Genomic DNA, 144,179 nt, shown 5'->3' with positions numbered 1-144,179 from the left:
TTGTCAGTATTATGAAATGTTTAGATATGATAAAAAAAAAAAATGACCAAAAATCATCAAAAAAGCAGCCCAGAGCTGCTCACAGCGTCTCAGTAGGAGGAATAAAGGGATCCAGTCCTCCGTTCTGCCGCCTGATTCAGCCTGAGAGGCGGAACCCGCGGTCGGCCTGCAGGCGGCCGGCGTTCCTCGACGCGGGGATTCGGCAGAAGGTAAACCGGAGCGCGGGAGGAAACACAGCAGACGCTTTTAAAGAGCCGCTGTTCGGTCTTGACCTTTGGAGCCCTCTCGGCGGGAGGCTCTCTTCAAAATGTGAGCGCCGGCTCGCGGCATTAATTTCCCGCCCGGCAGCCGGCGGCGGGAGTGTTCCACCGCTTGGTTTTTCTGTTCCTCCCCTGCTGCTGGCTGATCTCAGTCACGGGCCGGTCTGAGCGCCGACGCGCCGTCCGGGGTAACGGAGAAGCACTCCGGCCGTGGGCGTGCGTGACTTCGCTGCGCGTGTGTGTGGGAGTTCATCGGCTCATTACTGCCTCGCCGTCCTGTTTGTTCGCTTTTTATGTGACAGAATTTGTTTCCAGTTTTAGAGCCGATGTAGGCTACCTATAATTTGCACATCTCCTAGCAACAAGACTTTGAACAAACTAAATATAACTATTTGCCAAGGTGTCACGATAAGACTCGGCGCTGTCGGCTATGGGAGGATCGAGTGCTTCGTTTTGGACGCGGACGCCTGAATGCATCACAGACGCAGCGTCGAGTCTCGGATGAGGTCGTTTAAATAATGCTGGAAACATTAAAAAGAAAAAAAATCTGATTTCAAGCAGAGTTTTTGGTGTTTTTGCATCATTCATACAACTGCCAAGCAAAACCTCGATGCCCTTTGCTTTCTGGAGGCGTTAAACAACAAAATCAGGAATTCAAATAGTAGATTTCAACTACCTTCAATAACCTAATTTTTTTTTTTTTAATTATTGGACCATGAAAAATAAGGAAATTCAGTCAAAGTATCAAAGTTTGATTAACTTTCTTTGAACATTTCACTGATTTACAAATGTTTTCACCAAATAGTTTCATGTAACCTTCCGAATACAAAATACTTGAAAATGAGGGCCTCGAAATTTCTTTGAACGTGATACGTTTCTCCTTGAATTTCTAAAAAAAATAAATAAATAAAAACATGGAAATTCTCAGTAAAATTGCTCCATGTTTTGCCCGTGAGCGAAGTCCGGCACAAAATGTTCAGACTAATTGGCAAAAAAAATCTTGGAAGATGCTCCAGATGTGCAACTTGCATCTGACTGGATTGGACTTCTGAGTTTTAATACGAAGCAGAACTTGAACAGAAAGTTACTTGAAGGCGAGTTACTGGTTACTGGTGAGCGATGTGGGAAACTTCCCCTCTGCAAACTTCACCAAGAGGTTTTAAGTCTAGTTTGTACAACAGAGCCGTACGATAACATGGGAGATCTGATCTGAGATAACTACACAGTTATGCAGATGATGTGTAATCATTTGTGTGAGCCGACCTGTTTTTTTTTTTTCTCATATTTTCTTGATTTCCCTTCAAGAATGTCGGAAATATTTAGGATGATTTGGGAGGTTTTATTAGTTAATCTAGCAGTGTTTGTGATTTGTCATTTCTGACACTTGTCTTGCATATTTTCTTTAGGTTCTGTCATTTTAAATTTGCAAAATGTGAATAATTAATGCCGGGAAACAATTTCTCACCGTTTAGCCTTTTGCCATGTTTAATTTCCACATGTTAAAAATGCGATGACTTTAAAGTCATGAAGTATTGGAGCCAGCCACAAAGTTTCGAACATACCTTGATGGATTTTGGTTAGCTTTTCAGCTTTAGCAGTGCTAAAAACAGGAGATATTGCCTCCTAAAATGTGATGATAGCTTTTTTTGGGGGGTTAGCTAGCATGTATGCGACAGTCATGCTCTGGCAACAACTTGAAAATTGACATTTTTCACATTAAATCCAAATTTTACACCAAAAAAAATCATCATTTTCTAGAATTTTGCGAAATTACGCTGTTTGTGACAGAAAACTTTCAATGTGAAAAGACTGAGATTAGAAAAATACAATTTTTTTGATGAACAAGGTTTATTTTTGCAGAGGTCATGGCGTTGTGAAGGCAGGCGCTCTGATCAGTGTCGTTAGAAGAAATGGAAAGAAATGCTCAAGTTACCAAATATGATTTCAAGAAAACAAATGGAGTGTGGCTCGTGTGTATGGAGTGAAGCGTGTGTGATATAGAGCTGAATGTCACCTTCCTGTATTTCACCCCCGGGTGGCGGAGATCACTCGCTGACCGTGAAAGCCGCCCACCCCCACCCCCACCCCTCCCATCACTCACCACATGCCAAAGAACTCCGGCTCTTCCACTCACGACTGAGTGATTCTCCTTCTTTAGTCTGTTTCCTCGGCCTTTTCAATAAATTCACCACCTGAACACCAGGGGGCGTTGGGGTTCAGGAGGGTTTGTCGTGAAATAGTGTGAATCTCCTGGCACATTTGGACGGTGATTGAAACATTTGCAGTTTGATTTGCGATAAATAAACACCCAGCTGTTTCATTTTGTTTGTTTACGGTGCAAACCGGAACTCGGAGCGGATCAGTGTGAATTTAGCGTGTAGCTCCAGATTCGGGAGGGCTTCTCGGCGTGTCGCAGAACAACTCCATCGATGTGATGCCTCGACATAGACTGACCTTGACGCTGTTTGTCAGAGCCGCGGGCGTGACATTATAGAAACGTTGTGGCCAGTTTGGACGCGTGTTCATGCCGCTGTCCTTTTTCCGGAGCGGCGTTACTCTGGTGGTTTTATTCTTATGTGTCTTGTGTTCTGATGATCCAGCTGACTGAGCTCCAATCAAACCGCAGCCTGTCTCTCTCTCTCTCTCTCTCTCTCTCTCTCTCTCTCTCTCTCTCTCTCTCTCTCTCTCCCCCCCCTCTCTGCGCCGCCGCCAAATAGGTGCGGCATTATCTGAAATGAATTGAACTTGTTCTGTGTGTGTGAGCGTGTGTGTCACTCTGGGATTGTTCCAGCAATCTCATTCGTCCCCCTTCAAGACTGAAATTAGTCATGCATGAGATTAACAGGAGGGAATTCAGTTTAATACCCGCGGCTCCGGCTCTCTCCGCCGATGTCAATAAAATGTATTTTAGGACAAACAAAGCCCATTGATCCCCCGGCAGGAACAGTATGATCGGCCATTAACGCCCCAGTGCGGATGAATACAAATGGGACGCCTCACATTTCAGCTCCCCGGTTTCTCGCCGTCGCCGTCCTCGCTAACGCCGCCCGTCTCCTCTCTCTGGTCCAGACGTGCTGGTGAACGGGAAGCCGTGCGACTGCGACGTGGTCGCCGACTGCAGCGTGGGCGACGCCGTGACGCTGGAGGTGAAGCTGACCAACCTGAGCAAGAACCCGGTGGGGCCGCTGGCGCTGACCGTGGTGCCCTACCAGGACTTCCAGAACGGCGTCCAGAACTACGAGCTGGAGGAGGCGGTCACCTTCATCGGCTCCAACACCTTCTACATCGACACGGTGAGTCCGAACCGTCCGGATTCCAGATCCATATGGCGAGTTCCTTGATAAACACAGATTCTGTTTTCCGTGTTTTCTGCCTGCAGGTGAAACCCAGAGAGAGCTCGGTGTGCGAGGGCGCCCTGCTCTTCCTCTACACCGGAGACTTCTACCTGAACATCAAGTTCCAGGACGACAGCGCCGGACGGGAGCTGCCGCTGGCCTGGTTCACCCTGCCCAGCGTCCACGTCAGAGCCCTGGACCCCCCGCTGCAGGCCGGGGCCTAGACCCGGGGGGGTTTTTATCGTTTGTGTGTGTAAATACAACAGACTGCATTTGAAATACGTGTAAATATATTCAGCCAAATACACTGGACGTTTGAGGCAAAATGAAGGAGATAACAAAGTGCTAAAGAGCTAAAATCCACTCAAGCTAGTAGAATCAGCATTTTTGTTTGTGCCAAACACGAGACACAAAATCTGCTAACGCTGGTAGAACTTAAAGATTTTGTTATTTTTTTGATTCTGAGGTTGGTATGAACATGTTTAAGAGTCAACCAGTTTATCTTTGAAACTGCTAGTTTGATAGAAAGCTGCTGTTCCCAGTTGGCTAATCCAGCCCAAGCGTTGAAGTTACCCCTGAAGGAAGCTGAGATTAGCTTTGTCTTTGCACAGTTTTCATGCATTTTGTCATGTTCAGTTGGGTATTTTTTTTTTTTTTGTGATAAAGTGCCATATATAAAATGCATTTTTCTTTCAGTCCGTTGAGACTTTCCACTCGCCTCCGCAGCAGCTCACTGCATCATTGAGGAATTCTGCGTGTGACACACCGTTTCTGTAAATAAACATCCAATCAACAAACTCTTTCCTCCATTCGGACACATTTATAGTCCTGTGCGTTTTTTTGTGTGAGCAGATTTTTTTACTCGCTCTCGTTCGTCCAGAGACGACTTACCGCTTCCTTTTTTTTTTTTTTTTTGGGAAGGAGGGAGCTCAAATCTGACATTTACACTTTTTAAAATCCATAAACCGTGATTGCCGAGGAAAACACTGCCGGCTCATTTTTAACTTTTAATTTATCCTCGGGAGAGTGACTGAACACCTTGAGTAACAATGACATTAATTATTGAAGTGTAAAATACTGCAGCACATTTAACAGATCCTTTTTTTTTTTTGTAACAGAGTCTTCCGATGATTTATTTTTTGTTAAAACATCATCAATACTTGGCAATAATTAACACTAATTTAGTTAAATTTGTCATATTTCACGCAGCCTTGTGTATGAATATAACTAACCGGATGATGGAGAAACTAGACTTTAGGAAGCAGTTTCGGTAACTCATCAGGGGGACAAGCATCAGCCTGTGATGCATTTTTACTAAATTTTTTTTTTGAGGCCAATTACTAAAAACTACAGTGAATAATTTTAAAGATCTCAAGCCTTTTTTTATGTCCCATATGCATTCCATCATATTAAAGACCATGAAAAATTGAGAAATATCACAATATTCAATTTTTTTTAGACAAATACATGGATTTTTTTAAAGTTATATTGAAAATTGCAATTCTGAGATTCTGAAGAGATGGAGGAGGGTTATGGATGTTTGCAAAACTGACTCTTTAAGGCTACTGCTGCCTTCCGATTGGTCAGCTAACAGGAAGTGTATGTTTTAGCGTATCTTTCGTCAGTGCTGAGTCAAGCCTGCTAGCATGTGTTTATTGCTGCTGAGTCATTTACGAGAGTTGTCATGGGAGCACGCGGATAAGTGCGGATGGCCTGGAGACAGAGATTTCAAACTGATCTCAAATCCATCATCGTCACCCGGCGCAGGTCTCATCCACTGTGCCGACAGTGTTTAAGGAGAAGGGTCGACCGGCATTCCCAGCGGAACGAGCCAGACTGATGCTGCTGAACTGCCTGAATGAAGCTGTCAGTTCAAACACTTTCGTCACCACAAAATGTGTTTATATGCAGACGATGTTTCACTTTGCATCACAAACCCCTCAAACTCACTTGCAGACGTCCAGAAGTTGATTAATACACATAGTGATGTGTCTGGCTTTTCCATCAACGGGACGAAGGCCCACAACCTGCCAATACATAGATGAGATGCTAGAAAACACGTAAATCCATCAAATATCTTGGAATTAATATTGCTCCCCAAATTTTAACGGACTCCTCAGACTTAACCACACAACTGCCACAAGAAATAAAAGATGATCTGCCGAGATGGACATCACCACCCTATGTGTTATAAACAACTACTGTTTAATCAGTCATTGTGCAATTTGTTTTGTAATCTTTGATTTGTTATATATTCATCTTGTTTTTCTTGCTGAATGCTGCCTTGTGTCCAGATCGTTACTGTAACAGTGGAACTAGTTCTCCTTGAACTCACCTAAGAAAGTACAGAAAAAACTCACTATCAATGTATGAAAATTATGAAATATCAGAGAAAAATATGGTTCTTGAACGTCTCCACTTCCATAAGTGCCCTCTCAAAAACGTTTTCACAAATATTCCAAACTACTAGAATTCAACCACAGATCCTCATCAACACCGAAATAAATGATCTGAAGATAAAGAAACTCCATCAGACTTTGACTGACGCACTATTTGTAACTATTCCCTCCTCCGTGACTTTTGATTTCATGACACAACTCATCCAGTGTAAAATCCAACACGTCTCACAACTTAGAAACCCCAAATTGTATTTACTGCCTGGCATCTGTTGGATATTATTTCCACATATTATGGCTTCGTAAACACACCCAAACCCTGTGGTCAGAGGTCATAAACAAGCTCTGAGAGGTACTCAGCCTCAGTATCCCTGTCTGCCCAACAGTTTTTCTACTACTAGATGATAAATCAATATTACATCTGTCTCATTATTGATAAAAGTATTATTGACCATCGCCTGAAAAACTGTGACGTTAAATTCGAAAGAAGGGCAAAATTTCCCGAAATGAAATGGTTAAATCTACTTACCAGACTTCATAACCTGGAAACAATATTCTCCAGTGATGACTATGACTCCTTTGACAAAACCTGGTTGTCATTTATACAGTACATACAACGCATAACGTTCTTAACTTCCACAAAACTCTCACAAGACCATCATCAATAAAGCTATCCCACTCCTTCTATTGGTTTACGTCCTGTCTTCGGTTCCTTTCTGTGTCTGTATTGTGTGACAAAAATAAAAAAAAAATTAAGACACCTGTGATGATCACAGGTTTTCTGAGATTCTGACGAGACGGGAATGTGAAACTGAGGTGTGAAAAAAAACAATGCTTTCCACTTTAATCTCCAGCAGAAATAACCCATCTACACTCTCTGTCAAAGAAGACATTTTGTTCCAGGTGAGTTTATATGTTAAACTTTAGCATCTTGATTCTGTTTTTGTAGTGTTATAAATTTCTGTTACGATCACTGTAACAATAAAGAAGTCGGTGAAATGACGTTAACATAGCATGGCTCCCAATAATTAATCCAGTGTCATCTGCATACGTACTGATCTAAAAGCATTGTGGCTTCAACTTTCCTTGCAAACAGAACAGAGCTTTGATGTTCGCCATGTGTTTACCTGATGGGTACATACAGAGGTCAGAGGTTAATTCCCTCTCTATGAACCCAACATGACATCTTATTAGCATATTTCTGGACTATAAGCCACGTTGTTTGGTACTTATGTGACTTAGATTAAAGAAAACTTACTGTATATTTTAAAAAAAGTTATACCAGTACATATCTGGGACCACTAGACATCACCGTATGACAACAGAATGCTGCCACAGGGGAAAAAAAACTCAATTATTATAGTATTTGACTGGCAGAGCACGTAAAATGCCAGAAAAAAAGCAAACTTTGGTCTTCACAGATGGCTCTGGAACAGCATCGTCGACGGTGCAGCTGAATCTGAAGATGGAAAATGAACCCGTATCATTAACAGTGTTGGGAAAGTTCAGTTTCTACGTGAAATATTTTAAAGGTCAGTTCACAAACCAGTTCAGTTCATAGTTCATCATTCAAAATTTTGATCTACGGCCACAGTTCTAAATCCAGGTCGTCCATTCTGGAGAAGTTCTGAAAGATTAAGCTGGCAAATTTACGTTTCCAAAACTTCTATTAATACTTAGAAAACCTTTTAAATCAGTTTGTCAGTGATATGAAGGCGAAGGAGCAGAGAGGATGGTGATAAGAGGCTGTCTGCTTCAGCTGGTAGGAATGAAGACAAAGAGCAGGAGTTAATCTGTTTGATTGTGTTATTGATCAAACTTTGACATGTTTGTTTAAACTTTAGATGCTTCCAGCTCAGAGTGAAGCTCCAGTTCCTCTGTTTGGGAAGCTTTTTTTCTTTATTACTCTCCTCACCTGCAAAGAATACAAAGAAAGAATACAGTTTTAGTAAAGACCGATGATTTTACGCTACTCTCCACTGATTGTATGTAAAGTCAAAGAAATGAGTTGTATAAAAAGTACGAAAGCACACAATTTACACTCCATCCTGGCAAGTTGCTCATTGTCCGTCAGAAGATGGATTTCTGCATCCATTCGTGTTCAAACATATCAATTTAACATAAAGCTTTTGTGAAATGAAACACGATTTGTTTACTCTTGAAACATTGTTGTGTAAATGAGGCCTGAGCAGAGACGACGAGTTGGGTTTTTAGTCTGGATTTCACGGCATTTTCCCGCCGGAAGGTCACATTTGAAGCTCACTAGTCGTAACTGTGCCAGTTGATCAGTTATTCACGAAATGCAAACACTCTCAAAGTCATGCCCTTCACGCTTATTAGCCTGTTTATCCCTTTATTTAGTTAAAAATGGATTGTGTGTGTACGGGAATGTGGAAACTTTCCGTCGGCTTCAGCGATAAAAAGCTGGTTTCGTTTCAAGCGCTCGCCCTCGGCTGCAGGAGCGGACGGGCCAGCCGAGAGCGGCGCACTTTAATATGCTAATGAGAGTCCGCGCATATTGTTTTCTCAACCTCACTCTGACCCCCTTCAAACGAGTTTACTCAGTCTTACCAGCGTGATTTACGAAGATGAGCGCCAATTTAAAGAGTGCCATCCTTTTCCCGTGCGGCGGCCGCATTCGTCTTATTCTCACTTGTTTCTGGGGTCGCTCACGGCACAGGAAGGAAACTTCAGAGCAGCAACATCCTACAAAGACCAGGCTTTGTGTTTAAGTTTGGAAACGTTGACATTTTACCGTAAACATATAAGCTAATAATAGCTGATTATCAGCTTGACGATAAAGTTGGGGATATTTGGCTTTCAGGTGAAATTCAAGGAAAATGTCTGAATGTCAGAAATAAAATCCGGCCAGAGTGGAGGGTACACCACAACAAAAAAAATGTTGCCGTCTCAATAACTTGCCATTCGCCCTCCAGCATCAATTACAGCTTGACAGGACGTCTCCTGCTGTTGACAAGGGGGCTTATTGTCTGCTGAGGCGTGGCGTCAAACTCTTCTTGAAGGGCGGCCCTCAGGTCATCGAGTTATGAGCCTCTCTGCGGCAGCCCGGCTGATCCCAGAGGTCTTCTCTGGGGTTCAGGTCAGGAGAGAGTGCAGGTCACTCAGTTTGATGTACTGAGTCCCCAGCAGTTGTTCTCTGATGATTTCACTGAGATTTCACCTCGATGAGCTGGAGTTTTGTGATCCATGAAGATGAAATGAAGCCTGGGCTGTTCGTGCAAGATCTCAATGACTGAACTAATGTTTCTCAAAGTGTTATGACTAGATACACCTGGCCATGCTGTAACTCCTCCACCACCAGCGGTCCGTCTGCACAGCGCTCTGCTTGGCGTCTCGTTCATCTAAGATAAAGGACTTTCAGCTCTGAGGCCCTCTGCTCCGTCGTCCTGTGTAAACTCACACTGTTCCATCGAGACGATGAAGCCTGTGCCTGGTGGTGAGGTCTGTTACTCTGCAGGTCTTCCAGCATGCCGACCAAAGGTCGTCCATTTTCTGTGTCTCACTCCGGTCTCCCTGTATCTCTGTCCAACCTGCTGGTGATACTCTGTCCATCTGAGAACTTCTTGTCTGAAGCCTTCGACACTGAAGCCCACTGATCAGTCATTGGGTGTGGTCTTGGTCTCATGATGTTTTAAACGTGAGCAGCGTGATGCCGAAGACTGTTTAAACACCAATTCTGAGAGAAGCAGGAAGTTTCTCGGTCGGGGAGCAAGCACCTGTTGTGAATTTAACCTAGAAAGCATTAAGCTGTGCCAAAAACACCGAACAGTTAGACATGTGCAATAAAAGGCTGAGCGAAGGTCACATTAGGTTCACCCTGAAGCCGCTCATGGTACTCTCATGGCATTTGGAAGCATTTTGACATTCAGTACCAAAGGTAAACAAGAATAAAATGAATCTCCAGCATCTGAGACTGAAAGGCCACCCGCTCTGCTTAGATGTAGGAAGATGGTGGCTGTTGGTGTTCAGATAACCAACAATCAGCCATGACAGCGGAGTCATATTTCATAACCTGAAGACACTCCGGGAGAGAAAGTATTTAGTCTGCAAAATAAGCTTTCTATTCACGTGGTTCCTCTAATGTAGATTTGAATGAATATCATTATTCTAAACTTTGACACCATCGTCCCACGGCTGAGGAGCGTCTCGTCTCTGGTGTTTAAATGAGGTCTCTTATCAGATATGAGCGTTATTAGCCACCGAGCTTAATTAGCTGGCGGTGTACCTGCAGTTCTGATTGTAATCAAGCCAACAATCAGCCTGCGCCGCCTGCCCTCCCAGGCATGTGGAGGATCTTCCACCCGGGAGCAAACGGGAGCCTTTTGGCTGAGAGGTGAAGAAATCCCCAGGAAGACGAGCGCTGCGGCATTCCGTATGAAAACATTCATGCAAACGACTCCTGAAGAAGCCAGAGTTCAATTAAAAAAAGCCTTTCTCTTCTCTCACAATGCCGTGTGGTTAAGTCTCGTCCGTTCGCACATATCTGCAACCTTGATGTGGAAATGATGTCGACAGGGGAGCGAGGAGGGGCCGCGGAGCCGGGAGGGTGAGGAGGGGGGGGGATTAAGGTGTGTGCAGAAGAAAGACGAGAGCTTTGACACCTGCACTCGCTCCTTCGCTCTCACGCCCGAAGCACTGCAGCGAGAGAGAGACGAACAGAAGAAGAAGGAAAAAAGAAGACCTGGCGGAGGAATCCTCAGCCGCAGCATATTTACTGATCCACTGTGACTTCCTGACTTAATTAACGCGCTATCTGCTGCAGCACCCGAGCTGGTAAATATGAAGTAAACCCAACCTGAACTCTACAGTGCAGACGTGCGGCTGCGGATAACGCACGAGCCTCTCCCCCGTTAAAGCCCCCGTGAAATGGAAAAATGCCGTTTTCTCACCTCGTCCGACCAACCCTCTGCGGCGAATTATTCACCTGTAATCGCTGCGACGCTGGAAAAAAATGGACTGAATGTGAAAATAATCCCAGGATGACGTGTCCGTGTGTCTGTGCTCTGGTTGGGCGATGATCGCTGAATATCTACATAGTGGCTCGGTCGATGCTTGGTTTGACGAACACTTCTGATATGAATCAACCAGCTACGACCCTACCGGGTAAGAGAGGGCAGCAGGAATGATTCCCATAAAGATTCAAGGAAAGCAGTGATTTTTCCTCCTTTGAGGTCACTGACCCCCAACGTGGTCTCGAACCCTCTTGAACCCTCTTCAGGGGTCAAAGGTCACAGGTGGGACACGAGGCTTTGCCTGCTGCGAGGTTGTTGAACAGTAGATAATGAGACTCTTCAGAATCTGAGGGAGGCGTGGGAATGGACTCACTGTGTCTTTTTAGGGGTACAGTTAGTTATGTTTGGCTTCATGGCAAAGAGATCCGACTGTACAATTTTAGCAGCCGTGCATCGACACAGTTCATCACCACTGTCCATTGAGCAAAATAAATGATGCAGATGAAGAATCTCTGCATGGAAAATTAAGAAGATGAAGAGACAGACTGGTCACAGTTTGGAGAAAAAAAGCCTCAATCTGCACACACAGTTGTTCCATCGTCTTCTATTGGTGTGTTGAAGATTTCTAAGGATTCTTTTCACTGTAGATTACAGATTTTGTGTCAAGAGGACACGTATACTAACGATGACCCATCCTCAGCGGTATCCATGGAAAACATCTTGGACCCGCCGCGTTATGTCGGTTGTTCCTGGTGCAGGTATGTCCCGCCTCTTTATCCCTGGAGATCGATTCGGGTCGGCTGAATAGGATCCAAAACGAAGCTCTGCAGAGTTTTAATTACGGTCCTTTTATCTGTCAGAGGTGGCCGGAAAAACGATCCATCACCGATCAAACATCGGCGTTTACATTAAAATTGGTCCGTTTAGTTGCCATGGTAACCATGATTAATGCATGGCTATTGTTATGTAACAGTTGTAGTTCTTGAACTTGTTAACCCTCAGTTTGTTGTATTCTGTGCTAAACTGTGAGGTTTCTCCAAGTCATCCATCTCCTCCTCGCCCTCCTGCTCCTAATGGCTTCTTTAGCCTCACAACATGTCGTTTTTTTCCCCAGTAATGAGATCACTATGACAATGAGGCCTATTTCACGGCCGATAAGGTGTCTTTAGAGGAGGGATGGTCTCAGAAAATCAATGCAGTTGTGGTAACGCTTTGATGACCCCAAAAATCGATAGTGAAAGGGTCCAGCAAGCCGGAGTCGATGTTTCACATTAGAGGCCTCGCCGCATTTTTGTAGGGAGGAGACGGTTAAAGGAAATGAACATGAATGTATTTCTATTTTTCAGTTGCCCCGTCATTTAAAAATGATCCAAAAATATTTGTTTAGAGTAACCATCCAAGTCAAATCTAATTTTTCCTCTTCTGGTTTAGGATAAACGAATGACACTGTTTGAGTTATGTATGTACCTTATCACATTTTTACCGTTATTAAGATAAATAAAGCCGAGCAGAATTTTGGGTGGGGTTATGTCGGTGAAAACTATACTCTTCATCCAGAAAACTCTTTCATCTTTTTTCCTGTAGACAGATCATTTTAAATGGATGAAACTGCTCCAGATCTGTGAGTAAAAGTTGGTTCGCTGACATTTAAATGTTATTTTTCCCAGCTCAACAATTAACACAATATGTCCAAAAAAAATTTCAAAAAAGAAGGTTGTGCATCTCACCGACTTTTTATTACCTCAGTTTTTTTCAGCTTTGAGTTTTATACAAAAGGTTTACAGTCAAAAATTGACTTTATAAACTGTGGTGATGCTTCCACATTCGACCCGACAAGCCAGGATGGGCTGCAGGTAGAAAGTCGAAGTGTGTGTGTTTGTATTTAACTGTCACATAGATCCATCTGCAGTCCCATCTGGTGAACCGAATCTGTACTTTCCTCTTCGCCGACGCCCTGCTGACTGACACATTTCCACCTGTTCCGTCATCCTGTGTGAGCAGAAGAAAAATCTAATGGTTTTTTTTTTTTTTTTTTTTTTTTTTTGGTCACGTTATTCAGACTCGCTTCAGTTTTTAATAGCTCCTTTTGCACATTTGAAGCTTGTGCATATTTAAAAGTGTGTATCGGGTTTATATCCGTCTGCTCTGTTCCCACAATCCAAAAACATGGATGCATTTTCACTTCACACGTCTTCAGCTGATCACAAACCTGCTTCCGGTTGTGTGTTTGAATTGGTGAGTTTCCAGTCGTTTCTCTTGAAAACCCCTCAGATTGGCTTTGAGAACCTGCAGACCTCTTATCAGTAACTTGTCATTTTGGGCCGGGACAGGTCTGCGCTAAAACCCAGAGAGCGAATTCAAATGGATTTCTTGGACAAGTACAAATCCAGTTTCTCCAGTATCGTGCACCCAAGGTTGAGACTATTGGTATAGAGAGGTCAGGGAATATCCGTCCATCCGTCCATCTATCCTGTTCAGGGCGGCGGGTCGTTGGATCCGGTCCCAGCTTACAAGTCAGCTGAGGGAACATTTTAAGGGTTAACCCCACTTGTTTCCCTCTCGGAGAAGATTCTCTGAGTGTCGTTGCGACTCGCTGAGCAATGCCACAGCCAGTTCGGTGTCATCGCTATGGAGACTAATCTGAGCGTTGCCATAATTAAACTTTCCTCTCAGAGCGGCTCCAGAAACGCGTCTCGAAGTTCTTGTAGGTGGGCTGAGCAGGAACTCGAGACGTGAGAACGTGGAGCTAAATATAGCCAGACTGCAACATCCAGACGCCGCTGATTAGCGGGACCTGTTTAGAATCAGGAATGGATGCGGTTGACGTCCCGGTGCCGGATCCGGTGTGCTCTCTCCGACAAGATGGACTTTCTGCTGCGTTTCATTGCAAAGCTAAAATTAGCCGGAAGAGGGAGGGAGAAAAACATCCCTTGTGTTCTTTGTGGGAAACCTTTAAAAGCTTTGAAGAAGGGAAACGACATCAAAATGCAATAATAAACCAAATGTAGCGCAGCTTGAGTGCAGATGAAAAAAAAAAAAAAAAGCTTTCACTTGTTTGAGCAAATCTATACCTGCACTTAAACATCATACAGTTAGTGGTTTAAAAAGGTCATTTGCATTATAAATGCATTAATAGTACATAGATTACCTTACAGCTAACTTTTTCCATGAAAATCTCAAAGTACCAGGAAGGAAATGTACGATCATCCATTCATTTTCACATTTCTGGTTTGGGATTCATGACTCTCTGTGCTCTGTTCAGATCCCTGTCGGCAGCAGGAAGAAGAGCTTTATCTGAACTCTATGGATTTATTGTCCAATTTTCCCCTGGAACAAAAACAAAAACAAACCAACATGAAATTACTGAGATCAGAATATTAGAATGAGGTGGAAATGGGACCAATGACCGGAGAGTAGTCAAGGCTAAGTTTACTGATGAAACACCTTTAAAATCAACTCATGTTGATCAAAGTGATGTAGAGTTTATTCAAAGATTAAATGCAATGAAAACAAACAGTTAATACACATTTCAAATGTTGCGTTGTGCGATATTCAAGACAATGCGTTAAAATTGAACAAAGCTAATTTCACAATAAATTGAAGATCCAGTCAGTGAAATTCTGCGGAGGCCTAAAGTCAGTTCAAATAGACACGTTCTCCTGATGTCTCACTTTGGAAGAACAGCCCCAGATATCTGCTTAATTCAAGCCATTGATCTTCATCTAAAAATCTGTTTGTGTTATTATTCCAGGACTGTTGTAAATGTGAGCGTTGTTTCCTTCAGGACAGCTGCTGCTGCACAGTGTACACTCATCACAACAAGCACTGGACCATCGGAGCACAGCATGACTCACACAAGTCCAGGACTTTACATAAGAATGTGTGTACAGTACAGTGGAGTGTGTGTGTGTGTGTATGTCTGTGTGTGGCAGGTTTGACTGAGATTATCAGAAAATCTACAAAAGAACAATATTCCTGGTTAAAAATAACATTAAATCAAAAGATTGGACATAGAAGAATATCATTTATTTAGTCAGAACTGAACCGACCACAGGAGATCCGCTCCGTCTGAAAAAAAGCTTTATGTAAAACTGTCAAAGGCAACACTTGTATAATAAATGACTTCGTGGGATTCAATATTTTCAGGTCTCAGTGAGGCAGTTTTAATACGGAGAGCTTTGAGTTCAACATAAAATGTTCATAAAATTCAGGTTTGAAAGCGAAAACTTTTTCGTTCCCTATTTCTTTCTTCATGTCAAAGCTGATCTCCCTCTGTTGTCCGCTCATTCATGATTGATTTAAACGGAAAATGATGGAAAAACAGTCAAACAGGAAGCTTCACCACCGACTCTGTGGACAAACACAAATCCCCCGACGATTCCCGGTCGATAAACTTCCACAGAGGATGTCATCTGAACACAAAGCATACTGCTGTTAAACAAGCAGATCGCAGGAGATGTCTGCATGCGTCCACCTTTGGGTTCGACCTGTTGCATGCTGGGAGATAATCCCTTCATATCCACCTTGAAATGTTTCAAATCAAGCACAGTTAAACAAAACTGGTGCAAACTGGACATCGGTCATGGAACAATGAATTTCAGCATTACAGAAGACAGAAGAAGGATGGATGAAAGGAGACTTTGTCCTGAAAACCACCTGAGACGACCTTTCTGCTCTCCTGCTATTGAGGAACTGCAGCGAAGAAAAGAAAATGTCAAATAGCTTACAACAAGGCTCGGTTTGTAAAGAATAGCGCTAACCTTATCTGTGAAGGAAAGAATTCTGTTTGCGACTCAACAACGTTGTGATTTTTGAGGCTGAAGATAAAACTTAGCATGGAAACACACAATCCCAAAGCCTTAACGGTTTGTAGACCATGTTTCAGCTCCTCGGCTTGGTGGAAGGTACAGAGAGGAGCGAGAGCTCAGACTCCGGGAGAGAGCCCTGCCGTGGAGACTTATGGATGTATGGAGCGTCACAGAGGGACAGGAGCTTATTGATGGTTGAAAGAGAGGCGGAGGAAGCTCACAGCGAGGCGGGAGTGGGCTTCCCCTGGTGTTTTTTTTATTGACAGAGCTCCCCAGACGTTACAAAAAGAATTCAATCTGTACTTGAAGAAAAAACACGGGGAAAAAAATGTAATCTTAACTACTAAAAAAAAAGGGTCTAAAGGGAACTCGGCCTCTAACATTGTCCAGTTAATGAAGCTTCTTGAAAAACTCCACAGTGTCAGCCCTCCCCAGGCAGGCAGCACCACCGTCACTCTCCACGGCAGCAGGCCTTAAACACCTGTTGCGCCCTCCGTGAGATTAAACCATCTACAGAATTTATGCATCTTACAGGTCTATTTCTAAAATGAGAGAAATGCAGGGAAATCAAAGAGTTTACAAGAATGTATCCTCCCTCTCGTCTCTGGCACACTTGGTATGTTCCGTTCAATCCATCATTAAAGGATTCCGGACCTCCTTCTTCCTGTTTGGAGTCCGACCAGGAACCTTCTGATGGGGTGAACACAAGAAAATCAAACAAGAAGAACAAGGCGATGTGAGTACCTTCTGAGCTTCAGGCCTAATATGCAAAGTATTTCAACAGGCTTAAAAATGGTGACAGATTGCTTATTTGTAACCGGTTAATTAAAAAAGTGGGCATGTTAGACTAGCAGGCCAGAGCCTGTCCATTAGTCCAAACACCAGACCCTGAGGGCAAAGGAAGGACCTTCAACCCTCTCCTCGGCCACGAGCTTCCACTGCGAGGCATGAACTAAACTCTCTCAGCCGCCTGTAACAGCTTCACTATGGAAATGAAGCAGAATGACCCGAGCCGGCCTGAACTCTAAGCCTTATCAAATCGAAAAGTTTTGAGCCTGATCTTTGAAGCAGAGACTTTTAGCCTCCTGAACTGAAACTCGGAGCCGGTTCCACAAGAGAGGAGCTTGATAACTGAAGGCTCTGCCTCTCAGTCTATTTGTAGAAACTCCAATAAGCAGTGCTCTGAATGAAGAATGAAGCGTTCTGACGGGATAATATGGGACAGAAACACCTTTTCCGGATATGATGAGATTGTTTTTTTTGAGCGTATCTGATATCTACGTGTGTTAATAGCCCTGCAACGCTGCTGTGTTCTGTTCGGACTGAGTTTGTTCTATCAAAAATTTCATCAGTTAAAAAATAAATTTGACCAGATTTAAAGGTATAGGGTGTAATGCCTTTTACTCTAACATTAAAAAACTGTAGTGATACCAATTTGTACCACAAGGTGGTGCATTGAGTCACACTCCACCACAGGACATAATGGAGGTCAATTTAAAGATGGCAGAAGTTCTTGGCTCAGGAGCAATAAGTTACTACTGTCACCAAGAACTCCAAGAAATGGCATTGCTTCATTTCCCATATGATAAGTCATACTTTTTGTTATTGTTATTGTTGTTGTTTGGATGACCCTGTGACATTATAAACAGTTACTCCTGTATCAAAACATACTAGGACATAGAATCTAGGACCATAAATGACCCAGTGTAGAAACAGAAACGCCTTAATTACTGCCTCATTTGACTGACTGTGCAGGCAAAATGAGAGGAAAAGAAAAGGATTCGTGGCATTATTAAAACTAAAAAATTTACATACTGGAAGCAGGAAGAGTTTGAAAGACGTCAAGGGATTAATAATGCTGCAGTTAAACCTAGACATGGAGAAAAAAAACGCCACTTATGTACCAGTGCAATGTAAGTTTTTTTCTTTTCCTCTTCGTGACACATTTCTTGACAGATGCAAGTCGTATGCAAGTGTGACTCATACTTCATCTCTCCATCAGTAGTGTCAAACATAAGGCTCGTGAGCTAAAACCGTCCTGCACGAGGCTGAAATCTGGCCAAATCACCACAAAAATGGTAAAAATTTTCAAATAAAACAAAACACAGACCACAGACCGCAGTGGTTCGATGAAGTGAGCAGCACTCACTTCATTGTGAGAAGGTTGTGAAGTTTGAATGTTCTCACTGTGTGTGTGTTTGCGTGCGTGTGTGTGTGTGATGGACTGTTGACCTGTCCAGGGTGCATCCTGCCCTTGCCCAGAGTATAGCTGAGATTGGCTCCAGTCACCCAGAGACTCTGCACGGGATTAAGTCGTATAGACATGTAGACATACTCTAGTAATCCCAGAGGGTCCTTCTTGTAGCTTCACACAGGAAACAACACATGATAAGGTAAATACAAACGTGCAGAGGAATAAACATAAGCAGTGACAGGAAAAGGACATGAACAAAGGAAATACTTCAGTGTTTTACAAAGATGGATGAACTGAGCTGCATTCCACTTGGGATTTTTTTTTTTTTTTATATATAACTGCTTTCTCAGTTTAGTTTAAAAAGCATCTAATATATCCAGATTCTCTCTAGAAACGCTTGGTTTGCCTCCTCCCTGCTGCACGGTCCGTGTGTGTGTTCGCCCCGCTGTTCAGCACCCTGGACAGCGCACAGAGGCGCGCAGCTGAGTCCGGCTGTTGCTCCACAGCCTGATGGTGAGGCTGGAGCACAGCGAGAAAACGACGAAGAAGACGAAGAAGAAGAAGAGGGGGGAGAGAGAGGTACCAACGTGTCCACCCGAGGCTGAAGTGAAGCGTGCATGTGATGAGTGGGAGTGGTCACTGTGGGAGGGGTGCGCAGAGGAGAGAGGGGCGCGCAGTCACACTTGTGCCGCCCGGCTGAGGAGCGAGGCTTCATGCACAGAGTGGGCAGGTTCACTCGGGGGAGGCACAGCTCGGATGAATCGTGACACTTGGAGAGAGAAAAAAAAAGAAAAGAAAATCCCCCCAAAAAACCGATTGGGGTAAATGAAACAAGGAGAAAAAATAAATGAAAGACGGAAGGAGGAACGCCCACTTTAATGGAGACTTAAAATGTGGATCCTTTAAAAAATACGAGCACTTCGTGACGCGCACGATTAAGTCAGGGGCACGTGCAATTTAATATATATATTTTTTTCCTATTATTACATCTTAGTTCTTTTCTTCTCTCCAGATAAGCCACAGGCAGTTGGGAAGAGGAAGCCTTGGAGAGCGCGACTGGATGTGCGCATCGGAGGATGATGAGTTTCGCTGCGTCCTCGCCTCCCATCAGCTTTCTTTATTCCAACACTAAAGTCTTTCTTTTCTCTGGACTCCGACTGCTGCGATCTTATTTCTCAAGCGGGACCGGTTTCGTTGCTTGGAATATGTTGTTTCTCTTCCCTGTAACAAGTGGCGAGTGGATGCAAGAGTAAAAGCAACAGATGAGGAGAAGACCGACCTGAGATTTCTCAGTTTTTTTCTTTTTTAAATAAATCCTCCTGCGCGTCCTATGAGTGACATTTCCCAACTTGATGTTCCTCTGTGACCCTCCCATCATTTCTGACGACTCAGCAGATTTTTTTCCATGATGGTGATGATGCCTGCTGTTTGTGAGGAAGATTGGAGGATTTCACAGACTGTAAATTGATTTTTTTTTTTTTAACTCCTGCACGAGGAGAAATGGCTGCTAAAAATAGCCTGGACGCTGATGAGGTTACAGCGAACAGGTTGCTGTTCAGCTGAAACTTGAGAGAAGATGCTCAGTTAAAGCACATTTTCATTCACATCACTGACTAAGTTTAAAAGAAAAAAAAAAGCGGGATCACATCGGGCTGTTTTTGTTTGTATTTGGGGACATTTCTTCTTCATCTGGCTGGAGGAGGATCGACACAGCAGCAGGCTCTGGAAGCAGCTTGTTGATGGCACTGCGCACCGGGAGGACTTGGTTTGGGCAGGTCTTGCGCAGGGTCTCTCGGCTGCAGGGCTCCTGGTCCAGAAGATCCAGCAGTCTCTTGTGTCTCTCCGCGAACCAGGAGCAGGATCTGGGGGTGTGTTACCGGGATCACTACAAGGCTCGGGATTTCCACGCGTGCCCGGACTCCGGCGTCCGCCACGGCCAGCGTCCCCGGAGCGCACCTTCCTGCGCCTCCGCCCCCGGGCGCTGCTGCTGCCGTCCACACGGCTTCCCCACCGCCCGCCGCTGCTGCGCCTTCCCGGGGAACCCGAGGGGACATGAGCCCCTCGGCCGCCGGTTCCTGTTGGCCATGAAGCGGCAAAACGTGCGGACCTTGTCCCTGATCATCTGCACGTTCACGTACCTGCTCGTCGGGGCCGCCGTCTTCGACGCCCTGGAGTCCGACTTCGAGATGCGCGAGAAGGAGCAGCTGGAAGCGGAGGAGAAGCGTCTCCAGGGGAAATATAACATCAGCGAGGATGACTACCGCAAGCTGGAGACCATCATCATGGAGGCTGAGCCCCACAGAGCCGGGGTGCAGTGGAAATTCGCGGGGTCATTTTACTTTGCCATCACGGTGATCACCACCATAGGTAAGCCCGCACCTGCGACAGCTGGCGCGCTTTGTCGCGTGCGCACTTGAATTCCTACAGGAAAAGAAAAAAAAAAATCACAACAGTTTCTGCTCAGTAATTGGCACGTGTCGGGTCGGATGCGAGCAGAAACACGCGAGTCTTTAAAGTTTTTACGCAACACGTTGCAGCGCGGGGAGATGGAGGACGCAACACCCGAGACGCACGAGGATCCTCTGATTTCTTAATCACAGCCGGGACAAACAGCGCGGATATAATGTGAGGAGGGATTATTTTATCTGTGGTGTTGAAAAAAAAAACAGGATGTAACTTTTATTCGTGCGTCACCCTCGTGCGTGATTGAGCGAGATCAGTGTGCGAAATGTCTCTACTGTAACCAGATGTGTAGTTTGGAGCTGGAGAGGAGGAGGTGGTGCTGAAAGGAACAGCTCCTCTGAGATCAGCCGCAGGCAGGACGAGAGTTCAGCCTCTAACCTGGTGTCACTCCTACTCACACTACTACGCTCCCTTTCCTTTACGCTCGGAAACAGATCCGCGATTTGCAGTACAGATCACTTTCCTACACGCTGATCGAAGGTTTTAAACAAAAAAACCAAACCAGTCTCCTCACATTTCACTCAATTCCCGCATCGTCACGTTGATGGCAGCGACGCGTCGTCTTAGTTTTGTTTTTGTAAACGGGAAAAACTGGAGAAAAGTGCGTCAGACTGTCTTTATTCTCCATTTCTAACAACAGCACTCGGTTGAACTTGAGTCAGTTTATTTGTAATTTACTGGACCGGGCCTAAAACGCCTTCAAAAGTTGAAATAGAACCCTGCAGCCTGTTGTGTTTGGACATTTTCCGCTCTTTTTACCGGCGCGGTGGTGACAGTGACGAGTCACGAGATGTTATTCAAGAGGAGGAGGAGGAGGAGGAGGGTGAGAGTGAAGGGGTGAGGATGGGAGGCAGAGATGTGTGTGTTGGTGGAGGAGGAGGAGGAGGAGGATGAGGAGGATGAGGAGGCGGAGGGGGGGACTAATGCACCAGGCCGGTCCTCAGGCTTGCCAGGCAACACTTAAAAGGTGTAGAGCGCAGCAGAAAGGTGCAGCTGACCGGCTGTTTCCAGGCTACACTGACCACACGCCCGCTCGCTTTCAAGTTGGATGAAGCGGATTTGTTGGAAACACGCAGATCTGATCACACTTCTTTCAAACAACCAGCGGTTCCAGGTGTGATTTTACACATACAGCTCCGTGCATACTCATTCACACCTTATGCATCCTGACAGCTAAATATTCTATTGGAAACACATGTCATGAATCTGATTTTTTTTTTTTTTCTTTTTGCATGAAAATAAGCTCAAACTCCAAATGGAGCTAAATGGATTTTGGCATGTGACATGATCAAGTGCCCAAAAGCACTTTACCCTGTTAATCACATTCACACATCAGTAGAGCCACTCTGTCCATCCACTGGGAGTTTGGGGTTGAGTGTCCTGTGCTTTTTCTTTTGGATGAATTGTAGTCAATACGTTTTGTTTTCCTTTCTTTGTTTTAAGATTATTCCTCACTTGAACCCTCTGGTGGGCCGCTGCTGGCCCATGGGAGGAAAAGGGGGATTTTGGCCTTTTTCTGGGAAGTGGCCACATTCATTAAGCTGAAGCTTTGTAGCTTCAATGAAGGCATTAAACCTGGTGGGCCAAACTGGTCTGGAAGAGACTCCAATCCAACCACCGAACCACCAAGCAAATGGACAAAACTCAAAAAAACGAGAAGTTGTTTGGGTTTGTGAATATAGACATATTAATCTTGTGTACTCTGTGCCACAACAAAGAGAATTTTTAAAGGTTCTTAATGCAGTATTATATTGGACTGAAGATGGAATTAACCTGTCTGTAGCCGCTGTGTTCGACTTCTCTGAATTAAGGAATGATTATACTGAATATTGGTTTCAGGAGTTCATTGTTCGCTTTAGCTCCACACAGTTCATCAGATCATGATGATGGTCCTCATGTAGTTAAACTATGGTGTCTTCCAGTTGCGTCTGATCTCATGATTCCAACATTTAAACTGACGTCACTTCCCTGGAAAAGCTGGCTGGTAATTTTCCAGCTGGTCACAAGTCAAAAAGGTCTTACAGTGAATCAGATTTTCTGTTCCAGCCTTGTGTTTCATTCACAAGAACAGCATTACTGTAAATACTAATCGTTTAAATTGTCTCGTGCAAAGGGACCCGATGTTTCGTTACGTCTTTATTTCTTCTTTTTTTTCTGGGTTTCTATGGCTCTTTGTGGCGTTGAAGAGCAGTTCATTACAGTTTATGTTCAGCTCTAATATGAATAGATCAGATTTACTAACTATGACCTACTGTAACTTCAGGCTTTTGTTAACTTACCGTCTTTTTATCGCATTATGCAAATCATTCAATAAAACATTTGGAGATAAAACATCTTAAATATTTGCAACTAATAACTGTTTTCATTTAAAACTAATAGGGGACGGTCTCTGAAAGTGCAGATTGGTTTTAATGATTAGGGGTTCACATGGAGTGGCACCTGAGATCCCCGAAGCTCCACCCTCAACATGAACTGCGGGCTGAAACAGCTGTGATTCCTCATAAATGATTCTGAATGATTCATCTGGAGTTTAACGGTGAGGCTGAGATATTTCAAGAGTTTATTCTTTTCAGAAACAGCCATTAAAAAGCAGGTTTAATTTGGGAAGTTTTAGTTAATTTGTATAGAAAACAGCTGTCGCTTAATATCATTGGATTTTATCATGTAATGGAACTTTTTTTCTGGAAGTGTCTTAATCATCCACTAAATCTCCGTTAGTTCCTAAGCAGTATATAATGTTGTCTATAGATTTTCTGAAAATGACCAACACCAGAACTATTTTTAAAGTTTTTCGCAGTGTATCAATCCACCACTGAAAATCGTCCCTGAACTATATGTCTTTGAACAGTTTGAGAAAATTAGAATCTGATGGATGCAGTTTCTTCCCAAGTGAGAGTGAAATTAGTCAAAAACTATATTTAACAACAACCCTATTGCATCCTTCATAAATGATTTTCCTCTTATGATAATTTTGGGTTTTGGATGAAGGGAGATAATCAGGCTGATGAAGCTTGAGATCATTCCAGCCCCTATAAAAAGGTTAAACTCTTTGTTTCTAGTTCGGGCTTAAAGAAGAAAGAAGTTCTTCAGGTACAGAAAGTGAAGCGTGGAGTGGACAAAATGGAGCCGATCATCATTAGCTGCTCTCAGCGATGGCACTGCGAGCCGCCGGAGCAGAAAGCCGAGGCAATCAGGGGAAAGAGTCGAGACGTCGGCCTGATGTCTCTCTCGTCCACTCCAGACTTCATAACCCCGACTCGGTCTGTCCGACACTCCAGGTCGGAGCTGAGAGTCACTCTGAGCGTCTGAGCCGGTCGGCCGTGTCTTCAGGACTGGAAGGCCGAGCTCGCACACATCACTCGCTCTGAGATTCGCCTCACCTCCTGAAAAGCTACATTTACTCTCCTGCGGCGCATCGATAGATTCTCAAATCCTCGCCGAAAAGTGAAACGTGTGAAATGAAAACCCCCGCCGCAGAGATAAGGAAACAATTTGGGCTGTGTCAACCACGAGCTGTTTGCAGAAACTAATTAAATTCCTTCATGTGGGCCTGTAAAAATACGTCTGAAAGATGTTTATTAAGATCTCTCTGCCGGATGTTTACAGGAGGATGAACCCGCTAAATTCAGAGCGGGGTCCTTGTTTGAGGTCCACAGTGAAGAGCGGCCAGCTTTAATCATGTGTTCACTGTGAGTCTGAGGAGCTCGGGCCATTATCATCGTAACGCCGGCGTTCACAGTGCAGACACAGTCTGAGGCCCTCCAGAAGTAAATGAAGGAGTCGAACGCCGCCTGACGTCTCCATGCAGACACGTTGGCTTCACTGAAACTCTGATTCTCAAAGTGTGGGCTGTCCCGAGAATATTGGCTTCCCTTTGGAAGATGTTTTCATCAACACCTCTGAACGCATTTAGATCTATAATCCAGCTCTGAGTGTTCGTAGCCAATCACAGTCCAACAAACAGACTGAAAGTCATGAAAACACAGTGGAGGATCGTTTACCGGCTAAACCAGAGCGTCATCGTGTGGAGATTGACTCAGCATTCATGATCAAGTTATGTCGACTTAAATCAGTCGCATCAGGAAGAATTTCAGTTCTGCAGAAATCTGAACGCTCAGACAGAATTTGAATGTTTCAGTCAAGACAAAAACAACAAATCAATCATGAAAAGACAGTAGTCTGTGATCATCAGTGGACTTGAATGATTATAATGAATAATGATGAGAGACTTCACTTTGATTTGTCACTTTTCATTGACTGCCCCTCCCGAATCACTCACGACAAACGTTTTATTCTTTCTGATTTTAAAGAAATCCTGAATAAATGAAAAACTCCTTTGTTTTATTGATCAGACAGGAAACACTTCTCTTCAGATTTGGACTCAGACTCACTTCTAACGAGGTTACATAAAATAATATTGAATATCAGAATACCAACATACAGAATGTACGGTACGGATCTTTAAAAAAAACTGACAGAACTGCAATAAGTTGCTTTCAGGGCCAGAATTTTCATTCATGCTCTGCAAATACAACATGACAGCACTTTAGTTTAAATTAGGTGAAAGAGAAAGAGCACTGTTATTATTACATAATGTCTGTAAGTGTTTTTATTTCTTACAATACTTGACAACATCATGGTACATTTACCAATCATCACTCAGCATCTCTTTTAACCCTTTGAATCCCTGTTTTTAATTTCTCAGAAACTGAAAAAAATGCACATTGTTGATGGATTCAAGGGCAGAAGTAAAGTTATAAAAATCATTATGTGATGTTCTTCCACATTACATAGATTGAAAAGTGTAAATTTATCGCCTGACAATCCTTGTAATTAGAATTTTTTTTTTTTTTTTTTATCAGATATCTCCAAAAAGGTTCAGTCAGCCTGTTGACTCCCACTGTCTCTGGATCAGGACTCACTTGACACACTTTGCATGTTCTGACCTGTGATAGTTAATAGTTTGTTATAAATAAACTGAAATGTCTGTCTCTTGTGAGCTTGTGGATACAGACTGAAGTAGCAGTGCCACGTCTGACCACAGGGGGCAGTGTTGACGTAAGACGTGAATAATGAGGGTTTTAAACTTCTTCACAACACTGTCTCTGCTTTACCTTCTTTCATGGCATTGACAATAGTTATTGTTGACTTTTTCTTATGAACTTTTAACACTTGAGCAGTATTTCCATTCAGAGCGACGCCCTCCGGTGGACCGAGGCTTCGTTTACACGACAACGTTTCCAGTGAAAGCACTTTGTTTTTGTGTTTTCGTTTCCGTGAAGTTTCACGTTTTACATGGCAACGTTTTGAAAATCATGTCTGCTTACATGAAAATGGCAGAAATGCTGAAAACAATGTAGCGAAGATGCTTCGTTTGGACATGTTGGAAATCTCCCCTGAATTCTGATCCGGATCAAACCAGTGAAGTCTTCTCGCCTTGAAAACATGGGTGTCGTTGTTGTGTGAATGGACCTCCAAAACACAACGAAAGTTTTCTGTTTTCACTTAAAAACTATGTCCCTGATGTATAGAGACAGCTCTCTCTGTTCTTCCTGTGCATGTAGAACATAAATGAGTGATTCCTCCAGTACAGGGCAGTCAGTGACAGAAGGCTGAATCTCAGCGCTCCGCTTCAAAACCTGAAGATCGGATAAGATTATAAAAAAAAAAACCACGAGTGTGACCTGCTGCCGGAGGCCTCACCCGACTGAGCGATAACAGGTCGGAGTGGAGATCACATGCTCGTCGCCTTTATCGTCACAGCGGAGACAAAACACCGGCCCGGGGTGCGAAACTGAGTCCAGCTGAGAGTGTTTGTTACAAACCCCTCACCCAACCGGAGACTTGACTCTATTAATTCCTCCTGATTAATTGCACCAAATGTGACACTTAGTGGTGTGTGTGTGTGTGTGTGTGTGTGTGTGTGTGTGTGTGTGTGTGTGTGTGTCGGGGGGGGGGGGGGGTTGCATGCATACGTGTGCACGTATATACATTGAGCGGTTGCTGGGAGACTAAAGACAGCTTAAAAGGTGAGAGTCATCTCTGGTAAATGTCTGGAAATATCAACATGTGTGTGTGAGTGACTGTGTGTGTGTGTGTATATCTATACATATACAGAAGAAATTCAGGTCTCAGGCTCTGGCTACACACATGTACACACATCAGTGACGTTTTTGTGCAAAGAAAGAAAAAAACCCTTGCAGCACCGCGAGAAATAATCCAGCATTTGCTTTTTTAATGCGGCAAACCTCTGTGTGAAACCCAGACTAATAAAGTGTAATCACGGCGAGCCGCACTCTAAAGCCCGCGTTAAACGGCAGACGAAAAAACATAATTGCTTTTTAATCAAGACGATATTTGCGGCTAACAATGATGAAATGAAAAATATGTTCTTTTAATTGGAATTAATTGGAGATTTCACGGGCCGCGCGCTGCAGCTGGAGAGCGGCGCCGCCGACTGCCGCGTGTCGCGGCGGATAAAAAGGCCAATATCAGGCAGATGGAAGGGAAAATAATGAGCCAGTCAGAGTAACATATTAACGCTCTGAGAGGGGCGATAAAGGAGCATTAGAGGTCTGATTGAGAGCTTAACAACGGCTGGAAAGTTGGGCGCGTTTTAGTAAAACAGATCTTTTTAGGGGAAACATAACGTGCGACAGGTGGGAAAACCGAGAGTCAAAAATCGATTTTTTGCGGGGAATTCTTCTGTTGCAGCTTCAGAACACACAATAAACATACAATACTTAGTGGTAAGAACGGGAATTACTGCATAAGTACAAAAAGAAAGGACGGAAAGATGTAAAGGCTTTGATTGGCCCACTAGACCTGCCTTGGCACGTGATTGGTCATACAGGAAAGGGGCGGGGCCTGTGCAGCATAAGTAAGTGTTCAGTCCTGGTCCAGGTGGGCCATCGCCTCTGAGGCTCCTGATTGGGCTTTCATATAAGCTTGATGATCAGTTTTGTTTCAGAAAAGCTTGGCGTTTACACTGCGACGTTTTGAAAACGATGTCGTCCCTGGAGAATAAGAACTGGGAGTCATGATGTCCTCCAGCAGTGTTTCAGTTTGCCCTGTTTCCATAGAAACCGAGTCGGACCAACATCAGTGGCTTTGAGCGCCTTTTCGTCATCGTTTCCACACGATCAAACTTTAACTTCACAGTGATGAGAAATTCAGTTCCGATATCAGAACTCTGACAGTTAATCATCTAATAATTAAAACAAACACTCAGAAGACGTTCGCTAGCAGCCGCGCGGATTACTGGTTTTTGGGACACGTGACAAATCACAGTCCAGCTCTGGCTACGTTTTATACTCAACCAGCTTTCAAAATCCAAAAGTCTCCCGGTCTTCTTCTTCCAACAGTCGAAAGTTTGAGTTCAGCGAAGTTGGCAGTTTACCGGTGAAACATTTGTTTGTCCAGATTCTGAAAATCAACAACTTGCTTCTATTTGAAGCCATTTGACCCAATCCCAAAAACATAAAAACTGTTTGGTTAAAGGTTGAGAAGTAACTTGAGTGTTTAGACTGTGTGGCGTGGAGCAGCTGCAGCGAGCGGCGTCCTCACGGATTCATTTGCGGGCCCTTGTTTTTTTCTTCTTCTTCTTCTTCTTGTAATGAAGGCGCCGTGCGGAGATGAGTCAGAGTCTTTGTTGGAGCCTTTGTCACAGTTTCCATTACACCGAGCGGCAACTGTCACTTCCAGCTCCGCTCTGCCTCTCATCAACACCCAAAAACAGTTTGACCAGTCCAATATGGAAGAAGACACGGAAACTCGAGGTGTTTAATCAGGAGGAAAGTCATTTTTAATAGTTTTTATTTCAGTCCAATAGATCCCCACGAGTCCTTCCAGGAACTGGATCTATTACTGTGATTTTACAATTTGTGTGGACATATTTTCAATTTTTTAGAATAAATTAAATCTTTTTTGTCTAGAAGATTAATGATGTTCATGAATTAAAGAGTTGCTGCATGTTGTAAACTCTGTACTCAAATGAAACTACTGTTCTATTTCCCAGACTTTGCACAGTTAGCAGTAAAAATACTCTTGTTTAAAAAAACACAAAGATGAGATACTTCTCTTGAAAAATACTCAAAGTGTCAGTTACTTTTTATCTCAGTTTATTTGCATTGTGAATATCAGGCATCTTGATTCACCGAAGCTTTATTATAGATCTTCCCTCAATGCTCATTTTCTCAAGATTAGAAAAAAATGTAAAAATAAATGTTTTCCTCTATGGTACTTATACAATTATTGGCGTCAATCATCCACATTGACTCAAAAAGTGGCGATTTAAAGTAGAGACTGAATGATGGGATGGATTTGGTAAATGACACATGAAAATAACATTGATGTGAAGCAACAAACCATGAATTATCACCAATCAATCAACAAATTAACAAACCCTTCCCCTCAAGAAATTCTATCCATATAAAAAAATGATGTTACGTTAATAAAGTTTCACAAATACAATTTAGATATATTTTATGATATTTTTAGCTGTATTGGATATTTAAATTTTTTTTGATTAATTTTCCTGCTTTAGCTATTTATTACATCTTGGTTATTTTAGTCTTTCATATTTATCAGTTTAGAGCCACACTGTTTATTCTAACGTTTACTGCAGTTACAAGCAATTTTTGGTTTCTCTTATCTTTCTTTTTTCCTTTGATTTCTTTTCCTGCTTTCCCATTTTTTCAAAATTTTCATCTTTTCCTTGTTGTTTTTTTTTCTAGTTTGAAGATATAATGGAGGGATTTCTTAGGTTTTTCCAAATCAAATGACGATCTTTGTCATAAAGAAACACTTTTTTCAGTGTAACTCCTTCTGTCGTGGCATTTCCTCCTCATTGCGACAGAATCACTAACAAGCTTGAGGTCTTTGTTGTGTAGTTTGCATGTTCTCTTTTCTATCTATTCGCACAATTCAAAGACGTGTTTGGCTATGAAGTGTAGGAACGTGTGTGTGTGTGTGTGTGTGTGTGTGTGTGTGTGTGTGTGTGTCCCCTCCAGGAAAGCGTCTTACAAGCGATTTACTGTAGAGCCTTCCCACTGGAGCATAATGCGATCTATAGGCGACGGCGGAGCGAAGCGTCTTGGAGGGTCCGTTTCCACACCCCAGAGGGGCTCGGTGATTGGCCCGGCGGCCCCTCGCGGCGCGGAGGCTGCCACTCGGGCTCCGATCGGCCGTCATCGCTCTGGTATGAAGCGCTGTCATCTTGACGGGGCCTGTCAGGTGGAGCGGACGGTGATTGTTGGGTGGCGGTGTGGTTAAGTGATTCGGGACGGGGCCACATTGTCCTTCTTGACAGGGACTGATTGGATGTACAATATCGCCACAGCTGTTTTGGGGAATTCTATCCCCCCTCCTTCCTTTCCCAGCAGTCAGGGACTCTTTTCACCAGGAGGGTCAATAAGCTCGTTCTCTCCTCTGAATTTCCTTGAAGCCTCAAAGGCTTTATTGTTCCTCGATTATGTAAATCTTGAAAACATCAAGGACAAAGGCCTCCTTCTCTCAGGCAGCAGTCAATAAAGCGACATCCAGATGACACTGTTTTCTATCTGTGTGTACAGTGATTACTTCCTTAGCTTGTAATGTTAGCGTGTGGTTAAAGCTGCTGTCCATGAATCCTTAAAGGAAGATTTTTAGCTAATTTGGCGAGACTTCAGCAGCCATCAAGTGCAAAACAAATGAAAAATAGCAACAAATTTGCCCAGAAGCGAACCTTTTGGATCATTCAAGGAGCAATAAAACACAAACTCGGCTCACCTTCCACCCAAATGATGAAGGCATCATTTCGTCTGGATCCCCACGGCCTCGTAACTCATCGCTGCTGCGCCCATCGTCTCTTTCTGGGTGTTTATTCCAGCCCTGTTCTTCAGCAGTTCAGAAAGTGCTTATAGTGCTTACCTGGTTTTATCTGATCCAGGTTTAAATGAGTACTCTAAAGGAAAGATAGCCAGTCCTGCATTTGGCTGTAAATTATGCAGAAGTTAATTATAACAGCAGATGATTGATTTACATTGTTATTGAGATACTTGATACATTATTTATTTTGTTGTTGACTTTTAAAATTTTATCAAATAATCAGTGAATTGTTGTTTTTTTTTTTTTAAACGGAAAAAATTGACCAACTCCAGAAGCTACTCAGTTGTACTTTGCGCCCTCTGTAGGATCAACATGAGATTGTAGGGGACACCAGGAGGAAATCTGACTCATGGTAGTAAAAAGAAAAAGAAATGACAAAAAGCATGAAAAGAGCTTTAAAATGAGCCGTAAACCATCACTCCAGCTGTTATGAGGGATGGACATTACAGGATGTTACAGCTGATTATATTCGATGATCTGGACACCAAAATGTGTCAGTGTTTCGCACTGAAACTAACCGACTGCAGGGTTTTCTTTACATTCAGGTTTTTGTGCTCAAAATTTCAGGAGAGCTTCCTTTAACAAACTGCACTTATCCCAGACATCAAATTGAGTTTGCAGCTGGTTCAGGTGTGAATTAAAAGGCCTTTCCACTGTTATTTTTAATAATAATAAATGGTAGGCCTCATTTTCAGCCTAATGAAAAGATTGATTCTTTTCTACAAAACACCCATAAACCGTCAATAATACGCATTACTGAAGCAATTTGAATTTTTATGTGAGTGATAAGAAGACTTTAGTTCTGCAAAACCACACTGGATTTTCCATTCAGAGTCGTCCTGTGTCCAACTTCACAAACTGCAGACGACAGAGTTCCAGAGAACGAAATTCTTCCCAACTTTGCACAGTGATTCAAAATTAGGTCTACTAAAGTTTACTAGGTGGATGAAACAGTCCTCTACTCCCATTTTGAAAAATCGGGAGTGATTTTGACGACTGCACATTCTCAGTAGATAGACAGTAACAACAATCATTTGCAGACGATAAACAACGTTATTTTCATGTGTGGGTCAGAGACTTATAATGCATCTGACACCTCTGTAAAGTTAACCTAAAATACTATATATCATACCGTATATTATTCGATCATGATACATGCAGCATTGATTAGCTAGCAGAGCATAATGTGAAGGATGACGGGTTTTTGAAGTCGCATAAAAATGGCCACATCATCTTTTGAAACATTGCTTCCAACATTTTGGAGAGTTGACTTTGTTTCAAACACAATTTGTCATAAAGATGGTGCTACAACTGTATATTTAGAATTTGCATCTTAGAGTATGAATAATAATGTTTGATTTAAGGATTCAGATTAGTTTTGCATCCAGAAAACTTTAATAAAAACCCATTCATATGTGTTTTGCTGCCATGACGCAAACATCCACGCTGTCTGAATGATTAATGGAGGGTTCAGTGTTTCCACTCATTGAGATTCTTAATTCCAGCGGCTCCGTCTGCCAGATCACATCTTTGATCTTTGAATTAACACCTCGCCGCTTGGCAGCCGTTATCCCTCGCATCGTCATAACATGAATCAGCGATCGGCCTTTCATCTCCAAGCAAGACGCTTGTTAATACACCGTTCGACCACTTATTGAAAAGATGATTTGAGGGCCTTCGCCCCGCTTGCACTTCTGTAGCGAGCAGATTATTTTCGCTCTGCCGGCGTGTCCTGGCGGGAGCCTGATGGAGGTCTGCACACAGATCGATGGCAACGCGTTCGTTCCCGTGGTGCCGATGCGCTCGGCGGGAGGCTCTGACTCCAGAGACGGCTGGTCTGTTTTCACCGCTCAGAGGGTAAACTGTGCATGCGAGGCCCCCGTGTGCAGCACAGTTTGCCCCCGCAGCTCCACCCCGAAGGAGCAGATGACATGACGCATTATCATTATTGCAAAAGAGAGCTATAAACAACTTCAGCAAGTTCAGCTACGCTCGTCTTAAAGGGCCACGCACCCCAAGCAGAAGAGGGTTTCAGAGGAACTGAAGGAGTCAGGGTGTGAAGCATGTGGCAGACAGAGAAGCTGAAGACCTGATCTGCTCAATGTCTTGATATATAATCTTCATATTACAGGACACACTGAGTCTGAAGAACACAAAGTGTTACGGATCGTGTAAAATACTTCATGCTTAAAGATTAAAGGCTGATGTGTGTGTGACTCTGGTGTAGTGAATGCGTTCATGACTGATGTTGTATATGATAGGAACATTTTCCCACCATATTGTAGGGGAGAAGGAGGATCAGTCAAGAACTCACAAGAATCTCCTTGGCAGTGGGTTTATTTTTGTCATAACGAGTAATTTGATGGATCGACAGTGTAGTGTCGAGCTACAACCTAACTTCCTGCACAGCACCGTCTGTATAATCGGAGGGGTTCAAGCTTTTGCGCACGACACCACAACCACGGTTTTATTGCAGCTTCTCCAAAAAAAGTGCACATTGAGCACACCGTTACGTGGATTTTTAAGCCCTAACCCCATGATGTAGTAGAGCAGAGCTTTCACAACCCGCATGGTCTTCACACATAAGTTCATAGCTTCTCATGTTGTTTCCATATGGACTATCAAGTCGGCGTAATATACAACAAGCGATGATGTTTTCACCATGTTTAAAGAGCAGGTGTCAATCAGCTCAGCCTTTAGTAGAGATGTGACTGTTAGTTGCTGAGAAGCATTTTCTCTACTGGCTCCCCACGACTTTTATTTACTGTTATAATAGTTTTTGTTTTTTGTATTTACTTTGCAATCTTTTCACAATGCCTTCTGTTGGTCTTTGTTTTCCAGCAATTTTGACTGTGAGTAGTTTTACCATTTTTAGGTTTTTTTTAAACACGATATTTAAAAAAAAATGAGATAAACACTGTTCTTTAGTTAGAGTTTTAATGGACTAGTGAACTGTCAGGATGCACCCTGCCCTCGTCCATAGTTAGCTTGAATCGCCGATGGATTAATGGATGAAGCTTTCAGGAGCTCTCCGGCTGAAGAGCCCCACTGGCTGCAGACTCCTGGTGGAGGTGGAAGTATTAAAATGTTGAACTGTGCATAGTGTCCAAAAAAAAAAAAAAAATACTGCTACTACTGTGCCACGGAGTGTGAAAGAAATCTGAACATGTTCATCCACAGCAGCCAAGATAAGCCGCGCATCTCACAGAGCCGCTACAGCTACAGAATCCAGCTCCTCGCCCCGAGGCAAAACACTCATTTGTAGGTCCTGCCATCCTACCCTGCAGGACGTCCAGCTCCGCGCTCGTCAGCCTCCTCAAGAAGAAGAAGAAGGAAAAAAAAAAAAGGCTATCAAGCCTGGAACAGCAGCTTAGCCGGAGGTTGAGGTGAGCAGCATTGGCAGCGCTGCAGTTAGAGACGCAACAGGGAGTCATCTGAAAACGACAGCAGCCAGCTTCCGTCTGCTGCGTATTCAGTTTGACTGCAGCTCGGCCCGTGGAGTTCTCACTGCCGATCCCCTCCATCCTAAACAGTTTGGGACGAGTGTCTTCTCGCCTGTGTGAAGAGGACGTCTCTCTACCTTGGAGCGGAAAGTGTAGGAATGTCAGGCCTCAAGAGGAGGCGAGTGGCTGACCGGTCCACTCCAGCAGAGACAGGGAGGAACAGGTCCAGGATCTCTGTTGATAGCTTGAATTGCGGCAAACGGTCGATTGAGGCGAGAGAGAAGAATCTCACCGGAGCAGTCCGTTGTGCGAACTTTTCTCTCTCTAACGGGGCTGACACAGAGTGCCGACAGCGTGCCGGAATCCTACGCTAATGTGCCGCGCACCTGTAACACCTGCTCTAACAAATGCGCGCGCTGAACTCCTGCACTCGGCAAGTTAATAAAACAGGCACGCGTCCCGCTACCCCGGCGCTGAATATCAATATATATGTCATAGTTTGTCACACGCAGCGATCGAGGCGGGGAAAAGTTTACACCAATTAACTGCATGTCAGGGATTGTTTTCGGGATTTGACGGTTCTGCAGCTCAACTCTGGAGAATCCTCCCACGGAGCGGCGCTCCCGCCTATTAATTATGCAGAACTATCAGTGCAGTTATTTTCTCGGAGACACAGATGAGACGTAATGACATGCACGGCGAGGCTAGGCCATATGCTTTATGTATGTAGCAAGATTGTATCTGCAAATTTAATCTTTGTATCAAATATTGAGCCCGGCGCCGGCTGCGGCGCATTTAAATTCCTCTCTCGTGTCGTTTGATACATGAAGAACGCGGCTTAATGGATGATTCTTGTTTATTCCAACTTGAGCTGCGATGAACCGAACAGATGAGATGCGAGTCGCTCGTCTGCGGGAGACGCTGTGAAAGGGCTGTTTTGTTCTTGTAGCATTTGAAGATGTTACATTAAAGGTGCGCAGGGTTTAAGTAGGATTCTTTCAAAAAGTTGAAAAGTTTTCCTGCAACTTTACTGATGCTCCCTGTAATTATAACTGAGTGTTTTATGATTTATATGATTCATTCATAAAACTGATTAAACCCTGATGGCCAGACTTTTCCTTTTTTCCCCATCGACGACTCTTCGAAAACCAGTCTAATCCATGTTCAACGATAAACCACTTTAAAAACAACCTGACGAAGCCAAGCTGTGCTTGAGAGACTCATCACGCTGCCGTTTGGTCCAGAGCGGTGCTGCAAGAACCAGCAGTTAGAATTCTGCTTATCCTCCCTCGCGATGATTGATTCTTCACTCTCTATTGATTATTTTTGATTCATCTTTCCAGATCTGAATTGAATATAGAAAATCTAGACGTTCGAAGATGGACCTGGTTTTATCTGCAGCATATTCAAAGTCTGAAAAAGCTCTTGGTGATCAGATAGTAAGCTGTATTTTCTAGCCAGTATTGTGCAGGTATACTATTTAATATTATTTACATTTTTATTTAATGTTTAATTTATTTTCAGCCATAAAGTATCTTAACTTTCTTTTGCCGAGAGATTGCTTTTAAGCAATGCTTTCAGCTTTAGTTGCACATTTGAGTAGTTTCATTTATGTTTTCCTGGTATTTTTCAGTGTGGAGCTCACCAGTGTCTTACTTTTTAACTTTTACCTGAAGCGGTGAGGCTGAGATCAGTGATGTGATCTCATTGATTTGCCAAGTAGACATTCAAAACATCAATAATCCTGTTGAAGTTGTCTTGACACGGAGCAAAGATTAAAAGCTGAGTTGAATGATTTGTTGCGGCAGGGTGAAAGCTGCTGTACTGAGTGTGTAAGTAGTTTGATTACAGTTACAATGTTACAAACATGCATGTATTTCAATAATTATAGGATTGAAATACACTCACCTGCCTCCTAAAAAGGTTGTGGAAGTCTTGCCATAAGTTAGCCTATGTTAGCTAACACAGATGGCAATGCTGGGGATTATTGCTATAGTGAACTTTACATGAGCTATAGAGTTTTATTGAAACATCGTAATAGTTTGTAACGCGCATTTGAATTAACATTATGGAATGACCTTAAAATCTGCGTTGGTTAAGGGTTTTCTTTTTCACACTGTACTGAGATATCTGAGAGATAGCTACAGCAATGCTAGGAAGCTAGCGTTAGCCTTGAGGCTACACTGTCAGAATGAGTTGTAAAAACATGCATAAAACAACAGCTAGAAGTTGTTTAGACATTTCACCTTTTCTTCTTTTGTGTGTGAAAATAATTTTTTTTATCACAAATACTCTGCGTCACAACAAAGACAATCATTTAAGTTGAAATTTAAAGGTTATTTTATCCCCATCTTACCGTTTCAGCCCTCTCAAAATCAAACTTGGCTGTTTGTGGCCCCTGAATTCAACGTTTTTGATCCTAATTCTTGTATTTGAAATGCTCCTTATATGAGAGGCTAACAGCCCCTGTTTGTGTTCACAATGCAAAACTGCCTGAAATGTAACTTTTCTGAATCTCTGTTTTCATCTTGGACGATGTGTGCTGCCGTGGGAGCCTTTAACGTTATGGCGGAATCTTTACGTGAGCGCCCACTAAATCTGTGAAATGAATGTAATGAGGTGAAGTAGCTGCACTGAATGAAGGCAACTGAATAAACACAAGTGGAGCACAAGAGAGCACTTAATCAGCTGGAGCAGTTACAGTCTGAACTGAGCCTCGGCATTCACTCCTGTTCAGACATTCAGCACTATAGTTCAGATTGAAAAAAATAACAGAACCACTTGTTATTTAATTGATATCCTTGTCCATTTTTTTTTCTTTTTCCTCACTTCTGCTCTTCTTAAGACCAGAGATTCCATACTTTGAAAGCATACTGTGAATTTATTGGAGTTTTCTTGCTCTCTGTTGCCGAGTTTGTTTGACTGCAGTGTGTTAAACTCTCTTTTTGTATCGAGCGTTTGGTTTCTGAGATAACGACTTTGGGTCATAAATCTTCTTGTATGGGATTGAATATGTCTCTGGAACTCTTAAATTATGGAATTGTGAGGGTTTTTTTTTTTTTTTTTTTTTAATTTTTTTATACTATTGATGTGGCCTAAACCAACATCTCCTGAATCAAAATCCTCTTTTCCATCGGCCCGGGAGTGGAGTGGCCTGCGCAGCATAAGATCTGACATTTACCTCACGTCATCCGTTGGCTGCCGGGTGCGTTTTGATCCAGTATGGACGCCCTGGGCGGTGAGTCAGCACGGCACAGCACCCAGCTGCCAAACTGCTGGGCTCTCCAGCACCGTCAGGATTTGCATTTCATCTCCATTTTTCCCCCTCGCATGTTACCCGTGAAGAAAATACATAAACATACACTCGACGCTCGGAGCCGTCTCGTGTAATTTGTGGTTTCGGGGTGAAGATGACCGGCGCTTCTGCTTCGCCGCCACCTGCTGTTAATTCCATCCTGCCGGACCCTGCAGCTCCGCGCTGCAACACTCACCCACACGGTCTTATCAGAACCACTTCATCCCATCGGTGGAAGGAGTGGGAGTGTGTGGTCTCCTGTATGAGTTACTGCCACAGAACAGCAGCATGAAATCAGCGTCGGTGGCTTGTGCGCAGTGTGTGGTCCGCTAGCATCTTCTTTTTTTTTTTTTTTTTGATACACGAGCAGTGTCTCTGATACTAAATGTGGTTCCCCCGGAGGGCGGAAAACAAATACCGTGAGATAGCACAGTGACAGTGGAATTACACAGGGTGGAAAGAACAAACAAGCCAAAGTGGTTCGGCTCAACATCTCCACAGCCTCACCTGCAGTTTGTACATTTTCTGTAAATCCTGTTCTCTTCAGATTTCTGAAATCCGATAAACGAGATGATCAAATAAATATGACATCCTGCAAAATCAGATCAGCGATGTGCTCATTCAGTTGAGTGAAATCAGAACGGTGGTATTCATGCTGGTGTTGAGCCTGTACAGTGGATTTGCGATCATAGTGAAGTGGAAAAAAAAAAAATCAATCAGTGCTGATCTTAATGACTAACTTTATGAAGAACTTTGACATAAAAACATCTTTTCTTAGTCATTCATTCAACGAGAGTATAATAAAGCCAGTGCACAAAGAGACGGTGTCTGAACTGCTGCTCATCCCCGAACTCTGAGAAAAAATTACGTTCACTCCAACTTCCAGAAGGTAGTTTTCCATCTGATTAACTCTAAAATAACTAGGGATTTGGTTCCACATGAGACTCATCTGTGACAACATCTCAGTGTTTTTTTTTTTTTAACATTGACATTCCTTTCCATCACTTCAGTATTTGAATAAGACTCATGACTTTTTGTTCTGAATGGGCCATTCTGTGTTGTGTGTTTAGTGTGAAGTCCTCAATAGTTCAACGTCTCAACAGACGACTTCATATTATCTCAAAACTTTCTTTGATTTGATAGAAAAGTCTAAAAAATCTAAGTTGCAGTGAAGTCTTACGGCTGTCCAGGCAGTGAAGTAGCCTCAAACTGAAACATCTCCACACAGCTGACGTGAGATTCTCCTCCTTGATCCCATCTGGGGATAAAGCTTGGTCGCCTCTTGTTGGTTTCATTATGTAGTTTTGAAGTATTTGACTTCTTTTTGAGGAAAGGTTTGATTTTACAACATATATTTGACATGTTTCCATCAGAAATGTCAGCTGGTGGTGGTTTACAGTACGACGTGTCAGGAAGCGTTTCATGAAATGTACTGATTGTTGATTCCTCTGATTCAAGCGCTACCTGCCGGTTCTGTAGTTCTCCCTTTGGGATTTTTGCATGAAGTGTTATTTCTTTTGTTGGTATTTCCTTTGGGAGAAATTATTATGATGCCAGAAGTCAAATTAAGTCTGTCAAAAAGCTGGTATAACTGGCAAAAAGAGAAGCTGTTTTGTAGCTGTTTTCCCAGCCAAGTGTTTTGTACCAGCATGAACCAAGAGAGCACCAAAGCCAGAGAGCTGGTGCGGTTCAACACATGCACATATCTGCCAAGATAAACACAAAAAAAAAAAAATACCCAAGGCATCTGTTTGAGCCCACCATTTAACTACGGGAAAAAGAAAAGCTGTGAGCGGAGAGGCTGCAGGGACACACCGGATCAAGTGGCGTCTCTTTCTCTGGGGAGGAGGTTTCATGGAGGACTGCATGAGTGCCTGTTACTTAGCACCTCTCCAACGCTGGGCGAAAAGCTTCATTAGGCGAAGCCGAACGGGGGAGTTTGGCGTGATGCCTTGGATAAATCTCCCACATGACGTTGAATATCCAAAGATGGTGTAATGAGGACTGTGATGACCAGCGATGCTTTCAGTGGAATAATCAAAGGTTTAACTGAGATTAAAACAATGCCATTTTCAAAAAGTTGTGTTTTAAGTGGCTCTCCCCAAATAAAACACGAACCAGTATTTACGGTGAACTTTCTTACAAAGCAACAAACTCACCTTTCTCACTGTGTCCCTGCTGTAAAAAGCATTTCCTCTGGTCTGTTTTGGTTTTACTGTGTGTAATCTTACCAGTCGCCTGGCTTTTATCATCCGTGTTTCCCAGCATGGCCTATCTTCAGTGAAAATTCAATACCAGGCAAATATTTAAAGGAAAGGAGCTAATAGCTGAAGACTAATGGATCACTGAGTAGGTATAAACAGATACTTTAAACAGGAGTCGGCAAACGTTACATCGAGTTGAACTTATTGTCATTGTGGATTCCCAAACGCATCTTCAAGGTTTATGTGATAAATAGTTAAGTTATGTAACAAAAAAGATCAAACTTTGCTTTGACGCATTGTAAAATGATACTCTCACAAATAGAAAACGTGCCACTGAGCAGCGGCGCTTCCGTCGTCTACAAAGAAGCACAAATTAAGTTTTGAGCCGGTGAATCGGCCGCAGAGTGACGCTCCGCCATGATGAAGCAGAAATCCATACAGCTCTCGGCTGTAATTGTCTGATAAGAAGAAGTAAGCTTTCCTGCAAAGTGCTAATTAGCCGTCTTTACTGTATTGACGGCCCATTGACGTTTTCCATCACTGTTTGTTGGGGAAACACTTTCAAAATTTCAGCATCTCTTCCTGGAGAAAGAGCTTTTGTCTTCAAATCCCACTGTCACGCTAATTGGGAAGCTTTGCTGCTGAAATCCCTTCTTAGATGATTATAAGTGGCGTTAATGTGAGCAGGGACAATACTTGCATTGGCTATGCTATGGACTGGCGAGACACCTTTTACCTTTTAGCGGCTCCGCTAGCCTCCTCTGTACTGACTCGATGTTCTTAACTCGGTGCTAAGGTCATGTTCAGTGTCTTCCTCAAAGACAATTCAGTGTACTTACAGGGCGTTTGAAGATAGGGAAACCCAGTTCATGTTCTCTATTAGTAGGAACTCTATTAGTATAAGCAGTTTGTCATTAGATACTGAACTGGCGGCGCTCGGCCAGCGATCCTTGCATTCGGCGCTGTGGCGGGATTTCATCACTCCTGCCGAACTGGGCCAAGGACGACAAGCAGCAGTCTGTGTGTTTATAATTCAGACGGTGTCTGGGAGCAATCAGTCCTCATTTACAGATGAATTTGTGTGTGGAATGGTAATTGTTTTTCAATTTCTACGGGCTCAGAAAGGTCCTCGTCTGAATTAGAACTCAAACTTTCCTGCCGTGCGATGACATTTCAAACCATCACGCCGTCGTATTTGTATCCAGGGACAAGTTTTTTTCTCGCTCTCTCTCTCTCTCACGAGACAGACTTGGTAATGATATCGCCTTGCAAGCCTCTAATTATCACGAGGACTAATATAGCCCACAAAAAGCACCTGCGATAACACCACATGTCAGCCCGAGGATCCAGCTCCCTCCAGGCTCAAGCAGCTTTTACCCATTAATTCTCTCCTCAGGACAAATCATACCTTTTTGACCCGAGTAATTTCCCAAAACTAATCTGGGCGGGCGTCCCGCCGCGACGCCACTCGGGCGTGCCGCTGACAGTCTCCTGGTAAACTCCTCCGGTCGCCCACCCGGCCCAAACAGGAGGAGGAGGAGGAGGAGGAGGAGGAGGAGGACGGGGTGGGGGGAGTTCAAAGACAGCTCGCAGGCGCGCATTTAAAGAGGAGAAAATTAGTGCAACATCCTTTCAAATGAAATATGGAATTATGATTTGCCTTGAAGGTTGCAGAAGCATGAGTCACCTTGTTAATGCTCATCTCCCCCGTGGTGCTTTATCACCGGGATGACTCTCCCAGGCAGGCGCTTGTGCCGCGAGCCGGGCTGCGAAACAGAAGATTGAGGAGCCTCGCCACAATGACGATCTGATAAGGTGTTGGGTGACTCATTGTTGATTAGTAGTATTCAGGAGATCGGTTGGCCTCTGAGTCCCCTTTGTGAGGCTGTTTGTGACTGAATGCATGCGGGAGAGATGGAGCGTCGGGAAGATAAACAGAGAATTACAGATGAGGGCTGCGACTGCGACTTTATCATTACCGTTATTATTATTATAACCTGCCGCTGTGGTAATCGAGAATAGAAATTTTGAAGGCACGCAGACGCCAGGGTCAAAAATATAGCGGAGGGATATGAGAATCGTCTATCTGCTGGAGGATGAAAGATTATATTTGAATCATTTTTTTCTTCCAGAGCTAATCTACTCTTATCCCGCAGCGTGCGCCTGCTAAAGTGGGATTCGCCACAATTGCACACACAACGGAGAAAATGCCGCATTTGAGGCCTCGGAAGACGCCGGGATGAGACGGCAGGGGTTCAGGAGGCAGCAGAATGTTTCAGTCAGAGGAAACTCCTGAAGCAGCTGACGTCAGAGAGCAGACCAGAGGTTTTCTGTAGGACCCACCTGAAGCTTTCATATATTTATTCCACTTTTTTTTTTTTTTTTACATTTTACATTGCTATCATCTCACATCATTTCACAACGGGCAGTTAGGTTGTTAGCTGAAAGACACGTCGCATGCTAGCAGGCCACGAAGCAACAAACTGATTGATTGATTGATTGTTTGAAATGGTTGAAAAAGCTGAAATGGCTAAAACTGATAGCGCTGCTAACCAAAAAGAACTAAAACCATTCAGACCGGCAACAATGGCTAAAAAGTCACATGAAGAGCTAAAAAGAGAATGACTGAAAGGAGCTAAAAGAACTAAAACGGCAAAAACAAACAAAAAAAAACCTTTAAAATTTACATTTCCAAGTCAAACTTTAACATTTTATTACAGTTTTTGGTCCGGTTAAATGACAGTGCTGCTGAAAAGAACTTTTGGAAAACAACCAACAGTGCCTGGCATGCTAACTCCATTGTTTTTGGCATTTCTGTGTATACGGACATTGTTTTCAAAACTTTACTGAAACAAAAACACTATAATGATGCATTTTCACGAGAAGCGTCATGGACTTTGGCTTTTGGGTCATTTGGGAGTGGAGATGAGCTTCTCGCTCTCTGCGGGGGTGTCCAAAGTTCTGAGTCTGCAGAGCAGTCAGGAAACTCCCTGAACTCTACTGAAACAAGCAGTCCAATTCCAAACACGAGAATTAAACACACTCCAAAAACAAGGGCACGGAATGAACTCTACAGTCAGAATCCATGTGCAAACTTATGCTTTGAAATGTATAAACAGCTTTTTTTTTATAAAGTCACAACTTGACAGAAAAAAAAAATTGTATTGAATTGTCTCCGTCTAGTTTATTTTAGTCACTGCTACTGATATTTCTGTATCCTTCCTCATGGTTTTTTAAAGGATGCATGCCATTTATGTATGGAAATGCATTATTTATGGTTTATGCTGTAACACAAATCGCCCATCGGGGACAGAAATGAACTGAACTGATGGAGAGATGAGCAGACGGATGACAAAACGATCCAGGAGGTAATGCAGAGCAGGTGCTATCAATCAGGGAAAAGAAGAAAATCAGGCCGACAGGAAGCAGTTAGACGCTTCTGTTTAAGCACTTTATAGATGTTGCTTTGAAAGGTACTGAAAAGATCTTTCAAGTTGGTGAAAATCAGAGAAAACATTAGTATTTGAGTTCATTTGGGCCAAATGCCTGGACTTACTGCATCAATCCAAAGAGGAGAAGGGATGAAAAGACACGGACGCCCATTGATGTGTGTGGGGAATGAAGCTCAAGCTGTCACAGACGTTACTGTTGGTTTTACTCGAACTCTGTCAGATTAACGTCAAGGCCCATCGGGGTTTTTCTCTCTACCCAGAAGTCGACCTGCTGATCAACCTTTCGGAGCAGTTGTCCAAAGCCACTGGTGGAATCTCGGCCGGCTGTTCTGCTTGTTGCATCTGCCGACGCCGCGCTGCTTCTCCCCGCTGCCTCTTCCATGTTTTCCCCCACCCCTCCGCCACACCGGCTTCCTCTCTCCTCCGTCCTCATTAGCATACTTGGCGATGGCATCTGTGGCTCTGTGCGTTCGGCGTGCGTCCCCCTGTCTCGGTGACATGAGTCTGCCGGCTTCTGTTCTCCCTCGCCTCGCCTCGCCGGCTTGTTTTGCTGCGCTTCCCGACGAACGAACCCCGGCGCGGATCCATCAGAGGAGCGCGCTCGCGAGAGGAGGCTCGGAGAACCGGAGTGGAGCCACTCTCAGAACGAGGGGAGCGACGTCCCGCGATGCCGCCGTCACCGCGGGAATTACAGTCGGCGTAGAAATAACAGGACTTATGAGGTGGATTACATACCCAGTGTACACCGGCTACGCAGCCAGATTTAAGGAATCTCAAATTCTCTAAGGAGCTGCGGCGTCTAACTTACACAGGCGATACTGAGGATTACCAGCTTTATTGTTCAGGCTGCTCAGCTTGTAGCTCACACTCCCTCTTTTATTTCTTTTTTATATATACTGTTGGCAGAAAATTAAAATAAAAAAACAGTTGATCCTGAATATAGAGATGATTGAGAAATGATCCAGATGCTTATTTTTAATCCAATCAAAACAATGTGGGCCCCACACATACAGGATTAATTCAGATTTCCTCTAAAAAAATGTGTGTTAACGTTAACAAATCCTGCAGAACGTTGTGAGTTTTCCAGTATTCACAGATCATACCTTGCTCCTCCAAAAAGAATACAACATTTTGGGTTTGTCTAATTTTACCATGCAGAGAAAAAGTGGAGTTCATCTCCCTCCTACAAGATTCATCATCCCAGGTGCCGAGCCAAGGTGCTTTTTTTTTTTCTTCCTCGAGAAAGCGAAAGAACATACATCCAGTGGAATTTCAGGATGCTGATGGAACAGCTCGAGAGCCTTTGTTGTTTCGCGGCACCTTATCTGACCAAGCTGCAACCCCATCAACAATCAGCAGGACTGCTGATGAGATGTGACGTGACCTTTACTCCCTCACATATAGGGGGGGGGGAAACGTCTCTTTCATTGTGTGGCAGGCTGTGTGTCTTATGTGTGTGTGTGCAAGTAATAGAGAAAAAAAAAATCTGCTGTGTGAAGGTTAAGCGTCAATCACATGTTGAATCATATACAAAGTTACCATCTGCATGTGTCCACTCCAGATAGCTTTCCTTTTTGTTATTTCCCGGTTAGTTTTTACATTGAAATGGGCCTGCACCTCTCAAAAACCCTTAATGACTTGAATACTTTGTCATCTCTTGGCCTGTTATGGCGACCCGCCCTGTAACGAGGAAGCAGGTGAACAGGCACGCACATTAAAGTGCAGTTATTTCATGTCGTGTGACAGTGGAGAAAGATCTTGATTTACACTCCCCTCAGTGAACCGGAGCGGGATCGGCAGCAGGTTGAATGTTGCTTTATTAGCGTTTGGGGGCGAGTGGTGTGGGTCTCGTCTCGGCTCCGACTGCAACTTTGGATGCGAAAAGAGGCTCATGGCGGGATCAAACGCACGTGTACGATACGAGGAGATCTGAAGAGAGTCGCAGAAATAGTAACTAAGACGAATCAGAAAGTCGGGAGATTTAATAAACTAAAAACTTCTGATGTCTTTGTGTTTTAGGATTTGTGCTTCCAAGTGACTGTTCTTCCTTCATTGGACCCCATTAGTGCTTTTTATTAAAGCACAAATGCATCAGCAGCCTTTCAGAAGAGGACGTTTGTTGACTTTGTTGATATTTGTTCCTCTGAACTTCGTTGTCCCCTGATATGATGTAATGTTGATATAATGAGGTGAAATACGGTCTCTTATGTCAGTCAATTTCTCCCCAAAAAGCAGGTCAGACCTTTTAGTTTCCACTTGCTGACACAACCAGGGTTTGGATCTCTGTCTCCTGTCCTCTTCTCTCTTTTTGTCCCCTAATCTCAACCAGAACAGCCAGACGTCTCCTCCGCTGAGCCTGGTTCTGCAGGTTTCCCCTCATGCTTGCTCACGTGGAACTGTTGGCTTTGTCCCTGGAGACGACTGTGTCGAATCTGGCTTGAAATAAATAAATAAATCGGAATGGAATAATCGAACTGAAGTCAAGATTAATAACGATAAAGCTCACGCTTTTCCTCTCCGGTCGCAGGAGAAGAAATAACAGGGAAGTGTTACACTCACTCAACTGCATGAACGATGAAAGGGAGCTGAAGAAAAAGCTTCTCTCTATTTTGAGCTCACTGTTCTGGTGTTGAGTGAGTGATCGTCTCAAAAACAAACATCCCTGTAATGAGAGAAACCTCGACTTTCAGGTGAAACGGCTTTCTGTCTGCACGTTTCACGCTTCTCTGCCGTTCCGCGGCTCATTGTAAGTCTCTGAATAAAAGGCACGGGACAAAACACTTAAAATGTAAATGTGATCTTTCCTCGCTGCTGGCAGGCATCTCAGATATCGGCGGAATTGCCTCTTTGTCGGCGTGGAATTGTGCGTTTGACATTTTTTGCCTTAACAACAGAGTTAAGATGAGTAGCGGCTGAAAGACCGGAACCATCACCGAGTGGGACTGTTGGGGGACTCAGTCCTCCAGAAAGCGCCGATAGCGAGAGGCTCCCCGCCTGGAACAGGGAACCATGGCGTTCCCTCTCCTCAGACGCATTAAGCTCTCGTCGCTGACGTCGCGGAGACTCGTCTGAACGAGGTGTGCTCACCCCTGCGCTCCCTGCTCTCGTTGACCTTCGTTAAAATGCCGCGGCCCGCCGCAATTAATGCCGGCCGGGGCGCTGGAAGCGATACGGCGCGGATTAACCCCGAGGATCAAACGGGCAAGAAGACGTCGTCCTAAACGACCGTTAGACACTTGCAGGGCGAGCGTTCAGTCTGTGAGCCGCCGCTAATGAGGGACCGCCTTCACAGTGTCAACAATCATGGGTGGAAGGCTTTATATAAGCAGCTGTGTGTGAAAGTAAAGGGAAGCCACAGGGAGGCTGCAGCAAGAGGAGGAACTGACGGTTCTGCAGCGTCCGTCCATCTACGTTCTGCCCTACGCCGACTGACTGTAGACCCAAGACGGAGCTTGGACCGTGTTCCTGGAGTGACCTGTAGCTGTTTCCTTAGTTTATTTTACTTTTGATAGATCAATGGTGATAAAAAGCAAAAAAAAAAAAGAAATTGAAAGTGTTAAATAGCAGATTTTTATTGTAAGAATTTGCTGTATTTCAAGTTCTTTTAGGGAGGCGGTAACATGCTTCAGGGTGTGTGAGAAGCCTTTAGTGATAAACAGCCTCCACATTCATGTTTAATATCCCGATCCAGTAAAATCAGACGCTTCTCTCAACTTTAACTCTAAAAGAGAAATTTGTATTGAGAAAAATACACATTTTTGGATTACACATAAATTTGAAAAGGATACTAATTGATAACATTTCCACTTAAACTCAGACAAAAGAAAGAAGAAGAAAAAGAAGAAAACAGCATAAAAAATGAAGTATTGGTTTTTTTAAACATAATAGTTTAAACACTGTGGTGCTCCATCATATTTTAATAAGACTCCATGCGCTCTTCTGTTTGTTATTGTTTTATCATAATACAGCCTCTACATTGTCTTTCTGAGTTAGAAATTAATTATTCAGCTCAATTACACATTTAAATCCTTTTGAAGTTTTTTCCTAAACTCACCAGGGAGTTGAAGCTCAATTTTTTGATATCGGATTGAAGTTACAAAACACATTTTACAGCTTCAGTGTTCTTAACATGCTTCATTTATTTAGGGTCAATTCAAAGTCAATAAGCCAACGATTGTTCCACTTTCAGCAGAGACTAAGAGCTGGAGGCGAAATGTGAGATATGGCTCTAAAATGTCAGCAGTGATCCTTTTTGTTGTTGTTGTTGTTTTTTTCTGTGAATAAATGAATAATAAAAATTATTTCTCCAGTATCCATTTAGAATTGTTTTTAGAAAGTATAGTTTTTTACTAATTGACTTCATGGAAAAAAAAAAAGAAATATTAGCAATGAGTTTTAACATGTCAGCAAGTCCAGTTAGTATTTTATAAAAAAAAAATAAATAAATAAAAACTGAACTGGGAAAAGTGCTTTTACATGTGAGACTATGAAACTGCCCCATGGAATACATAACTGATTTGTCAAGCATCCCTGCGTTGTCTAATACGGTGGTGACGCTCATGTTTTCTGTTGATGTCATGTCAAACCTTCAAACTTAAAATCGGTAACTTTCCACAGCAGGAACACATCAGGATCGTGTGTGTTTTGCGGCTCTTGACTGTAATTGGAGACTCCCGAGGGCCTTCGAAGCCATCCTTCTCAATCAGTTTTTCCTGCATCAGTCTGCTTAAACTTTAAATCCCATCTCATACGTCATCATGAATATTTCATGCGGCAGAGGAATGGCCCACTTCACAGGTTTGGCTTGCTTTAAGGATTAATGTGGAATCACTTTGGTAAGCAGATGAGCAGAGCGCCGGATCTCCAGCGTCTGTCCTTTAACAAGAACTCTTGCTCCTTCAAGGTGTCGGCTGATGGTTAATTCATTAATCCGCTCGATGACCGTGGGATGTTCCCTGCTTTTTTTTTTTTTTTTTTTTTTTTTTTAAACAGGGCTGGATTAAAATTAAATATTTATGATATAATAATAGAATGATAGAATAATTAGATTTGGGCCGCAAGCTGTGTCAATTCTGATTGTGAGCGGCGGTGAGTCACGGGTTTCGCTCGCTCACGCAGACCTATGGAGGACACGTCGTGGGTGTGGGCAGCCGTTCACATAGTGGAGTGTTCGAGCAGATCAACAAAGGCTGAGTCATGCAATGCATGATGGGTAGCTGCTGTTATGGGTATTCATAAGTGTGCGCAACAATGGAAAGCACTTTGGGTGTGACCGCAGAGACCGACGGGGGGTGCCATGAATTTATTCCGTTATAGATTGAATTTTCAGATCGCTGCGGGAGTTATTTGCATTTTCTTAGAAGGATTACAAGCAGCTGGGTTTGATCTTGATACAGCAGCTAAAGTCCGACTGTCCAATCAGTCGGGCTGAATCAGTGTTTTGGTGCAAACTAAATGTCAAAACCCAGAGCTGAGATAGTGTTCAAACATTCTGAGTGGAGTTTCCATGTGCTGCCGGTGGATTTTCTCTGGGTTATCCGGTTTCCTCTCGCAGTTCAGAAGCATGTATTTCAAGTTTATTGAGGCCACGTTTGCACGACAGTGTTTTCAAGTGAAAACAGAAAACTTCCTTAGTGTTTTCGGTGTCCGTTTGCATGACGTCTCTCAGAGTCGATGAAAACTTTTCTGCAACGAAAACGTGAAAATGATATTATTTCAAATGAAACATCGTCATGAGAACAGGGCCTGAAAGTATCCATGATGAACTGATTGTGTTACTGATTCGTTTAAGCTTCTCTTGTCATTTGTTCAGTGTGTTCCCTTTGTGTTTTTTGTCTCGTTGTACTGGTGTTTGTTGTTGTGGATATTGAGCCATGGTTTCATGTTTGCATCTTTCTTCTTTTGGCTGTGTGATTGTTGGATTTCTCCTCTCATGTGTTTTTGATTGCACCATCTCTGTGCTCCCTGATTGCTCTCAGCTTTACACCATTTTTATGTGTATGTGTGTGTGTGTGTGTGTGTATATCTACATTCTTCAGATTTGTCAGTTCATTTGTGTATTCAAACTGTTCATCCGCTACGTTGTTTTACATCTGTTTTTACCTTACTTTTTGATTTACTTTTCGTTTAAGAACGATCGCCAGCGACCTTTACAAGATTTAGGTTTAAACTTTTGTGTAGAGGTCAGTATCCCCACTTCTTTTTATTGATCAGGCTCTTTCTGAATGGCTTTTATCTGTGGTCCAGCTTCCTCCTACAGTTCAAAGATGTACTGGATGAATTGGCGTGTCTAAAGTGTGAATGTGAGTGTGTGTAGGTGTCCGTCTCTGTAGTTACCCTGTGAAAGAATGAAGGCAATAACCCAGAGTCAGCTGGGTAGAAATGAGCTCCAGCTTCACCCGCACCCATCAGATGGTTCAAATGGGTCGAGAATCTTGGATGGATGAATAAATAAAAATACATGGTTTCCAGAGGAAACGGAAAGGATTTATCCCGCTGACTTTGGTGATTTAGTGTCTATTTTTCAGTGGCATCTGTGGCACCTTTAGTTATTTGCAAGTGTTATGACTTAAAAGTGAAATTTGTGCTGATTCGTGGCTCAGAGATGATGAATCCTGCTGATCTTTTTTTTTTTTTTTCTTGTGTCTTTTCTGTAATTGTGTGTGGGATTTTCTTCCAAATGGAGCACCAAATGTTGACCAAATGTTATTAGACTGAGCAAAAGAAAACATTCTGAGTCTGAAGCAGTCGAGCTTATTTAGATGTAAGAGCTAAATTAGCTGAAATGGACCTCTCTTATTTACTGCTTTTTAGCTGCTAAAGTAATCTCAACAGACTTCACTTGATCAATCTCATATTTTCACCCTCCGAGATCGTTCCTAATGGAAAAAGGCAAATGCAAGGTCAGGGTGAGGTGGGGGATCCAATTACTAACTTTGGGATTGTCAAACGATTGTCTTCAAAATCCAGTCAGCTGGCATAGTACGATTATTCAATTCAGTTTCATGAGTGTTGTAGAGATTTAAATCTTGGTTCAGGTACAGATTCAAACCCGGGTTTGCATAGAGATTCAAACCGTGGTTTTTGTTTGGGTAGGAGATAGGTATTTCTTCATTTGAAGGAAGTGAAAATAAAAGGAATCCAGAATTTTTTGTGGAACTATGCTTACCCTGCCATGCTTAGGTTTCATGCTGCACTTTGCTATAATCCTCCTGAATATGCATCTTTTTGACTTCATTTATTCTGAGTCTCCTCCATGAAATTGGTGCATTTTGGATGAAAACCCGTTATCTTCATGACTACAGTAATCGCCGTGATATTTCGTACACAAGCTCCCTGACATTTCATGAAGTGGCGTCTCAAAGTGGAGCCAGCCCACCGTCAGACTGACACATTAGTCAACACGGCCTCGCGCAGACCGACTCCAGAGGAACCAGGGCTGTGGAAAAAGCACGCCGAGCTCCAGCTTTTCTGCGTCCTCCCACTTCAAACGAGGCCCGCACTATTTTGGGTGGGCACCTTTTGTGTCGATGTGTTTGAATGTTTGAAGAGTGACTCAACAGATGTGCGGCGAAACCGAAAAGTACTTGAAACATTTTGGAGAGAGAAGCTGCGGTATCAAACACAAGCTCATGTCAAGATGAACAGAAAACCAGATCTTTGTTTTCTGTTTGTTCCTCAACGGCTCAACAGATGTCCAAGAGATCCATTGGTAATTCTCTTTTTGAAAGCTGTGAATTACAAAATATGTTTGCTTCATTTATTGCATCTTCACATGTCCCCAAAGTTACATAGTTGCGGAATAAATAACAAACCCTTTTAAATATGTGAGCTGACATATAAAGTCCTGAAAATGATTAAATATTTGAGGAGTTTTGAACTTGTTGACATGAAATATACTATTTGCTGGTGTTTTTTTCTTCTTCTTTCTGAATGCATGTACATATTTGCCTTCAGGAGAATAACAGGGCAGTCATTTTGAAGAGGTCTCAGGTTGAATTCCCAGCAGTGTGCTGTGACTTGCTCCAGCATGTTGTAGGACATGAGCCCTGTCTCAAGACCACATTTTTAGGGTCTTGGGCTTCACTCGAGCTTGGCCCCTCAAAGTCTTGGTGTTGGGATGATCTGGTGTTGGTCCTGGTCCTGATTCAATCTCAGCAATATAAACTCTTGGTCTTGGGACGCTGCTCTGATTTTGGCCTTGACTCCGTCTTGGAAACTTACATTCCTGGTCTTGTCTTAGTTCTGTCTTGGTCTTAGAATGCTCTGGTCTTAGTCTGGTTCTTGGCCTTGTTATGCTGCTCTGGTCATGGTCTTGAATCGGTCCAGGAAACCTACATTCTTTGTCTCAGGTTGTTTTTCACACCAGGATAGTCCGGGACTCAGCTCTCTCTGACGGAGTGGAACAGAGAATCTTCAAAGCTTCATTTGGTTTGCCTTGCTTTCCAACTGCACTTTTGAGAGCGAACCAAACACATGGACAACATTACGCAAATCAGACAAGCAGAAGAAGAAATCCAGCTCATTTTATTGATGTGGATCAAAACCAGGACTCCCACCACAGTAGCCGACTAGAGACTACCCACAAACAACCCTGATATATAATCTTCTGATCATCTATCAGTGAGTGCCTGTACGTCCTCACCAATCCATTCAGTGCAAGACATCTGCTTCTTCTGACTAGCTTCGTTTACTTTTTTTAAATCAAATATGTTCTACTCCTTGTCACATCCTCTCACTACAACTGTTTCTGGTCTCTGAGTGGAGTATACTCAGAGACCAGAAAGTCCACAGGAGTTTTCAGGGGGACCAGAGTTCATTCGAAATATCTGGATTTTTGATCAAGGGGAGCTTTCACACATGCATAAATGATGAGGATTTTCCGAGAAAGTCCTGAATTGGTCTAAAGTCCAGATTTTACTGGCAACCCCAGTGTGAAAGCACCCTTTGAGGCCTGAAACACTGCATAGATTTGTACTGAAGCTATTCAGGAGAGAATTGATAAAATATTGAAAAGCTCCTACGTCCAACATGGGGCTCAAACCCAAGAGCCTGAAACTAAGTGTCTCATGCAATACTGACTGAGCTAGCCAGGATAGAGTTACTAACTGATGGTGGGGCACTGTCGCCCGAAACAAACTCACCAGCAAGGTAGTAAAGTCCAAGAAGAAGAAATTTCATTGATTATTCCGAACCAAAAGTCTAAATCCCGTTTCAGTGGCCATAAGCAAGAGTGATATAGTCTTCTGACCATCTATCATTAAGCGCTTACACTCTCCCACCACTCTACGTTTGTCAACTCTTTCTTTGTGTGTCTGTTTCTTCTGACTCACATCAGTGACTTTGTTTGTTTTACTACCCATGCATTGTGTTCCACGTCCCGTACTCTCGCCACAGCTGCCGGAAAGTCTGCTTACAAGGGAGTCGAGACCCACAATTTCAAGGGACCGAGCCTTGCCCCATTTTTAGATCCAGAACTGAGCCAAGAAGAGCCTTCACACATGCCCAAATGAGGGAGGCTATTTCACTGAAGTCACTGAAGTATCTCAGGTCCAGATCTAACAGGGCTGGAGTGAAAATGCCCTCACTCCTATCTTCATACTTAGTACTCTGGTCTTGCTCTTTTCTCAAGCCCCTTTCACACTGGCCAAAAAACCCGTTTAAACCCGCTAATAATTGGCTCCTCATGTGAAAGGGCTCACTTGGCATTAGACCCGGGTCTTTCAACATTGCAATCGACGTGGGTTTTTAGCGGGTCGGCTACGATCGGCTTTTAGTGGGAGGGGCGAAAGGAAGTGTGAAAGGCAGACGTGAGTCGACAGGGTAATTTAGAAGATGACGTCGACGCAGCGTGGCTACGTTAGCTCGCTAGTTGTTGTTTCTGGGCACAGCGTGAGATTTCCTTCTTCAAGTATTGGCAAGATAGCGAGACCAGAGAGCTCCTCTGGATCCGTGGGGAAGAGGAGATTCATCTACAGGTAACGGGGACTGTGTTCTGCTGCATTGTTTACTTTCGCTTTGCTCTGTCGCGCTGATGATGTCATCAATACGGGACACTATCAGCGCGGGAAAACGCAGCGATGCGGCTCGCCAGCAGGCGGTTTAGACTTGGGTCTGCAGGCAGTGTGAAAGGACACAAAAGGCGATTATTCGCAGGTAGAAAACACGGGTCGACCCGCTAGTTGCAGTGGGAAAGGGGTATCAGTCTCGAGTCACGGTATGTGGTCTTAACAACACCACCAGTTGACGGTAAACAAAGGCTCACTGTGATAACAATTGCCACCCTCTGCTAATCACTGGTATCCTAGAAATGTGCCCAGTAGTGAAGCTGATCCTTGGAAAACAAAAATAATAATAAAGGTCTTGTTTCTTCAGAGTGTGAGGAGCTGAACAGTTGTATCATTTGAACTCCTAACTTCAAATTTAGAGAGACCAAAAACTCCATAACCAGTCAGATGTGCCATCTATGTGGGAGGAGTTTTGGCTCTGTGTCTGCTTCATTAAAGAAATCAATTGTTATTCTGTTTATTTTAATCCCACTGGCTTGAATAACTGTTGTAAAGGAAGCCCAGAAGGATGGCTAATCTGTTTAAGAGGAAAGCTGTCAAAGATTTTTTTTTTTTGTCTTTTTCTTGGTTAACGTTCTCACATCAGATTTACATTTGGGTAAACAAGGCAAGAATTACTGCATCTCAATTAATGGCTTGTGAGCTCTCTGTTGCAGACATACTTTGTGCTTGCAGCTGATAAGACTGGTGTTTTTTTTTTTTTCTCACAAACAGCTTGTCGGAGAATACTAATTGAAGCTGTGTTGCTTCTCTATGTCCGTTCTTGAGTCTTGCACAGCTCGACCTCTCCCTTTTAATGAGAAAAAAAAAGACACTAAAACCTGTTGAATTATGTAAAATTTGAGAGGCCGCGACTCTCTCGCTGCTTTTAACGCCTATTAAAAAAAAAAAAACAAAAAAACAAGAGAGAGCATGATCCTCTTCTTCTCCGGTCGTACACAAACACACTCATTCACCTACACACACACACACACACACGCACACAAAAGCACCTGTGCATGGCAGGGGGCTCTGTGTGAGCAAAGCAAATATGTCTGTTCCCAAGACAACAGCAGATAATAGAGTCATTATAACAGGACAAACAGATTACACAGTGCAGCGCTGCAGCAGACGCCGCTCGTCCCATCGCACACATCAAAGAAACACTTCTACAGATTTAATCTTTCACTTATTTCAGCCTTAAACAATCATGGTTTGAACTTTTGAACGTTCCCGCATAGCATTAGCAGCTAGCTGGGAAGAGAACAGTTTTCTGTAAAAGACACGAGGGAGATGTTTGCATGTATTTGGTGACATTATCAATACACTGGTGTATGTTTGGCCAGTCTATTTTGTTGATCAGTTCATTTCGGATCATCTTGTATTGACAATACCTTTCATGTGCATGGTACCATTTGCGCCCTCTGGAGGAAAATAATGGTAATTATGCCTCCATATTGTTACACAAGAAGTTAGTTGCATAAGTCTGACTTCAATGCGTAAACTAGTAACTGTTTTTTCTTTTTTAAGAAGTGTAAGTAATGACTAAATTTAAACTAGCTATTTGGGAAATAAACTGAATCACTGATCTCATTTAGAACTGTCTTGATATCATGCAAATACCTCTGTAGTTGTAGAAGATTGTATCGACTGACTCGTCCATTTAAGTTCAGCAAGTTATGGAATATGCCGAATAAGCTGGATGCGAGCGCTCCTTCACAGAAATGAATACAATAATGACAACATTAAAGCTTATTGATATTAATTGATTTTAATATTGTCCATCAACCCCAACCTAATCCAAACACTGATTTTCGGTCTCAGTTTATCGCACAAATCACCAAACATTACTTCTCATCTTCAGTTTAATAATGAATGACACTGCAGGTCACTTTTTCTCAATGTGTTTAATTTAAGAACCTTTATGGTTCTAAACCCAGATGACGGTATGTCCGAGAAAGGTTAGAGAAATACACTTGTTTTGCCCTAAAAAGACATAAAAGAAAAACAACTGTGTTTGTTAAGTCATATTGATGAACATATAAACTTGTCCTGTAAAACAAGGCTTTAAGAGGCAGATCAACAAAGATCCTCGCTTTATCTGTTATTGTTCATGTTCACAATACAACTTTTTGAAAACGTGCCAACTTACTTACATCACAAAAACATTCTGCATCACCCTCTAGTGGCCAGACATGGAAACTACGTCCTTTCCAGTATTTCTGCCGTTACTGTGTGAACGGACTTTGTTTTCAAACTGCCATGCAAACTTTAAACATTTCTGAAGCGAATATGCAGAAACGGTGATGTCTGACTTGAAACATTGTAAACGCTGCCTCATACTTGTCGACTGGATAAGTCCTTTTCGCACCTTTTCCAAATGTTTCTTTGAGCTAGCTTTCAGTATTCAGTGACTCTGTTTGTCCTCATAAGTTTGTTGTCGCCTCGACAGGCTGTAATATTTACATGCGGGTTATTATTTTTGCCTTTTGCATAATCAGCCGACGTGGGTTATTCTTCCCATGAAGTCAACTTGTTTATTTGTTGAATTGGAAACGCATGAATATCAGGTATTTATTAGTCAAGATGCTGTCTTTGCTTTTGTACAAAATATCGGTGTTGTATTGACATCTTATTGACATGGGTGAGACAGATATGGTTTTACCTGGTTTTGGATTGGGAGAAAAATACACAGTATACAATATCACTACTCAAAAGTTTTGAGTTAGGAAGTTGCAGTGTCTCAAAGCTCAGAGAAGAGTAACAGTTTGTGCATATGAGTGTGGTGACCCTGCACTCTGTGGTCGTCAAATCGATACCCAATACACTCAAGTCTGATTGCAAACAACAGACGCCCGTCGAGACGGAAAAAAAGAAAAAAAAAATAGAATGAGCAAATAGAAATGGTGCACGTGATGTCTGGGGGTGTGAAAAAAGATGATTTCCAAGATTTGGAGTAATCTGTCTGCACAGTGGAGCTGTGGCTCGAATCAAATAAAAGCAGCCGTTTCTCGGCGGCTGATGTTGTTGTTCATCCTGTCCTGATTACTCACCGAGAGCAAATTGTAGCAATCACAATCAATATCAATTAATTAGCTCATTTTGAGCAAGGTGGGGATTAAGAGATATGGCTGCTTACACAAATCAATCCAAAGATGTAATTAGAATTTTCTCACATGTTGGGGAGGAAAGAAATACGATTCTTTGGCAACTTTTATATCATCGCGTTCAACTCTTCATATTAATTCTGCTTTATGTTTAACAGTAAGAAACCACTCTCTGTTATGCATATATCAGTTATAGATTCACCAGCCACTTTATTAGATACACCTTGCTTGTACCGGGTTGGACGACCCGTTTGCCTTCAGAACTGCCTTAATCCTTTGTGGCATAGATTCAACAAGGTACTCCAAATATTCCTCAGGGAGTTTGATCCTTATTGACATGATAGCATCATGCAGTTGCTGCAGATTTATCGGCTGCACATCCATGATGCAGTTCTCCTGTTCCACCACATCTCAAAGGTGCTCTGGTGATTGTGGAGGCCGTTTGAGTACAGTGAACTCATTGTCATGTTCAAGAAACCAGTCTGAGATGGTTGGAGCTTTATGACATGATGTATTATCCTGCTGGAAGTAGCCATCAGAAGATGCGTACACTGTGGTCATAAAGGGACGGGCATGGTCAGCAACAATACTCAGGTAGGCTGTGGCGTTGCAACAATGCTCAGTTGGTACTAAGGGGCCCAAAGCGTGCCCGGAAAATATCCCCCACACCATTACACCACCACCAGCAGCCTGAACCGTTGATACAAGGCAGAATTGATCCATGCTGTTGGTGTAAAATTCTGACCCTACCATCCGAATGTCGCAGCAGAAATCGAGACTCATCAGACCAGGCAAAGTTTTTCCAATCTTCTGTTGTCCATTTTTGGTGAGCCTGTGCGAATTGTAGCCTCAGTTTCCTGTTCTTAGCTGACAGGAGTGGCACCCGGTGTGGTCTTCTGCTGCTGTAGCCCATCTGCCTCAAGGTGTTGTGCATTCAGAGATGCTCTTCTGCAGACCTTGGTTGTAAAGAGTGGTTATTTGAGTTACTGTTGCCTTCCTATCAGCTCGAACCAGTCTGGCCATTCTCCTCTGACCTCTGGCATCAACAAGGCATTTCCGCCCACAGAACTGCCGCTCACTGGATATTTTCTCTATTTCAGACCATTCTCTGTAAATCCTAGAGATAGTTGTGCCTGAAAATCCCAGTAGATCAGCAGTTCAAAGCCACTTAAATCACCTTTCTTCCCCATTCTGATGCTCACTTTGAACTGCAGCAGATCGCCTTGACCATGTCTACATGCCTAAATGCATTGAGCTGCTGCCACGTGATTGGCTGATTTGAAATTTGCGTTAACGAGCAGTTGGACAGGTGTGCCTAATAAAGTGGCCGGTGAGTGTATATTTATCAGTTCATTGACATCTAATGAATCTTTCCTTGGATTAATTTCCATATTGGTTTGAATGCTTACATCAGTTGTGATCATGTGACTTTAACATGCGATATTCAAATGCTCCCCATGCACACCGTCAACATACCTAATTAACAGTAAGTTCGATCCCCCATCAGTCATACTTTCCTCATGTTTAGCCTGTAGCATCACTGATGAATGAGCCTTGAAACTGTTTATGAGCGACACTAAACACAAGATATTAGAAAACTTCACTTTCAGATCCTTTTTAACTCTTCATCCTCTGCTTGAAATTAGGATGGAATAAAACATTTCCACCGTTCTGTTATTTAAACTTATCCAGCTCTGGTGAAAAGATTTATCACCGCCACACAGTGGCATGGGAAATCAACAGCAGCTGGCAGGGAGAGCCGGATTATCGATGGATAAAGCTGGAGTGCAGTCACTCCTCAAGGTCGCTGCCATTCTGGCTTGTTTCTTTAAGGCTGCTGTTTTGGGTTAACTGCAGGAGTTAAGGTCAGGTTGAGTAAAGGAAGAGCTATTGCATGTGCATCAAACTTTCATGAGATGGAAACAGGCTTTCATTCCCCTCACTTCCCATCCGCTCTCTCTGTGGTGAAAAGGCTCCAGTCACATTTGGCTGCAAATTAGGAAGCCACTTCAATACCGACGCTTGGCCTGAGATATGATCTGTAATTGTCCTTTTCCTGCAGATACCAGCAGTGGATTAGTGGATGCTAATGTGGTGATGTTCCAGTTGCTTTTATGCTGCTGCAGATAAGTTGTCTCTCTGTTTCGAGTTGCAGTTTTTGTCTGAGTTTCAACCTCAAAGCAGCAACATTTTGCAATAAAAAAAACAAAACATTTCAGGATTTTTATGACCTCAAGGTAACCTGTGTCTGTACCAGTGTTTTGGTGTGTTTATTCGGAGATCACTGGGAGCAATTAAACCATGTAGCAGTTATGTTTTGCAAACTCACCAATAACCTTCCTATAATATTATCCAGATCTTCACTGAGCCCTGTGGGAAATTTTTGGTTCTCCAGCTTCTGCAGGCTCCAAGCTTATTAACCAGCAAGCTGCTTCTTGATCGCCTGGTGAATACAGTTTGACGACGTTTTCAAGTGAAAATGGAAAACTTTCACTGGGTTTTGGGCGTCCGTTCAACCGATGGTGATGCTCGGAGCCACTGAGCACAGCTGTTTGAAAAAGCCCCCATGGTGGAACTATTTGGAAACTATTTGGACGCTGTATCCATGGAAACGACAGCAAATGCAACTTTTCTGAAACATTGCTACGATGCATGTCGTCTATATGCCGAAATTATACCCCTTTCCCACTGCAGCTAGCGGGTCGACCCGTGTCTTCACCTGCTAACGATCGGCTTGTTTTGGTTTTTTTTAGACTCCTTTCCCACTGCATGCAGACCCGTGTCTAGAAGCCTGCTGGCGAGCCGCGGGTCTGCGTTTTCCCGCACTGATGGTGTCCCATGTTGATGACATCAGCACGACGGAGAAAAACGAAAGTAAACAATGCAGCGTAGCACAGTCCCTGTTACCTGTAGACGAAGCTCCTCTTCCCCACGGATCAGGGGAACCTCTCTGGTCTCGCTATCTTGAAGGAAATCTCATGCTGTGTCCAGAAACAACAACTAGCGCGCTAACGTGGCCGCTCTGTGTCGACGTCATCATGTAAAATCCCGGATGTGTCCCTCCCACTAAAACCCGGTACAAAGTGACCCGGTAAATTACCGGGTCGATTGCAGGGTCAAACGACCCGGGATTTCGACCCGGTAAAACCCTTTCCCACTGCCATGAGGAGCCGATAATTAGCGGGTTTAAACGGGTTTTTTGGCCAGTGGGAAAGGGGTATTAGAGAGGAACAGGGTTGAGTTATCGGTATATGTTGAGAGTATGAAGGAACCATTTCTTCAGTTTATGCTGAATTATTTTCATCCCTTAGGGTCAAATCTATCTCGTTCTCGATCTATATACTTGTCTCAGCCTGCAACTGTCATACAGTTTTGAACAGTGGCTCAAATCAAAATTCATGTTTCTTTATTAAGTTTACAAAACATCAACTTCTAAAATTGTCTCTTTTGAGTTATTCAGCCCTTTTTTCACCCCCAAGAAATCCACCTCCCCAGTTTCTTCACAAATCAGAGATTCACCTGACTTCAAACATATCATCCAACAAAAGTGTGGCTTTAAGAAGTATTTTGAAGTCCTATTACCATATTACACCCAAACCTGTGTTTTAAATTGTCATGATGCAATGCTTCAACCACAGTTCTTGATGCAGGATTTTCATGCTTATTGGCAACAACACTCATTTCACATGTAAATGTAAAAGCTGTGCTTTCTATTGCAAATCAGCTCGGTCAAGCCGAAGTTGGTGTTGGTGTTTTTTTTTTTCTTGAAGCGCATAACTAAGCACATGCTCAAGTGGGTGGAACGCCATATGGGAGAAGACAGAATCAATATTTGAGAATGCAAAACAGAACTTTCTCAGGACATGTAGAAACGAGGAATGGAAAAAAGCAGCATTAAAGCGGAGGAAAAATACTCCGTCTCGCTTTTGGAGGGCAGTGGTGGAAGTGATGCACATGCCAAACGATGGTGGGTGTTTCTTGGCAATGACTGAAGTGTTTAATACTTACACAGTTATGGGCTGTGGTGGAAGAGAACTAATCAATAAGGTGCTTTTTTTTTTAAAGCCGGGAGCTTCATTCATGCTGTAATATCTGAAGAAACCTTAGAAGAGTGAAAAAAAAATACTGCAATGCACATAAAATCCGTTTACGCCACATTTTAAAATTTTAACCGAATAACGTGTATGAATTGTATTGTCGGCCCCCATCGCTTGATGTTTTTTGAAGTCAGTTTGTGTGTGTGTGTGTGTGTGAGTCAGCAGCTTGTAGTCCAAAGATAAAGTCTAATTAAGCTAAAAGCTTCACTGGCTCCCCCATGACTCCATTCCAATCCCTCCTCCAAAAGTCTTCTACCTCACCGGAAACTTCTGGCTAATTGGACGCCCCTTCCTCCCCCACCGCCGCTGTAATCTTTCCAGCCCAAATAAGAGTAATGAATGGACACATTTCTGCGCCGCGCACCTATTCAATACCTCTTTTGGCAGCGCTCGCACACTCTCGGGGAGATTTTCTTGCTTGGTCATGTTTGTAAACAAAAGCTGATCCGGGGCTTTTTGAGTAGCGGGCAAAAATGCGGCTGATTGCCGAGCACCCCACCCCAAAAACCCACCCCCACCCCCCCACAGCACTTTATCTAAATCCTTCCGCACCACTGACTCCCCCTGTCTTGTCTTCCTCTCTCTCCTCAGGCTACGGGCACGCGGCGCCGGGGACCGACGCAGGAAAGGCCTTCTGCATGTTTTACGCCGTCCTGGGAATCCCTCTGACTCTCGTCATGTTCCAGAGTCTGGGCGAGCGGATGAACACTTTCGTCAAGTACCTGCTGAAACGCATCAAGAAGTGCTGCGGCATGAGCATCACCGACGTCTCCATGGAGAACATGGTGACGGTGGGGTTTTTCTCCTGCATCGGCACGCTTTGCATCGGCGCCGCCGCCTTCTCCCATTACGAGGACTGGAGCTTCTTCCAGTCCTACTATTACTGTTTCATCACATTAACGACTATAGGCTTTGGGGACTTCGTGGCCCTTCAGAAGAACCGGGCCCTCCAGAAGAAGCCCCTGTACGTGGCCTTTAGCTTCATGTACATCCTGGTGGGCCTGACGGTCATCGGGGCCTTCCTCAACCTGGTGGTGCTCCGCTTCCTGACTATGAACAGCGAGGACGAGCGGCGGGACGCCGAGGAGCGGGCGTCGCTCGCCGGGAACCGCAACAGCATGATCATCCACATTCAGGACGAGACGCTGCCGCGGGGGAGGCGGCGGCGCGAGGCGCCGTACCGGGCGGAGGTGACGGACCTGCAGTCGGTGTGCTCCTGCATGCACTACCACTCGCACGACTTCGGCAGCTCTGGGGGCGGGATGGGAGGGCTGGGCTGCGCCTTCTCCCACCAGAACTCCTTCAGCTCGCAGCTGAACCCCCACCAGTACTTTCACTCGGTCTCCTACAGGATCGAGGAGATCTCGCCCAGCACCTTGAAAAACAGCTTCTTCCCCTCGCCCGTCAGCTCGGTGTCGCCGGGCCTCCACAGTTTCTCGGACAATCACCAGCTCATGAGGAGAAGGAAATCTATCTGAACTCCCGCAGGCGCTCACGGGGACAAACCAGTTTCCCTGTTTTCTACACAAGGTCAAACACTTCTGATGCTGCTCCTTGCCCAAACCTTATGTCGGCACTTTGGATATCCTCAGTTTGGTTGTATGTAATATAAGTATTCCTGGGAAGACGTGAGGGACAGCCGAACAGCAAGCCTGGACACTCTGGGATGCAAAGCATGAAGCATGGATGTCTATTTTTTCAAGAGATTTGCTCCATTTAAGGGAAACGCACTCACATGAACACAAAAAAGACTTTCCTTATTACACATTTACACGACAAAAATTGATATATTTACCTTTGGTTTCATACCAAATGATGCACACTGGGGAAATACTATTTTTCAAAGAGAGTATGCTTGTTTCACCTTAACTTGAAGAAACATTGATCATTATGTAATATTCCATTGCGTCATCTCAGACAGAGAGTTTAAAATGACCTATCAGGTATTGTTTTCAATAAGCAATCATGTATTTAAATGGTTTTGCCACACATCAAGCCAAAATAATTGTTGCCAATATTAGCATGTGCATTAGATGTCATTTTACGAGTACGCCATGGCTTTGTGACATTGTTTCGTCTGTTTCCGGAGGAGTCGGGCAAAGAGGTGACTTGTATTGGATTCAAAGGATCATGCTGCTGTTATTAATATCTATAAATCCCTCATTTATCTGTCTGGAAAATTCAGATGTGGCCACAAAAGCTTTCGGTCTACTGTTAAAAACCTTAAGGAAATAATTCATCCCTGTTCACCAAGTCATCTTCATGCAGCCAAGGTTCATTGCTCTGATCACTAATTGATTAGCATCCTGCATATTTATGCGATACACTAAGGAAAAGTCAATATAGATGAGGCACAGGCTGAAGTCTTCAGCGTCAGGCAAATTGATCACTTCATTCCCATAATGCAACCTGACAACACATCCCGCTCCATTACTCTTTTAGCCATTCAACCAGCCACAACGTCTGATTAGAAATGTATTTAGGTTTGTTTTTAAACTTCAGCTTTTAGAATTAGAAATAAATAGTAAATGATGAATGAAGCAATAATTTTCTGAAGGCGCAAAGCAATGAAAGTGTCAGGTCTTATAATAGAATGTAATATAATAGTATAATAACCATAGAACTTTTATTTTCCAGTATTTTCCAACAGTGCTTTGTTAATAATCATTGAATTATTTTATTAACACATAAAGCCTAATTCTAACACCCTGTTTAAAAGGCTGCTAATATGAATCCTCTTCCATGTTTCAAACTGAGTTAGATTACCTGCTGACAGCATTTATGTTTTCTGACAAACTTTCGTTTTTGACTGGATTCTTCCATCGTCATCAGAAACGTTTCTGTGTGTAAATCTCCGGCCCTGTTTACACGACAACGTTTCAAAAGAAAAAGCAGCATTTTTTTAGTTTTCGTTTTAGAAGAGTGTGTTTTGATAAACGATGTCTTTAGCATGCCAGGCCATGAGTTGGCATCAACATTACCATTCATATGGACAGATGACAAAGTTCGGCTCATGTTACAGGTGACTCACAGCTGTAAAACTGTCAAGTCTCAGGAGAATATGTACATTTTCAGTTTACTCTGAGCGTCGTTGCCGTTTGCATTTTCACTCAAACATTGCCGTGTAAATGGGGCTTGATTTTGACAACTACAGAACATCCAAACCTTGTCAGCCGCTCCCTGTGATTTCTGATCGAGACTGATAGAAGAGAATCTCGTTTATTTATCATGATGAATAATTCGAATTGACACCGAATAGATTAGAAGTACTAATAGGAAATTAAAAGTGTAATTTGAATCTGGAATTCCAGTGGATCGGTAGAAGATGCTGTCTAGATGACAAACAGAATTAACACAGTCACGGGAAACATAAACAGAAGCCTTGTAGGAAACGTCGGTCAATACCAAGGAGTCAGTCTGTGACTCACGCTGATGGAAGCTAATTTACAGCTCCTTGGAAAATCATCAAAATGAGTCAAATTAATGAAGTGAGCGTCATGATGTAAAACAGTGTAAGAGGATCAGAGGGTGGATTTTTCCTTGAACCCACACCTCCTGAAGTGCAAATTAATTACTTTCACCAAATTTAAAAGCGGGGCAAATTGTGAATCAATGGACTTGGAGGATCGCTCTACAAAAATACCGAGCGCGTGCCTCCGAGCAGCTGACCCCGAGTCTAAAGTGCAGGAAGTGGAGCCGCTCATGGTGAGGCACGCAGATCCGAACTGACAACTTTTTGAGGTTTGCCTGCACTTTGGAGCCATTAGGGAAACACAACCCGATAAACACATCAACCCGGAAACGGGCGTGAGCTAATGTGAGAGGACGGCTGAAGATCGCAGATAAGGAACAGTTAATAACATCAGGATGATTCTTTGGTTTCTGTACAGAACTCTCACAAGATGAGCAATCGGCGGGAGGGGTGGAGGGGGGGGGGGGGGGGTTTCTGAATGGATACGTGCATGAACTTTGGGATGGCATGAACGAATGGGAGGGATGCTTCCATTATACCTATGTATCTTAACGGCAAATAGTCAAGAATGATTTACAACATAAGCTGTTTCTTCTTTTGCCAAAGCTCTGATGTTTCGTTCAAACTGTACACTGACGTTTGTAACCAGGTTTGAATGACTCTGCTCAGTCTTGTTGGTTTTTGCTCCCAAAAAGAACACATTTCCAGAAGTGCATCGTCCGTCCAATACTATGTACATATCAGTTCCCAGTTCCCTCATGGCAGGAATCTTTTCTAAGGATTGTGACTGAGATGCATCATCTCACTGACGTAAACCGCAGAGCTAAAAAAAAAACACCCAAGTCTGATTTTTCAAGAGGTTTTTTTAAAAAGCTGGTAAAGATTTGGGAAAATTGTTTGCCCTTCAGTTCCTATAACCGATTTAAGTTATTTATTATACTTCACATATTGACTGTAAGTAGTTTATTCCCACATTCTACCAAAACGATCATTCTTATCGCCACTGATTTCCAAACCAAGTGTTGATTGCAGTATTCTCTGTAGCCTTGTACTGAGTGGGCGTCGTATGAGTTCTGGGTAGCTGGACCTGCCTAACAAGTCGAATTTCACTCTGCTTTTGGGAAAATAATTTCGAGGATCCCATTCAGCGGTGACAAGTCGTGACGAGGCGCGCCAAGTCCGAGATAAGCCCTAAAACGCATCGTTTCACAGGCTTATCTGAATATCCTGTACAATATGTTTATAACAAACCTTTGGAATAATAAAAAAAAAAAAAACAAAAACAAAAAAAGGCCTTTTCGCGGCTGAGATGCATATGTATTTTTACACATCAAGCATATGTGCCTTGAAGAAACAGAGTGGGCGTTTCTGTTGAAGTGGGCACATCTTTACATGCGGCGGCGGCGGCGGCGGCGGCGGCGGCAGATCTGTTCGTGCTTTGATGAGCCTGTTGGAAGACGGTAGCAGGTCAGGCTTCGACAGCTTAGTTCACAGACAGATCTAAGATCCAATAAACAAGCTCATATGGGAAAATCAGTGGACGATGTTACGCCTGCCATCTCCAAACGAGCAGAATCTTAATTCTCATTCCGGTTGATCGCAATTTTTTTGTCCGTCGCTCCATCCTGAAATAACGACACTGTGACCGTGGGGGTAAACACAGGCAACAAGCCGGGCACTGAGGCAGGAGTCATTTGGGCAGCAACTCCAATGAATAGAAAGATATTTATAACATGTGCATCCCAAAGCCTGATACATGCTAATAAACTTTTATATTCTTATCACTAAAGTGTGTATGTGCATTAATCAGCTGATGAGGCTAGTTACTGTAGATTACTGCAGGTTAAACTGACTTCAGTTAAAAAGTCATAACTTTGGCTGTATTTTATGTAAAAACCAAAAAAACTGGTGGTTCCAAAATATGCTCTTTGCAAGTCAGACCAATTATGCCAGTGTTTGTTGAATTAAGTGGGTATTACTAAAAACAGTAGCATCTGGTGGGGCGTGGCTAATTAGTGCCATTAAAAGAAATTAGAGATGGTTTCAAAACTTTTACATGAACCCATCTGTGGAAATGAATCATTGAATGTTCCTCAGGTCTTGTAGTGAACATCCTCTAGAAGCCCTAATTTCTCACACAATAAAAAGGCATCTGATCATTTCAGAAGTCAAGCTGTATGAATAAGTAACAAAAAAGCAAACAAACTATTAATTCAAGAAGGTCAAAAGGTGTAGAAATATGCAGATGACTCATGGTTAAATCCACATGATGTTTTTTGGCCACTTTGTGGCAGCAGAACAATTTGAAATAAACAATATTTATACATGATTGCCAAGTGGTTAACTTTGCTAAATAAGCACAAGGCTTTTCTCTGTCAGCGTTCACCAACTTCACTGAAAGGTCTACAATTTGGAATTTAGTCAGCATAATCATATTTCAGCATGGTCAGTGACAAAAACAATGACAAGAGGGATTCAGACAAATACATCAGTGGACTAAAATCCTTGTGGGATTTGTTCAGCAGGGTTCAACGTGATTGTTCAAGACAGAGGTGCTTATCATATATACTGAGGTAGTACATCTGACTGTAACTTCAGGCACCTTCTGGAGCCAAGATGTAAGGTTTACCTGTAACAGGAAAATGAACCGTACCAAGAGACAGGCTGACGTCCAGAGTGCAACTGTCAAAAGTAGGCATTTTCTCTGAAGTAGTTTCAGTGGCAAAACACACCAAAGTGACATATGTGTGACTTAACCATGAATATTCTCACAATCAAATGGTAAAGATCAAATGGTCTCGGAAGATGTTTACTGCTAACCTGAGCAGCGTTATGAAGTACAGTAGGTGTGTCAACAGAACAGCATGAAGTGTTGAAGTTGAAACATCTTGTGGGACACAGAGCCCGGCCCGTTTGAGTCGACACCTCCCTGAACAAGTGAGAACATTCACAGAAACCAACCGAGTCAACAGCTGTCCAGATATCCTGTCCATAGCGCGATAATGTTTAGCTAACGTAGCAGGCAGCGCTGGCTTTAGCATGTAGCTAATTTACTTTATTGGATAATCTGACTTCTTCGATGGCGTTGCTGCCCATTTCACGCGTCAGTGGCCTAAAAAACTCCTCCGCCGGTTTGACGGATGCAGTGTCATTATCACGGGTACGAGCGATGGCTGAGAGCGCCGAGTCGTGGTCCAGCGGAAGCGTACCTCAGACAGCACAGCCAGGCATGAGCGAACGTCTGCTCGCAATATAGGTGATCATCTGCTTTTCAGACTTTTCCAAACGGCTTTTTTTTTTTTTTTTTTTTTAGCGGAATGTATCAGCCATAATGGATCTTTTATTTTTAAGCAAGTGAGAGAGAAAGAGCGCGTGAGGAAGAAGCTAACAAATGAACTCATTTGCTCTTGGTGAGCTGCAAGTCAGGTCGTTTTTCATCCCCCTCCCACACCAGAGCGCATTACTCAGATTTGTCTGCCATCATGCCACATGTCACACTGATGGTCCTCGGCTGAACGTCACTCTATAACACAGATGGGAAACAGCGTAGACGTACAGGAGCCGCGTGTCACGAGCGGCGTGGGAATCGATCACTGTCGGGTGTTTTTGCGGGGCCGTTTCGTACATAACTTCCAGTGGTGGTTTATCGCATGAGGTTATTTCTCTAGACCGGACCCAGAGACAGAAATTGCACTACCGCCTGTGTAATACAATAGAACAGAAAGGCTGTGTTCCATTTTCTTCTATTTGTGAGTTCTCTTTCTTTTTGCAATAGGCTCTTCTGTAGGTCTGATGAACAAATGAAACCATGTACCATAATCCTGACCGGAGATTATTTCCCACCCGGTTGGCTCGACGGTCACGACGAGCCGCCTGACGTCTGTCACACTTCTGAACCTGATGTCTGTACAGTTCACTCCAGTATGAGTCCCATCATCTCGTTTTCAGATTGTTCAGTTGTGTTGAGACTGAAATGAACATTTTACATGACATTTTACATTTGTGTGTGTTTTTTTTTGTTTGTTTTGTTTTTTTGTTTAGCTTTTGTTTCTTTTTTTTTTCCTTCTTTGTTTTGAGCGTGTGTGCATGATTTGGTGTGGGTGACTCACCAGGTTCAAACGGACCGGCTGAAGCCATAACACACTTCAATAAAAAAATGATGAGCCTCCTTCTGAAAGCTCCTTTTCTCCTGGTCTGTGTCATGTTCCTGCTTCTGTCTTTGCTTTGAAGTCAATTCACAGAGCTGAAGAAAAGTTTTTTTTCTTCCTTTTTTAAAGAAAAAAGTTTATTCAAACAACAGGCTCAGTAACTTCTGAGACCTCTTTTACACGACAACGTTTCCGGGGAAAGCTTTTTTTTCCTTTTCATTTCACAGAAGTTTCACGTTCAATCAGCAAAATTTTGGAAATGCTGTAGTTTGCTTGCCAGGCCACCAGTGGGTGCTATTTATTGGCTGTTTGAACTTGAAAACTTTGTCCAGCATCAAACATAAACATCTAACATAACCATCGAATAAGGCATATCAAACATGTGGTCCGGAGGCCAAAACCATCCCGCCATAGCATCAGTTCTGGTCCGTAGGATGACACTGCAAAGAGTAAATACTACTAAAATTGAATTTCTATTAAAGTAACTACCCACACTGTTTTGATAAGATTAACGGAACACATACCTGAACTTAGCTAAGAGATTGGCGATATGGTTGTGTAAGCTAGCATTGCTATTGGTAACGGCATATAAAGAGGGTGAATGATGAAACACAGTTTCTGGATATTTTATTTCATTTCGCAACAAGGAGCATCATTAAAGTTCACTCAAGAGATGGTTGAGATTGCATTTTTTTTCTTTCAAAATCAGCCACATTTGACACCACTGTGCTAAACTATTTTAATATATAAAAAAAAAATACTGGTTTTATTCAATCCTGGAAAGGTTTTGATGTTTGTGACCTCCAAACAATTTAAGTCAGTCATGGGAACCAGAAAATATGTTGGATAATGTTTCCAAAAATACACAGCTACATGTGCATGTAGATGGAGTAACACGCAGTTATGATTATGATTGATGGAATGGTTAAAAACACAGGGTTGATGCTGGTAAGTTGTCAATTATCGATTTATGATCCTGCTGAATTTCATTATTGAATAGATCGAGTCCACATGGTTTCTTCTTTCTTTGGTCTTCTCGAACAAGACGAGAAGTTTTAATGATTCATTACACCGCCAAGTGGTAGAACCTGGTATTACATGTCCGACATGACTGGTTCAGACGTTAACTTTCACAACTTTCCTACAGCACAAGGTTTAGATAATTTAATTCTGCAAGTAATGTAGGTTCCATACAAATAAAGATAATTAGTATATACTATAAATGTGTTTTTTCATGTAGTTTGAAGAGTTCCATCTCTTCTTTCGAGTCAGATTATTTGATAATTTTTTTTCTCTCCAGTCTTCTTCTTCGTGTTTGTTCGCTGCCCATGCAGTGCAGCTGGATGTTCAGTAGGTGGGAGAAGGAGCACGCAGCATCCCCTTTTTATCTCTTCCCACACCGCCGTAATTATACTGTCAGCCTTGAACGTCAGGCGAACGCAGAGGGCGACACAATAAGAACAGTGGCAGAAGGGCGTTGAGGCCTTCTCTTGGCGCCAAGCCTGTAATTTCGCATCTTAAATGATCGTGTAAGCAGAGCCAAGTTGCTTCGGCGGCGGGCACCGCCGATATGACGAGGCCCCGCAATAAGCAGGTGCTCAGAGAAACAATGGAGAGCATTAGATCCCCGACAATGATTGAGTCTGTCGGCCGCGGGTTGAAAAATGGATCCGCCGCTCGCTAATACCAGTCTCATCCATCGCAGCGGGAAGTGTGCGACAGGCTGCCTCTAAATACAATAAATGAGGCTGACGTGGGAGAAGATGGAGCTAAAATTTGAAACAAGCTGCTGTCTGAGAGTGATTATGATCTGTAGATATTCCTGCAGGCAACACACGCCACATCATTGTCTTATCTGGGCTGTCTGAAGATATTTGGGGCTGGAAAACTATAACCAACGCCGGAGCTGGGGAGAAAATGTGATCAAAGTTTGACTCCAGCGAATGGGGACGATATAAAGGATCTGTCTGACATGCACATAAAGCACCTTCATCTTCTCTTCAGTGGCTGTTTGAAGGTTACAAATCCTTCTGTGACCCCTCCGCTTTTCACAGCAAGTGAAACCAATTAGATGTGAAAGCTTTAATCTGATTACACAGTCAACTTGTTTGTTTTAAAAAGACTTGAAAAACCGCAGAAACAGTGAAACGGATGCCAGTGACAAAAAAAGAGAAAAGCACTAAAATAAGGGACAAAAGAGACACAAAAATGATCACAGGGATTCACTACAAACTGTGACAGATCCAAAAGAAATCAGTCCCATGAAGCAAACAGTTGCAGTGTGAGAAAAGCAAATGCAATGAGATTTAAAGCAAATACAAATAGACTCCAGCCAATAAAATAGGTTCCACAACAAAGCCAGAAAGACACACAACTGCATCAACAAGTATTTCCAAAAAACTGAGTCATGTTATCAACATGAATTTTATGATTAACTTAAAAAACTACTACATTGGATTAGAAAAAAGATTGTGAAAAACATGCTGAACAAGATATAAGCAAATCTCTTTCTTCCATACTGCTTTGTCTTCCTCTTCCAGTGATGATGGGTCATTTGGCCCAAAACACCAAGTCGACAGAATACAGAACGTGATGGTCGGGTGGATGTGCAGAAAGGATTACAAAAATAATTCAGATTGTATTGCAAGATAATATAAAGAAATAAATAATAAAAAGGACAAAAATGACCAATGGCAACTAATCTTAAGGAAACCCAGGCTTCTAGAGAAGCTCAACCCTGCCAGACAGCACCACTGCCACTCACTTGGCCTGATGGGCCTTTTTCAATTTCCATGCCATCAAACTATCAACAGAATTAATCCACTTTACTTTGAGGGGATCCAAATAGATTCACCTACAAATTCACCAACAACCGTTTCTCCAAAGTCCTAAAATAACAGAAATCCAGGAAAATCAACAATTTTTTCCACATTCCGCTCCCTCTGATCCCTGCCGCACTTGGTACGTTCCATTGCAGTTCACCATAGGTGGATTCAGGGCCTCTTTCTTCCTGTTTGGTGGTCACACCTGGAACCTTCTGATGGAGTCAAGACAGACACGATCAAGCAATCTGGAGACAAATGAACAGAAACAAGGTTTTGTAAGTATCTTCCGATTCAAAACATATTTTGGAGTGAATTGGGAAGCGGTTATGCTTCTTGTTAAATATTCATTCCAGAGACACGTGCAAAATGGGCAAATCTTGGTAGTTTTATATGTTTTTCTTGTTTTAATGTTGGAAGCTACTGTTTTCTGCATATCTTAATTGAGGTTGACTCTCAGTGCCAAGAAGAGAAAAGTGCCCACTGAGACAAAATGAGAGCGCTCAAACAACTTATCTAAACTAAAGCTTCAGAAGAAAAACAAATGATCACGAAGCACACCATGAATAAACTCCAATATGAGTTTGATGGCTTATTTGATGCCTTTCCATATTATCATCTTTCAAGCACAGATATTCATCATTTAATAAAAATAATTTTTTATTTCTTAAACATTTAGAAAAGATCAATTGGTCAAAAAATAGTCTTAAAAAGAGACAATGAAACATGTATATACGAGACAGTCACAGAGAAGCAGAAATACTAAAAAAAAAACCTAATAAAATGGTAAATAATGATAGCTGTCTTCTCAAAATGCAGCTTAAACTGCTCCATGATTTAGAATGGAGAGAAAAACATTAAAATTTAATAGCATCTTTCAATATTTAAAGAGAGGAAGCTTTAAAAGTAGACTCAAATAAATGGAATAATATCCAGAAGTGTATCACAATAATGCATGACAGCTAAAAGAAATAGTTGGAAGTCCATAATAAAAGACTCTTCTCTGCTAAAAACAAAACCAGCTTTTCTTTGGATTCATTTAAAAAATACACTAACAGTAACAATATTTACTTTTTAATGGTTACTGAAAACACTGATTAGAGGTGATTTCCTGGTTGGTGGGGCAATGAACACCCTACTGGAGGTGAAAATCTTCCAGGTCAAAGTGCCCGTCCCAGTTGACTGAAAAGACACAAAGTGAGACAACTGGAGATGAATCAGCCAGATGTAGAATGATCCACAGACCATGGAAGGACCGACCAGAGGAACCAGCAGGAGCTTCAGACAACATCCAGTCTTTAAAATTTGGAAAGGGGTATTTGAAAAAGCGACTGGTTCAGAGTACAGACCTGCATTTTTCAAAAACAATCTGCTACCAAGGATGAAATTGCTGATGCAGGGAAAAGGGCAAATCTGCTCGTCTACAAGGGTGGAGAAACTCAACTCTAAATGACCTCAGGCTGAAATGTTTCAATGCTACTGACCCCCTCCCCCCCCCCCCCAAAAAAAAAACATGTTTTAAATATCATAAAAAATATCTATCTATCTATCTATCTGTCTATCTATCTGTCTGGGTGGCTGCACTAGCTGAATTAATGTGAGTGTATGTAAGCATAAAATGTATATTCTATATGCTGGATGATGTTCTCCGTGGGTGTGTGTGTGTGTGTGTGTGTGTGTGTGTGTGTGTGTGTGTGTGTGTGTGTGTGTGTGTAATTTCTTAAAAATATACAACTACAGTCCATGTTATAAAGGAAATCTGTAGTTAAAATGGAGATGAAAAGACACAATCAATAGATTTGGCTGGGATGATGATGATGATGACGATGGTGATGGTGATGGTGATGATGTGGTCACAAATCTCATCTCTCCATTCCAACAGTCAGAGGAGGTCTCTGGTACCATCTAGTGGCAGGTTCGGTGCAGAGACATTAAAAAAAACCATCTCCTTCCACTTTGCCCTCACTGTCATTTGAGACCGCACTGAAATCCCTCCTAAACAGAGTTTTGCCATCCAGCTCTCACCGTGAGCGCGCTCATGAGCCACCTCTAAGCCCGGGGATCATTAGAGATCACCGTACAGCCTGGTGACCCTAATCTGACTAATGACATTAAGGCTGCTGCAACCTGCTGCAGATACACTTTGTTGTTGTTGTTGTTGTTGTTGCCTTCAGACGATCGGTTGGCTCGACCGCAGTGCTTCCTTCTGGTCTTTCACAGATATGATTCAACAAAAATCCAAGCCAGAGATGTTCGCAAAGCCTGTGAGTACGACCTGTTACCTCAGCGTCAGCAGTAGTGTTTCAGTACAGGCGCAGGTGAGGCTGCTGTCTGCAGGGTGACGTCCTCAGAGGGAGAGGTGAGAGTCATCTCCACTTTCTCCTGCTTCGGATTCAATCCTTTTTCGGCTGTTGTGACTTTCCGCCGGTCGCATGTGACTTTAAATTCAGTGCATTTTGCTTCTGGATGCTTCGCATGGAAACATCAACAAACTGAAGCAGTCTCTCGACTGCATGTGACATGGAGGGAATTAAAACGGAGGATAAATTAAAATGCTGCACGGTATCTTCCTGATCCTTTAATTGAAGACTGACTTTCCCCTCTAGAAGGTCAACAACATATTTAAAAATTTAGAGTTTCAGTCATTAAATAAAACCTTTATGCATCTTAATGAATCTATCTTAAAAAACAGCTGTATTTTACGTAAATATGTGAAAATTGTTAGTCTGTTGGGAATTGTTAAAACTGACCAAAATTACAGCAAATTGCACAACTCATTTTTTTAAAAATAAATCTCCAAATTGGCAAAATTTGTTGCAAGACCTCTTTCAAAAGCTTTTCGATAACAGGGTCTGAGAGAAGTTGCATTTTCTTCCAGTTACATTTCCTTCAGCTGGACAAGGTGGAACTTTTCTCCCTGTAACATTGTTGTCTGAACAGACACTCAAAATGCATAAAAAGAGTTTCCATTTTCACTTGAAAATGTCATGTAAGCAAGAGCATTTTACTGCTGCAATGCCAGAAACTGATGTGTAGCATTTATTTGTTATTCATAAAATTAAAAAAAAAAGATATAACCATTTATACTTTCCTTTAAAAAGAGAGAGAAAATGGGCTAAATCTACAGAGTAAGTTAGATCAAGCTGTCTTTGGTAAATTCTGCACCAGATTCATAAAAATTACATCAAAAATCACCTTTTCTTTGGTTTTTACTCATTACTTAAACACACCTCAGTTCTCTAACTGCTGTTTTAGTGCAGCTGTAACTGCTGCCTTGGCTCTTTTTCACCCTGTTTGATAAAAATTTGTCATTTTTGCAGAATAATTCATCCGACTTCACTGTCAGATTTCCCATTTGCTGGCTCATTAGAGTCACTCGAGGCTCTCTGCAGTGGCTCTAACCTTATCTGCCACCAAGATGACTTTCATTAAGAGTTAATTATCCGGCTCCATTCTTGATTATTCGTCAGTCCTTAAAATGTTGAAGAGGGTGTTGATTTGTCTCCCAAAGCCAGACGGAGAAACAAACAAAACCCAACAGTTGAAGAAAATAAGACAACAGAGCGAGGTGCTATTTACACAACTTTTTCATGTAAAAACGTAAAACTGTCTGATTGGATGATGTTTCCATGACAACAGTGCTCAGAGCCACTGAAAGTGCTACTTTTTGAAAATGACCCCCAAGATGGAACTTTTCTGAAAACAGTCCAACTCCGTGGAAATGGTGAAATGTTTTTGAAAACACTCAGACTCTGTCTCTGTGTAAACAACAGAAAACAGAACTTTTCTAAAATGCTGCCAGTGTGATGAGCATTACGGCTGCAGAAGATGGAGAGAAACAAAAACGGCGTCCTCCAGAGCGTCATGACTCCCAGTCCATGTTCTCCTGGGACTTTGTGGTTTTAGCTACTGTAAAACCAATCCGACTTCATCGTCTGTAAATACGAATATTCGTGTACTCACCATTGCTGATGTTCATAATGTGTGGTTTCATTACAAAGACAAACAGCACCCATTAGTGGCCGAACACACTGACTACATAATTTTCAGCATTTCTACTGTTTCCACATAAATGGGTATTGTTTTCAAAATGTTGCCACGTAAAGACAAAACTTCTCCGAGCTGAAAACGAAGCATTTGCACTGAAAACGTTTTATAGACAGGGTCAAATTCCACAGTCTTCAGCTCTTTTAGCAGAACGTTAAAAAGTTTGGTGACTGTCAGAGCACTGTCCGCTTTTTCTTTCAGTTTGATTCATGTTGCAACAAAACGACCCTGTAGAGAACACCTCAATGTCCAAAAGGAGAAATAAAACTTCACTAGATCTTTGACATAAACATCACATTACCCCAGCATCATCTCTGCGATACGACGTCAGGACTCCATGAAGACTGTAACAAGAAACAGAAAACTTTGTACATGCTTGTCTGCTGTCGAATTGAACATTTCTTTGAAAACGCCTGATGTCAGTCAGCCAGTGCTTTGTTAGTCTTCGCTCTTGTGCAGCTGCATGTATGAATCATTAACAGAGCCACTGCGAGGATCCTCTGGAGCTCTTTTCCAGGAGCTATCTGGTCCTTGAACATGTCTTTTTAATGAGCTAATGGAAGCTTTTAAGAAAACAAAGCAGCTAGAAGGGATTTTCTACTCCCACAGTTGGCCTTATTAGTGCTTTGCAAGTGAAGCATGAATAAATATTTAGTTTTCTTTAATAGAGACTATGATCAGGGTCAAGCTTAGGTCGAGCCTTTATAGACTGTCTCATTTGGAAAGAGTTATTAATAAATGTCTTTAGGAACGCTGCCTTTGTTTGGTGGAAATTACTTCTTAGGCCAATAAGTGGTGTAATTTCAGGCCTGATCCAAGTGACTTGTGTCTGTTCTGTGCAGGGCGTGCTGCTGCAAGAAGAAATGTTGACCGTCCAAGTTAAAAATACTGTGTTGCGTCTGAACGGTCAAAACCTCAAGCTGGCAGCTAAAAATGGCCGCAATTCAAAAACACCTGGTCTCCATCTGTCAGCCACACGTGGAAGAACGGAGGCGTCGGGTCAGCTTACGGCCTCCCAGCCGACCCAGGAGGGCACGGCGCAGTCGGACTCGTCTGGGATCGAGTCGGCGAGGCTGGACTCGGACAGGCAGGCGGAGAATCGGCCCGCGAGGCGGCCCCTGAAGCTCGCCCCGCTGGACCTGCCGGACGAAGTGTGGGAGGCCCAGAGGGAAAAGCTCAAGCTTGTTCAAGAAGAGGCCCAAGTTTCTCCCTGCAAATCAGACCCGAGGAGGCTGAAACCGCGGCTCGTGAAGGCGGCGGCGGCGTCCCCCGAACCGCTCAGGACTCAAACAGACAACAGGTCCTGCAGGCCTCAGCTGAGTCGCTGCTGCCACGTAGAGCAGACTGCAGACAAAAAGCTGGAGGAGGTGGTGTGTCGGGGTACCTCAGCCCCTCTCTGCAGCAAACCCGCACCCCCTTCACTCAACCCCAAAGTCAAAGCTCCTGCGGCGTGCGTCAGGGAGGCGGTGCACCAGAGCGCCGGCGTCCTCCAGCAGGAGGCGGGGAGGGGGAGGCGGCTGAGGCTGGGGAGGCTGCAGCGCCTCGAAGAGGATCAGTGCAATTCAAACGCGTCAACAGCGGGATTATCTGCAGATGGAGCCAAGCCGGCCCAAGGCGGGCGGAGCAAAGGGAGGCGTGAGGCCGCGAGGGCTCAGAAGGGCCAGCCGCAAGCTGGGAGGGGCATCAAAGAGCCTCTCGTACCTGGGGACGCCAGGAGGAACCATCCGGAGGACGGCAGTCAGCAGCCTGCAGGACGCACTCTGACCCAGCAGGCGGATGAAAGTGGAAGTGGCGAGCACGGAGTGGCTGGCACGAAGCCAAGTGCTTGTAACTTCAGATTAAAGAGGAGAAAGCCCTTTATCACTAAGCACAACAATGCAGGCGCTCTGGAGCGTCTCCAGATGTGATTCAATCACGGTTCTGAAAGTTACATCACAGCGATGGATAAGCTGCTGCCACACGAGGAACCTTAGATTACAAAACTCATAAAAAGACACAAATAATGTTGAGTAGAAGTCACAGAGTGGTTTTGAAAGTTGTGCCATTACAAACTGATGCTCAAAAATGAGTTATTGCGAGCTTAAATATCTGAAATCTCCAAAGGCAGCCTGGCTTTTCTAATGACACCATGAGCAAATGAAGCCGATCTTCGAAATGGCGTTTGCTCAAAACCATCAACTTCTGTAATGACTGTTGAGAACTTTTGCCCGTGCACCTAAAAGCTGTGAGTTGCCTCGGATTCATGAGCGTCTTCTTGAAGCAGAACTCCTCACTGTGCGACTCGATTAGTGGAGGCAGCCGTGGCGTAAAGCTGAACTGCTGGCACACCCGAAGAAGAGCGAGACGACTGTTTCAGTCCGTGAAACAACAATAACCGATCTGAATGCTGACATTGTGTTTGATATTCCAGAATTTGTAGATCAACGTGTAAACAAATAACTCTATAGCCAATTAATGTACACACATCTATCTAGACCTGCTTTCAGAATTACACAAATAAATACAAATTTATCTAGTTTAATGTGTCTGAAAAGGAAAAACTTTATCACCTTTAATTCCATTGGTTTAGCAGCAGTATGTAATCTTGCACTTTCTGTATGTACAATATACGAGATCTGTAACCTGAATGACATGTTTTCTCCATTGCACTATACCACAGCGTGTATAAATCATGCAGCTGTAGCCCTGGACGAGCTATTTTTGATGTTTTTAGAGAACAGTTTCTGCTTTTCCAATTAAACGATGGCAGATGTTTGTGAGTCTGAGATGAGTCGTCCTGTCTGTTAGCAGTGTGGATATCATCCAGTCAAGTAACATTAGTGAAAATAATCCATTCTGTAAAAAAAAAAAAACTTGTCACCTGGCTGTCTGCGTTCATTATTCCATGTCTGATTCATTCATAAGTGGTTTGTTTGGTCTAAATGACTGAAAGCATGCCCAAAGCTTCTTTACACCTCCTCTAAACATGGATAATTTTACTGATTTTACTGAGTATCGAATACCAACAGAAAGTTTTAAAGAAAAGTGACACAACAAACATGCAACATACTCTTTTCTCTTATGCTATAGGCAACAAGGCAACCCAATTATTTTGAATAGACATTTTTTAAAAAGGTTTTAAAAGTAGTGGTTTACACTTTCACGTTGGAGCAAGATGGGCTCAATTTGCAGATACTCAAAAATACAGTTGTAGAGTTCACAAAAGCAGATGTTTGGGGCGAACTGGTGACTGTAAAATTGTCAGGAGGTATAAAAATGTGAGTGTGTGAGTAAATAAATGATTTTACAGAAATATTCATCAAATATTAGCTTGATGTCATGGTTCTGGTTTGGTCTTCTCGTGTTTTTGAGATTCTGTCTTTTGTTTGAGGCTTCTTGTTTCCCCTCCCTGCCCTGATGTCTTTCTCCTGTGCCTGAGTGGGTGATCTTGTGTGTTTGTCCTCTGGTGACTTTAGTATATATTGGGCATTTCTTGGGTGTCTTGTTTCCTGGTACATCTGTATTTCAGGGTTGGTTGTGTTGCTGTGAGTCCTGTGTTCTTTTTCTCTGTGTGGATTTTTGTCTGAACAGCAGGGCTTTGTTGGCTGCTCGCTCGCCCTCCCCTTTTCACAGTGCTTCTAGTAAAGCAAGCTCCTGGAACTTAAACGACATTGTCTGGCCTATTGAGACTGTCCTCTGTCAGCGATCCTTGACACCGGGTACAGCATATCATTGTAAGCACAATACGATATGTTTTAAACCTTCATGATTGATGTTTTTGGGCACAGAAAATACCCAAAAATCATATCCCGTCTGAAGGTGTTGATCCGGGCAAAGTAGAGGTAAATATCTGTCTCACGCTGATCAAGCAGCTTGCTACTGGATAGTCAAATGAAGTCAGGGCTTTTTCTCTATTAGTTTCAAAAACACCCCATCAATAAAGTATGTAGAGCCAACTGTTGTGAATGTGAATCCTGTGATGAACTAGAACCTCAGATGGGGACTTGAGTCGTGTGACTTTTTCTTGTCTTGACTTGAAAGAAAAAGATTTGAGACTTCACTTGGACATTAAAGACTCAGGACTTCACTATACTTGAGACACAATGACTTGAGTGTTGTTTATTTTGTGTTTCTGGATTTAATATAAATATAAAATTAATATCGAACATTGCGGATATCGCCACAGCGTTAGAATAATTTTGTGATTGGATCAGTACCCTGTCCGTCATGGGTCTCTGCCTGACACGTGCTTCATCCCACAGCCAATCAGAGAAAGGCTTTTGGTCCTACAGCCAATCAGAGGACAGGGAGGAGAATTAGCATGAAGGAAAAGGGAGGGTGTTACATTTCCCAGCCTTGGTAGGAGTTCATTTCTTAAAACTTGTGTCCGGAGTTTTGAGAGAGAGAAGTTTTTTTTAGTCCAACATCTGGAGGTTCCATCCTCCCTCTGCTTTCATGAGCGACCAAGCCACGCCCCTTTAATTGTGCACGCTATTATCCGTCGGGTGAAAATGAGAGCCTCCGAGTCCCACAGCATCCTACATGTTTAGCTGTTTACGGTGGATGTTCAGCAGACAGTGGATATATCCGAGGTAAGCGCGGCGGCTGCTGCGTTGCTAACTCACCTCTGCCTGGGCGAGTGCGTGTGCTCTCTGGCTGCGTGCACGTGTTGATTGACAGCATGACAAAGCGGAAGCTTGAAATCTATTGGCTGAAACTGACCCGGGCTTTTTCGGATAACATGGGGGTCTATGAGACGAAGGCGGGGCTCATAAATAAATTTTTACATTGCTTTATGCTAATATTATATTGTAGTATCGAACCAGACTGACACATTTAAGCTCTGTTGAAAACTGATATACGTTGGAAATGAACGGAAATTCCGGACACGAGCTTTAATGTGGCTAAAATACAGCCTACATGGAGTGTGACTGAAATTACTGTCTGATAGCTGATGTGCATATTGAGTGATGTTAACAGCAGCTGTGAAAAGATTCAAAGTGAGGGAGGCAGTTCTTCGGCCTTCTGGTAGGGGGCACTCTGGAGTCCAGAGATTCTTAACGCTGCTGCTGCAGATAAAGAAATTTCACATGATGGAGGATTTAGTAAAGGTAAGACCTTGATAACTTTTTATTATTTGATTACAGAAATATCTTGTACTCTGTCAGAAGCAACCGTAATGGATTTCGTTCTGGGATTAATGAAATGTTTTCTCTCTGATTGGAAATAATGCTCCTATGAGATCTGAATCATACAGTAACCCCTTAACTGCTTACTGCTGCTAGTCAAATTAATCATTTTCTCTGCTGGGGGAAAATATCCCCCAAAATGTGATTGTAATGGAATCAATATCCAGAACCCTGAGCCTCACGAGGTTCCCAGATTGATCACGAAATATTATCTACGCCAATCTGATTGTACATATCATCATGTATTGTGCATATCACCATTGTACATATCATCATGTATTGTGCATATCACCATTGTACATATCATCAAGCAAACCCTACAGTGATCGAAATGGGTGATCGCCAGTCGCATTTTGTGAGTGAATGTCATTATATGCTACTGAATTTGGCCATGTTAGCCCAAAATGTTCACTTTTGGCTACTGTCTTAAATTCTGTGTTAATCACTCTTGAAGAGCCAAGAATCATATTGCTGTCATAAGTCGCACTGCATTATAAATCACATTTATTTAGAGATTCATTTCACAAAATCCAAGACCAAGAAAGGAAACTTATGTCACTACACAGTAGCACACAGAACAATAGGTTGAATAAGTGTCCAGTGACATGGAGGAGAGGCTCAACAGGGTCGTTGACATGGTCTACAAGAAGGCTATCAAGGAGCCAAGCTTCTTCGACATGAATGGAAAGCTGTGTCACAGTCTTGCCCCTTGAAGATGCAGATGAGAGCACCATGACCTTCTGCACTCTGCTCTTATGCCACTGCCAGGACTTTAAATGAGAGAAAATTGACAAGGTGGTATTTGTGAGAAAGCAGAAAGAGCTGGACTCTACAGCATCAACCATGGAACGCGAGCAGCTTCAACAAGAGCTGGAGGACACCTAACCAGGAACAAGGCCCAAATGCACTGAGTGGGACGCATCAAGCTCATTGGCGAACTCCTCAAGCTGAAGGCGTTGACTGAGGCCATCATTCACAGCTGTGTGTTCAAGTTGCTGAAGAGGCAGGATGACGAGTCACTGCAGTGACTGTGCATGGAACATGTTAAAAAGACGAAGCCTCAAATGGATCACCATTTCAGCCAGATGGTAAAAATGGTCAAAGAGCGCAAAACGTCAAATCGGATTCGGTTCACGTTACAGGACGTCATCGTGTTGAGATTGCACAACTGGGTCCCTCAGAGAGCTGACCAGGGCCTGAAAACCATCTAGCAGATCCACGAAGAGATCTCGAAAATCAGAGAAGACTACTACTGGGATGTCTTTGATTTAATGGGATTATGAAGTACTGCATTTCAATGGAAACAGAGCCCCCTAGTGGTTATATAGCACAACTGCGATAGAAAAAGATCACAGATCTCTAATGTCACGTGTAACCGGTGGCACGTCGGTTAGAAGTCCTGGTTGCACCTGTAGAAAAAAATTGTAAACGTTGACACCCCTAACCTGAACTCAGACGCCAAGTGACAGCTGCAAGAACTTTATGCACTTCAGGCACTGGTTGATACCCTCGGTCAACCTCCACACCTCCTCCGGATGTTCTTTGAAATTCTGAACAACTGGAACCTGATCTCATCTGACCCTTTCCACGAGTGGCAGACGAGCAGAGACCCTGCTGAGCAGCAGGGGAAAGCTGTGGCCTTGAAGTCCATTACATCCTTCTTCACCTGGCTGCGGGTGCTCGAGGGAGGGGCAGGAACTTGGACCTTACGATAGGGAACTAGGGACAGGGAACGAGGAACGTGGAACTTGGAAGTAGGGATAGGCAACATGGAAACACGAGGGGATGACGAACATTAGCAGCAGGCACACAAAGGCATCACAAGCACAGACGGGATCTGACACTGCTGGAGCAAAGTCCCAAAATGGACAACGTGGACAGGCGACGTGTACTGCTACAAGTTTTTTCTTCCTCAACAAAGGATGCTGCCATTTAAGTTTGAAATAAAAATTAAAGCATATTTGACACAAAAAAGGCAATAAGTCGTTCAGTTAAGTAAAAGGTCTGTACTCTACTCAGCGGCGTACACTGACCTTTGCATCTCTCCTTGCAAGGCGCACTATATTATTGAAGTGGAGAGACAGAGCAAGAGATGTCAGAAAAGTTACCACAGGGATAACTGGCTTGTCGTCGCCAAGTGTTCATAGCAACGTCGCTTTATGATCCTATGATATCGATTATAGGATCACTGTCTGTCACTGTGAAGTAGAATTCACCAAGTGTTGGATTTTTCTAGTGTTGGATTTCCCAGCTCACTAATTTGTGAGCTGAGATTCAACACGCTAGTTTTACCAGACTGATGATGTGTTGTTGCGGTTGTAATCCTGGTATGTAAAGTATGTTAATGTAACACATTGACACTTCTTCAGCAACACAGTAGCATTAATAACATGCCCGGGAGATTGAACAGGCTCACATATCAAGCAAGTTCATCAAGCTCTTTGTTTCTTTCCACACTGAATCCACTGAATTCTTCATCCTTGGTGTTGCAACTCTGGAAGAAGATGAAGTTTTGTGATTCTTCTGGAGGAGGGAATCAGAGCTTAACGTCACATGAAGCACAGCTGTGACGTGATCGCTAAGCTAACAAGGTAACACCTGACCCAGCTAGCTTGTTTGTCACCTGTGAACTACACTGGATGCAATCTTTTATTATTCTATTAAGATTTGCACTATTACCTATTCTGTATTTGCACCTTTCATCACTTTTTTGTGTTCTACGTGCGTAAATTTCTTTGTGGTGAGAACAATAAAGTCTATTCTATTCTATTCTAATATTCCTGAAAATGTGGTACATATATAGTTACCACTGTCTAACATGCCCAGGGATGGAAAAATGTAACAGTTCAAGCTGTCAGTGTAGGTTAGTGTTGTCAATTGGTAAAAAGTTTAAGTGCAAAATAAAGCATGCAAACAGTTCGGCTCGATACATTGATTTTACCAGTTTTTACCTGTTTTATCTTCCACCAAATTATTTTGCAGGCAGTTAACATCATGCAACTTTTGGGTACCAAACACCAAGTCTAGTACAAATGTAAAACATGCAGCATGGTCGAAGCAGCGACTGTCTACATGTCGGGGGAACTACTTTCTATTGAATCTATGCAGAAAGGCAGCTTGGCTGCTCATGAGTTCTGGTGACAGTAAGCTTGAGCACAATGCAAATGAGATTCTGTTCACTACTTCATACAAAACACCAGGGACTTGACACATGCAAGAATGCAGAAAATTATTAATATACATACAAGTAAATAAAATTGCTTGCAAAAGAAATTAAAATGAACTGAAATGGAACATTTTGAGTCTGGCTACCAAAGTGGTGTTTTGGCAACAAAATAAACCCTAATTCCCCCAATTTTGTAGCCCAATTTTTTTTTGTCTGGCAACTTTTTTTAATTTATTTTTTTGACCACTATTGTAAGAGTTGAGAGGGCTGAGTGGCACAATATGGTTTAAGGTTTGTGGGGGGAGCTTGTACTCAATTCTGAATCGATTTTTCTAAATGTTTTTAGTTCGGACCAGAAAGTTTGACAATAAATTAGCTAAGGGAAGTTAGTCAGGATGAATCAACTTGAAGAGAGCAATGGAAACAACACAAATATCCAAGTGTGATTCTGCTAAATATGGCATTTTATGATATTTTCCTACTTTCTGCTACGATACATCTCTCTTCATCTCGTGTTGGGCTTTGTCACTAATTCACCACGGTCCTATTTTCAACATATTTTGGAAGGAAAGTGTCTCCTCGGTGACGTGGGAGGCTGAAAGCTGTCAGTCGGATGACAGATGGCTTTCTCCAGCACTACACGACGCTCGCAGCCTCTCGCTCGCCCAACAAGCCGGTCACCTCTTTAGCCCCCTCGCTCGAGGCGACAGACGCTTCCTCAGAGCGACACCATCACTCATAACGTCTGCATCTGCCCCGACTCGTCAGCCCGCTTCCCATCCACTCCACAGCCGGGGCCCTATACATAGCCAGGCCCCCCGCTCACTTTTCCTCGGCTACAAAGGCGCTCTAAATAGGATCGAAGGTCTAACTTGTTTGTTGTCCGTGACATTCAAATGTTTTTTTTTTTTTCTTCTTCTTCTTCTTCTTCTGCCTGCTTCAGCAGCTGAGCGCAGCATTCGGGTGCATTTTGTAGTGCTCGCAGTGACAGCTGTGCGAGCACTTTAAAAAGAAAGAGGTTCAAGCAGGAGCTGCCAAGAGGAGACTTGAGAGGAGAAACAGGACGTCTGACAGCAGTCAGAGACCGGGCTGCTGCGCCTCTCAGCGCGCCTTCGCCTCCCGCCAGGGAGCACGACCGCACATGATAAGGACATCACTGTACACGGCCAAATGTGAATCACAGCGCTTCCTCTGAAAGTCTGTATCGAGTCAGAACACAAGGAGAACAGCAGGTTCTCAGGCCACAGTCCTGTCAGTGATCACGAGCTGGGAAAAATAAGAATCAGAGCTGAAAAACAATATCAAAAGATGGGTAACATGCAGAAGATAAGTCAGTATGTAACCAGGTCCTCGTTTTTGCTTAACTTAAAAATTGTAAATTATTGAGATTCACAAAAATCGCACCAATCTGAATCAAGACGCCATAAACATCACAGGATTTATTTAATTTCTGAGTAATTTAAGTACTGAATGAACCTAAGAAAATCCTGAATATGAGGTACGAGTTGAAAACTGACAAGATTGGCATCACAAATCAGGAAAACAAGTTGGAAAACTGTAAAAGTTTAAACCTTGGACAAATGGAACAAGCTGCCTGGCATCAATCTGTAAGCTCTTTTGTTTTCACCTCAAACCTGACCGGTTTTGTGCCTACGGGCCTTATGTTTTACACCCCTGAACTACACACTGATTTGGAAGTCACACTTATTGGTAGATTAAGTTTACTTTGTTTTTTAACCAGAGGAAAAAGTAAATTTGTTGTATGATATCGACCTTGACACTATAGGAAAATCTAGATATATTGAGATTTCTGAATTTTTTGGTTCATTGAAGAGTCAGTGCATATCAAGTCACTCAATCAGTAGATTCAATTTTCTTAAAACCTTAGCCAAGCGAATGGCCCCAACCTGATTTTTTTAGATTTTTGATAATTTAACTGGATTCATAATAGCGACCTCCTTCTCCGCACTGATTCTCTGGATGATTTTAAATTCCATCCCTACTCTTCCTTTGCCTCCACCAAGCACTTCTACCCTGTAAATGACGGGCGACTCAGACGGTATTTAGGAGTTTCTGTTCAGCAAATCAGATGCTGCACTGTAAAAAACCGAGTTAATAAATAACCTTGAGGGAATTTTTTGTAAGAGGTTTATTTGAGTTTTATCAACTGTAGAATCAAATAGATTCATTTTTCTGTAATGAGAATCTGTATGATTTTCCTCAAACATAAAATGTATATGTTAGTGTATTGGCGCCATCACTTTCTGTCAAAAAACTCAACATACCAAAAATCCAGACAAAACCAAACATTACCTGAATATATTCACCTCAAAAATCTCAGAAGAAGTTAAGAACTAACACAAGTAAAATGACAGCACATGAAACTCAGAACAAAAAGTTGAAAAATTGACAGAAAAAAAACAACTATACTGTTAAAGGTAAAACTTCTCTGCTGTACTTCTCCTGTGGCGTTCCCACAAGTCTTAAACTTTCACTCTTTCTTAACCATCATCCGTCCTCACCCCACTGTTTGCTTCAGAATTCATCTGTTGTGAGAACTTGTGAAAACAGGCGAATGTAACTGATATAGATCACAGAGGTCTTTTCACTGCAAGTCAGAGATTTTACACTGTTCTGTAATCATTTTCCCAGCGTAAATACAGCCTTTCTCCAGCAGCGTGTGGCTGCTTGAGGCCAGCCCGACCGACCCCGCCATCAGCCCCACAGGGCGGCTCCGCTGCGGCTCTGACGGCGGACAGTCGAGGCGGTCGCCAAGAAGCCAGCTCCTTCTCTTCAACACTTCAGAAGGGTGCAGCCCGAGAGAAGGAGGGAGAGAGAGAGAGAGAGAGAGAGAGAGAGAGAGAGAGAGAGAGAGAGAGAGAGAGAGAGAGAGAGAAAAAAAGGACAAAAATATCCAGAAAGTTGGGCCTATAATTGGCTGCGCCTCCCCGTGCTTTTTTTATGTGCGAGCGCAGCCCTGTCGAGAAGAGAAGCCACCTCGTCCCCCCTGTGAAACCCAACACTTCCCCCCCACCTTTTTTTTTTTTCTTCCTCCCAGTTCCCTCCCACTCGTCATCCACAAGGTTGCCGAACCTCACCTCAGTTCACTTTGCAACAACACTGTACACTGGACTGTCACCCCCTCCCCCCCCAACCCCCCTCTGCCCGGATTGCTCCATAAACCCACTTCTCGGTGGCGAGTCGGAGCGACCGTTTGTTGGGATTACTGCCACCTGATAGCGATGCCTTCACAGAGCTGAGTGGAGGTGTGAGGGCCGGAGGCTGGAGGCTCAGACTGGAAGACACTGAGTGAGTGACAGGCCAGGTAAGGCAGAGGAAAAGACATTCACAACTGTTGTTCTTCGAAATCTCAAATATATATCTGAGATACTCGTATGTCTTTGAAAATCTCTAAGAGATTCGTACGTCCTTCAGTTTTGAATTGTTTGGGTTTTTCACCCACTTGTTTAGACTTCGCCTCTTTTTCTCATCTTCTTGGGTTGCACAAAAAAAAAGAAAAAAGAAAAAAGCGCTGTCTGTTTTACCCATTTTGGGGGGATGATAAACGCGGCACTTCTGTTTTAGACATCCACATCCTGGTCCCAGGTCTGCCATTGAGACAGGAAGTGGAAACGGGCCCCGATGATACAGAGGTGCAGTCTGTACAGAATCTGGCATCAGGTTCACATGTTGACAGAGACAAACCGGCTTGCATTTAGGTTTTTTTTTTCTTCTTCTTCTTCTTCCCCTCGGATACTGTATCTGCTCGTAAAACTGCGGCTTAGCCACAGCGCGGGAGCTGGAAGCACCCGTGTTGCACATTTAAATGCAATCAGTGATGAAAGGGAGACAAATTGGAATATGTTCGACTTGTGCAAAGTTGGGTAAAGAGGATTAAGAGCATGAATCCAAATCTTGTTCGGCTGCTTTCGTCGGGTGGCTGAGATGGGTTTCTTTTTCTTTTTTCTTTTTCCTTGCGTTGAAGTGCTTTCTGGGTTGCATTTCTCAGATTTTAAAAGCACACTAATTGGGGCAATTAGAGCGATTCAGAGAGCGTGCCTATTCTGCTTATTAATAGCTACAGTGAGACTAAGTAGCAGAAATAGCCCAGTGGAGAATCAGATAGGGAAATTAGTGTCTGGAGGCTAAAACACTTGGCTATTAAAGTCGGTAAATAATGGATTCTCTATTTCACAAAGTACACAAGGTGGACCACTGGGGGAAGGCTGTTTTAAAAATGTCCCCCTTTCTAACCTTTCCTGTAAAAAAGACTGTTGTTTTATGCTGAAACGTCTCAATTTTTATGCTAATTGCCTATATCAATCCTTATAATTACCCACTGCAGTCTTTAAAAGCCTCCTGAAAATTTTAATTTGAAGTTTTGAGCATAAATTATTACCTTTTAGGTTTTAATGTTAAGGGTTGGACGTGCAGAATGGAGGGAAAAATAAAGAAGTCATTCAGAACATACTTAGCTTAGCATAATGAGCTAGACTCTATTTGGTTACAGTAGTATCCACGTAACAATATTTATCGACTTGTGAGCAATTATCTGTTTGTTTAGAAGTGTGTAATAGTGAGAAACTGTGGTTTCGAAGAAGATACTTTTGCTTGTGGATTTGAACAACACAGACTGGGATTACAAATGATCAGCTGAGGTTTGAACCCTTGTTAAAACTCATATTTAAGGTAAAAACCAACCAAGTAGACAAACATTTTCTCTTCTAAGCATGGCAAACAGAGACAAATGATTTTTTTTAATACTTGAAGATTAAATTGTAAACAAATATGCCTCATAATCTGTTAATACAAGAACCAAACAGGGAAATAGTTTTCTCTCACCGGCCAGGGTTGTGAACGCTAGCTAGCTAAATGACACACTAATGTTTTTTTCATCCAGGCCCCATTTACCAAAGTGTTGGGGAAAATGACATTTGTTGTCCGACTGCGTCATGTTTTCTGAAACACTGTTAAGGTACACGAACACCATGTTTCACTTGACGCTTCATGTAATCAGGGCCTTAGAGCATTTTCTCCAACAAAACAAAATCATACCTTGATTTCCTGTCGATCGATAGGAATCATATCATATCATAGCATCCTGTAAAAGGTTTCATCTCACTAAGAGAAGATTTTGATAGCTGAAGCTTATCCGGTGTTCAATATTGGAATACATACTACATCCACTCTTTAGTTCTTCGCTCATTAGCGAATAATGTCAGCAAGAAGCTAAACTTTGAACATGTTAACAAATGAACAGTGTTAGAGAGCACCTGACAGGAGACGGAGTCAGGGCCAAGACCTTTGAAATGTGACTGTCTCAAGATCAAGACCGCTCTCAAATACGGCAACGCAATACAACAAAACCCAAACAGTTTCCTGCAGCTTGCTTAAACTTTCTAAATGTTTCACACTTGCAAAAGAAAACTACATTGAAGAGGGTTTATCACACTCGGAGAACATTTTACAGGTGAGCCAGATGAATAGAAAATCATTCATGTCCAAGCTTCACTACCTTACTTACAAACTTAGCATGACTAGTGCATCCAGTCCCAGTATCTTAGTAGATATGATTTTATCCCATTTGGCAAAAAAAAAAAAAAAAAAAAAAAAAAATTGACATTTTTTTCCACAGTATAATTTCCCAAGCAAGAATCTATTTTATATTAGCGTTTCTAGGTAGCAACTATTTTACACTGGATAGAACTTGCCACCAAATCTATAATTTTTTGCAGTTTTGTATCTTCTAAAACCTGGAAAGCTTACTGGACAACTACAGGAATGTCCTTGGTTGTGCGTATTTTACTCCACAGCTGATATAACTTTTTTTAATCAAAAATAATCCAGATTGTTTTCTGTTGGACAGTGATTTTGTGGTATGTTAAAGGAAAGACCTAAAAATAAAACAAAGATTTTGTTGGTGCTAATACTTGGTAATGTTAGTTTCCCTATTGTTGCCACAGCAGCAAAAACAATCAGCAAAATATTGATAACTCTTGATTGTGTACCTCTAATGTACCTTTCTTCTCAATTTAGGCCCCATTTACAAGTGAACTCACTCAACTTTCCTTGCGTTTTTGGGTGAACGTTTACACACTGCTCAGAGTCACTGAAAATGCAACTTTTTAACAAGTCCCAAGGTGGAACTTTGAAACTTTGAAAATGCTCCGACTCCATCACTGAGGAGACGGTGGGAAAATTCAGACTTTCTGAAAACGCTGCTGCACATTGTCAGTTGATGGAAAATGACAACAATACGTTTTCACCCAAAACATTGTCATGTAAAAAGGGCCTCAGTCTGAGCACGTAGTCTTTTCATATATTTGAAGCACTGGTTTGGGCACATTATTGACCACAACCTTGAAATTTGAAGGAATTTGACACCTAATTCCGAGAAAAACTTGGGTTGTGTTCAAACGTGGCGACTGTTGTAAAGATCTCCTCAGGTCAGGAGATATAATTGCTTCCCAAGTTGTGCACTGCTCAAACTTTCCGCTACCGCCCCCGTTGACCCCCCGCAATGAGACGCTCATGCAGTCAGGACGAGTCCGTGTTATGGCTACGGTCAGTCACACATCAGCACCTAATGGCAGGCATCACAACCACCGGTGTGCAAAACAGTGCAGGAATAGATTTGTGTTTAAAAGGCAGGGCTCTCTCTGTGCTACTCAGGAACGACAAGCCTCATGAATGAATAAAACACAGACAGATGAGCGTCTGAAGCAAGATCAGACCTGTTCGGATTTTACTCGAGTGGTTCAGTTTATAGGAATACATCTGAAAAAAAAGAAAGAAAGAAGAGAAACACTCTGGGGGAATCTGACTGCAAACTTCTGCTCCTGACGTTGTTCTTTTACAATCTTGTGGGTGGAGAAGTTGACAAAAAAAAACTGTCTGGCAGCAAGTTTCAGCAAACTCTGATGAGTGGAGCATTCACTTGACGCAGTGGAGAATTGTGCTTTTTCAACTGAAGGGTTCAAATATTACATCCAGTAGGAAGACTGGACAATAAATCTTGAGAATTCACCTTGCAGGAGCTCAATTCCCTTCATACATATAAAGTTTTTTTTGTGCAATCTCAAATCAGATTTCCTCCAGGCTTTGCTCAAATTAAATAAAGCACCATGAGAATCATTTTGAAAAAGTAGACAAACTGTGTCGCTGATATTTTCTTTGCCTTTTCAGACTGAACAGCTTGATGGTGGTTGTAAGATAAACCAAACAGACCCAAGCCGAGGCCGAGATGGCGTTACGACTGGGATTCAGGGTCTCCCTGGTCTTGGTAATCCTGGCCTTGACCCTTTCCAGTGAGACAGTGGAAGCACAGAGAGCAGGTAAGAGCCATCAAATCCAATATTTTGACGCATCAGTTGTAAAACTTGACTAAATCGTGCGTTCATCCGACTTTCAGGGTGTAAAAATGTCCACTATGACCTGGCGTTTATTCTGGATACCTCATCCAGCGTGGGAAAGGAGAATTTCGAGAAGATCAGGCAATGGGTGGCCAACCTGGTCGAGTCATTTGACGTGGCGCCCGACAAGACGAGAGTGGCCGTGGTTCGGTACAGCGACAGGCCCACCATAGAGTTCAACCTGGGGCGACACAGGACCCTGGAAGATGTAAAGAGAGCGGCTCGGAACATTCGCTACCTGGGCGGGAACACGATGACCGGGGACGCCATCAGCTACACCACCAACAACATCTTCACCGAGCGAAACGGAGCGAGGCCCACGGCCAGAGGGATCCAGAGGGTGGCCATCCTTCTGACGGACGGCCGAAGCCAGGATTACGTTCTGGAGCCATCCAAGGCGGCCGCCAAAGCCGGCATCAGGATGTTCGCCGTGGGCATCGGCGAGGCGCTGAAGGTGGAGCTGGAGGAGATCGCCGCAGAGCCCAAGAACGCCCACGTCTTCCACGTGACGGACTTTAACGCCATCGACAAGATCAGGGGCCGGCTGAGGAGGCGGCTGTGCGAGAGTAAGTCACTCATCGAGGCTCATGGCCAAAGCATCACTCACACTTCCTTTTGAAGTCCCACAGTTTAAAGAAGCTGCCTCACCCTCAACATGCACTTAATCAAATTAGACTCTTATTTTAACCTCTAACCACCATGTGGAAGAAAGACCCTGACCACCAAACCCCACCCCGACCGCAGGGAGCTGCACATGCTGCGCTGTGCTATCACGGCCACGTTTGATTGAATGTGAAGTGTGTGAAGGGGGCTGTTGCAAAAATTGGCTTGTAAATGGCAAGTTTCCTATAACCAAGACATATCTGTGGTCAGGCTGCTTTTGTGACTGCTTTGGTGCAGAGGCGTTTAGCACCGGAAAGCCTGTCAATGAGGGTTTTTTTCCACTTCGGGCACTTTGAAAAATCCTTCAACACAAGCTCACAGGATTAGAAAGTAGCCCGATGGTCAAATAAATTAGCTGAAAAAGGCTTAAGAAAACAGGAGTTCCAGTGGCTTCCATGCCGTCCGGTAGCCGAGCGTAGAGAAAGGGGGGAGTGTCTCCGCTTGTGTTTACGTGGAGGAGATGGATGCTTTGCACGCCAACACACGAAATTCCTGCCTAAAATTAGCCAGATAGGGAAGAAAAGGATGCCATGAGTCTTCACCACCGACATTAAATACAGAAATGGGGATGACATGATTACACGGTGTGCTCAAAGATGAGCAAGCACTCAACTCTCCTTCAACCCAGCTCAAAGTTATTAAGTCTCACAGGACAAAAGAGGACATTCCCGTTGAAAAGAATCTCGCCTCAGTCTCTAAAATGCCTTTACAGCTCACCGAGGGCCCGTCCTCTCACAAGTTACACACCTCTTGTTCTTTAGAAGAAGCTTGTAGAATCATTTTAAGGTTCCTGAACTGTGACCTTGCTCCTTGACTCGGCAGACCTTCAATCTGCCAGCCAGCAATGCCTGGCTGACGCTCTGCGGAACGAGCTGTGCAGCGAGTGTGTAGACTTGAACTAACCAGAGGCTAAATTTACACTGAAAGAGAGAAGGAAAAAAAAAACATTTTTTTCTTGTGTTTTCCTTCTCTAATCTCCAACGTCTCCACGGGTGAAGTCTCCAAGTCAGCACTTCTGGCTCACTGAGGAGTTATTTTCACCCGGGAAATTATAGCTGTAATGTTTCAAGTGGGTCCGAACGGCCCGCTTCATGTTTTCACCTTTTAATCTATAGGTTTTAAAAATGGACGCTATGTGTGGTCTCACCTTGTGGTCTCGACCTGGAATGACCCTCGAGACCGATGACCAGCACCGGGGGTGTGTTTAAAAAAAATGCAGCAGTCATTACGGTGACAAGGAACGCGGGTAATAGCAGCGATTACAAATTGACTAATGCTCAAACTTCTACCGATGCTTTGAACCTCCACGAGACGTTCGCCTCCAAACGCTGCTTCCAATTTAGTCCGCAGCCGGATCCCTAAATTATAGCTCCAGGGCCACAAGTGCAGGGAGTCGCTCGGATATTGAGCATGCTAACGCCACCTTAAAAAAAAAAAAAATAACGATGACGCACTTCATTTCACTCACACAAAGGCAATACCTGGTGCTGGGGTCTGCAAGGTGTTTCTATCATTTCCCATCAAATTAAATTTAGCTGGAGCCACAGAATGTGCATTTCCTTCAACAGTATGTTAAATTTAACCTCCGAGACAAAAGTTAAATTCTCCAGTAGATAAAAAGAAGGCAGTAGAATATGATCACAGGATATGGTTCACTTTTCTTTTTTTTGTTCTTTGATCCTCATGTAGCTCGAAAATTTCAAGAGATTTGATATATTTATCTTTTAATGACAAGGAAATGAACTTACAACATAAATAATTAAAGAGAAGAAACCTCATTGAAAGTTTTCTTTACTTTCTTTTCTTTTCTTTCTCGATTTCTCCTGAGAACACTGCAAACAGAGCATAAAGTTAATAATCGGCTTTTAAAGAGAAACTGGTGATTTGACTAAGAATGAATTTAGTTTGACACCACTTTTTTGGTACTTTAGTCGTTTCACCTGTTAACCAGTATTACCAATTTTAGCTGTTTTGTATGAAATTTTAACCATTTTAGCAGTTGTACTAAATAATCTCAGCATTTTCAGCTTTTTATTATTTGACTTTTTATGTTCCGAGTTTTTTTGTTTTTTTCACTATTGTAGTGGTATTACTTGGGCAAATCATTTTCACATCTTTTTTAGGTATCGTTTTGAAAAGTCGTCATAAAACTGAAAGCTTTGAAGAGCCTCATGTGACTCCGGGGCTGCAGGTTTAAAACTGGTCAATACAGACAGGAACACGGCGTCCAGCTCAAACTCAAATTAGATCTGAAGCACAAGAAATCAGAGAGAACTGAAAAAAAGTCCAATCATCCTCCGAGATTTTCTCATTAAGCATCTCTTTGTGGGTTCATGTCCACTGAGCTCATCCACACAATCAACACCACAGAGATTCAAAGGCTCCCTGACGTGATGAGGTTTTTTTTTTTTCATAGTGGTGATTTTCAGAAAATTGCAGGGTTTGATAATAGACGTTTGGCACGTACTTGATCTGTGAGGGACGTTGGAGTGTCCCACTGGGATATTTTAAGCCACAGATGATATTTAGGACTGGCAGTTGGGCTGCAAACAAATTGCTGAGCTAATATTAGGCTTAATGAGCAGTTCCTCCAACAGATTGATGACAAACCGATGACAGGATCCCGGTGCGCTCCACGGGTTTCATTCATATTTCCCTCGTCAGTTGTAAAAATTAATTCAAGTGATCAGATCACACAGATTTCTGAAGATTGTTTGAAAAGTGGGTATTTATTCATCCTGGTGTACAATCCTGCAGCATAAGAGTCACTTAATGCAGCACTGGTCATTTTTTTGTTGAAAAACCAATGCAGTTCTGTTTGTTTTGCCTACAGCTCAAACAGATTTACTTGTATTTTCAAATGAATGCTTACGATAGAAGACTAACACTTTCCTTGTATTAAAAGCAACTTATATCGATGATTTTTTTGATTTACGAAAATACATTCGGCGCAGCCTTGAGATTCTTAAATGTATACTGAGATTTTTTTGCTGATCTATTTATCATTACATACACCCACTTCCATGATGCATCACTTCTCAGTATCTATTTGCCAAACTACCGATTTTTTTCTCTAAGATGATGAAGCCATGACTCGCCCTCCTCTGCCTCTGATTGGCTCGTACTGGCTGCCTTCGCTGATTTGACAACTGGTCATTGGTCCCCAGATGTTGAGGGTTAGGTGTTAAAAGAAGACACTCTCAGATGAAAGAGGACGTTTGTCACCCAGACTAAAATCTCCAGAAGGATCAGTGTAGATTCTATGATTCTAGCTTGATGAAATAACTCCACCCTTTCAAGCACTTTCTTTCTTTGCTGTAGCTGTGTTTAAAGAGACCACCTTCACCTTCACCCCAGCAGGACCCTGTCATTATGTTCTGTCTGAACAACCTAAATAAACATGTTTTACTTCACTTAATTTAAGGCCTTAAAACCCAATGAGGTGTTTCTTCAAAAGTAAGTCGACGAAGTTAGAAGAACTGTTCCAATTCAACCGCTCACTCAATCACCTGCAAACATGTTTTCTATAAGGTTATGACAGACAGATACACAGCTTCGCGCGTCCTGAAATGCTCAACCAAGTAACAAATAAGTTCGTATAACAGATTGAAGGACCCATTTACAAGTGTTGTGGAAAACTTTTGTTGCTTTCTTGGTGTCTGTTTCCACGACAGCCGTGCTCGGAACCATTGAAAATGCAATGAAATTAAATGAAATCGATGGAATTTTTCCAAAACTCTCACCATTGTAGACAGAGGAAAACACAACTTTCCTGAAACAGCTATAGTCAAAACTTCTGCACATGCACCATCAGTAGATGGACAATAGCAACAATGGTGGCCTGCCATTGTTTCATGTGTCCTATATCCTCCTGGGACTTGGTGGCTTTATAGTTGAGAGTTATCTGTAATAACAGGCCAACTCACACTCCATCAGTCAAGGTCCACCAGACAGAAAAAAACACATCACAAAGAGAGAAATGATGTTTTAACATAAATTACTAATAACTCTTGGTGTGTGTGATTGGTGTTGCTGAGCGAAGTGTCTCAGACCCTTCAAGCCAAAGCGTCACCATAAAGAGACTCCAACCTGCCTCTGTATCCGTTTTTACCTCTTTTCTGGGATTGATCTCATGGCGGCTTAAAGACAAAGGCCAGAAATACCCTGAAGACTGTCTCGTGTTGTTACCTTTACCTGGGTTAAGTCTTTATGTCCTCAATTTTCTTTTGTAGCTATTTAAAAGAGGCAGTGGTAACATATCAACTTTTTTATTTCTAAGACACTTTCTTCCAGAAGCCACATGCACAAAATGTCAAAACGTATGGATCGCTTACCCCCAATCTGCTTCTCCATATTTTGGCTCTACGTTACATCCGTCATTATTTCTTTGACCACTAGGAGGACTCCTAATAAATTACTGTGTAAGTCGGTTGACTGTCATTTAAACCCTGCTTTCCCATGTTTTTAAAACTAATACAAAAACAAGCCAAAAACATTCTTCCTGCCTGGCTTGATGACATTAAAAAATCAATAATCTAACTTTGAATAGAAGCTCACTGGTCCCCAAGTGTCAAATAAGTACTAAACTTACAGCTCCTCTGGTGTGAATGTCCCATGTTTCCTGATGATGAAGCTTAATGGGAAAAGCACTGCTGATACAGTTCATCCTGTGGGAAACTCAGAAGTCGTTGCCAATCCATTAATTCATCGTGAAAACATTCCCACAGTTCGGGAATCACCTAAATGACTGAAATGAGTCTTCAACATCTGCAGTCGTTATTTAAACGCTTCAGCCTAGAAATGGACTGACAGACCAATGAAATAACGATTCATTCAAAATGAATTATTCTCCATCAAATCTGCAGACAACCAAGAAGAATTTCACATTTTTTTTTACTGCTACTAGAACCATAAATAAAACTCATAACCTTGAAGTCACATCTTTTTTTATACTCAAAGTAAAACGACCCTCTCAAAATATCAGTCATATTGAGTCAACATTTACGTCTATTAAATTAAACCGTGTCACTCGCTGCATTCTTTCACACTAAAGCCGGCATCTCGATGCAAATAGAAAAACACTGCGCCTGCCAATAAAAACTCAAACTGGAGGTGTTGCCTTTCCCGCTGTCGTCGCCATTACTGAAATATGTGTTTGTGGAAATATAAGACCGCCGCTGCGTCCCGGGTGGTGCGGCTGTGCCCGCCCTTCCAACGCGCTGGTGGGCAAGCCTCGGACATCGTCACTCGTTCACACACTGTGGGTTCGCACACTCCTGCGAGAGAAAGCAGCAACAAGGTGTCTGAAACAAGAGGATCCCAGCTAACTGGCACGACCACAGATTGGACTTAATGAGAGTCATGACACTGTCGAAGCCGCCATTGTTGTTATTGTCCATCAGAAGAACTGTTTATTTTGCATTTTCAGTGGCACCAAGCACCACTGTTGCGTAAATCCTCAAAACACAGTAAAAGATAAACATTTTCAAATGAGTGCTTGTGTGCGGCACTTTAAATCCAAAATAAAGCTCTGAGAATTGAACTCCGCTCCTGTCGTTTCGGAACTTTAAGCTATATATCTCCCCTTTCAAGCTCATATTTTCACCAAATACGGCGGCATAAATTTACTTCAGATTCAGCTGAATCCACAGCAGAGACTGCAGAATAATCCACTTTGCAGCAAGTCCAAGTTACAAAGCTACACAGTCAAAAAATAGTGTGAAGATGTGTTTTTTTTTTCCATACCTCCTCACTTTGACCGACATTTCTCATTAAAAGGTGAGAAAAAAAATCTCTAATTCAAACAGTTCAAATCCAAATCTGTCTCATTGGATTTCAGATGAAAAAGAAAGTTTGCTTGTTAGTTTTCATTAGAATGAAAGATGTCTAACTGACATGACAGAAACACCAAAAAGGAAAACACATTTTCTAAACAAACCAAACCCCAAGTACGACTGTTTGCAAGCAACAAACGAGCTTAAATAGTCTTCTGTGCTGCAGACGTCTTATAAGAAGAGCGATGGAACTTTAACGCTCCAGAAAATGTGGTTTGACGGTTTCACGTCTTCCTAAAACAACCAGTGAGAAACAAGACAATGTTAAGGTTTCCACAAGGATGCTTGACCTTTTTTCTTCCTGCTGTTTTAACAGAATCACATATTCTCTTTCCTGTGTGTCTAAACTCAGCTTCTGTCCTTCCTCCTCAGACGTCCTGTGTCCGAACATGAAGGTCCAGCCCGACCGCTTCAAGCCCAACAGCACCAGCTATGGTCTGGAAGAGGTTCCAGGTATGTGCAGCTCCGCTGCTCCAGCTAACGGCAACACGCGGCGCCCGTTATTTCTGTTGACCGCAAAGCTTACGATAGATCCACGGAGACAAAATCATGTTTGACATGCTTTGTGTCCGGAGCTTTCCTACATAGTTGTCCTCTCTTTCAGAGTGGAAATTATTACTGTTGATTTCCACCTCTTTCTATTAGACATTTAACATATTTTACAACCCTGGACAGTTTTTCTCAGCTTTAAGACGCAATTGAAATGTTTTCAGTTTCTCTACTTTTTGTCATTGAGGTTTTTTAATCAGATTCAGCTAAAGACATCAAATAAACTTTAATTAGAACATTGGGTAACCATAATTTTTGCAGTCACATTTTAGGTTACTCGTCAAATCATTGTAATAAATGAGTGACAGAAGCCTTGGGCTGTTAGCATTTAGTATATTCTTCGGTTGGTAATATATTGAATTATTGCCATTTTGATCTAACTGAGCAGGATGACACCAAATTTAAACAATTAGCAGCTCTGCTCCTGTGAATTTACAAATGCGAAGGAATATTGGATGCATAGAGAAACAAGGAATCACACTTTTTTTAATGATAATCTTTGTAGGACATATAGTGGAAGTGAAAAACATTGTCTTGTTGTATTTTGTTGGAGGTTTATGTGAATAATAAACAAATTATTCTGAAACAAAAATGCAAAAATGATACATTTTCACATGAAATCTTGCCATGTAAACATGGCTCTTAACCATAAATACTGATCAATTTTGACAGAAATCGATAAAGCATCACCAGACTAGTATCGCTGTTTTCGTACAACCCCCCCGCTCAGCACATAAATCTTAAAATGTCAGGTTTGCGTTTTGTTTGAGCCCGAGTCTGAAGCACTTTACTGATCACTTGCTGGTTTTGTTTCATGCATTCCAAGCTTCTGCGTTAAAGGTTTTCTTGCTCAGAAGTCTTGAATAGCGTTTATCCAGAAAGGTCGGATGTTGTTGTAAGAGTGTCTTCTGGGGGATCTGAGTTCCTGTCTGCGTCTCCCACCCACATCCATCACTCTGAGAGAAAAAACAGATGCACTGGCACGGCGGCTCGGACTCCTGCTATGCTCAAGTTCAAGCAGAAAGAGACGTCGGAGCGACGGAGCTGTGTGTTTCAGCGATGTGGAAAGAGATGTTGACTCTTTACACATTTGGCTTTTGAAAACACGATACAGTGATTTTGTCTGCCAATGTGCAGTCACCGGTCATGATACAGTCAGGTTTTTGAGCAATTTAAGGGAAAAAATGGATCCAAGTGGTCTTTGGGTGCTGACTGAGACCATTCGATTACTTTTAAATGGATCAAAATTCATGGAAAAAGTAGGAAAATCAATATTTGAAGTGTTTTTCAGATGCCAGAACGATCGAGGCTTCTCGGTTTGATGTGTTTTACCTTGCGGTGTCATGAGGACGGTGCAGAACATATGGAGCAGAAGGAGCAGGTTGCCGATCTGTGACAGCGAGCACGCGCAGACAAACAAACATGACTCCCCTGAGGCCAGTTTGGAGTTTCCACTTCATCCGACTTAAATGTCTTTTGGACCAGAGGAGGAAACCAGAGCAGCTGGAGGAAAACCTACAGGCAAAAACATATGGAGGCTGTACAGAAAGACCCCAAAGAACACGGCAATCCAAAACATTCAAGCAGTGAAAGGTTACAGACTCGTGAAAACCGAAGGAAAGTAGTTTTTTGCTGAAATATTTGTAATAATTCAAACAGTGGCAGACACAGGATTTGAAGATAAAATCATGAATTTAACGTACATCAAACAATAATAAAAATCCACTGATTACAGATTTTCAGACTTTGAAAAGATGTTTATCAATCAGAGACACTTGGGAAAACAGGTGAGACGTTGCCATCCAGCACTTTTTGGTATTGTTCCCCCATGTGGAAGAGTCTGCTCAACTCTGACCTCTGGTGGCCATATTTGTTCTGACAGAAGCAATGGAGACATGCAGAGAGAGGGCGCCTCTAAAGAGAAAAAGTCAGTTTTTCATACATATCTACATTTAATTAACAAATTCTTTAATTGCATCGAGTTCTTCTTAATGTCTAGATCGAAATCCTGCGCCTCTGAAGCTACATGTAACTCTTTAGCTCCGCCTCTGTGTCGTCGCTCCCCGGAGCTTTCACAAAGTCATGTCATTTGCCAGCCATCTTCCAAAACAAATAGTGTGACTAAAACTGGATACAAGAAAGTTAAAATAGCTGAAAATAGCCAGAGTTCTCTCGTACTTCAACAGCTGAAATAACTAAGATGGCTGAAAGAGTCGTATTGAGTAAAAAGCATAGAATATCTAAAATGACTACAGCTGCAAACATTGCTAAAAATGATTCAAATTGGTTGAAACTGCTTAAATATCTTAAATGGCTAAAGAAAACACAACAAATACAACCAGTAAAGTACATGAAATAGTCAAAAAATGCTGAAGGATTTACACTCACAAAGATGACTAGCAGAGCTGAAGTTGCTTAAACTGCTTAAATTTCTTGTAATCTGCTAAAATAACTTAAAGATTCAAACAAATAAAACTGCTAAAATGTAAAAAAAAAAATAACATAACATCGATAAAACTGTAAAAGAAGTAAAAATTGTTGAATGTCAGAAATTCATACTCGTGATGAAATGTCAAAAAAGACAAAGAAAAAGTTGTGAAAAACTGCTGAAGAATCTGAAGTAGCTAGCAACGTGAATGAGGAAAATGCGCAGAATAAGCTCAATCATCTTTACTAACACCTTTAGCAATAATAAGTTCAAGTCAAGATAAAGTTTTTGTATATAAAACTTTGCGAGCTGTTTTTAAGTTTGAACTTTTTTGTGGCTCCAGGCGAATTTTATTTGTTGACATGTGGCAAAAACATAAAAGTTCTGGACACTGACACTCAGATAGTCAAAAGAAACATGTATGTCTGTCATGTGACTGGGAGCTGGGGATATTCAATCTGAATTTACTTTGCCGTGTCATTTTAAAGAGCGTACCTTCATGACCCTGAATAGCGTCGCTCTGCACCGTCGGGACACATTATCACGCCCTCCTCAGCCAGCAAGTGCTAATTATGTGGTTTTCCTCTCAGCTGCAGCAGACATTAGGGCATAGTTTCGATAAATCAGAGAGTCCGTGCAGCAGTACATCAGCTGCGCTCGTGAATCTTGTCATGTTTTGTTTCTCTTTGTTCGGTACAAAAGTCCAAATCAGTCTCTGGAAGACGAAGCGAGGATATCAGCAGACCATAAATACACCCCAAACTGGACATTTAGCTGCCAGCCCCACAGATGAAACCTCGCTCTCACACAGCTACTCTAATGTCGGATTACTGTTCAGAAGTGGATTTGTGTTTTTCGTTGGGTTTGCGGACCACCAGGAGAGCGCGGAGACGCCACCGCCGGGTCCAGTTGTTGGCTCCTTGTAGCCTCAGTGCAACACAGACGGAGTTAAAGTGGCGAAGACGCGTCCGAGCCGCGCCGTGGGTCCCACTTCGAGTGTTATCAAACAGCGGTTTGAGGTTCGAAGCTTCATGACAAGACAAACAACGACTGGGGATTTCCGCGCAGCGGGCTAACTTCAGCACGCACGTTGTCTGACACAGTTTACGGTGGACGCTTCTGGAGATCCTGCTCAGAGTCAGAGTCTCTGAGAAACGTCAAGAGCCAGAAGATCTACGACTCCCACTTATCATGAGCTGTCTGGCCGGACCCCTCGGGGGGAGGGGGAGGGGTTTGGAGGGGGGTAGAGGCGAAGGCGCCGATCGCAAAACCTCCTCGACTTATCTGCAGTGCAAATGTTGCCATCTGCTCCCATCAAAGGAACGCTGCCTCGTTCTCATCTGGCTCTCGCCACAAAGGACCGGCCCATCGGCCGTCTCTCCGGCCGTCCAAAATAACTTTTCTTTTTTTTTTTCTTCTTCTTCTTCTTCTTCTTTCCCGGGTTGATTATACGCTATCCACTGCCAGTGCAAATTACAGCCCTGCGCTCAGATGGGCCCCAGCAGCGGCCGCAGAGGCAGCGTGGTGAGCGAGTGTGCTCAGCGACACGAGCCTGGTGACTGGAGGGGAGGGAGGCCAGTAAATCTGCACAGCTGCCACGGCTTCCTCCGACAGCCCCACACCGGGCAGAGTTCAAGATCCCGCCCTTTCTTTAATAATAACCCCCCCCCGGATGATGGTTGAGGCTCTTTAACAAGATAATCTTCTCTCGGCAGACTGTTTTCATTCATAAATATCTGTGTAATAAGTTTAAAAAATAAAACCTTTTAGAGATTCAGTCTTCGATGAATTGATCAAAGCTACATCAGTTCCAGGTCACTGGGTGGAACGCATTCCGTCTGGAAAGTAGCTTAAAGAAAAGATTGGATATGGATCATACATTTTTTGATCAGAGTGTGTATCTCTACATAATTTTTTACCATTCTGAGCTCAATTTTTTAAGTGAATCTTCAAAACTTTCCTCTGAACCTCTTGACATTTACCCTCAATGTCCCACCTCCAGTACATTCAGGGACTGTTCCTCTTTGGGAATCCTCTTTACAGACTTTAATGTACCAATTTATCTGAAAATGGACTTAAAAATCAATAAAAGTAAAAACATGCAGTTTTATGATGTTATATTTGCAAGTTTAAGTTATGATTACACAAGACTGAGAGTAATTATCCTTACTTATGGTATATGTAGTACAATCTGGAAAAAGTAGATCAGCAGGTGTAAAGAACAAGACAAGACTGTAGAGAGAAAACTACAAATATGGCTGCCATCTTGCAATTCATATTTATCTTAAAGCTTTTGATACTTTTTGCATTAAATTGTGTTTTTTTTTTGACTAATTCAACGCGTGTGAACTTACAATTACGTCTTTTCATTGTTATTTGTCTGTTCTTGTTGTTTTGTGACTTTTTTTGTAGCTGTTTGCTAAAATTTTGCACACTTTTTTGGAGTATTTCAAAACTTTTAGTTGATCTATTTGTTTCCTTTTTATGATTCTTTCTAGCTGTTCAGAAGGTGTTTCTTTTCCCCTTTTCTCCTGTTGGGTGCAGCTTTAAATATTTAGATGTTTACAATTCTCTCTTTTCTTTATGTTTATGATCTTTAAACTTTGTGGGGCTTGAACTTTTGTGTTTGTCCTGGTTGTTCTCATATCACCATCCGATTTGAGATGGATATGTTGCTTTAGCATTTGTGCATTTTTTGTGGTTGTGTATTAAGTTTTTTGTGACTTTTTGGTGAAGATGTGATTCATTCGGACAAATGCAGGAACCAGCTCCCATGAACCTCAGTCGATGCTGAGTGTAGAAAATAGCCTGCTGTCGCTAACAGTACATCTGAGACCCTTTACTGACAGACAGCGGATGTCTGACGGGCCGATCCTCTCCGTTTTACATTCTGTTATGACGGCTTTTTGTTTTTAATGTTATTTTTTGCCGCCCTGCTCATGGGGGAAGGGGCCAGCCTGCACGTCTTACCACCTGTTTCCAGGCTATTTCTAAAAACATCCACTAAGCTTTGGCCGGACTCTCACATTACCACCTTAATGCCCCGCTTTCCTCTCTGAAAGATTACTAATATTGCCCCCGGAAACCTTCCATGCCTCAGATTTTCTTCATGTTAGGCTGTCTACTTCCCAATGTTTGCCTCCAGGAGCGCTCCGTCCAATCCAGACTATAACCATCGGATTTTTAGCTCCCAAAGCTGAGGCTGCGTTCGTGCTGCACATCTCGTCGGCATCGCCATAGCTACAGCACTTGTTTGTTGTACAAGGGAGTGTCCAGTCTAAACCACCTAAATATGGTCTGTGGTTATACCACTTCAAATCGCATGCTGCAGGGCAGCTACACACACACACACACACACACACACACACGTGCACACATGCTCCAGTAGTTCTTTTTTTTTTCCTCTCCCCCCCCACTCTGGAAGCAAATCTCACAAATATTTAATGGCCCAACAAATGGATTTATTGTCCAGTTGCTCGGTCACGTGATGATTTTTGATCTCTCTGCGAAAAGCCACAAACCCAGCGGCAGCTGGGTGTGGTGGGACTGACCCAGTTAAATGTCGGTGTACCCTGAGAAATCTAACAAAAATACAACATGGGCCCAGTAACTGGATGACTGGGAGTTTGTCTATGTGTGTGAGCATAGGTTGAGTTCAGGGACTTCCACAATTCAGTCAGTGATTGAAGATGAAAGTGGCTGCAAAATGCTTTATTTTATTCTCAACAGACAATCGAGGATATGATGCAACAGTTGTGCCTAATGAATGAAAATAATGTAACAAACAAGGCCTAGACATTCTACTGTAGAACAGTAATGATAAAAGACAACCTGGTGATGCTAAAAAACCCATAACAGAGCCAATCAACCAATAAACTGGTGTTTTTTTGTTTTTTTTTTTAACATAAGACAAGCTACATGGTACCTCCAACTGATCTGATTCATCATTTCTCTCCACAAACCTTTTATTTTTCCACAAGACCATCAATTCCATCTTGAAGCTTTAAAAAAAAAAAGAACATACAGTATCTTTTAACTTCTGCTGAGTTTTTTTTATTTGGAAGGTTTGGAAGCTGATTGGCTGCCTCCAATCTGCATTAGCCAATGGTGGCAGACTCCTGGCTAAGAAAGGGAAAACACACCTGTGACTGGCACATAAAAATAAGTGTTTATGTGTTTATGTGTGTTGGGGAGGAGTCCCTTAATAATCCAGCTGGATGATTTCCCTGTCTCGCTGCAGGGTTCGACCTGATGGACTACTTCAACGTGAGAGAGATTCTGGGGACCAGAGACGATGACGGTCAGAGTGCGTACGTTCGCCTTGGCACCATGCCCATCGTGCAGCAAACAGAGTAAGTGACCAGCTCAGGGAATCCTGGGAAAAAGAAGAAAAGACATGACAAAACTCCTCACCAATGCTTAAAATTACACTAGAAAATTCAAATCTTGATAATCCCGATTAAGAACAAAGATCCACCAAACAGACGATGTGACAGATGCTGAACCTGCTGCCTCCTTAAAGCAGGCTTTTATTTGGTGTGTTTAATAGCCAAATTCCTTTCTTTTTCTCAACTCCATGTGTTTCATGAAGTCAGCTGCTGAATAAAAAAACCCACCACAATAATCCCATGAGCTCATAGCATTGTTGTGGAAGTTATGGACGTACAATGAGTTCACTGAAATGACAATAGGCGGCCCCATTAAAGACGACTGTCTCGCAAGTCTTTGTTACGGCCTGCAGATGTTTTGGTGATGATTAAAGGAAAATCCCAAATCAGAGGAGGAAAAGATGACAGGTGACTGATTAGATTATGTTGAATATTGAATTAAAAGTTATCTGAGGCCTAAAGCCAATATTTCAATTAAAAATTAATCATTTTTGAATTTTTTTTTTCTTAAACGTTTTGAAAATTATGTCCATTTACAGGGAAATGATGTAGTTTCCATGTTGGGCCTCTAGTGGGTGCTGTTGGTTATTTTTGTAATGAAACCACACAAATATGCATTATCAACCTGAGATTCTTGTATACTACACAATCCTGAATTTTATAAATCCCTCTCTCGTCAGTCATGAAAAGCACCCCAAAGTCCTGTAATGCTCCAATCTATGGTAGATGTTTTCCATCAGTCTGGATTGGATGTGCTCACCTTTCCTACCAGACGACCCCCTGCTCAGATTAGGAGGCGCTGATCCACATAGGAAGCGCGTCACACTCTCCTTTTACAGCTCTCTAATGCATGTCGACGTCAGCCTTGTGATAAGGTCAAAGGAACCAGGGAGAGAAACTCTGCTGTGGTGATATGTGGACTGTCTTTCGTTGGTGGTGTTGCTCTGCTGAGGGAACAAGGGAGCTGGGTATAAACAGAGCCTGTGTTTAATTCTAGGTTTGTGCATTAATATTTAAACTGTTGTGCAGCCACTGCAACTGTGTTTATCAGAGGAACACAGCATTACCGAGGGTGTTTTTTCCACAGGGAGGTGTTCCCTCAAGGGCTGCCTGATGAATACGCCTTTGTGACGACGTTCAAGTTCAGGAAAACCTCAAGACGTGAGGACTGGTACCTCTGGCAGGTTTTTGACAAATATGGAATCCCACAGGTGAGTCAGCCCGGTGGAAAGACGAAGAAATACGACTGTTGTGGCTTGACTTTTAATTTTAAGGTCAAAATGAACTCAGCTAGCTTGTTTTTTTAGTTTGATTCTGAACAATCTTAATGTCCTTTTGCTCAATATTTCCGTTCTTGTCATTAAGCGGGTCTGACTTTGAACTCACCAGGTGTCCATCCGTCTGGACGGTGAGAACAAGGCGGTGGAGTATAACGCTGTCGGACTCACGAAAGACGCCGTCAGAGCCGTGTTCAAGAACGCCGAGGTCGACAACTTGTTCGACCGCAACTGGCATAAGATCGCCCTCAGCGTGGAGGCCAAGTCCGTGTCCCTGTACCTGGACTGCAAGCACATCCAGACGCTGCCCATCGAGGACAGGGAGGACATCGACATCCAGGGGAAGACGGTGATCGGGAAGAGGCTCTACGACAGCGTCCCCATTGACGTGAGCTTTAAAATCCAGTGAAAGACATATGGGGTAATTGTTTTTCAATTTGCTTTCTTTACACGTGCTGCGTTTGTGTTCTTGCAGTTTGACCTTCAGAGGATGATGATTTACTGCGATTCCAAACATGCAGAGCTGGAAACCTGCTGCGATCTACCAACGGGGCCTGTGAGTGTTTGTAGACTTTGGATATGGAGTCAACATCTTTATAAAGACTTTAGAGTCCTCTGTTATAGATGCTGTTGCATCACTTATTGAGATTCATATTTATTGGCGAGTATAACCTACCGATGGAAACCAAAGGTGGATGGGAAGGAGAGTAGAACCAGGGAGGTTTTTATGTATGTTAACCCAGAAATGCTGGTTTATTCTCTGTTGTTTATTCCTTTCAAATTTCTCTCCGTCTCCTGGAAGGTCACAGAAACAGTAAAACCAGAGTATTGAGACTAGAAGTGAATGACAAACAGTATTCATCTTGTCACTTGACAAGTATGTTGACTGACAGCAGTCTTTGGGTGGATTAAATGCAAAAAAGCTCAATGGAGGCGTAAAGGCAGCAGTGTTTACCCTGCCGGAAGCACATGAATCTGTTTACATGCTCATGTACCTTATAGCTGAGCCCATTGCTTTCCACATTAACACAGTTTTTTCTAAATGCCTGTTGAATATTGGCTTTGAATACACATTACAGTCAAACCCATGGGAAACAGACGAGGCGGGATGTTGAGCTGCATTGGCTTCCAATTGCCTTCATGCCACAACTCAACCAAAACAAAGCCTGAGATGCAGAATTTTAAAGGCTACACCTGTTTTAACAATGGTAAACGGAGATGAAGGAGCCTTAAATGATCTGTAGGAAGATATTGATCAGAAGTTATGGAACATTGATTCTGTTTACCTCCGTGTGTCCCGTTGCCTTGGTGACGACGTTGCTGCTCGGACACCATACGGACAGTGAATCTCAAGGTCTGTTGTGATTTCAACCCAGATCGGTGTGAAACATGCCAAAGTTCCAGTGATTTTCAGACCAAGACTCGGTTTTAATATCAGCTCATCAGTTTCACAGTGAACGCAGCATCAGACCCTGAAGATAAGACGGACCCTCATTTTCCAACCCAGTTTAAGGAGAAACCAACAACAGACTTAAACTTGGACTCCGAACTTGTTCTGCTTAAATAAACAACAGCAAACCAATGCCCTGGTGATGGAAAAATAAAAAATAATACAAGAAATATTGCTATGGTATAAAGGGAATAGTCTTTTGTTTATATTGCATTACTTTAAGAATAATAATGTCCAAAACGCTGCCTTGAATCAGGTATTGGTTCAACTCTTACAAGTTAAAAAGAAAATAGTGATAATGGAATAACAACTTGGACACATGTAGCCTGATTAAACAAAACCAAATAAAAAGCTGAATATAAAGGTAAAAGAGGATAAACAGGAATACATACTGTACACACACATCCCTCTTAATCTCTATGAATATATACAAAACATATTCAAATGAAAACATAAGAGTCTCTCTTCATGTCTTGATAATAGATATCTAACGTCATGGGTTTTGGGCGTCTGTTTACACAACAACGCTATTCAGAAACAATGAAAACACAACCTTTTGAAAATGGATCCCAAGGGGAACTTTTGGAAAACACTCCATCTTCATGCTCCAATTAAGGCAGCTGCCATGCAAGCTGTTCAGCTTGCTGGGGCTCGGTGTCTTGCTCAAGGACACTTCAATACATTTAGGCAGGAGATGGGGAATCAAACACGCAGCCCTCAGATTGAGAGACGATACTCTCCCGATGGAGCCTCATTGGTTTCTAAAAGATCTTAGATGTAGGCTGTTTATTTCTCAATGTTCTGTTTCAGTGTCCTAAGAAAGTGGTGACGGAGGCGCCGCCGGTGGCGATCCCCACCCCGACCCCCACCAGCGTGGAGCAGCAGCGAGGACCTCAGGCCAACTGCTCGTGTCCCGCCGGAGCCAAGGTGAAGCCAGTCCGCCGCTCCCGCCTCCCTTTATCGCCTCCGATCGCTCCCGCGGACGAGCGGCGACGCTTTTCTTGAACCCCTCTGAAGGGACGGCTGTGTCTTTGTTTCCTCGCAGGGAGACGTCGGCGCGCCCGGCGTCGCCGGTCCCCGGGGCGAAAAGGTCGTCTAATGCCGCATTTCAGTCCTGCTTTGTGTGTGTGACAAAAGATTCCCAGCTTCTTTGTGTAGAGCTGTTTTATTTTCTTTTTAGTGAACATGCGTACTTTTGCAGGGTGAGACTGGTCCTAAAGGCGCTAACGGACAGCCGGGCATCAAAGGAGAGAAAGGAGAGACTGTATGGAAACTTCCACATTCACGCCGCTCACACATAAAACGCTCAAAAGTTCATAAATGCTTCACTAAAGTTACTTGACATCAGATGCAAAGCTTTTCTCTTTTAAATAATCCATCAAACAATGATGTTGTTTGACACTGCATGCCTCCCAGCTGCTCCACTTCTCCTCCCGCCTCGATAATAATTGATCCTTATCGATTGATTATTTGCAGGGCAAAGTAGTCTCTGTCAAAGGAGACAGAGGCGCGAAGGTAAGTAAACCTGCTCCTCCTCCTCTCTGCATGTGCCGCCTGCCCACATTTCAAACTTTATGCATGTTGGGAAAATCTTCTAACCTGCTTCTTGTTGTCTTACAGTCCTAATTCCAGAAAAGTTAGGATGTTGAAACGGAACAGAAATGCTTAATTTGATCGACTATTTGTGACCGAACTTTAGAAATGTTGCAGAAAATGTTTGGGGATGACAGCTGTTAACAGCTGTGCCATCTGGATACTGGCTCTTTTTACCACCATAACCTCCTGTGTGCGTCAGATAGAATACATCCATGGCGATCAGTGCTGGATGGATTGATGATTCTCAATGGGGTGTGAGACTGTCGAAGTTTAAGTAACTGGAGGAAATGTGGAGACATACTGTGTATAATCATCAGACACATTTTGGTGAAAACATTCTGTCAATTTCAATAGAGCAGTCTAAAGTAGGAGAAAAAAAATGATTGTGAGTGAATCAGTTCAATCAGACTATTTGGAAACATGCAAATGTTATCGATCATATTTTACAAATCAAGAAAATTTTGATTTGGTTTCATTCACCTGTCGGAGCTTTTAGTCTCTCCGCAGGACGAACTCACTGAATCAAGCTTATCTCATGGCGTCTTTCCTCTCCTCGCTGCTGGACATAAACAAAAACGCAACCAGCCGCTTTGATACGAGCGCATTAAATCAGATTTTAATGCGCCGCTTCCCCGTTGCTTTTTCCATCTCTTGCTTCCTGCACGGCGCTCTGTCTTCGCCCCGCTTTTCCACGCAGGGCTGCAATTTGCCGCCGTGGACTTTGCCTCAACCTGATGACCTAAGTCAACCGAAAGCAGCGGTTAAAAATGGCCGCTTTGGTCATCGAGCACTTACGTGGAGAAAGTGAAATCATCCCACTCTGATTGCCTCTAATTGCATCTTAAACCGAACAGAACTGCAACCATCTGCCCGTTTTTGTTGTCAGTGATGCCTTCTTTCTTTTTTTCTTTTTTTTTTTGGGTACTCCCTCCTAATCACTGAAATGAAGGACATGACGTTGGTTAAAGTGATATGAGGCTAAAATAATCTCCCGGGGACTTGTAAAGTGGTTTCATGAGACGAGGGGGAAGGCTCGCCGTGGTTTTTAACCGTGTAATTTACCGGCAGTTACTTTTTGCCTGGACCGGCTTGCAAATCTTGTGGGATTCAAATGAGCCCAGAGGATGACATCAAGTGTGCATAAACCAACAACACAACAGGATGTTCCTCACATTCAACTTTCAGCAACCTTCTGTTCCCCGTTAGGATGAGAAGCAATCACAATCTGCCACATTTACACTTCGTCTACAGAGGTGAATTCTGCCGAGAGCTGGGCGTTGCGACTGTCACTCCGTCTCAGTAAACTGGAATAAACCAAAGGGGAAATCAAACGTTCACATTCGTTCTTGTTAAAGTTGCATCGGACACCATGTTAAGCAACATTCCAATGCAGAAAGATGCTCAAATACCTGAAGTGCATACAGTGTGTTACACCACATTAGAGTTGTACCATTGTGACTTTTGGGAGCTTCGAAAACAAGGACGAGCCTTTAGCATAGAACAAAATGACATATCAGCTTACGTTCAACTCCAAGTTCACACTGCTGAGCTTTCCGGTCAACTCACCCAGATCAGTTAGTTTGACTCCAGTGATCTTGGAGCAGAATTTGAAGATCCTGAATCAAATTCAATCTTTTACAGTCCTGGAAGCCAAGAAACTGAGTGAAAAGTTGAAAGATATTCAAATTAGGGATGCACGATACTGACCTGATACCAAGTACCGATACAAGTACTTAATAAATGCCAACGAGCCTATTTTATACTCAAATATTCCTCAAAGGCTCCACGTCACTGCAGCCTTGAACGCTCCAGTATGCCACTGCGTCCACAATGCACATCGAGCATCGCTGCTGTGTGAGCCTCAGAACGCTTTAGCATGTAGCATTTAGCACATCTCAGAGTCAAATCCTTGAGCAGTTCAACTAATGAGCCACACTGGGCTAATGCTGCTGGTGTTTATGAACTAGCTTGCACCTCCTCTGGGTAGTTTGGCCGAACGTGATTTACAGTTTGTCTTTCTTTTGTCACTCTCAGTATGTCCAAACTGCCGTCATCGCTCGTCCTCTACTTCCTGTTGATGGCGTCATGTAATAATTGTATTGTGGACGTTTTAGGAATAGGACTCTGCATAGTATTCGTCCTGATTCTGGTGTCTGTATTGGTGCGTCTCTATTACAGCTGCCACAATAAGAAACAGATCATGTATAGACGTGTGTGGTCGTAACGGCACCATCTTCAGCTGAACGTGTGACGGAACCGTTGAAGAAGCTGCTAACAGACTCCGGCTTCAGATCATGTGTGTCTGTGTTCTGTGTGTTGTAACTCTAACTTCTCGTCATCATTCCAATAATCCGTCTCTAACAGTCGTTCTTCGTCTTCATTCCTCATCCCGACACGGTTTACTAAACCTGCTGCCAGGACGGTCCTCTGACAGCACGCCATCGCCGCCCGGCATGCCGCAGTGCGACCAAACTCTCCAGTTAAACACGTCCTTTCTGTTTTCAGGGTGATAGTGGCAGCATAGGATTGAAAGGTGCTGCTGGACAAAAAGGAGAGAAGGTGTGATCCCAGAGAAGTGGCGTTGTCTCACTCGCCCTTCGTTCTTTTCCCCGGTATTAATCGCTCGTTTCCGATCACCTGACAGGGTCTCGGTGGCGTGCCGGGTATTGACGGCCTGTCTGGCGACAAAGGAGACAGAGTAAGAAACAGTTTTTATGCACCACTTTAAAACATCGATTTCATGATGTGTAAAAATGTAGAAATGTGTGTGTTTGTCATCAGGGGGAGGCGGGACTGCCTGGTGATCAGGGGCTGCCCGGTCCAGCTGGACTGAAGGTAGGCTGAGGCCGCCGGCCAGCTTTTAATCCAGTCATGAGTCAGTGCACAGACTTTTGAATCCATGTCAAAGGGATTTTTAGCTATATTTCCAGCGGCAAAAAAAAAAAAAAAAATCATTAACGAGAGCCTTTTAGTGATTCTGGTTTTGGCGCTGCGCTCAGAGACGCACTTGCTCTGTTAAAAGGGGCGTATGTACGTTTTTCTGGACAATTACCTCTCAGCCTGATATTGATTTCCTGTGAGGAAAACGAAAATAAAAAAATGAGCAGGGGAAGTTTGGTTGACTCTCCTGTTGGATGAGGCAGCGGCGAGCCAAACGGGAGGGGGGAGGGGCTGCTGGCTGACACCGGGCCAACCGAGCTGCGACCGGAGGGAACGATTGCCCCCTTTTGATTCAGCATGGGAAGTGCTAAACTGGTGGCAAAGCTTAGCAAAAACCCTTTAGCTGCAAAAATATAAAATGATATCATAACTGAAATGAAGTATATTGTTAAACATGGAAATATCAGACCAAAAGCTTTATGTTTTGGTAGTTTTGCCTATTTTGGTGATTATATTCTCACCGAAACTTGTATTTGTATTAAAGTAGGAGATCATCACTCAAGTAGTGTGCCATAGTCTTCACTATAATTGTAAAAAAAGGTTGTGAACATTAGGATAAGCATTTTTTCAGAGGTGTGTTTAGTCATTTGTTATGGTGATGGTGCTTCAGCAATCTCTCCCAGACCTGTCCTGAGCCAGTGGACACACAGAGTCCACTATTCCTCTGAAGGCGTCTCTGCTATCTGGAGCCAAAGTAGCAGATCTTTAAAGTCCGAGACGTTGCAGTTCAGGCTTCGCTGAGAACAAATGGATCGATTAGCTTTGGCCTTCCGTTCTTTTATCTTCCTTAGAGACATTTTGATAAATATTGAGCAGTGCAGACAGGGAACACCCCTCAACAGCTGCAGTCCTGGAGATAATCTGCCCCGGTTAGATTATTGGCTCTGTGCTTTGGTTAAACACGTCCCCAAGTACTTGTATGATGATTACTCCACTTTATTTTTTGCCAAACTTGCATAACTTTTCACGCTTGGATCGTTTTTACCATCATTTGTAAAACTTCAGAATTTTAACTGTCTTCAAATGCAGATTTGCAACAAAAAACAGTCGATTAATGATAATGCTTCTGCTGAGGAGCAAAAAATGGCATAAGAGTTAAGAGAGAGGAGCAAATTCACCTGTTTACAACCACCGCTGCATCCAGAATTGATTGTCTGAACACATGAATATTGCGAGCATTTCCTTCCAAGCCATGCTGTCAGGCTGAGTTTATAAAAACATGCATAATGCAACAGAAACAGGAGAAGTTTTAGGAACATTTCACTGTATTTTACACCATAAAGTGTCATTAAGGTTGACTTTGTGTTGAGATTTTAGTAATTTTTTTGAGGTAACTGTTTATTTTTTGACAAAATGTAGACATTTTTGTCTCGTATATTCTACAAAGTGAAAAGCAAAAGCATTAAAGTTTATAAAGTTTATTATGGGCCGCATGCTTTATCCTGAAAAATCAAAGCAAGGTGTCTTGACTGAAAGTGAGATCAGAGGTCAAAGTGCACCCAACCACGCAGGGGGTCTCGCCACCAACAGCTGTCATTTATCCTATGTGGGGGGGTTCAGGTTTCTTTCCTGCACCGATTCAGGTCTGACTCAGCAGCCTCCAGCTGACCCTCGGTAAACCGCCGAGTCAGCAGCAGCAGCTCCTCACAGAGAGTGAAGAACTTCCCTCTAATAAAAGATGCTTGTTTTTGTGTCGTGAAGGGAATTCAGGGAGACGCAGGAAGTCCCGGTGCCCCTGGACCGAAAGGCGTCATCGTGAGTATTCAAACAACTCAATCGGGAGGTAAGATTTGGAATTACTGAATAATATTGTGTTTTCTTCAATAGGGTGACGCAGGTGTAAAAGGTGAAAAAGGAACACCGGGGACCAGGGTGAGTCTTTGACTGTTCTCCCTGCAGGTCCGCTGTATCTGACCGTCACTGCTGAGTGACAGGTTAAACACTCGCTGTGCATGTTTCCCCGGCGTGTCCTGGGATTTGACCCGACGCAGCTTACACTGCAAAATCTTGTTTGCGGGGTTAACTTCACAGAGGGAACAGAGGGCGAGCCTTTCTTCCCAGAACCGGGGGGCGTAATCGCACAAACAGATGTTGGCTTCCTCGATTCACTCCGCTCACTTCCTGTCTGGGTCTGTGTGTGTGTGTGTGTGTGGGGGGGGGGGCGTTCGAGGCTACAATGCATCTTATTCAGGTCTCGCAGGGGCTCTTGTTGATGTCTGAGGCCAGCGCGTCGCCTCTTTTATCAGTCTGGTGACGTCAGGCGGCAGAAAGGAGGCTATTTCCAAGCATCAGAAGCAGCTTCCCACTCAGGTTTTCTCTGAACCTGAAAGAAGGGACATTGAGCAGCACCAAAAAGAGACGAGGACCAACTGCTGCAGCCGCTTTGAGAGCCTGCCGAGAGGCCGGGTCGGAGGACTTCAACAGGTGCTGCTGTGTGAGTCTGAACATGGAGTCAGGACATGGATGAGTTTTCCAGATGGTTTTGAGGATGTGGAGCAGGTTGGAGACAGGCGACTCCATTCAGACAGGCAGGTTTACAGCCGTCACTCTTTCACAGGCAATTTCCTGGAGTGGAAAAGTACTTTTCTTGGTAAAGCCTTAACAGGAGAGGACGGTTCAGAGCAGTTTCAACAGATTACACAGCCTGACCAACTCCGAAGAGTTGACATGCAAATTCACTATATGTGGTTGTGATTCTTTCTGCTTTTAAATTATTCTTGCAAACTGAATTTTGTAAAAAAAAATCTCTGGTTTTTGTGACATAAATCTGTATTACTGAACACTGCTTGAAAAAAAAAAAAACAGAAGACATATTGTTTCTGTCTCCTTCAAGCATGTATTTACATTTCATCTGCCGCCTCGCTGTGAAAATGTTTTTCTTCCCGGAAATGTTGAGATTTTCTTGTTGATCTATTTCAACTCAGTCGCTTGTTAGAAAACCACCAAAATGGAAGCCTGGCCATCTAATTTCAGGCCTTTCTGCTCTCAGAGTCAACATGTATTTCAGTGGCTGCAGATTATTGTCACTTTACAGACAGTACAAGCACAAACTGTCATTTGAAGACAATTACATGCATTTCAGGCTTCTGTGGGCCGCAGGAACTCACACGGGGGCCCGATTTGAACCGCGGGCCAAGAGTTTGACACAGTAAACTGTGAATAGATATCTGACTGGAAAATGAGAAGATAAATCACACAGAAATGTTTCACTACTGTTTACATGTCAATGTTTTCAAGTGAGAAAGGGACTCTGTGTTGCATTGTGGGTGTTGAATGTTCTCCAGTTTCTGTGTAAACGGATGTGTCCGTGGGGCCGCATTCACCCATTCACACACACACCTTCACACACAAGTACCACGCGAGGTCTCTGACCTCCGGCGGGTTAAAATGGGGAGATCTCACCCTGACTGTGTTTCAGGGTGAACCGGGCCTGGATGGATTTCCTGGAAAACCCGGTGTTCCTGGGAAAGATGTAAGTTTCCCTGACTTCCAAACGGTCTGCTTTTATCATTTGTTCGGAACCTGGATTCATTGTCTTCTTTTTTTTTTTCTTTCCTGACAGGGGCTGAGAGGACTCACTGGAGCGCCCGGGCCGAGCGGGATCAAAGGCGGCAAGGTGAGACCGATCACATCTATTGATCTGCCCACAAAACTCCACCACGGCGCGGCGGATGACATTACAGAGAGGCTGTGAAAGAATGCACCGATCCAGTCGTCTCAGGACGGTCTCATCAGACGTTTATCCCCCCCCCCCCCCCCGCCACCACCTCCAGATCCCGTCTGCTCGCTCCAGACATTCCTCAGTCTCCTCCGCTCCGGCGAAGCCCGCCCACTCATTTCTCTGAGAACATAATATGCAGAGATCATTCTTCTGCCTGTAATTACCCACTTTGACGACTCTTCCTGCGGCGCACGCCCACGCCACGCCCCTCCATCCACGCGTTTCACTTCAGCCCGCAAACGAGAACAGATTTTAGCACTAATCATGGCTGAATCGTGAGCACAGGGCCTGAGGGGAGGGAGGGAGGGAGGTCTGACAGTCGGTTTGATCCTAATGATGGGGCGTTCGCCTTTTTGTTGTGCGAACTGTGTCACAGGGCGAGAGAGGCCTTCCCGGATTACCTGGCGATGTGGTGAGTACCAGAAATACACCGAGGAGGCTTCAAGCAGCAGATTTGAAGGAATTACAGGCTTGAGTAGTGAAGAAACTCAAAATGATGAGCAGCCTTTAAAGAAGTGATTACAGTTCATTTTCAAAGTTTGGAGGAGAATTGTTGTGATTACAGAAGCAGGCGATCGTGGCCAACGGGGAGTGTGTTGATGTTATTCTTTGTTTTAATTCCAGGTGCAAAAAGAAGGCTTGAGGGGTGAAAAGGTGAGTGCATGTTCTCAAACTCTCATGCAAGCTATGTTTCAGTAATACATGTCAATTCTGTACAGCAATGTGACCTTGTTTTTGTGAGAATTTTAGCACATTATTAATGTTTCAAAACAAAAAAAAAAATAGGTAAAGAAAAGCCACATTTTTTTTATATGTGAAAATAAAATGAAAAAAAAAAAAAAAAAACTTCAGCTCTCTGAAAAACAGTATCAAGTCTGTTCACATGACAGTGCTGAAAACCTTATACTGAAAACAGCTGCCTGGGCGGAGCTTTCTGAAAATGCGTCGCTCCAGAGTAAACAGGGAAAATATTTATCATTGAGATTTACCTGTAAATGCTAAGTACATCAAAAATGCAAAGTTTTTCTGCCACAAAAATAAAAAATCGATGCCTTTTCACCTGAAATATCACGTAAATGGGATCAAAGTTACTGTAAAAACTACGTCAAAACATTTTGAAACACTTGTTAAAAGAGTGAAGAAAGCTAACTGCCTAATACTGTCCAAGTACCTGATCAGTAGGTTTAAAGGTGCTGTAGGCAGGATTTTGCTAGTCAATGCTAATTTTTCTGTGTTTTCTTTTAATTAAATGTCAGAGTATCCATTGATAATCCTTTAGGAGTGTAGCATAATTGCACTACCGCGAGGGCGCAGCGTTTCCATTTGTCTCTGTTCTGAGCTGAAAAGGAATCTCGACAGCTCCAGGTATCTTTGACCAATCAGAAGAGCCCATGAGGCTCTAACCGTGATTGGTCGAGCGGGGTTCGTCGCGCGTTCTTGTGGGAGGGGCTTAACTTGCGTAAGGGCGTGATGTCAGAGAAAACAGCACAGGATTGGCTGTGCTGGGTTTCAAATCGCCATCTTAGATGGGTCAAATCGCCATCTTGCTTAGGTAGACCTAAGCAAGATGGCGGAGATGCGGAATCCTGCCTACAGCACCTTTAAGATGGACTCTGTCAGAACACAGATACAGTCCTGGAAGTTTCACTAAGCAACAATAAAGCTGCTGTCTCACTGTAATCTGCTGGTTAGCTTTAGCATCAGTTGAATCTTTTCATGCTGCTAAATGAAAAAGTGCTAACTTGACAGTAAGACGGCTGGCGTTAGCATTAGCATTAGCATTAGCTTGTAGGCACTGTTAAGAGGTCAGAGCCCTAAATAAACATCAGCTTCCTTTTCTAACCATCTGGTTGTTTAACTCAGATGTTTTCTTGCTACTTGTGCTCCTTGGGTTCAGCTCATGAATCTCTCAGCGGCAGACGTTATATGAAGCTTTGCGTGACTGCTGAAAGGTATAAAGCCCTCCTGGGAGTACATGCAGCGTGAAGACACGTTCCATAAACACATAAAGATCAGATGGAAAAAGATGAATTTAGCCTTTACCTTGGAAATTGTCTTTATTTTTTTGTCATTCCAGAAAAGTAATGCTTTTAGTGACTCGAGAGCACTGAGCGCAATCAAAGTTTTGCCATTCCATTTGAAGATTCCGTCTAAACGGGTTTTGTGCAGCAGGTTTTAACGGTGCTTTAAGGGTGAAGCAGCTTTTTCTTACTCTTCCCTTACGCTGATATAAAAAGAAATAAATACTTCCATAGATCATTTAAATGTAGGCTGAAAACACATAACCACAGATTGAACTGAGTCTTCAGTTTCCCTGTTTTTCTGGTCTTTCCAGTGCCGTTTCCGTAATGTCTGTTATTTGCTCTTAAATCTTCAAGATGCCCTCTTAAAGCTTTGTTTTGCTATTTTTTTTATTAGTTTGCTGAATGACATTGTGAGTTTATTTAGCCTGAATCGTTCCATATAAATAAGCCGGCCTGGCCTCAGGCTGGGATTTCACGGACGTGTTTGACCTGTTTCAGGGAGAAGCCGGACCTCCGGGGCCTCCAGGGCCGGAGGGGCCCCAAGGGGCTCCGGTGAGTAATCGCCATTTCTCACTTGGTTCCGCCGTGTTTCCTCTTCCGTCCTCTCTGGCGTTTGATGAAACACCTGTTCCCGTGAAACGCCTGCTTGAAGTCCATTACAGTAACACACCGCTTCTTCTCAGGGTCCTCCAGGGGTGCAGGGTCTACCTGGTGAGCCTGGAGAGTTTGGCCAGAGGGTAAGAACTTTTGTTTTAGGGCTGCTGTTTGTTCTCTGTGCTAATCAGACATGATGCTGTAGCTGTCAGCGGTTCTTCTCCTCCCCGTCTCCTCCCTCCATCTTCCTCCTCCCGTTACACAATGGCGTGTAATTAAAACGGATGCACCGCTCTTGCGCAATTCGCTCTTTCAAAACGTTAACAAAGACGGAGGCCTCCTGTGGAAATCAACTGAAACATCGCTGATGGACGACCTCTTCACCACCTGATCCCTCTTTACCGACATGATCACGTCGCTTGATGCTTCAGAATGTAGGAAAAACACCTGTTGCTGCTTCTGGAGGCGACTGGAAGCAGCGGATCCCGGAACATGTGAAAAAACAATGAGGAAAACCAGAAAACACAAGTATATAACATATTATAGAGGTTCCATATCCAACAGGAAGGCTTGAGGAATGATTAATTCTACAGAACGGTTTGCTTCTCCAGATCTGCTGTCACTCAACGAAAAGTTCATTTTTCTGTTGTCTCTTCAGGGAAAGAAAGGTGAAAGTGGGCTTCCAGGAGTGGACGGCCTCCCTGGACCTCCTGTAAGAACCATTTCTACTTCATAACTTCAACAGAACGCATCTGTGGGTTTTTACTGGGTTGTTATTATTTTTTCATTAAAGCCAAATTGAGGGTAAAATATGAGAGTATTTAGATGGAAATAATCAACTCGAACTCTTCCCAGTAAAACATGCAAAGATCTGTCTGTCTATCTATCTATCTATCTATCTATCTATCTATCTATCTATCTATCTATCTAATCTAGTTTAACTGGTTCTGCAAAACAATATCTAACCTTTAACATGAGAATAACAGCTTATAATACGACACAGCCTTAAAAAGTTGAACTGTTTTAAATATTTTGACTAATTTTTTAAAGTTTTCAAAGTTTTTGACAAACTGTTTGTTAATGGAGCCACTGCTGAGGTGCTTGCAGACCCTTGAGCTGATCTGTAATTCATTTCTTGTGTGTTGGCTCCCTCTAGTGGACAGGAGCTGATATTGTTACTGTATTCAGAGTATTTGTTGCACTGAAACCAGATGTCACTTATAACTCATTGATAAACAACATGAAGTGCAGTTGGTAGTGAAAATATTCAATTTCATATTCTAGAATTAACCACAACTTGGAAGTACAAAAATGTGTTTTTGCTTCATGTGACAGAACTGCACCTCCGTTTAAAAGAACATTTCCTGATTCAGTTCTAGATTCTCTTTTTAACACTTTTTCATAACCATTTGTGAAAATATAAAACACCTAATTTCCAGTGATAATCCTACCAGTAGTCTTGGACTTCTTCGGCTCTCTAGTCTCAGATGCAGTGCAGGTTCAAATGAGTGCTGCAGTAGCTCCCTCTAGTGGTCACTCACTAGAACTGTACCTTTCAGACTTTACATTTAAGGGTTATAGGGCTATATAAACTCACATTTTGGAGTATTCATTATTATTATTGAATATTTTCAGGGTGCTCAGGGTCCGGCCGGGCCTGCAGGAGCACAGGGACACCCCGGACCTCCTGTAAGACACAAACACACTCAAATATTTGACTTTTATTCTCATTGAACTTCTTCTGACTGTTAATTTGAATCTTTTCCCTCTACCATCAAGGGTCTCCCCGGTGAAATCGGATTTTCAGGCAAACCCGGAGAGTCTGGAAAGCCTGTGAGTCGACCTTCAGGAGGAATTAAAAACTGAGAAACAGGAGTCCAGTCAGTTCTGGGCGCTCAGTGTGAGTTTTGTCTTTGAAGGGTCTTCCGGGTAAAGACGGTCTGGACGGGCTTCCTGGAAACGACGGCGCCACGGTCAGTATCTGCTGGAGAATCTCTCACAGACACCTCACAGATCATACATAGAAGAAAGAAAGTAGCCAACTAGTGGGGCATAAATTTGAAAGCATAGTTTTATAGCTCAACAAATATGGTTTTAAAGGCACAAAGTACATTTTCTGATTTTCTGATTATTATGATAACTGAGGTTCTGAAATGTCAAGGTCTGGTCTCTATTAATAATAACGTGAGCAAATAAAGAATTATTAATAAAGAGTTAAAGCTGATTAAATCTGCATCAGCTGGTTGTTTTTTTTTAATTTGTTTTTTTCATTTTATTCAGTCAAACATGCAGAAAACTCACAGATCCTCTGTTAAATGATCACATCAAATGAGCCATGAAACAAATTTACATCCTGGATAAATAGTTGTCTTCACTGGTAATCGCACAGTTACTGGCATTTGGGGAAAAAAGTAATACATGGTGTTTTCTGACTTGAAAATCCACTTGATGCAAATACTAGAATTGTGACTATTCTAATAATAGTAATGACTATAAAAGACTATTTTCATTACAAATGTTTGTTTTTCTGAGAATTTGTTAGTTTTTTGTAAGGATTTTTATTTTCTCATAATTCTTTCTTTTATAAAAAAATATGAGCCCTTTTAACAGAATTTTGAATTTATTTCCTTTTTTTACTTTAAAAGGACCATTTTTTTTTACTTGTTTACTTAATGTATACTCTTGAAATATATTTTTACTTTTTTTAAAAAGAATTTTAAGGTGTTTTTAATGAGAATTTGAATTTCTTTTGAGAATTTTGATATTTTTTGACCTCTTCAAATAATTTTTAGGGTTTATTAAAAAATGTTTTTCTTTGAATTTTGCTTAAAGGATAAGTTCAGTTTAAACAGTTTTCACATTGTTTATAGAAGGATGTAGAACAATATACTCACTCAGAAGAGTTTTCTGATCCGAAAAGTGGTCTGGGAGAAAATTAGATCCAAAGTCGAGCTGCAAACCTCCATATACTGTTAGCTAATGGGGCATGTGTGGCGCCGGCTCTCAAAATGGCTTTAATCGTCTAAAAACTCATTAGTTTCAGCAATATTTCCTCATGGTCCGCTCACGCCACTCCTCCACCACAGCCCGGTGTCGCAAAATACATGCTGTTGCAGTTTTACAGATCTCTGAAGTGAATACGGTGATCTGGAAGTAAACTGAAGTACATTCACCAAGAGACACAGTAGGTGGCGCTGTGCACCAAAGTTGTTGATTGCCACCTGCTCCCAAAGGAGAAGAAGCAGATGTTTGCAGTTCAGAGATCTTCTTATCCTTTAATAGTATTTGGTTAATTTTTTAAAGATTATACACCTGAAGTCTGCATTTCTGTTCAGAAAATGTACTTTTTTCTTTTCACAATGACACTTTAAATATGTTCCAAGTTGTGTGAATGCGGTGCCGTCTTCTTTCCCTCTTAGTTCAGGTAGATGATCATGATGGAGAAGCTTCTTGAGTTTGACAGCCAGTTTTTTTGGTTTTGTGTTTTTCTGTGAAGGGTCCTCGGGGGGAACGCGGGACGGACGGGTTCCCCGGTAAACCCGGACCAAAGGTACCGACCGCCGCTTCATCTCGCCGTCATCTCAGCTGCCAGTTTGTTTAGTGGATTCTTCGAGTTTTTATTTTGTCTGTTTTTCTCAGGGTGACGACGGACCTCCTGGACCAAGAGGACCTCCTGGAGAGAGGGTCGGTCACACCTGGCTCTGCTTCCTTCCTCTTCTATAAAAACTCTTCAAGGAATCATTAATACACAGCAAGATGTGCTGGGAGAGAAAATGCAAACTCAGAGAAATTGAGAAGACAGGCACGTTTTTGGAACGGTAACAATAAAGTACAAAAAAAAAAAAAAAAGAACCAAGAAAACCACATCAAGATTTTGCGAGAAGGTTAAAGGTCATCAGAATGTTTTTATTCATGGATTCAAACATTTTTTGGTGTTAAGATTTTTTTCAGAGAACAGATTGTAAACACAGCCCTGAGGCAAGAAAATACATTTAACAGAGTAGAAGTACGACCATCAGCATGAACACCTTCTATTCTGTCAATATCCGACAACCGTGGATCAACACAGCAGGTCCTCCGTGTCGGTGGAGACGGAAATCTGTGTGAACTAATTCAGACTTTCCTCTGCCAATTTGACTTTTTTCCTTGAATTGTCACTTTATTTAAAGGGATATTTCAACATTTTAGCAAATTGGCCCATTTAGCGCAATTCCTTAGTCATTTCGAACAGCATACTTACTTTTTGTGTGAGGGCGAGCTGTTGTTTATTCAGAGGTGAGTCGGGGAAGGTTTTCGGGACGGACACAATGGAAGTGGATGGTATTTTGCTTCCCCTCGTCAAACTCATCAAATACACAATCCAACAACCCCAAAACACTTTGGTGGACACGTTATAATCCGCACATTCACTGCGCTGTGAAATATTCATGCAAAATTACGAGATTGAGTTGTTTATGCGAAGATTGCTAAGACGGAACTACTTACTAAACATGGCGTCTGGGCGTAATGATTTCAAAAGAAAAAGTAGTTCCCAGTATTTGCTTCAGTGTCGTAACGCTACAATATTATTTGTTGGTGTTCCACAGCGTAGTGAATGTGCGGATTATAACGTGTCCACCAAAGTGTTTTGGGGTTGTTGGATTGTGTATTTGATGAGTTTGACGAGGGGAAGCAAAAATACCATCCACTTCCATTGTGTCCGTCCCGAAAACCTTCCCCGACTCACCTCTGGATAAACAACAGCTCGCCCTCACAAAAAAAGTAAGTATGCTGTTCGAAATGATTAAGGAATTGCGCTGAATGGGCCAATTTGCCAAAATGCTGAAGTATCCCTTTAAGAATTTTGTCCTTCTTCTAGGAAATGTTACAGTTTCCTTAGAATTTTTGACCAATTTTTTATTATGTTTTTTCCTGAGAATTTTTGACTTTTTCAGACAAATTTATTTTAAGACACAGTTTTTTTGAAAATACAAATTCTAAATGTTTAAATTCTACCCATTTTTCTTTTAATGTAAACATTTTTTTAAGTAATTTTGTCAAAAAAAAATGTTATGATAAAAATTTCTAGTTTTAACATTTTTTCTTTTTCTGTTTATTTTGTAAATAGAAAACGTTTGAAATATGAGAAGGAATGAATGAAAGTAAATGATTAAAAAAAATTAACTTGGTGGATAATGTTATGTGTAACCTACAACGTAGCATCTGGAAATATGACAAAATTAACAACAACAACAATAATAATAATAATATACAGTAATAATAATAACAGTGATATAAGTTTTATAATCATAGTTGTCATTAAATGTTTTATCTCAACACAAAATATTTGCATCCAGTTAATCATTAATAATGATAGAAATATCTTACAATCTATTACATTTGTATAAAAATGAACAAAAAAAAAGTAAAAGCCGGAATTTTCTTTTTTCGAAGAACTAAATAAATGCTGGACTTAAATCTTTCACCTGTTTTACCAACAAAATAAGGTGTTGAGAGATGATAGTGCAGCTAAAAGCTGACTTGCCGGTTTGAACCAGATGTGTGTTTTCAGGGCGAAGCGGGTTCCCGAGGACAGCCCGGTGCAGACGGAGCTCGAGGAGACCGAGGCATCCCGGTGAGTCACTCTGCTCCGGGTCAGGAAGTCCCTGACCTCCAGCAGCCCCTGGACCTCCTGGACGTGAACCTGTCTCTCTCTCTCTCTCTCTCCAGGGCGAGCGAGGGCCGGAGGGATCCCTGGGACCCAAAGGGGAAAAGGGCGACAAGGTAAATAGCAGAGAGTTGTAGAAGTTGGCCGAGCGTCGGGCGGGCTGAGATGGTGAGACGACTGACGGCCGTCCTCTGCTGCAGGGGGAGGTCGGAGCCCGAGGACTGCCCGGAGTGCCGGGGAACGTGAGTAGACGGCCGAAGCGTCGCTTTTCTCTCAGCAGGACGTCGAACCTGGAAAACTTATTCGCTGAAATGGTTTTGTCTTCTTCACAGGTGGCGAACGTCATCCCGGAGCCCGGAGAACCGGTAAGGCTTCACCGCTCCAGAACCTTCTCAGGATTTTAAAGGAGAACTCGTTCAGACGGTTCCGTTTGTTTCCTCTTGTTCTTCAGGGAACGCCGGGAGCCAAGGGAGAGAAAGGAGACCAGGGAAAACCAGGAGAAATGGTGGCTTTATTTTTATTTTTCTCTTTTTTTTTATTTTTTTTAATGCAAAAGTCAAAGTTGTAATTGCGTCCCAAATCCACTAGAGGGCAGGAGAGATTAGACATTCCAGCACAGGAGAGCAGAGATAATCTTTCGGAAACTGCAGTATTTGGACTTTATCAGGCAGATTTCTGCTTTTTCTGTGAAGACTCTTTCAAGTTTTGACAGAATGAGACGAAAATTAACTTTTTTTTTATTTCCCAAAAAAGGATTTTAACTCCTTACCAAGAAGATCTGGAAAGATAGAAAGCTAAACTGTCCAAAATTGCTTGGGAAAAAAAAAAAAAAAAAAAAAAAAAAAGCTTACAAGACTAAAAGAGCAAAAATGCTGGAAAGAGGTGGCCAGAAAGATGTTAATCTTCAAAAAATATCAATCAATAAAAATGAAAGTTTACCAAACAGGCTAGATTTTCTAAGATTTACTCAAGAATAAACACAACCAATTTGTAAAAATAGTAAAATCTTGAACAATAAAATGACCGTAGAAGGGACAATACAGTCTGTAAGTTCGATAGAAATGAATAAACTCATTTTTATGTTTCCTCACTGATCAGAACAGTCGACGGAACATCAGCTGAAAATGAATAAAAAGCACTGAATATAAAACTTCTGCAGTGTTGAGCATGTTATTGAGTGAAACAAGTGTTTGACCACCAATCAGAACTTGGCGCTTGCAGAAGTTGAAATGTGAGGAACTGATCTGTGTTTGTTGTTCTGCAGGGCCCCCGAGGTTTACCCGGCGAGCAGGGTTTTAAAGGACAGCCTGGACTGCCAGTGAGTCACTTTGGTCACGTTTCATGTTGTTTCTGCTATAATTGTGTTGTTATTGCAGTTGTATGGAAGAAAACCTTTTTTATCGATGTTTTTTTTCCTCAAAATGTAACTTTTTCTTAAATGTTTTGACTTCCAAACCAACTTTTGATTCATATATCTGAGTTGAATAAGTTTATAGGCTGTCTGAGTGTTTTAAACAAAACAGAATCTGTTATCAGATGTGAGAGTTTACTGTGTTTATCGTATTTTCTGATACATTTTTGCTTACGAAGCTTTAAAAAGTAGATGCAAGATTCAGTTCAGTTTACTTCTATTAAACTGGATTCTGTTAAACACAGCTCAGCTCAGTTCACCCATAATACATGTTATTATGTCTCCCTGCTCCATCTAATACAGCTTATGTTTTTTAACATTTTTTGTGGTGTTTGTTGAACAGCGACAGTTAAATTGACCTTAGAGATTTTCTGAGGTGTGGAGTGGATTGACCTCTGACCTCTGACCTCTGACCTGCTGCTCACCTGACATTTTAGCTGTTTAAGAAACTTTAAATTAAGGAAAAGCTGTAAAATTTGTTCTGACCGTTTATTCAGTTCTTCTCCAAAAAACACTTTGTTTTTAAGTTGTAGAAAAAAGACAAGAGTGCAGTTCTACATAAAACATTACATAAAGAATAATAATGTTATTGTTAAAACATTTAACAGATTCAGCGTATCATTCACTTTTAATCAATATATAACATGACATCGTTGACATACAGACACATGATCACTCAGACTTCTTCTTTATTAATCTTTTTTCTACTATTGAGATGTAATTTAATTAATAATAACCAGATGATTTCAATTTATTTGATCATTTATATTTGTTTTTTCATCTTTTCATTCAAAGTCTTGACTCTTTTTAATCTTAATTTTGGATTTATTATGATTACATCTGATTTTTCCTTACTTTTTTGGATTTAATTAAAATGTTCGTCCTTAAGATTTCTGCGATTTATGGAGGATAATCAACATTTGTATTCTAGGATTAAATAATCTGTTTATATTCCATTAATGTATTTAATTACTTCTCATTCTCATGAAGTTTCTTCATTATGACTCTCTTTACTATCATCACCTCCTCTATACCTTCATCAGACTGTTTATTAATTCTCATAATGCGATCATAATAGTTGTTTTGGATGATTTCTGACTTTAATCTGATCGATTGATTTGATTCCAGGGTCCGAAGGGAGACACGGGCCTCACCGGAGAGACGGGTCGTGTTGGAGACCCTGTGAGTCTTTTTTTTTAATCCTATAACCTAAAAGTGGAGCTTTATCAGTGCTTCAGCCCGTAACGCCTCCACTCCTCCCCCACAGGGCCCCCCCGGCGTCGCCGGCCCTCAGGGGCTCCGCGGATTACCAGGCAACGTGGTGCGTTTTTTAAAAAAAATGAGATTAAAATGAAGGAATCTTCATATTTGGTCGGTGTGTGACGAGTGTGTTGACGGTCTGCAGGGAATCCCGGGAACCATCGGGCCTCCTGGACCAGCTGGACTCAGAGGGGAGAAGGTCAGGCTGGCGTTGTCTTTTTTTAATTTAAACATATTCAGACTGAGAGAGAAGAACGAAGCTGCTTTGAGTGTTCTCGGTTGTTGTTTGTCTCCAGCAGAAGACACATGTAGAAGTTACCCACCGGAATCTGCTCAAACTAATGTTCTGTATTTTTTCAGGGTGAAATGGGTAAAACAGGACAACCAGGACCCCAGGGCCCGGCTGGGGACCCCGGTCCAATCGGCCAACCCGGACCGGCGGGGAAGGGCAAAGAAGGGCAAAACGTGAGACGTTAGAGCAGCGTTCAGAGGAGCGGAGGCGGTGGATTCAATACTCGTTTGTTCCCATTAAACTGTGATAATAGTCCGTGGTAAATTTACATCAGAAGCCCCGTCAGCAGCGTGGCTGATCTCTAAAGGTCACTTCTTTTAGTGAAAACATCAAATACCTCTATTCTCCATAACTCCATGATATTGTCTCTGTACAGTTCTGCTGTGAGATTTATTAAATGTCGGGTTAAGAAGCACATCACAAGTTAGAAGATAACAAGGACAAATGAGGAAATGTTTTCTGTGTTGGTACACATTTGCCTTTTAACTATTTTGCAATTCATATTTAAGGTTTTGTTTGTGAAAATTAGACATAAACTGTATTTTATTAGGCCGGTACAGTCACAGAACAGCTGATTTGTATATATGTGTGTCAATATTCAGGCAACAATCACATGTTCCTGTGCAAATTCAGGTAACTAGGTACAAATACATAACATTAAGGCTGAGTTTCCACAACTGTTCAAGTGAAAACACTGAATGAATGAATGAATGATGAATGGATAAATCTGAACATGAAAGTCCTGTGAAATATTGAGTCGTTATGATTTCAGCATAATTGATCTCATTTTCTAATTTAAAACGGTTCGTACATTTGAATCAGTGGAAATCAGCTTTTCTTGATAACCTTTCATCTAAATCGTTAGTGGGGGACATTGATCAATTTTCAATGCAGTTAAGTAGTTATTGATTATAACATACTGTGCAAACAGGTGTTTGTGGTGTCAGTACTATAAAAAAAAAACAGCACCCACTAGTGGCCGAACATTAAAAGCTACATTCGTTTTCTGGCATTTCTGTATAAATGTCTGAAGCGAAAAGGCAAAACCGATGCTTTTTCTCTTGAGTTGTTATCGTGTACATGTATTCTAAATAACTTAAAGTAGCTGAATTTATGAGTTTTCATCAGAAAGCCGTCCGTCAGCTCCTCCCGTAAACCCCGCTCTCCTGCAGAGCCGCTGCCGAGCGCCGCCGGCTGTACGGGACGGGAGGAAATTAGCTTGACTCTGCATTCCCCCCCCCCCCCCCCCCCCCCCCCCCCCCCCCCCCCCCCCCGCTCGGCGTGCCTCTCAATCATTTTTCACCATCGACGCACATGTGGCCTGCTGCTGCTGACGAGGCAGGAGCAAACAGGAAGCAGGCTTTTAGCGGGTTCTCCCTCCCGGAGGGCTGCAGCGACTCCGCCTCCTTTGGTTTTACGGCGGCCAGGTGAAGCCCTGGGGTAGCGCTTCCCACTGAACACAGCAGGCCACTGTTTACACCCCCGATAGAAAGATAAAATGAAAGTTACATGCTCTGAAGCACAGCTGCAAATGTCTGGTAGTTCACCTTCACATTAGGGGTTTTAGAAGAATCAAACTGGTGCAACAAGCTGTTCAGACTTGTACCTTTTGTAGCCCCCCAAGAGAAATGCTTGATCATTTTAAAGTAAGATACACAACACTATCATGAAATCTGGAAAAGTAATGAACTGAAAATAATTCAATAACATTTTAAGGTTTTTTTTTTTTTTTTTTTTACAAACCATTGCTCAACAGCAGGTTTATGGTGGAAGGTCTTGAATATCAGTATTATATAGATGAAAGTATAATAGAGAACAGACGCAAGTCTGTGTTCAAGTCAGCTCCACAGGCATTGGGAACCCAAAACCAGACTTTATAGGAAAAAATAATAATAAATCTGCTTATTCAGTTTAGAACTAGCGTGATTATATCACATGCATGCAGATGAATTAATGTGTGAACCAGTAATAGCTTCTGCTGATTATCTGTCGTTCAGGCCTATGTTATGAAAATTACACAATAGGGAAAAAGCCACGGCTCCTACCTTGTATTAATTACCCACTCCAGCACACCCACCTATAACTGCTTAATTCTTATACTGTACTGTGTACATAGCATATATATAGTTATATTCTCATATATGCTATACTTATATCTATGCTTACATATATTAAAGTGTTTTAAGTAATGAATGACACTGCAGGGCAGTTTGAACCTGAGATAGTAGAATATAAAATCACAGTGTATCAACACAAAAAACAAGTTTCATGATGAACAAAAACAACCAGCAACTGTCAACTACAGAGGGAAATATTCTCTTTAATGCTCAATTAGCTGAACTTTAACCAAAACTCTTTACTTCAGCAACTTTGACCTTTTTAACAGACTCAACACTTCGTTCACAAACATGAAATAAAACAGTCAAACTACTGAGAAGTGATTTTTATACTCGTATATGCAGCTTTAGCTGACTAGCCACTCAGTGGACAAATTATTAAAACGATTCATCACTTATTCAAGCATCATTTTAATGTTTTTCATATGCAAAAAATGTGAACTAAAAGTGCATCTACTGAGAGTTTTCAAAAAGCTAAATTTTGGTAAATTCCAAGTGAATTAAGCAAAAGTGCAATTTAGAAGGATTCTCAGCTAAATATTGATCTAAAACTGACTTTGGAGGAATTAATAGAGAACTGGACATGTTTTTTTTTCTTCTAACAAGAATGTAAATGTCTGGAGTTTTATTGACAAAGCTCAGTGTTTAGTGTGTGTGTGTGTGTGTGTGTGTGTGTGTGTGTGTGTGTGTGTGTGCGTGTGTGTTCAGCTGAGCAGAAACACTCACGGAGAACGGCGGAGTTGTTCTCATCACAGAGCTGCAGCACAACTGGAGAAACTTTTCAGGCTGAACTCAAAAAAGAAAATGTCATACAGTCTGAATCATACCTGTTCAGTTAGTATATTGTCAAACACAATCTGCATTACAGGAATTCATCGCCATCTACTGTTCAGGAGTGTGAATAGATGTTTAGCTTATTTATTTTTGTCCCTGAATCAAATCAAGACTTTGGACACTTCTGCTTTCGAAGCTCTTGTTCATTGTACAGAATTGTCGGATGCTCTGGTGAACAGCGGTTTTATTTATGCATTCATCAAATCTACCCATGCACTGGGTGGAGGTTTAGAGGGCGGAGCCCTGTGTGACTGAATGAGGCAAAGGAGAGTGGAGGCATTATCCAGGGTGAAGAATCAGAAGGTGCTCGAGGTGATAGATGCAGTTCTGCAGCCAGTAGGGTCGGAAGAGTTTTACCCTCCAGACCCCCAGCAGGCCTGTGGTTGGTGGACTAGAGGATCAGGGACTAGTTCCCCCATAAACACACAACTCAAACCATGTTAAAATAATCCAGAAGAAGTTCAGTTCAGTGTTTTGACTGTTTTGTTTTGTGTGTGATTACAGGGAGAACCTGGACCTCAGGGAATCCAAGGCCCCCCAGGGCCAAAGGTGAGACGGCTTTAGACGTAGCAGTCGTTTTCTCCGCATCATGCGCAGGTGCCCTTTTGTTGAATCCTTTTTTTTTCTCAGACCAGATGATAAAAACAATTCATTTTGGTTTGAAAGCAGCAAAAAATAAAAAACAAAACAAAAAAAAAAGCAATTTTCTGTGCCCACTGCTCTGTGACCGCCGCTCTGATTATGACCGGCCGTGAGGCGCTCGTTGACATGGGGGAGGGGGGGGGACTTTCTGGATTTATGGTGTCAAATCACTCACCCCCATCACCAACATGTTTTTTTCTTCTGAGAACCAAAATGTCAACTCCAGATTGGAATTTTCCTTTTCTTTTTTTCTTTCGGCCTCGTCGTCGATTAAAGGTGGTATTTCTGGGATCAGCGGTCGTTGCTAAATGACTCACATTACGACTCGGCCGCCGTTACTTCAGGAGCAGGACGGTGGAGTAAACTTTCTTCTTTTGGACTATTAGGGTCTGCCGGGGTCTCAAGGAGAACCAGGATTACCGGGGGACAGGGGCCACGCAGGAGAGGGCAAAGTGGGACCGCCGGTATGAACGCCGTTCAGAGTCACCGTTCTGGTTCTGGTTCTGGTTCTGGTGAGCGCACCGCATCAGAACCGTCAATGTGACGTTTGATCTGTTTCCAGGGAGTTCCTGGAAAACCTGGCGAACCTGGAGCTGCGGTAAATATCTGAGAAGATGGAGGATGTTCAGGGCCTGTCTGAGTTGCGAGTCTTTGATGTGTGTGTCTGGGTTTCAGGGTTTGAGGGGTCCTCCGGGAGTGGCTGGTCCTCAAGGTCCGGCAGGACACAATGTGAGGACCCAAAACGTTAACGACCTACTAATCATCTCAGCCCCGGTTTAGGATCATATATGGTGTTAAGTGTTTCATTCTCTTTGCACAAAACGCAGGGTCTGCCTGGAAGGCCTGGAGAGAAGGGATCACCTGGAGAGCCTGTGAGTAACCATGCAGCAACAGACCAGTGCTGTGGTACTAGCTAGTACTAACCAGTACTTCAGTCTGTGAAGGCCCATCGTTGTTGTGCACCTGGAGCTAGTAATGAGTATATCAGTCCTAGGTTAATCTTGTAGCATTGTTGCTGTGTGAGCCTTGAACGAGACTTGAGGTTTAATCCCTTGCTCATGGGCAGATTGAGACTGGAGGAGAACCTGTGCCGTGCTGTCCTCTTTAGTCTCGTTCGAGTAGCGATAAGCAGCCGTTCTGTCAGACGTCTCTTCACGCCGTCGCCAGCTGTGATTTAAAGCCCAGGATCCAGTGGGTGTTTGATATAAATCTCTTGGTCCTCGTGCGTCTTTCTGACATCTTTGATCTCGACTCGGCTCCTGATGGATCCGATCGGTTCACTCCAGGTTGATCTCTCTCTCTCTCTCTCTCTCTCTCTCTGCAGGGGAAGGCAGCGGACCTGTCTGAGCTCAACCTGAAGGTTTGGAACCAGCGCTGCTCTTCTGCACCGACCGAATAGAGAAAGACGTCGTGTTTGTACCTGCAGACTGACCCCAGGGTGCCTTGCTTCTGCCGTCTGTAGGACGTCTGCTCCGACTGCCCCGCCGGCCCGCCCGGACCGCCCGGACTCCCCGGAGTACCCGGAGACAAAGGACACACAGGGCCTCCTGGGAAAAGCGGCCAGGACGGATACCAAGTAGGCCACAGTCATTACCGAACACTCCTCCCGTAATGTGGCGTCCATTAAGAGCTCGCTGTTAACAAAGTGCCGTACGTTGTGTGTCTGCGGCGCGGCGGCCCCCTGCTAGCGCCGGGTTCCCGTCACCGTCGGTCACGGCTGCGGTGACGGATGGTTTGACTCGGTCCGCGTCGTTAACTCCGCCTCCTCCGGGGGGGCGGCGGTGAACAATTAAGGACTCCGCGGCGCCGCACGCCGCCGTCCGGACAGAGACTGATGGACCGCCGTGTCGTTACAGGGCCCGCCGGGACCAGCCGGACCTCAAGGGCCCCCTGGAGCCGACGGAGGAAAGGCGAGTCTGCTCTGTTTTCTGTGGACAGACGCTAATTTGTCACCTGTGTCAACATGGTTTTGTTGTTGTTGTTGTTGTTTGTTTTACACGAGCAGGTTCAGGTAAGAGATCGGTCGTAAAAACTGAGATCATATTTCAAACGCTTTGCAGTTTTTTCCTCTTCGATGATGTTCAGAATTTCTCTGGTTTGTTTATCCTTGTTTCAGAAACCGTCACAGTTGAAATATGACGTTTCATGAAGCCTCTCTGTTCTCTTCATTCAGGGGATAAAAGGTGACCGTGGACCTGCTGGAGGCCCTGGAGAGAAAGGAGATAAGGTATACATATTTATCTTTTATCTCTCAGAGCAAACATATAATTTTCAGGTTATAAAAATTCAAATTTGATTTAAAATACAACGAAAAAAGGCAGAAATGAAAAAAAATACTGATTTGTGCTGATGTTAGCAATTAGTCTTGTAGTTCCAGTTTCTACCACAAGGTGGTGTCTGAGTCGTTTGAGTGTTAACAGTTTTTTTTTTTTAATACATTTATATTTCTACTTTGGACGTCGATTAAAATTCCAGAAAATACACAATTTGATATATATTTGGAGCTCAAGGCGATTTTTCTACTGAAAACGTTTAAATATCGAAACTAAAAATCTATGTCACATTTTTTTAAACCACAATTCTACTAAAATCGCTAATTTATACATTTTAACAGCTCGATGCAATATATCACAGCTACCCTCAGTACCTTAGGATGAGCCACGTCAGGTTTCTCCATTGTTTGAGATTTCACAGTTGATATTTATCGTCTCATTAAGACATGGAAATCCTTCCGTCTTTGTGAAATGATTTCATGCGACTGCTGCGCTTTTATAACTGTACAGTTAAATACAAGAGCTGAATGAAGCCAGAACATGTTGATTGTGGGGTCTGAATTTAGCCTTTTTGAATGATTTGTGTTTGTTGAAATTAAAAAAAAGGCAAATTAGAAAAATTCTCATTTCCTTTTGTTTTTGCAGTACCATTTTGTGCCACCAGGTGGTGTAGTGAGCAACTCTAGTATTTTCTGTATATAAATGTCATGGCAATAATTCTAATGTGTGTTTCCTGTTGTGCCAGGGTCACCCCGGACCGCCGGGCCACCCGGGTCCTGCCGGATTGATGGGTTCTATTGTAAGTGTCCGTCTCTCGTCTTCGCCTCAGGCGTTCCGATGTTTCAGCTGTTCAGTAAACGGGGCTCATTTGTTGGGAGAAGGTCTCACGGTGAAGCCTTCTATTCCCGTCGACCTCTGACGGTGACGCCGTCTCCTCCCTCTGCAGGGCACCGATGGACAGCCCGGCCCCGCGGGTCCCCCGGGAGCCCCCGGAGAAAAGGTCAGGCCGCTCTCGGAGCAACCTTCCCCTCGGAAAACTTATTACCCATGAGTCATTACTGTACAGACCTCGTCCCTCTGGCATGCGGGGCAGCCGGCCTGCGCTCTTAATAGCAGCTATTCATCATTTCTTTAGGTGACTGTGACCCGTTTGCTGTTTTGTTTGTTTGTTCCCGCCAGGGCAAAGAGGGTCTCAAAGGAATCCAGGGCCCACCAGGCCTCCCCGGCTTGATCGTAAGAACGAAATGCATGAATCCACACGCGCACTTCACTTGTGGCGCAGGAAGCGGCAGCTATTTGCGGCGGTAGATAATCCGTGTCCCTGTTGTGCAGGGCCAGCCCGGGAAGATGGGAAAAGACGGCAGAGCAGGTGAAACAGGAGAGCCTGTAAGTAGATTGAAATGACCCCGAGAGCAAAATTCAGCTGGAAGTTATTCAGTCTCGACACTTTTTCATTATTTCTTTTCTCTCCACAGGGCAAGCAAGGTGAACCGGGGCCCCCAGGTAACCCCGGACTGCGGGGACTTCCTGTAAGTAACATCCAGTAACGCTGTTAGATAGAAACACTTAGCTCGAGCAAAGTACAGCGACTGATGTGCTGATGTGCCGCCGCGCCGTTCTCTGTGGCCGTGCAGGGCTTCAAGGGCCACAGAGGAGAGCCCGGACCTCCAGGAGCGAAGGTCAGTCTGTTTCTTACATTTACAAAGTAATTGTTCTTTCTCTGGCGCCGTTTTCCCGCCTTAATGAGCTCCGGCCTCATCGGGGAACAACACAGCCGCTGTGATCATAAATCTCCTCACCTGCTGCAGCAAAGAGATTAAGACGCCGTTTGCAAAGAATACGGTCCGTTTTTGCATTTTCTTTTCAGGACAGTTTAGCATTTCCGTGGCAACGTTGGAAAGTTGTTACCGTCCAGATGACAGACGGATTACAGCAAACAGACTTTTTTTTATTGGAAGAGTTCCACCAATCACAGGAGGAGAAAAGGAACGCAACATAACTTACAAAATTGAAAATTGAAAGTTGGCACATGCAATGAGAGGTGCGCAATGTGAGAACGTCCAATTTAAATACATGATTTACCCGGTTGGAATTTGATTCTAGAATCTTAGCCGGCAGAAACAGAAACAGAGGGATGACCTCTGACCCGAAGGTTTCATTGGCTGAGGGTTTTCTCGTCACGCAGGGAGAAGACGGGAAGACCGGCTCACCTGGACGAGACGGCAAACCTGGAAAAGAGGTACGGATGAACAGATCTGGAGCATTTTAAGTTCCGCAACTGCAACTTTAACAAGAATTCTAACTTTGTCCAATTTAATGAAATGAACAAGGAATGAAATACAGAAAACCGCAGCAGAAGTGAGTTTTCTGCTTTTTTTTGGGAAACATGCTGGAGTTTGAGAACTTATTGCCTTTATTTTAGATTGAACAGATTTCCTTTCTTTCCTTCATGTCTGAATGGTAGAAATAAACCTTCCTCTACTCGGGTTCGCTTTAGCTGAGCAGGAAAAAAGACGAATACATCAAAGTATATCTTTCGAGGTGAAATAACCTCGATCCAAACCAGCTCCTAGAAACATTTTGCTTCCTGATCTAATCACATGTAGGTTTTTTTTTTTCACTTTGCAAACTTCTCCTGCAGATCTGGCTGAGGTTTTCTTTTCTTTTCTGATTTGTAGCATGACCTATTTTAACTCCTTCATGTTTCCAACCTAACTGATCGAATCCGGTTGATTTTATTCGTTCTGTGCCTTTTTAAACCAACTCTCGAGTTTCTCTCCCTCCTCAGTGCAGAAAAACATTACAATCCCCACTCGAGAGAGAACGAACCGCCTTTCAGCTCTGAGAAAAAAGCCTCCGAAGGAACTCAGTGTCGCTCTGCTTCCTAAAACACACACACACACACACACACAAACACACACGCGAGCGTGCTGTCAGGTTGATGCTGGAAGTGTGAGCGGTGCAGCAGGTCTGGAGGCGGCGACCTGCGTGTGGCCTGAGAGGGAGGGAGCTGCAGGGCGGCCAGGGCCTGCCGCTGCCTGTTAGGGACACACACTCCTCCGCCACGACAGCGAGGGTTCAGTCCAGAGCGAGCAGAGCCGGCAGGGAGGGTCCTCACTTTTCTTTATATGTTCTTATAGCGACATACGTTCGGATAAACATGAAATTTTTTAAGTGTATTTTTTTGTCAGTTTTTTTGGTCTTGAGAACAATGTCTGCTTCTCTGGCTGCAGACTCCACGGTCTGTGCTGCTACGTGAATAAAAGGAATGCATTAGAAACCCACTCCAGCAACAGTCTGAGCTTCAGGACAGACTGCGCTCTTAAAATAAAAACTGGAAGTGTAATGAAACTGAGATGTAATGTTTGTTGTTTGGCTGCAGGGCCTGAAGGGACCTCCGGGTCCTGATGGGTTACTGGGACCAAGAGGCGAGCCGGTGAGTCCAAACCAGCTGGACTTCCCCATGTCGACCGAAAGATTTAATGATCATCAGGAGCTTCCTTCCTCATGATACTCCTCACCCTTAATCTTTGCCCATCACAGGGTAAACCTGGTGAACCAGGACCAGCAGGAAAATCGGGTCTCCCTGGAACTCCGGTAGGTTTCCTGTTCCCTCTGTTCATAACCTTCAATGCCTGTTTCTGCCCATAGTGCAGATGTGGCAAAATCCAAATGATCAGCTTTAAATCCAACTTTGAAAAATAGATTAAACCACACATGGAGTTTGGGTCATACGATGTTTGGTTTGGTCGATGCTCTTGCTGCTCTTTCCAGAGTAAAATTCAGAACCATCTCATGTTGGATTTGGATCAAACATTTTGGAATATAAACCATTTTTCCATATTTTCAAGCAAAACAAATGCAAAATTTTTAAGAAATCGCCAAAAAATTTTCACGAGCCCAAAACAAGTTTAAAAGTGGGAACGTTTTATGCTCTTATTACACAAGAATCGAAAAGTGGCTCAGTTTTAAATTACCATCTTTTCCAGAATATAACCTGTTCTTTCTTTCCTTTTTCCCCCCACTGTTTGGCTGATCAATAACAAGTGACTTAATTCAATGCACACCGGTACATACCAGCTGGGGCCACTAGAGGGCACTGCATATTAACAGATGCTGCTACAGTAGCAGAGAAATCCCTCTGGCTGACAGTCCAAGTTACACACAGAATTTCAAGTTAAAAAGCTGCAGGATTAATTTCACAGGTGGGAAAGCAGCTGCTGTGTGAGGATTATCAGCAGTCCAGCTGCATCTGGACCTGGAGAAATGCGTTATGTTCCTCTTCATGACACTTTTCTTTTTGATAGATGGGACTTGTAATCCATATAATACGGTAATTTCCCATATGCAGATGATATGTGGCTCCTGTTGGGAGGAAAACACTGAAAGTTGAAAACTGACTCTGTGTTGCGCAGTCGAATTTACAACTTTCTGAGTAATAACCGAGCAGGCAGCTCCTCCGTCTGGGATGTGACTGCAGGCGAGAGGATGGAGGGTTTCTCCCTGAAATGAGCCGTCACACTCCGATGCGGGATGGGAGGAAATGTTTCCGTGACCTGAGAAAGCACAGCGTTTCCCCCCAGAGGCAGCTGGGATTGAGAGGGGCTGACCAGGACACTGCCTGCAGGGGATGAAAGAAAACTAAAACTCCTAGAACAGAGAGAGAAACGTTTTCAAGACGCACAGAATATGCAAAGCTCAGCGATCGTCAACGGCTTCTGGATTCATCCTTCCTTGAGATCTCACTGTCAGATTCCTTTACAGCTGTACTTATATGTCTGGATTGCTTTTCTGTCTGTTTTGCATTAAACATGCAGGCAGGTTATCAGTAACGACTAAAGCTTCTTAACAAACTGGCAACTTTAAAAGCAGCTCTTGGCTCAGAAGAGGCTTGACCCCTCCCAGTCTGGGCCGCTGCATCAGAGCAAGATGTATAATTGGGTGTTTGACTTTCATGAGTGCATCTGCAGCCAAATGGCTGCTCAGAGTTGCCGGAGGTGAGAAAAGGTCTGAATCATCTGAGGGTGTAAGGAGCAAACAGGTTCAGATGAGGATCAGGGTTTTTTTTTTTTTTTTTTTTTTTTTTTTTTGCATCTAGCATCAGGAGGAGACAGAAATAAAAAAAGTGGGACTGGTCAAGGTTACCTGAGAGATGTCAGCCTAATGAACCGTGAAGGCTGGAGATGAGGGTGGACTGGAGCGAAAGATGGAGACGGCAGTGAAGTTAGGGAAGTAAAATTTGGTCATGAATATAAACAAACAAAACGCTCCATCTTTAAGTAATATTTCATGTCTGCAGTGCATAAAATCACACAAAAGACCTGTTGATTTGTTCATTTTTCTTGCTCTGTCAGTGGATTCCAGTAGTAATGGAGGCTCTTCTGTTCCGCTGCAGCAGCATTCTGTTGTCATCCACAGTCATCGAGCATGATATACTGAATAGGTTGTTTAAAGGTCTACTTTTTGTATTTATCTCTACATTTCCAAGCGCTGGAGTTGGTTTTACTGGAAGACTGAGGTACAACTGGTTTCACTGATATCAGATCCCTGTGCACAAGGGAGGCATTTAAAACCAGGAAATACATCAGGAAGATTTTTTTTTTTTTTAATCAAGCAGAGTAGGAAAAGTGAAACATTGCCCTCACCGTAAATTCCTCCAGTCTGCGGCTGCTCTAACCGGCTTGTCTCCTGGCCCCACATGTCTCTTGTAAATATGAATTCTAATCCCTCCAAGCTGGCATGTACCTCCACAGCGCTGGTTTATGTTATTTATTTATTTATTTACTCATTTTTTCCGTATCCAGGGCATAGCGAGCGCAGCTAAATGTTAATCTGGCCCAATCCTCGGTAATGAGCGAGGGGGCTTTTAGAACACCAGTACAGTACGATGCCACGTTGTGCGCCATGTGACGGACCGCCGTGTTTCTGCTGTTGTCCAGGGTCTCAGGGGAGACAAAGGAGAGCCCGGCAACCCGGGATTACCAGGCTTTAGCGGGCCTAAAGGCCCCGCGGTGAGTATCACAATTGTTTACGTGCTCCCTTCTTATTTTGATTTGAAGATTACTTATAGCTTTAAAAAAAAAAAAAACAAATGAAGAAAAAACACGAACATCTGCCTACATGTTTTCTGTCTTTAGGGTCCACCTGGTCCCATCGGCCCCGAGGGAAAACAGGTACCAGTCCACACTGATGGCTTCTGATCATGTTTGTGCTGTGAGGAGATTTGACGTTAACGTTGTGTTTTGTAGGGAATGCCCGGCAGAATCGGTGATCGTGGAAATAAAGGCGATAGGGTGAGAAATATGAATGTAAACAGCTGTCATCGATACACAACATTATACAGATAGAAGTGTCCAAATATCAAATATTGATGTTCTGTTTAAATATGTGCATTTTAATAAGACTGGAATATAACTGGAAGCGATTACACTACTCTGGAAAGGTTTCCTGCATGTGTGAGAATTCAAAGCCTTTCATTCGTTGGGCTTGAAGTTAAAACTCATCTTAGTTTTTCTTGCTAAATTATTTCTTTATTTCTTTATAGTCAGAGTATTGTTCGTTGTATACATCATGCCAAAAGATACTGGTGGGAATGACACGGTGGTGTATCAGTTCTGTCTTCATAGTAACGTCATTGGTTCCAATCTTGACCCGGCCTTTCTGTGTGGAGTTTGCATGTTTTCACCATGTACCTGTGGGTTTTTCCTCATGCAAAGATACAGATTACAGCTTAGAGTGTGTGTGTGTGTGTCTCTTTGCGATGGACTGGTGTATCGAGATGGATGGATTGAAGTGACAGAGTATTTCAGATACATTAACAAAGTGACAGATTTCTTCACGGTGTAACATGTTCTCAGCTCACAACTGACCGATGTGACTGTGGCTTTAAAAGGCTAATCAATAGCACCAAAATATCTTCAATAGGGTTGAAAGTACATTTATTTTTTCATAGTCTTGATTGTTACTTAGTGTCATGAGTGTCTGGTGTGTGTGTGTGTGTGTGTGTGTGTGTGTGTGTGTGTGTCTGGCAGTTTTCGAGTGGTGTGAACAGTTGTGTGAAGAGCTCACAGTATGAGTGCAAAATGGCAAAAATAGATTCCTCGAAAGATTCACTGCAGGTTAAGCTCCTCAGAGGTAGAAACACAAGTAGTTTTTGTTTCGTTATTTATTTGACTAAATTGTCAAATATTTTTTTAAATATGGAGAAAATAAAACACAATATTGGCACACATTGTGGATGGTTGCAACATGTTTAATGTTTCAGTTTTTCCTACAAACTGATCTGGACTGATAGAGGAATCTTTCCTCGCTGCTGCTGTCGGAGCTCAGACGACCACGTTCACTCTGTCCTTCACTAAAGGGAGACCCAGGCACGAAGGGAGACAAAGGACAATCGGGAGAGCCAGGAATGCCCGGAAACCCAGGACCCCCCGGGAGAAAGGGCCACACGGGGATGATGGGCATGTCGGGACCGCCGGGAGAGATCGGAGCCCCGGGGCCGCAGGGGCCTTCAGGAAACCCCGGACAGCCCGGCCCCAGGGTGAGTCCTGCCTGGTTTGGTGGCAGCCGGTGATCCAGAGAGGATTCCTCAATAATTCAGCTTCTCATCACCGTGTGTGTGACTTCAGGGGGAGTCGGTGTCGCTGGAGCAGGTGCGGCGGCTCATCCAGGAGGAGCTCGCCAAACAGTTAGACGGTGAGGACCAGGTTTCTCTTCCCTCTTCTTTTTGGGAGGAGAGTTGGAAAGTAACTTTTCTTTTTGTTTCCAGCCAAAATGGCGTACCTCATGGCTCAGATCCAGCCGGCCCATGTGAAGAGCACCATGGGACGCCCCGGGCCCCCGGGCCCTCCCGGTAAGGACGGCAGTACGGGGCGACCCGGACCCCCCGGTGAACCCGGGATGCCTGGACAGAATGGAGGAGAGGGACCCAGGGGACCCATGGGCCCCAAGGGTAAGACAAAGATCCAGAGGAGGGTTCATGACTCCCGTGTTACAAAACTCTGGGAGGAGCTTTTCTTTACAGCCTGTTCCAACTCATTATGGACCAGCATTTATCAGATATCTGGGTGGAATAACTGTGATATGTGACAAGGGGACGGCTCTCGGAGAGATCAAGATCTGGATCTCACCAAAAATTCACTCACTTCTTCGTTGTCTCATCGCCTGTTAGCCAACCTTTTGTTTTGTCAAAATCCAGCCACAAGTTTTTGGTTTATGCTGTTGATCATCCATCCCTCCAAAAAAAAGAAAAAAAAACAACCAGCCAACCAACCACTAACCAACCAACCAACCAGCCAAGTAGCCAACCAACCAACTAGTCAGCTAATCAGCCAAATAACCAATCAACCAATCAGCTTGTCAGCCAACCAACTAATCAGCCAGCCAGCCAGTCAGCCAAAGAGCCAGCACACCAACCAGCTAGTCAGCTAATCAACCAACAAACCTAACAACCAACCAACCAACCAACCAACCAGTCAGCCAGTCAACCAACCAACCAGTCAACCAACCAACCAACCAGCCAACCAACCAATCAGCCAGCCAGCCAACCAACCAACCAACCAACCAACTAACTAGTCAACCAACTAGCCAACCAACCAACCAGCCAAACAACCAACCAACTAGTTAGCTAACTAGCCAACCAACCAACCAGTCAAACAACCAACCAACCAACCTACCAATCAGCCAGTCAACCAACCAACCAAACAACTAGTCGACCAACTAGCCAACCAACCAATCAGCCAAACAACCAACCAACCAACCAACCAGTCAGCCAGTCAACCAACCAACCAGTCAGCCAGTCAACCAACCAACCAACCAACCAACCAATCAGCCAGCCAGCCAGCCAGCCAGCCAGCCAGCCAACCAACCAACCAACCAACCAACCAACCAACCAACCAACCAACCAACCAACCAACCAACCAACCAACCAACCAGCCAGCCAGCCAGCCAGCCAGCCAGTCAGTCAGCCAAAGAGCCAGCACACCAACCAACTAGTCAGCTAATCAACCAACCAACCAACCAACCAACCAACCAACCAACCAACCAGCTAACCAGCCAGCCTGCCCCCCCATCCAACCGACCGACCCACCGGCCTAAAGCAGGTCCTTCCCTCCCGGCTGAGTTTCAGCCTGTTCTTCATGATGGCTGCCGTGTTGCACACCCCAGCTCCTGTCATTAACCTGACATTCAGTTCATTCCTGCCACTGACATGATGTAGAGATAGAAAATTATAATATCATCTGCTGCACTCCACCTTATTAATGGCTGCTGCTGAAGATTGAAGCCCCCCTTTACCGTCTTTTTTTCGCTACTTACTCATAAACCTGACAGGAAGAAGAAATATGGAAATGAGAGCACTGCTGGGGTGTATTCAGCTGCAGGAAAATCACATCACCGCTTCCTTTCTCTTGATTTTCTTCCTGCCTCCAGTATTAATGAGGAGATAATGTGCAGAAATATGAGTGACTGTTGTTATTTTCTTCTCAGGCGAAAAAGGAGCAACGGGTGAAAAGGGAGAGCCAGGTGTTGGCGATAGAGGAGAACAAGGCCCTCCTGGTCCGATAGGTAACTAACAAACTCTGAACAACCTTAACAATATAAGTGAAAATTGATTTTTCTTGTTTTTTCGTCTCTGATGGTTCTTCTTTCTGCTCTAGGTCCAGCAGGTCTTCCTGGTTACGGTAAAGACGGCAGTCCGGGACAAGTCGGCGCCCAAGGCGAGTCGGGGAATCCCGGCCCCCATGGCCAGCCCGGCCCCCCCGGTCCCCCGGGCCAGTGCGACCCCACCCAGTGCGCCTACTACGCCAGCCTGGCGCAGAGACCCCACACCAAGAATGTCAAAGGGACTTAAAGGGGAGCGGACCTGGACCTGGCTGTATTTATGAACTCGGTGGTGTCGGTCTGAATCAAGAACTTATTCTTTTTTTCTTTTTTGTTTTCGTTTTTTGTTTTCTTTTTTTGGTACCAACGCTACAGACGGATTCACAACGTGGGACTTCTTTCACTTTTCCATTAAGGGGGCACAGAGGGCAGCTAAAGAGTTTTCCTCGTCACGTGCATGCTTCCTGTAATACATATAGGGAGATTAATGAGGACGCTGCCATGCCCCCCCCCCCCCACCCCCCCCCCCCCCACCCCCCCTTGTTACCAGGACGGGAGATCAGCAACCCGATAAACGGTATCGTTTCATCAGTAATTATCTCCAGAGTTCATGCAGGCGATTTCCTGCCATCCTCACATCGTCCCGCAGTCCCGTCACCACTCCGTCCATCGGTCTCCTGGCAGGGATCCTCTCAGTCCAGAGAGATATCTGTTTTACTGTCAGTGACAGGAAACAGTTGGGGGGGCGGGGGCGGGGGCGGGGAGTCGATGGGAGGAGCATTCAATGAGCTCCAGCAAGGAAGTGATGAATCAACCACGTTGAGACTTTTCTCTTCTTGGTAAGTGGCTTAAAAGTGTAGTAGGTAACATTTGACTAATGCCACTGTGGTGCAATAGGTGGCAGCAGAGAGTAAGTTCTGTCTCATTTTTGGTCCAATTGTAGTTTTTTTTTTTTTTTTTTTTTTTTTTAAGTCCGGAATTTGTTTAAAATAAAAAAAAAAATACTGTTGAATTCATGTTTTAGGTTTGGACAGAGTAAATGTTACAAGCGGGATTTATAATACTGGACAGGCTGTGCCTAGCTCAGGGGTCTGCAACCCGTGGCTCTGGACCCACAGGGGGCTCGACAGGAGTAGCTCCCTGAAGATTTCACAATTTATTCCGTTTTTTAAAAAGAACACTTAAAGGTGCTAAATTTAAAAAAAAAAAAAAAAAAAAAAAAGATAAACTAGCTATGTTGGCTAATAAGAGTAAGACAAGTAAAATTTCTCATTTGCTAAAATAAGAACTATCGAATTATATGACAACTATAATTATTCATTTCATAAAATCACCTTGCCTACTAAAAAAGGATATAAGAACAAAATAAAAATAATAAAATAGTGAAATTGTTAAAAATAAAAGTACCTATAATTACTAGAAACAGTTAAGGAGGGTAAAACAGACAACATATAGTAAAACTACATAAACCGCTTCATGCTCTGTTTTTTAAGTGAAAATGCGCCGAGGCCCCAGACAGATTTTATTTGGTGGAAAGTAGCGGGAATGACTGTTTTGGTCATGAAGGTTTAGAGTCCTCGGCTGGTTTGCTTGCTGATATGAGTAGCCATACTGATGTGAATGAAAATGTAAAAAAAAGAAAAGTTAATTTTTTTTTTTTGGAAACATTTAAAGAAATTACATATGGTGCCTTGAAATCATCTTGGATTGTTTTTTTTTTTCAGATTTGTTTTAACTGGCAGGAAATGAGGCTATTTTCCTTTTTCTTGGAATAACGTTGGCAGAATTGGCCTTTCTGGTAACAACTAATAAATTAGTAGTGTTGTTTACGTTTGTCAGGGATATCTGAAGCAAAAATTTATTACAAACCTCAGGCTGGAAATCATTAACACCTGACTACAGTCAGTACCATGTAAAGCAATTTGCTCCTGGTTCACCCATCAGATTTTTTCTTAAATGAAAGAAAAAAAAAATGTCACCACTACATTTGAAGTTTTCAAGTTTAACGAAGCGTCTCGGCTCAGTTTCTCTGGTAACTGCTGCTTTTCTTCACCGGAAAAGCTGCTCGTTTCCAGCTGCCTTCTCTGAACGTGTTGCCTCCTCTTTGTTTGGGCTTGTTAAGTGGACGCGGACGGGTCAGAAAATGCGTTGCTTTACTTCACTCGTCCCCCTGGAAGCTCAAAGAATGGAGACCTATTTTCCTTTCTTGACCACCGAGGCCGTTACGCTGAAAGATGCTTTGCCTCGGGCCAGTGAGGGACATTTGGTCATCTTGAAGCTATTCAGTGTCTTTCAAGAAAACATCACCGCCCTTAGGAAAGGAAAAAGGTGCAAAAATGTTGAACGGGATTTAGAAATCTACAGCTGTACCAAAAGTCGGTTTCTGCAGAAGTGAACAAAGCAGTCGGACCTGACAGGGGAAACGTCACCAGCAGACCAGCGTCACCTCTTTATTAGCTAACTG

The 144,179-nt window shown here is 43.0% G+C and overlaps 3 protein-coding genes across 5 annotated transcripts in view; all 3 read left to right on the top strand.

Moving 5' to 3' along the window:
- The window catches only part of trappc9 (trafficking protein particle complex subunit 9), a 210,913-nt gene extending 206,533 nt beyond the window's left edge, over nucleotides 1-4,380 (top strand). For all 3 annotated transcript variants that reach the window (XM_030120460.1, XM_030120459.1, XM_030120458.1), the window contains 2 exons: nucleotides 3,330-3,553; nucleotides 3,640-4,380. In XM_030120460.1, the coding sequence (XP_029976320.1) occupies nucleotides 3,330-3,553; nucleotides 3,640-3,819 (404 nt within the window). In that variant the 3' untranslated portion in view covers nucleotides 3,820-4,380. The remainder of the gene's footprint in view (nucleotides 1-3,329; nucleotides 3,554-3,639) is intronic.
- Nucleotides 4,381-19,633: 15,253 nt separating this feature from the next.
- On the top strand, nucleotides 19,634-62,064 carry kcnk9 (potassium channel, subfamily K, member 9). The gene is made up of 2 exons (XM_030121357.1): nucleotides 19,634-20,333; nucleotides 60,532-62,064. Exons 1-2 carry the CDS (start codon nucleotides 19,706-19,708, stop codon nucleotides 61,416-61,418), a joined length of 1,515 nt encoding a protein of 504 aa, XP_029977217.1. The 5' UTR covers nucleotides 19,634-19,705; the 3' UTR covers nucleotides 61,419-62,064.
- A 23,887-nt stretch (nucleotides 62,065-85,951) lies between these two features.
- Nucleotides 85,952-142,640, top strand: col22a1 (collagen, type XXII, alpha 1). Its single transcript, XM_030120595.1, has 65 exons — nucleotides 85,952-86,088; nucleotides 89,949-90,097; nucleotides 90,175-90,741; nucleotides 97,045-97,125; nucleotides 103,890-104,001; nucleotides 105,125-105,248; nucleotides 105,427-105,702; nucleotides 105,790-105,870; nucleotides 107,575-107,691; nucleotides 107,810-107,854; nucleotides 107,966-108,028; nucleotides 108,241-108,279; nucleotides 110,866-110,919; nucleotides 111,005-111,058; nucleotides 111,142-111,195; nucleotides 113,002-113,055; nucleotides 113,128-113,172; nucleotides 114,719-114,772; nucleotides 114,863-114,916; nucleotides 115,398-115,433; nucleotides 115,646-115,675; nucleotides 117,544-117,597; nucleotides 117,729-117,782; nucleotides 118,298-118,351; nucleotides 119,275-119,328; nucleotides 119,419-119,472; nucleotides 119,559-119,612; nucleotides 121,136-121,189; nucleotides 121,279-121,323; nucleotides 123,191-123,253; nucleotides 123,349-123,402; nucleotides 123,487-123,528; nucleotides 123,619-123,651; nucleotides 123,738-123,791; nucleotides 124,551-124,604; nucleotides 125,826-125,879; nucleotides 125,965-126,018; nucleotides 126,103-126,156; nucleotides 126,318-126,422; nucleotides 129,705-129,749; nucleotides 130,229-130,306; nucleotides 130,405-130,440; nucleotides 130,518-130,571; nucleotides 130,670-130,714; nucleotides 131,167-131,202; nucleotides 131,305-131,418; nucleotides 131,699-131,752; nucleotides 132,016-132,069; nucleotides 132,861-132,914; nucleotides 133,062-133,115; nucleotides 133,295-133,348; nucleotides 133,448-133,501; nucleotides 133,591-133,644; nucleotides 133,750-133,794; nucleotides 134,301-134,354; nucleotides 135,498-135,551; nucleotides 135,659-135,712; nucleotides 138,055-138,126; nucleotides 138,253-138,288; nucleotides 138,364-138,408; nucleotides 139,476-139,655; nucleotides 139,744-139,810; nucleotides 139,884-140,066; nucleotides 141,602-141,679; nucleotides 141,772-142,640. Exons 2-65 carry the CDS (start codon nucleotides 90,007-90,009, stop codon nucleotides 141,963-141,965), a joined length of 4,869 nt encoding a protein of 1,622 aa, XP_029976455.1. The 5' UTR covers nucleotides 85,952-86,088; nucleotides 89,949-90,006; the 3' UTR covers nucleotides 141,966-142,640.
- Nucleotides 142,641-144,179: the final 1,539 nt, after the last annotated feature.

The sequence above is a fragment of the Salarias fasciatus genome, chromosome 22 (assembly GCF_902148845.1).
Source record: "Salarias fasciatus chromosome 22, fSalaFa1.1, whole genome shotgun sequence".
In the NCBI taxonomy this organism is placed as follows: Eukaryota; Metazoa; Chordata; class Actinopteri; order Blenniiformes; family Blenniidae; genus Salarias; species Salarias fasciatus.
The sequence above is the reverse complement of the archived record's forward strand: the minus strand, read 5'-3'. Positions and strand labels throughout refer to the sequence as shown.

Bases quoted from the DNA above. Each gene is read 5' to 3' on its own strand.
- kcnk9 (XM_030121357.1), top strand. From the start codon at position 19,706: ATGGCACTGCGCACCGGGAGGACTTGGTTTGGGCAGGTCTTGCGCAGG. The intron at 20,334-60,531 runs GTAAGCCCGCAC...CTCTCTCCTCAG, and splicing joins CACGGTGATCACCACCATAG to GCTACGGGCACGCGGCGCCG.
- col22a1 (XM_030120595.1), top strand. From the start codon at position 90,007: ATGGCGTTACGACTGGGATTCAGGGTCTCCCTGGTCTTGGTAATCCTG. The intron at 114,917-115,397 runs GTGAGACCGATC...ACTGTGTCACAG, and splicing joins GCGGGATCAAAGGCGGCAAG to GGCGAGAGAGGCCTTCCCGG. The intron at 126,423-129,704 runs GTGAGACGTTAG...GTGTGATTACAG, and splicing joins AGGGCAAAGAAGGGCAAAAC to GGAGAACCTGGACCTCAGGG.